Below are 110,547 nucleotides of genomic sequence, written 5' to 3' on the forward strand. Positions count from 1 at the left end.
TTACCATCTCCAACAGAAAACACTGTTCACAAACTGCTCCAAACAGCTCTATTGTAGTCCAGCCTTTACTTCAGAGACAAACGTGGTCACTTTGGAACACACGTTATAATGCTCGCCTAGCTGCTAGCATGGCACTCCCTCATGTGAGATGTCTCACTCTGTAGCTAAAACAGAGAGCTCAACACACAGGATGAAAAGAGGAGCTGCAGCAATGTGCAGTACAACAAAAAACACATAAACCTCAAAATACAATTATGAACCTGAAAATGAGCATAATATGAGCACTTTAAGCTTTTTTTCACAAACCTGCCCTCTTGACAGTCATTCTGCCACTGTTTTTTTCTCGATTCAGGATATTTTATTTTTTATTTTTTGAAGTAATGTCCAGTATTTTGGCTGGCCACCCTGTAACAATTACATTCACTACATTTCTTTTGTTGGGGGTATTTTTGGTAACACTTTTTTGTCCACAATTTCCTAATAAGTCCAAAGAAAGTTATTTGGCATAACTCAAAGGCAAAATATGAGTTTCCTTGACAGAAAAGTAAAGTACATATTCATACATTTATTTTTGGACAGACGTGCACACACTTCCTGAGTGTGCGCCTTCTTTTGGAAGTGTAGTGAACGTCACGTGGATGAATGAAAAGTTTTATATTTGCAAAATGTATTTAATTTCTTTGGCTAACATTAAATAGTTACACTACTAAAAGCCATATTTAGCATTATTTTGTGGCATCCGCGAACGTTAGTTGACTTTAGCTTATCCGTGTTGCCAGATCTCGCGAGATTTTGTTGCTGAGACAGAAACGGTTCTGGAACAATTCAAGTCAATTTTCTCTTGATTTGTCCGTCTGAAAAATACCATGTGTGAAAAATACCATCACGATGCTTGAGAGATACAGTATGTGGCTTGTGAAAATAAGTTTGAGTTTAAAGACTGTTAATACAACTACACCAGTGTATGAATCACAGCTTTGGCTGCTCTATAATTTAAATTTATTTTGAGATACTCCCACTGCAAGTGCCAACCCTGACTTGGTGGCAAACATTTTGAAATATTGCATACAGTAGCTTGTGCTCTTGCCAATTTAAATGTCCCTTTTCCTTATGGTGGTAATATAGAAACGAGGCATTACAGTTTAAAGAAACGCTGGCAAACCAACACTGTAAAAGTGGTAGTCCTTGCTTTTAAAGGTAGATGGATGTTTGGAAGGCGGATGTACTTTTTTTACATTCATATTCCTTAGAACTGTATAACTGTGTTTGCTTTAATAATGGCTGCTTTGCTGCTTTCAATGTATCTGATAATGCAGTACAACAGTGTCCCAGTGTCCAATATTTAAATCCTACTTATCATGTTGTTATGGCTGCGCCATCACATCGCTTTAAATAAACAAAGTCTCTTGTGATGTTTTGTGCATAATTATACATATCCGTTCCCTTGTAATTCACCCAGACTTATTCGGTATCTGTAGAAACTTTGCAATCTTGACCTGAATTTAAAATCCTAAGTTCCAAAGAATCGTGGGCATGCAGCATGCATTTGTAATGTTGCTCTTATCAGACGGGGTAGAGAAGGTGAAAGTTCGGGTGAGGAGAGGTAGGGCAAGCAAGTCCACCAACTACCACATATTCTTTGACATATTTTAACCTGTTTGTGTGTCTCCTTTTTAATCCTACAGTACCACAGTTAGCTGTAAATACTTCCTAACCCTACCTGAGGATGTTTTTATCAAGGCCCAATATAACACCACATCCTGTCTATATATAGTACAGACTGCAAATGTATTTTAAGGCATGTCTGCACAATGACATTTCTTTACACAGCAGATAGGGTCTGCGTTTGTGATGATGTTGTTTGTGTCTGTGTATTTTTTCTTTTTTTTTTATGTACCCCCCCCCCAACCTTTCTCTTCAAAGTGGCATAAAAGCCAGCCATGATACCTGACGATCAAAGAGCAAAAACCAAAGCACAGGCTCTCTGTTGTGCCGCTGTCATTTTCACTCTTTTAAACAGCAAAACAACAGAGACCTTCAAAAGTCACGGCCACTCTTGATGAACACGCCGTAACTTCACACGGTTTGACTCGGGAGATCTCGGCCTTGTCAAAAGATCACAGTCATTCAAAAGAAATGAGTAAAAACATACAGTACTACACTTTGTTTACCGACGTCCTGGCAGACGGAACGTCTGGTTAATTGTTAATCCTTAACTTTGGACAGAGTTGTTTATATGTATTAGAAATTCCATGTTAAATATTAAAAACGCATACATATACCTAGCTTTTTACACAGGCTTTTGGTTGACCTGTCTGCACTTTATTTTGTATGTATTACCTTGTAATTTGAATTGTCTACTGTGTTTTTAATATGTATCATCTTATATGTTTTATTGTAAAGCACTGTGTGATTTTGATCGGTGATCAGCGCTCTATAAATAAATTTGTCTTACTTATTTCCATATTTATTATGCCTTAGAAGTCCTTCCTCTACTTGCAGTTCATCTCGTCTTCAAAGTTGGGAAACAATGGCCCTTTCATAGAAATATTACAACTTGATTTATTACCTCAGTAAACATTTTCATAATGAGTTTATGGTCTCAATCGCTAGTTTTAAGAATGATGTTAATTTTTTTAATTATGGTCTCGTTGATTTTAAAATCGGCGATAAAGCAGGGGGTGTCTTAGGGCGTGGCTATGATGTGATTGCCAGTGAAAGTGTGTAACGTAACGTAGAGTGTAAGGGCTCCTCCCTCACTCCCACTCACTCCCTCCCGTCTAAAATAGTCTCATCCGCAACCAGGATGGCTGCGCCCGTAACGGCAAACTCGACGACTCATAGCAGATCTCCACAAACCAATGGGTGACGTCACACATGCTATCTACACATGTCTATGGTTAACGCCCATTCATCCACCCCGACCACCTCCCTACGCGACCAGCTGTGTTCTTATTCAGCGGCCGCCAACGTAGTTAATACAGCAAAAAAAACGTGGAATGCTTACAAATTACAGTGATTCACTTTTTGTAGCTTTTTGAACAAATGGTTCATGAGAACTGGCTGAAATATTAGCAGTTTGATGATGTTTGTTGCAATGGTTTAAAATTTCTTCTTGTTTCACACTAATGAAGTCACATTTATTGATTGATTAATCATCAAGTAAGCAGGCAGGTAAGGATGAATACATTTCGTTCATCAGACCAGTTTAGCATGTGGTAATGTGACTCGTTACTTGGTCGTGGATGTCATGGCGACAGCAAGGCTGTCAGCGGCGACTGAAGATGTGGATTCGTTGAGCATGAATCGTCCATACAGCGAGCAGCCTCACTGTCAGAGATGCATCAGAGAGGGATTGTGTAGCTTTGACGGGGGACACAGAGGATAGAGACATGCTTGAAAGGTTGAGGTATTGAATTTTACTTCCTGACAGCTGAGCGACCTTTCGGCTCTCAAGGGGGACGAGACAGAGATGGATTTTGCAGTCGTCCGCCTCGCTCTCAGCCGCTCCTCCCACAGGGTTAAGAATTAATGCTCCTTTCTACCTTTCCGCTGAGCGAGGCGGCTCAAGCGGAACAGCATCACCAAGCACTTGTGTGCAACGTGGCTGTACACAAGAAAGAAAAAAAAATCCTTACAAGCCAAAGTGGTTATTCTCACGTGAACTCGGACAAAATTAAAGGAGAATCGTGTGAATTAGCTCGACACAAGAGCGAGGCGCCATGTTCGTTAGCATTGCAACAGCTGTGCTTGGCACAGGGTTGAACCTGGCCGTGTTAGGACAGTTCAAGAAAGAGAGCAGAGCACCCACACAACTAATTGCACCCTGTTCTCACCGATGCCTCTTCACACCTCAGAAGAACCGCTATTCATAAATATATGCAGCATGACTGGGCCAGGTCCCATGCTAATGCACTGAATACCAATGAGACTCTCTTCTTGAATCTCAGACTGTGAGGCAGTTCTCTTCTTCTTTGGTGCCTCTGGGCAGAATTTACAATCTCACATCCTCTTTCTGTGGCTGCGAGGTGAAAGTTACAAATCACAGTTTCATCTGACGGCCTGGCTAACTCTCCACAGGATCACTTGGTGTCTTTAGGAGATACGAGATAAGAATACACCTCAATGAGCTGACTTTTTTTATCTCAGCTTTAATGCATCTCTTCCCTTTCGCGGACAGGATGAGCTCCAAGCAGTATTCCCCCCCCCCCCCCCCCCTTTAAAGTTCACTGACTCTTGGCTTTGCTGGTGCCATCCTGCTTTGTTTCAGTGTACCGGGAAGGTTTAGAGCTGCTTAGGCCGTGTAGTCACGTACCGCTAGTCTTCCTGGCAAAGTGACCAAGAAGTGCTGAGAATGATAGAGTTGAAATGACAGCGAGTGATTTCATTCCCCATCTATCTTTCAAGGCATCACACACAGCGGCCAATGGCGTGGCGGCTGCCTACGCCCCATTACTCCAACTGGCCAATGAGCCATCTGCATGAATGGCCTCATTGATTCGTCTTTACTTGGGCTTTGTGAAAATATACAGAGTCGGGTGGAGTTAAATACTGATACATCAAGAGGTGGCTCACTGGACAAAGACAGAAACCAGCCAATGGAAAGTCAGAATGCAGAAAACCCTCTCTTCATAATGTCTTTGTACTTTTTCATTTAGGATTTAATTGGCAGAGCATTGAGGTCAATGGTAAAGATTGACTTTAGCAGGATGTTTGCCTGCCAACACAAGGGACTGAGCCCAGATGATCCAGCTGAAAGGACAGTCTCGGCTCTCACCGAGCCCACCACACTGCTGCAGAATTTACTATACACAGTATTCAGAGCCTTCACTATGAATTCTTTATGAGCATGTCAAAATATTGTTCTGAAAAGGCACTTCTATATTTCATACCTTGAAGACCCTGTCAGCTAGAGTATCCATAATGTATAAAAAAGATTTTCACACTCGGTGCTCAATTTAAAAAGAAAAAAGCAATGCACAAAATCCTATAGATACCTGCACTCACATATTTGAAATAGGCGTGGAAACAATGTCTAATCTTGATTTAGTTTTAGGAGTGGACTGCAGACATTAGTGGAGTCTCTGCCTGTGTGGGAGACTTACTAGCCTGCAACAAACATCCCTCGTGTCCTGCTTGTGAAAAAAGACTGACTGTCAGCAGAAACAGTGGGAAATTAGCATGTTTAACATCATGGCAGCCAGACAGAGATAAAATATAGGTATGGCGCAACATATATATATATATATGGTTTAGATGGTAATTTAGAGGCAGCTGATGAGAGTTTACTTGAGTACAGCCTGTAGTGTGTGTGTGTGTGTGTGTGTGTGTGTGTGTGTGTGTGTGTGTTTTTCCACCTTATCCCCATCCCTCCCTTCTTCATCTACACCCTTAATCTCTGCTGTGTGTCAATGTCAATCCTAGTGTGATATAACGAGTGCAAGAATGCAGCGATGGGACACGACAGCTGGAGGCATGACTACTGCTGGCGTCAAGTAAAATGCCACCTCAAACTGCCATCATGCCCTCGAAATAACTTGCCAACCCCTCTGCAATCCGTTCTTCCCCGCAGCTCTGATGGCCACTTTACTCGCACTATGAAACATGTCCGATGAAAGGTTAAAAAGAGAGGACAGGAGGATTGACGGACTGTCTTAACGGGGGGGAAGAGAGGGAGGAAGCGGAATTCTTTTGTTTTTCTGGTTTGGTGTGGGTGTCGTTGATCTGGAGGGAGCTTGCTGAGAGCCCTGATGCCCACAGGACTGTCAGTGGCACGACCCGGTCTTTCTTCTCCCTTTCAGTGTCGGCCTCGGTTCTGTCCATCTGGTTCAGGCTCAGTAATATGAAATATAAAAATATATATAAAATGTATTTTTTTTGTATAGGCAACCTGCTTACGCAGCAGCTTTCTGTATAGCTGAGTAATGTAATGAATAAGTCATGTACTGTACTGTAGGCCTATTATTTGATATGTTTGATCTACCTCTCTATGCTGTAGTGCAAGGGCCACAATGGGGGCAATTTATAAGATTTCATCACACGTGCATACTTGCATAGATAGCCAGGTTTTTTTTTATCTTACTGATATTGTATTCAATTCTACAAAAGAATGGAATCAAGATCAAACCCCAGTCTTTTTAAAGTGCATCACCAAAAGGCATAAATCGATAGACGAAAAGAGCTACATCAAATATGTAATCCACGGATGAGCAAACCAAGGTTAAGCCCTCAATATATTTTCTGGAACTGTTAGAACTTTATATATTACGTTCAACACGTTAAACACGGCAGTTTTTTAGGCTGATTCTGATATTTTGATGACTCAAAATCTTAAGAATATCAAGAAAAAGAAGACCTGGCTCAGTTACATAATATCTCGGCTGATTTGCTCCCACAAATGGGCTTTTCTGTCTTTGCTGTGATAGTTTCTGTCTGACATATCATACATCTCGGGATAGACGGACACAGCCAGAAGAACAAGCTTCTCCTCCATTTTCTACAGGGTGACGAGTCCGCCCCATGTAATACTATATGAATGGTTACCTGAAAAGGAGCAACACCAGCGCCTTTCTGACAAGTTCATAGATTTTCAAATAGAAGTGCTGGAAATGGCTGCACAAAAAAGTTGGAGGCACCAAGTCAGGCTGTAGCCGTAAAACCCCAAGTGCCATGAATTGAGTTTAACTTTTAATTAATTTGAACTGCTGTATTAGACATATCCAGGCGTAAAGGTCCTTTAACATCCTAACATTTTAAATAAATGCTCTTCATGCCTGGTGCCTTAATGCCCATCTTCAGTATTCTTTATTTTTTTCCATAGAAAAGAGGCACCTAAAGATAAAGACAGGTCCTTGATTAATAGAGATATTGACAAAACATGTTTTTCTAATGCTGTAAATTGGGAGCAGCTAATAAACAAAATCATCCCTAAGTTTTCATCCATAACTAATATATATGTGATTTTTTCCTGTAATTTAAATGGCCGAAAATGCATTGATTGTCTTAAACATCGTGATGAAATATTTAGTGTGCAAATTTTGTCAATACTTGTACAGCTCAGTTGAACTTTAGAAACAGAACTTTCAAGTGAATAATCTAAACCTCTATATGATCAGAGTTGACACTACAAAGTGTAATACAATCTATTTAAAGCTAAAGCTCACACTCCATCTAAACGATAACTGCATAATAGCCGTCTTGTTTTGAGGCAACTTTAATGGTTCTTTCATTATTTCCCGAAAAATCTAACCAAGCATAACAACAAAGGCTTCTGCAAAATGATCTTACGCAACTCCCTTCAACATAATGACAAAATACTATTCAGTTATGCTGGTGGTAAAACCCAATTTGAAGAGATAGCGGTTTATGTAAAAATCCCTTGATTTAATTTTTTTTCTGACTATTGTCTCACATGACAAATGGCGCTGTCTTTGTTTCTTGAACTCTCCTTTCTGACAAGTTCTTTTTCTCTTCCTCCCCAAAGCCCTGAAACATCCATAATTACATTTCTCCATATGTCTCCTCACACAATCCCCCATACATCAACATCACAACAATTCCATTAAGTCCTGCTGCGTTAACTAACGAGAAAAAAAAGAAAAGTGAGGTGCATTCCTTAAACAAATAAGAGATGAGGCCATTGGAGGAAATGTTTGATGAGCTTAATCCCTCAAAGCCATTTGTTGTGGAGATATTTTGAAAGAGATGCTATCGTAGAAAGGCAAGAATCAGCGGACTGTGTTTCAACCCCTGCTCCCTCCTCCTCCTCCCCCCTCCCCTGTCCTTGTCTCTATGCCCTTGGCACCGCCGCAATTCCCCCACAAGATGGTGAAGTGTAAATCGACGGCCACACGGGAAGTAATTACTGCGAGCTTAAAGCACAGGAGTGTTCAAATGAGGACGAAAAAATAAGTTGATTGAACAACAGAACCAATAATGACCAAATTGTTTTAGACACTAATGAGAATCTCTTGACAAATCACCGTCATGGTTTTTAAGCGGGCACCGACGCACAAATATACGCATGCCTACCATGCGCGCGCACACAGTTCCCAGTAGTGTTACACTTGAAAAGATCCCTTCATGTTCACTCATTTTCTGTGTTATTTAAATATTCCCTATGAAACATACACCTGTTATATCAACTTAAATCCCAAAGTGAGGCCTCATTAGAGACGAGTTACCCTCCCTTGTAGATACAGTGGATTGTGACGTCAGATTCATTACACACTTTTGCAGGCTTTGATTATAATAACCACAAAACATCATTGAAATGTCGTACTTCAAAGAAGTAGTTTGACATTTTTGGAAATATACTTATTCTTTTTCTTGCAACAGTTAGACAAGAAGATTGATACCACTCTCAGGTTTTCACACTAAGTATGGTGCTAGAACAAAAAAGTGAATAGCTCAGCTAAGCATAAAAACTGGATGGAGGGGGAAACTGCTAGCGTCGCTTTGTCTCAAGAATACACACACCAACCAGAGGTTTTTTTGGGGGGGTGCTTTTCCACCTTTAATTGATAGGACAGCTAGGTGAGAAAGGGAGGGGGAAGACATGCAGGAAATCGTCACAGGTCGGACTCTAACCCTGGACCTCTGCGTCGAGGCATAAGCCTCTCAGTATATGTGCGCCTGCTCTACCCACTGAACCAACCTGGCCACACCAACCAGAGCTTTTGAAACTAATTAAGCTGTAACTTTGGACAAAGGCAGACTGGCCGTTTCCCCCTGTTTCCAGTCTTTACTAATTGGCTCCTGATGTTAGCAGCCGTGAACGTGGTATCAATCTTCTTATCTAATTTTCAGCAAGAAAGCAAATAAATGTATTTGCCGAAAACGTCATCCTATTCCTTCGATATGTAACATCCATTTCCATTGCTTTATATTAGAGCGGCCATCTTTAATGGAAAGATATGGAAGCAATGTGCCACTTAAAAATGAAATGGCAGATGCTTTTGTCACAGCAGACATATTGACCTGTCAGAATAGGAAAAGCACAGGTGTTACTAATAACATTCAATTGTCCCAGTAAGCCATGACAGCGTGACAGGATGCCCAATACCAGGACCCAAGCAGCTATTAACTAATTAACCGTCAAACAAGTGACCAAATTATTTATAATGACAGGACAGACAGTGATCTATTACTCTTGATTATGCTTTAATTTAGCTCAATACATTCTGGGTGTTTTATATGAAAGATTCCCAACCTTAAACTGTGCAGTTTATTACAGGTAACGTGTGTTTTGGCATTTCCCTTGTGTTTAACACGGAGTCATGGACACAGAGAGCAAAATACTGACCTTGGTTCTGTATAAAGTGTCTCGTTTTCATCGATCAATAAATCATTCCAGACCGCCCTCACCCAGAAACGACCGTATATGTCATTTATGCAAGCAGCTCATAACGACCGATAATTACCTTTTTTTTTGTTCGGCAGCAACCACTCGTGGCTGTAGTAATTATCATGAGAGCAAATGAGGAAGCGAGGTGACAAAGTATAAGCAAGTATAAGAAGCTCTCTCTCTCTCATGGGACTTTCATGTCCTGTGTAAAACCATAAGTCCACTGTCAGTTTTAGAATTTTCAAATTGGTGTAATGGAGAGATAGAAAATTCATTTGCAGACGAGAATAAAGACGTACAGTGTACACAGTGTTTTATGTATGTATGTGTTTTCTTGCTTTACAACCTGCTATTTTACAACCGTTTTAAATCTCACGATTAAATCGTAAAACCCCCCCACAAATTTTACAACTAATGCAACCCCAAGTCATGAACCATTCCTAAATGAAATCTGTTTGTTTCAGTGTTCTTTACCCATGGGAACATTAAGGCTTAAACAGGTTAAAAAAAATAAAATCACATACTTAATAATTCACGGTGAGCAAGGCCTAGAGATGGATAGTTGGCTTAATATAGTGTGCTTTAGACAAGGAGGGATGGGGTACAAATTGGAGACGGATGTACAGTTGGAGCCAAAATCAATAATAAAGACTTTCATTTCCAAACAAGATGAGGCGCTGGGAGTTGATTTATAGATGTGGAGCTGATGTACGGACTTGGCCTCTGCACGTCCATCAGAGAGACAGGAAACCAGACCTGCGACCAACATATGACAAATGACTGACACAGCCAATGCTACATTAGCTCCATATTGGTAATCAGATCAGAGTCGAGGGAGAGGGGGAGTAAACACAAGAACTGTAAGAGACTAGTTCAGCTTGTTCACGTCGCTCAAAAAACATGTTTTTAACTTTCCTCTGCAATATTATAATAGCCTTTTATGAATGTTGGTACAGCCGGGGCTCATGCATACTTGCAATATGTCTGCAGTGACTAATCATGCTTTCATGTTGCAGGCAATATGATCATGTTACATTATTTTCCTGCAGAGCTGAGCAGCAGAGATTTTTTTGATCAGGTGCCAAATATAACCAGGGTTACTTACCAATGGCTACACCAATACTGCAGAAGTATTTCTATGTGCATAAAAGGGAACTTTTGCATAATTATTAGTGAAGATCAGACTTTCATCTTTTTTTTCTTCCTCATAGCAGGATTAATAAAACTTCATCAGGCACAAGAGTTACAGCACTACTCTAGATTATGTCAAGCTGGTTTCAGACTAAAGTAAAGGCAATAGCCCTGCCAAAGCTTTCACACTGTTCCACTGATCAACAGGTGGCAGTAACATGCCAAGATGTGCTGCATGTGCCAACAGCAAAGGAAAGGATGTTGAAGACTGCACGCTATTAAACATGTCAAATGCGGAGCGGCCTCTAGCTCACCCAGTAAGAGCGTTCGCCCCATGTTGGCTGAGTCCTGCAGCGGCGCGTGTTTGAATCCGACCCGCTGCCCTTTGCTGCGTGTCATCCCCCATCTCTCTCCCCCTTTCCAATCTATCCACTATCAATAAAGGGAAAATGCCCCAAAAAATAATCTTTAAAAAAAAAAAATGTCATGCTGTATTTAAAACACTTCAAAATGTGCCTTGCACATGTTTTATTAGGAGGGAAATGCATTCAACACATTTGTGGAGTTCTGGGGAGAAACGTTGAACTTAAAGCCTCTGAACACCACACAGGTGATTTCACTTACTGTGGCTGATTAGACCTGCTCAGGTTGAAGTGGGCCAGAGATTATATAGGAATTTATTAGGTCATCTTTTCTACCAATAATGATAAAGGTGACATTTGTCCTGCCCTAACAGGTGCAATACAGATAACAAGAGACCCAGGAAGGTGTCAGTCTAAACACACCCACACAGTCCTGGGAAGAGGTCCAATCAGCCAAATTGACTGAAAACACCTGTGTGGGTGTTCAAAGCCTTTAAAGCTAACTGGTTTGTTTTATGAGAAAAAAAACTGAGTTACATAAATTCCAAGATGCAAATATTTAACTTTTGCTTCATTCTTCAGTAGGATTGTTGGCCCCATTACTTTCGCCTCCCGTCTAGGCTGAAATCTCTTTGGACACACGTTGTGGATGTCAGCGTGTTCGGGGTCAAATTTCAAGTTTGGCTGAATTTTAGCTGTAAAATCAGCATAGTGTGCAAGAGCTTGTGCAGCTGGGCATGCTGGAAATAGAAATTGGATATAAGGACCATGCTCAATGTCAAACTTTAGTTTAACGTTTGTTAAAGCCATATGTAATGTAGGTCCTAATACAAATAGGTTTTAGCTCATTATGTTACTGGTAAATTAAATAAGGTACAAACGCAAAGTTTTTAATGTTTATTTAAAAAATATTTTAACAATCTGTCTTGTGGATGTTGCAGCTGGTGTTGGTTGGAGGCCAGACCTGTTAAGAGAAACACATGCACTCAGTTTGCTAGTTTGGTTACCATGCATAACATGCAGTATGGTGTAATCTTTGCCTGATTAATTGAATGCAGGTTAACTGTTAATTGTAAAACAGTTGTGTTCAAGTTACTCATCTCTGTTGTGTCTCCTCTCCAGGGTGTTTGGGCTAAAAGAGTACCCCAGGTTATCGAGCCCCATTTTAAAGGTCCCGGGAGATACCATGTCTTAATTAGTGAAGGGGTGTTTGAGTACTTAGAATAGTTGTTCAGGTTATATTTGTCTGATTGTACTAGGTAACGTAATGCAAAGTTAATTGAGATTAATAACAGTAGAAATGGATTGTATGCAATTGTTGTAGTTTGTATAATTGATTATGTTAAGTTAATTTCATATTTCCCCTGTGCTTTGGTAGGGTCGAGGTAATGTCAGTGGCAGGCTATAAAAGGCTGCCAGTTTCTATTTAGCGCTGCTCCTGTCAGGGCCACATGCTGCCGGGGTCCTCAGTGAGGTGTGTTGTGCGCATGTCTTCAATGTTGTATTAGCTGTTGGTAAAAATAAATACCTATTTGGTCTGCACCGTACCTCTGCCTCAAGTCTCCTGCTGTAAATATCCAACCGCTACATGGCCATTCTAACAAGTGGTGTCAAGAAGCTGGGGCCTACACCGCAGTGAGGAGTTGAGAATGACTAGAGGTGCAAAGAAAATATAAAACCAGCAGGAAGAAGCAGATGTCGGTGCAAGTGCATCCCCCTGACCAGGGGGCCATGGCAGCTAGCAACCAATGGGGAAAAGCTAGATGAGTTGGCTGGTCTGGTCAAAAATATTCTCTGTTCTCAAACAACCAGAGACTACCACTTGGACCAAGAGTTCTCCTGTCAAGAACAAAGGTAATGCTAGTGTTTTTGCCTGTGTTTATTGTAAATAGTCTTCAGTGTGGCACAGACACTGAAGACGCCTCCAAACGCACCTGAAGTGCATCTCCTAATCAGGGGAGAGAGGTGAGATGGGAGCTACTAATATATGTTTGGTGGTGGAGAGCAGGAGAAAATCAGATGTAGAAGGGACCTGAGGTGGTGCAGTGGTAGACGGTGGTCAAGAACTGCTGAGAAACCCTTTGGGTGTGCAGTGGGACTTCTTCTCTACAGTAGCATTGTTGCCGCCATTACCTGTTACCTCCTGTCTAGGCCGAAATCTCTTGGGACATACATGGATGTCAGCGTGTTCGGGGTCAAATTTCAATTTGGTTGAATTTTGGCTGTAAAATCAGTGTAGTGCGCTAGAACTTGTGCAGCTGGGCATGCTGGAAATAATAGAAATTGAATATAAGGACCATGCTCTGCACAATGTCAAACTTTTGTTAAAGCCCTGTTAGGCTGAATCTCACAATTTAAAGTTCAAAAAATGCTTTGTATTCTTTCTGATATTAGTAACGCTGTCATTATCATTTTTTCTGTCTCTAATTGTGAGTGTTTCTCTCTGTGACTCAATAGTTCCAGACATCCAAAGCTTTTTAGTCAGGCACAACTTTTGTTTGATTATTTCCTTTAATGACTGCAACAATTATGCGTCTTTTAAAACGTTTTGGATAATGGCTGCATCCTTTATTGTACTTAATAAAAAGGCTTTTAAGTCGTTCCATTGACCTTATTTTCAGTTCATTTTTGAGTGAATTAATGCAAGTGGTGCATGCAGTAGCTACCTATATGAAGTGCTACATTAAAAACATATTAAAGGTAGTAATAAGCCAGCTGCTACAGTACACATTTTGAGAAAAATGTCACACTTATTGTTCTGAATGCACTTATTGTAAGTCAGTTAATATGATCATTTTATACAGGTATATGCCTCAGGCCCTGCAGCAGGGAATGTTAAAACCATTTCTTCCATAAAAGAGTACTTCAAAAAGGTTTTTAGTGTCTCACAAAAGCAGAAATAGAAACTAGTCATTTGACAGTATTTGGACATCAAAACACTCTGCAATCCTTTGCACTCATTTATGTCTTTGTGAAACTGCACAATGGTGTAGATTTCAACATGTAGTCTGTCATTTTGATGGTGTGGTAGAGTAATTACAGAATCATAGCCAGTTCCATGGTTAATAAGAGATTAATAAAATAATCTCTGCATGCAGAGGAAAATTAATTAATGTACAATATTCTGACCTCGATGTCTGAAACCTCCAACATCCCTAACCACACCAGGCCCTTGAATTATATTTTTAGAGGCTCTTTTCATTGTGTTTTTAATGATGGTAAATTAGTCTGTGCCCGCATGCATTTACACAATTTCAGCTGCTAGGTACGGCTTTTAACATTTGTACAGTCCTTCTGTTCTGTATTTGTTTGTGCAATTGGCTCTTCATTGTTATTCTCATCTACATTATGATTAATTGTTGTACTCTTTGTTTTTCAGTGTGTTGCCCTTAACATTTCGTCATGCTGAATCGTGTGAACAAAGCCTCACTGAATGTAAACACTATCAGAGTTCAGCGCAGATGGATTTATTTCCTCACATAGTTCATAAGCTCCCTCTTGCGGACATTTTATCTTAAATTTCACATTCAACTTCCTTATGGTTAGTATTTGTGTCAAGATAATACATGATAATGTATACAGATTTAGGGACTGTATGAACATTGTTGGGCTGAGGAGGAGGGGGGCTAGCAGTTTTGAATTGTCACAATTCATTTATTTACAAATAACTAAAAGTACATAAGTAATTTAAACCGTTAAGGTATGATTCCACATTCTCGGAAATATGCCTATTCGCTTTCTTACCGAGAGTTTGATGAGAAGATTGATACTGCTCTCATGTCTGTATGGTAAACATGTAGCTGGAGCCAGTAATCACTTAGCTTAGCATTAAGGCTGGAAACAGAAACACCTACCCTGATTCCGTCTAAAAGTAACAAAATAACAAAGTGTAAAAAACGACAATTCCCTATTTTACTGTGGGTTATGTGCGGAAGTATTTCTATTTCTTCCTATGCCCTGCGATTTTTGTTGCCCCACCCCGGATCCCAAATATTAAAAATAGACGTCAATTAGATCAGATGATGTTACAACCTAATATCTATGAAAGTAAATGGAATATAATATAAATATGGAATGAGTTGAATATAAAGTTAAAGATCCTCCCTAGCTCTCCCAAAAAAGTCATACTCCTTTTAGCAAAGAGAAAAGAAAACCCTTTTCTGACCTCCCCTCCCTCCTTGTAACTTTCTTACAGTCCCTTAAGGAACATTATTGAATTCTCATTTATATACATCATTATCTCTTAATTTAGTAGTGTGTAGTTAACGTACCGTAAAGCTACATGAACATTAACTCCAAAAATGCACCTAACAAATGTGTTCTTATTTTGCACCAGCAAAGTACTTTGGGAACCTTTTCACCTTTTAAAACTACATGATTCTATACAGGCATCCTGCAGTGGAGCCAAAAAAAGAACACCTATAACTACAGGTACTGCTTGGTGGCGGTTAGCCAAGTGCTGTCAGTCAACTAAGTACCTATAATCATTGTAATCTTGAAGGTTGTCAACCCTTTTATGGAGACCTTTTAGCGAATGATGCAGCATGTGTGCTGGATAGACGTCTCTAAAATGTAGCTTAAACACGTGTAAAATGCAGAAGGAGAAATAAAATGGGCAATTGTTGCAAAATGATTAATAACACTAAGTCAAAACAAATGTCAATACTTTTTTAAATCTGTATTCTTGCTTAATCAGCCGACTGGGAACTCAATAATTTAGAGATATTGAATCATAATCTATCTAATTATATTGTTTCCATTTGAATATTGTAATTCTGGTTTACGGTGGATTTGTCTTTATAGGGGGGCGAACTAATTTTCTTTGACAAGGATCGTGTGATAAAAATGAATGAAAGATACCTGGGGGAGAATGACAGCAATGTGATGAAAATGTGGCAATTAAGTAGTTCCTCTTTATTATCCAGCGCACTTAGAGTGAAATGTGGGCACTGTTCACCCTCTGCAGAATAAATGAATGAGGTGTTTCACTGTTTAAAATGAATTGAATGATTTTTTTATTTTATTTTTTTTGCATTTAGTTATCTGTTATCTACAAAAACACCCTGATCAGGATAAAGACGTGAATACTAGCATGTTTGTGCCGCCACCACCCCTCTCAACCCCCTTACCCCAGCCACTTCATATACTCCTATAGACACCATATCCCTTCCATAATGCTACCTATCGCGTTAAGCCTCTCGTCCCCATTCAAAACCAGCGCTTCCTTGCTCCTTTCCCATTTCAATCTGCACTCACTGTAATAGAGTTCACTATCACATTCTCCCAATGGGGCAACTTTGCCTCCAAGCCAATCTCTTTAGCTGTAGGATTTTATACTGTCCCTGGGTGTGAGTCATGGGTCAACAATGAAACTGTGTGTGCTTCCCCCCCCTATTCCTCGCTCTCCATTGGCGCTCTGAGACCGCGGCGCCTCACAGAGCGTGGGCTGCCCCATGTTGGATCGTTGGAGCGCTGCAGTGTCAACAACCTCTTCATGCTTTGTGCAGGGATGAATAACTCGGGGCATCCCAGCTGAGATGTGTTTTACTTAGAGTCGTACTGTGCTACTCCACCCCGGAGTAATCTGCAATAATGGAGCTGTTGTGATGTAAACAAAAGACCTCCAGTGCTGATGCCTTTTATACCAAGATAACACCATATATACCAACAAAATACTATTTACACTCACTGGATACAGAGATTTACAAGAGGAATATAAATGACCAACTGTGATAATCTAATAATCCCTTTCCATCTTCGTAACATTGCCAAAATCAGGAACATCCTGTCTCAAAACGATGCTGAAAAACTAGTCCATGCATTCGTAACTTCCCGGCTGGACTACTGTAATTCTTTACTATCAGGCTGCTCAAATAAGTCCCTCAAGACCCTCCAGCTGATCCAGAATGCTGCAGCACGTGTTCTGACAAGAACTAACAAAAGAGATCACATTTCTCCTGTATTAGCTTCTCTGCATTGGCTTCCTGTAAAATCCAGGATTGAATTTAAAATCCTTCTCCTGACCTACAAAGCACTAAATGGTCAAGCACCATCATACATAGAAGAGCTTTTAGTACCTTATTGTCCCACTAGAGCACTGCGCTCCCAGAACTCAGAGCTACTTGTGGTTCCTAGAGTCTCTAAAAGTAGAATGGGAGCCAGAGCCTTCAGCTACCAGGCTCCTCTCCTGTGGAACCAGCTCCCAACTTGGGTTCGGGGGGCTGACACCGTCGCCACATTTAAGAATAAACTGAAAACCATCATCTTTGATAAAGCTTATAGTTAGGGAGTGAGGAGTTGCAGCATAGTAGAGTAGAGTAGAGGGAGGCAGGAAGTACAAGCCCGTTCCGGCAGGGGAGAGTACGAGCCCGGTCCAGGGCCCCTCTCTTTAGCCTGCCTCTCTTAGTTATGCTATTATAACTCTAGACTGCTGTGGGAAGCTCCTTCCAAGGACACAATGAGCCGCTCCCTCTTCTCTCTTTTCACTTGTCTCCTTTTGTGTGCATCTTAGTCCCAGAAATGCCTGTTACTAACCTAGCTCTGGGGAGTTTTCTCCCCGGAGTCCCTTTGCTTCTTCTTCACCCAGAACATCGCCTTGGAATTGGGTGGCACCTACACCGGGGTCCTGGGTGCAGCTGACGCTATGGACTTACTACACCCTGCTACGCTCTGTGATTCCCCGCAGTGTCCGACTGCGTCCTGCCGCGTCCAACCGCGTCCACCCAGGCTGCTGTGCCACACTACACCCCGTAACGCCCTGCTGTGCCCTACTATGACATGAACTACTATGACTACCATTGTGATCACTGCTTCACTATCTTTATTATGACTATTATTGCCACCATTCACCACTCCCCCAACTGGTGCCGTCAGACACCGCCTACCAAGAGTCTGGGTCTGTCCGAGGTTTCTTCCTAACAAATAAAGGGAGTTTTTCCTTGCCACTGTCGCAATAGCTACTGCTAATGCTTGCTCTTGAGGCAACCACTGTAATAGTTGGGGCTTCGTAAACTACAGAGTTTGGTCTAGACCTACTCTATCTGTAAAGTGTCTCGAGATATCTCTTGTTATGATTTGATACTATAAATAAAATTGAATTGAATTGAATTTAGTCATTTTTTAAGCAAAAACATTGTCTGGTTCCAGCTTCTGTAATATGAGGAATTGCTGTTTGATAGCCTTAAAAAAACAGAATCTTTGGGTTTTGGACTGTTGGTTGGACAAAACGAGACATTTGAAGACGTCCCTAAGGAAAATGTGATTCTGATTTTCTTTTTTTTTAGAGCAAACGTTTAAGGAGCCTCTTATCTCTCTCTTTGTCAAACATACCTTCTCAATTCCTGTGTATTTAGGGGAGGAGACTGGATGATTAATTAAAGTGTGGTGCACTGCAGAAGAGTCATGTTTTAGTTTTGATGGACTTGAATGGAAGCTTTCACTGGTCTACAGCTATTTGTTAAAAGTGACAATGTCATAGGGTAGTTCTGTTGTTTAAGGAGCAGCTACGTGAAAGTGTGCCTGGTGTTCTGAAGGGTTATCTCCTGATTGCAAAACTTCCTCACATTGAGAAGAGTCACTGCAATCTCTGATTTACGTTTGAATCTGTTACTGTTATCTTTCAAAACAATCCCCAATTTCAAAATCATGTCCAACTGATTGGAGTCTTTTCCAGAGGGTGTGTCAGCGTGATGGCAGCAAAGTGGGCTGATTGGAAAGATTTATTGTTGTTTGGCAAGGCGTGCTGATCAGAACCAAAGGCCATGCTGTGATGTGTTAATCAAACCGTGTGTGTGAAAGGCCTGTCGCTGATGAAAAGGAGACTGCTGGGCGTGTTTAAATTCTACAAACCTTAAAAAAAGGAGTGAATGCAGCTCTTATGTGAGTGTCTTCATTAAGCACTTTGATCTAAAATCTCCATCATTGCTTGAACATCTGTGCCGCTTTTTAATGGCCGCTTTAAAGAATGATATTTCAGTGTGAAATGCAGATTTAATCCAATTAGAGTCCATATAACGAACAAACCATGTCCCATCCACTAATTCTCACTGCTATTTTCAGGATTACATTATAATATAGCAGACATAAACCAATGGTGCCAGAATGCAACAAGACTTTCTGTCCCCCCGCTTTCAGGTGTTCAATACTGCTCAACTCTACTCACATCATAAAAGTCACCAAAATAGCCACCCTTGTTTTTTTTATTTATTTTTATTTTGGTATGTATTTTTTCTTGTTGTATTCTGGCAGCAGCAGGAGATATGACAGGTGCTTTTAGTGAGTTGGATGAACTAATGTGTCTCTACCTCACTGCTGAGCGAAGACCTGCATCTGACCTCAGTAGGCGCACTCAGTACTTTGGAAAAAAAGCCTAGCGGCCTAAACCCTGCTGTGCTGCGGTGCTTTCTATTTGCTAGGCATATTGATTGGTTGGTTGGTTACCGTGTCCATAACATTAGCTCTAAATGTTGTGTAATAAACAAGAATACACTGTTTTTGTGTTGAGAAATGTCGCAGATATCATTGTAAAATCCCCATTAATGTAAACACCGACAGTAAGGAGAATTCCGGGTGTAAGGTCCGTTATCCAATGGCAGGGACAGGTAAAGCACTCGCTTTGAGCGTTGAATATCGCCGCAGACATTGGAATTAGTTGAAAGCCCCCTGTGTCTGCATGAGACGCTGAAAGACACCTTTTGCGTCAGTATCAAAAGCCAAAGGCCCCTGACCAAGCGCTGGTTTTTGACACGCTGGGAGTGAGACTATGTTGGTCCCTCAATGTCCTTAATTTCTAAAGTAAGAACACGCACGAAGCGCTTCTCAGAAGAGTTGACGCTCACCATAGAAGGCCTTGCGTGCTCACCGCTTTTTGGCAGACTGCTGCGATAAAAGAAATTATTGATTTCTTTCCATATTATAGTTGTACAAAAAACGAATGGGCTAGGCTGAGATTGAAAGGAAGATGACGTGAAAAAGTTGACTCGTCTATTACGTCATCCAAAGCTGGACTCCCCCCACTTCAAAACTTATTCTGGCACCACTGCCATATACTGTATACTGTGCAACATACAAGTTGGACCATGTGTTGGCTTCTAACCGAAGCATAAAAATGTTTGTATGAAAATTAAGTTAAATATAGGAGAGGTCGTTGGCTGTAACAGTCATACTTTTAAAGCAATAGATTGGTTTGCTGAGAGTTAAATGAGAAGACTGATGCCCCTCATGTCTGTATGGTTAGTTAGTTATTTAACTGGTATAGGAGGATTTTGTTACTGCTGGTCACAACCACGCTATTTGTTTCCCTCTAAATATAACATATTTACATTTAACTCTTTAAAAAAAATAGCATTTCCCAAAATGTCAAACTATTCCTTTTAAATATGACCCAATTTCATATGATTAACCGTAAAAACCTGGAGGACATTATACAACATCTGAAAACCTCCTCCTGCTGCCTTGATATTCTACCAACGGGCCAAAAATGTTGCAAATTGTTTGGCTACAGATCTTCTACAGATTGTAAACACGTCTCTTCTCTCAGGTATCTTTCCACAGGCCCTGAAAACTGCAGTCATTAAGCCACTCTTAAAAAAGAACAATCTAGACACGTCACTAATGAGCACCTATAGGCCGATATCAAACCTTCCATTTTTAAGTAAAATCATTGAAAAAACGGTTTCTCAACAACTCAACCTTTTCTTGTCACTAAACAACAGTTTTGATGCATTCCAGTCGGGTTTTCGACCATACCACAGCACTGAGACAGCTCTTGTTAAAGTCTTTAATGACATCCACTTAAACACAGATAGTGGCAAAATTTCAGTCTTGGTATTACTTGATCTCAGTGCTGCATTTGATACGGTCGACCATGACATATTACTAGACCGATTGGAAAACTGGGTTGGCATTTCTGGCTCAGTACTAAAGTGGTTTGAGTCTTATTTAAAGAATAGGGACTACTTTGTGTCTATAGGGAATTATACATCTGAGCATACAAATATGACGTGCGGAGTTCCCCAAGGCTCCATTCTGGGGCCTCTCCTGTTTAACATCTACATGCTTCCACTGGCTCAAATTATGGAAAACAACAAAATAAGTTACCACAGTTATGCGGATGACACACACATTTATATAACCTTATTGCCAGGGGACTATAGTCCAATACAACAACTGACTAAGTGCATTGAACAAATTAACGACTGGATGTGCCAGAACTTTCTTAAATTAAATGAAGAAAAAACTGAGGTGGTTGTTTTTGGAGCAAAAAAGGAACAATTAAAAGTCAGCACTCAGCTTCAAACGATAATGTTAACAACAACAGACAAAGCCAGAAATCTTGGTGTAGTCATGGACTCAGACTTGAATTTTAACAGCCACATTAAGACAATTACAAAGTCAGCCTATTACCACCTTAAAAATATATCAAGGGTTAAAGGACTTATGTCTCAGCAAGACTTGGAAAAACTTGTCCATGCTTTTATCTTCAGTAGACTAGACTACTGTAACGGAGTCTTTACAGGTCTCCCTAAAAAATCAATCAGACAGCTGCAGCTGATTCAGAACGCTGCTGCTCGAGTCCTCACTAAGACCAAGAAAGTGGATCACATCACGCCAATACTGAAGTCTCTACACTGGCTTCCAGTGCATCAAAGAATTGATTTCAAAATACTTTTGCTGGTTTATAAATCACTAAACGGTTTAGGGCCAAAATACATTTCTGATCTGCTAGTACACTATGAACCACCCAGACCTCTCAGGTCGTCTGGGACAGGTCTGCTTGTTGTCCCCAGAGTCAGAACTAAACAGGGGGAAGCAGCATTTAGTTTTTATGCTCCACATATCTGGAACAAACTCCCAGAAAACTGCAGGTCTGCTGCAACTCTCAGTTCTTTTAAATCAAGGCTGAAGACCTATCTATTTGATGTTGCCTTTCTTTAAATAACTTCATTTCTTATACTGAAGTTGCATCGTTGACACTGTATGACAATCTATATAAGCATATAAAGAGAAATTCCTATTTTATCTGCTTTTATATATTTAACTGTTTTAATTGCTCTTCAATGTTTCATTTCTTATACTGCACTGTAACTTTTATTCTTGTATTTTATCTGTTTTAAATGTTTTAATCTGTTTTCATGTAAAGCACTTTGAATTGCCCTGTTGCTGAAATGTGCTATACAAATAAAGCTGCCTTGCCTTGCCTTGCCTTGCCTTAAACTGAATCATAAAGTTTAGCGATAAAGGTAATATTTCACTAAATGTACACACTGTGTTTGGAATAAAACCCTTCGAATATCCCCCTGTATTTTTCACCTCAGTGCTCATTGCAGTTAAGCCCTATTCTTCTCTGTCTCAGGAAGCCTCTCCACATATAAAACACAGCCCGGTCTCTTGGCAACTGGGACATTATTCTATTCTATTAGAGGCTTCAGGATTAATAATTATGGGGTTTAATCTGAAGCATGGCTAATGTCCAGCCAGGCTCTCTCACTGTGGCGTTGTGCAGACTGCGTTTGGGTCTGGAGCAGGCAAATGGTCGCTCAGGTCTCCAACGCAGCGTCCTTTTATAGAATGTCAACCGCTGGAGGAAGAAAAAAAAAGCAATGAGGAAAGAGCAGGTTCTTGCTGAGACTCCAAATAAAACAATTTACACACAACTGGGGGCCTTGGCTCAAATCCTCCCGAGCTGGGAGCTAATTAAAAAGTGTGACCTCGCACAAAAGAAGGCATAAACAATTTTTATCCCCTTTGCTCTGGTGCCATTTCCTTTTTTCTCTGTACCCTTAACTGAATGAGTCTCAGGGGAGTCCGACTGAGAAAAATGAGTTAGTGATTTCACTCTGACAACTTGGCTAAGTAGCTTACAGGAGCAACAACTGCACTCTGAAGGCTGCAGTGTTTCACAGTCAGATGTGGCTCTCACTGATCATGTACATATAAGAATTAACGTCTCACATTGGAACTTGATATTTTAACAGAAAGGAAAAAAAACATGACGTTAATTAAAACGTTAATGGACATAAAACTCGTAAAGTTTTGACTATCTGAAGTTATTTCCCACTGTGGTTTTTACCCACTTTGAAGTAAATGAATCACTACAGCAGCCATGTAAAAATGGGTCAGTTGATACATCGACCAATAGCTTTGGAAGAAATATTGGAATTTGTCCTGCTACATAATTCACACCGGGACTCATTGTAAAAAGAGGCTGACATTTGATGAATGCATCCATCAAACAAGTCGATTGAGCTAGATTCTGGTGCATGCGAGAGAGCTTTGATGTGTCCAGACTGCACACTTTGTACACGTGTTGTTGAGGATTTGCTGAGGTTGTCAGACCTTTGTGAATGTGGATCGTTACGTTAAAGAATAATCCCCGGAACAGACATCATACAGATCAGTGTTATTTAGATCCAAATAATGCCTACCGTAGTATCCTGCTAGCTCATGGCTCAGTGTTTTTACCTTTAAGATATGTAGCTGTCAGAGTGACAGTGGGTGAGCAGGAAGCGATTCAGTGTCTTGCTGAAGGACATTTGAAGAGGATAAACGGCTTTTGATGGATACACACTGGCTGTCGGCTGGGATAGAACCTGTGACCTTTCCGATAAAGGAAGGTCTCTGTACCCACTAGGCCACCCGGCCACCTCATTTCTTTTTTTATGGACAGGAACCAAGGTCAAGAACATGTGAGTGTTGCATTTGCAGTGACAGGTGGGGATTTTAACACTGAATCTGTCCATGATCTCTGCGAAATGACTGTCTGCGCACGTTTGATAGGATAGTTGTTGATCACAGCAGTGGGAAATAACTAATTCCAGGTACTCTCTTTACTTTAAGTGCTTGTTCCATGCACTTCTATTTTTGGAGTACACCACTACTTCCACGCAAGTACACCGACCTTTTCACTTTGACCATAGTGCTCAAATCATCAGATTACATGGTTACTTTTTTGCTTCTACTTAAGTAGTTTTCAAGTTCTCATCTTGAGTCGCATTCAAATAATAATTCCAATTTATTACAGGTCTTATTTTTGTATTTCTGGTAATAATGACATTGTACTAACAATATATTTGTATTATTCCTGTGCAAACATATTTCAAAATTGTCGCGGTTTCGGGAAAGATCATGGTTAAGGTTAATACCCTATGGTAAGGGAAGATTTGAGGTTACAGTAAATGCAAACACGTTTGTTTGCAGGTCTGTGACAGATATATTATTAAAAGAATAATAATACGAGTACCCTTATTAGCAAATATAAATCCCCACTGATGATAGGCTTACTGGCCTATAGGTAAGGTAGTCACTAAGGTAGCTACCCACAGATACAGTTCATCGTAAGGATTCACTGTGCAACATGTATGTGTAACAATAAAAGATGATTTATGAAATCATGCCAACAGTATTTTAATAGCTTAGTATTCTGTGCAAAAGTATGTATAAAGGCTTTAGGCTGCCCTACATGTTATTGTAGGCCCAGTTTAATATGCAACTTCATTTTATACAGTATACAGTAATGTGAAAAAATTAGGACACCCATGCTAAAGTTGACTAAAAAGAGGAACAAAAAAATCATCTTTTGGAAATTGATCTTGATGCCTTAATTAAAAAAATGAGGAAAAATCCAATCTTTAAGGACACCAATTTTCTTTGTGAATGTATGTAATGTATCGTTAATAAATAAATGTTCTTCCTTAAAATACAGGGGGCATAAGTAAGTACACCCCTATGTTAAATTCCCATAGAGGCAGGCAGATATTTATTTTTAAAGGCCAGTTATATTATTTATATATATATATATATTTTATATAGAATTTGTTCACATGACTGTATGTAGTAGGGGGTCCCTGATCTTTCTCTCTTTCAGTTAAGGGGTCCTTGGCCTAAAAAACATTGAAGACCCCTGCTATAGCGTACTTTTTTCTACTTTATTCGATACCCATCATGTGAATAGAAGCACCTTGGCATGCTAACCTGCCAACTCCGTCAAATACACTGTGCTTGACTTCACCACAACACAGAGTGTATGGGTTGTAGCTGCTGCTGTAGTGGGTCAAGCACACGTCGCATGTTTTTTTTCTAGACCGTGGTACAAACAGGGTCAAATGCAGGTATCGTTTGACTGGAGAAGTTTTTTCTACTACTTGGTACTGGGCTATTTCGAAGTACTGATACCCAGCCCTAGTGACGAGACATGAACTTCTGTCTCCTGCTTGAAAATCTGACCCGCTATGCATCCATCCATCCACCACCTCCACACCATTACTTTCCACCACGCTATATAGGGGGATGTAAATCTTAGGATACTGGGCGGCACAAAATGTTACCTTAACCAATGGAAATTATGGAGAAAACCATAAAAATAAGACCCAATCTGTAATAAACCAGTACTATGAGGAGGATTATTTGGTACTCTTTCCACCCTGGATTATCATTTAAGACACAATGATAACTTTGACCTTGCAGACTTACTTTTCCCAGGGGGAACTGCCACTCATGGAAACTCAGACAGTCCCTATCTTTGGGTATTCTGGTGACTCATTCCCTTACACACTTGTAGTTGCAGACATTTGAGCTACACATGTATTACTTGCACGGTGATAAATCACATCTTTTATAGTAGTACCTTCCCTGTCTGTGTTGATAATCTAGAAGCCCTATGATGCAATGTCTAGATAGAGGCCATTAAAAGCCATAGATTATTAATGAGCCTTTGAATAGAGAGAGTTTTGAAATGTCTATAGGTGGGTATTCCAACAGACTCATCCCTCACCTCCACCGCTGTAATGAGACACCCGGTGAGACGAAAGGGAGGCAGCATGGCGAGACAGTGCAGAGCAATCTTCCATTGAGCCAACGATCTCCCGCAGCACCCTGGGAGGCTTCACTCTTCCGATGCTTATTAATCCTGAGAATGAAATGAGGTTAACAGTGCTGAGTGGTTCAGAAACAGCCATCAGCGGTAGGGTGTGATTTTTGATTTGCGGATAGAGGAGAAATCTTTAAGATTGTGACAAAATTAGAGAAGACTTGTGGCGCGAGATATCCATGATTTGTTAAAAGTGATATGTATTTTTCTAAAATGACTGACAGCATCAGATTAGAAGATGTAGTTTTTTTATAAGTCGTTGATGGTCGGTTGACAAAATGCAACAGTTTGAATGGATCCTCCTTTTGTATTTAAGAGATGCTTGCAGCATTGTATTTACTTGTGTAGTTTGTTTCATATCTAGCATCTAGTTTAAAATGCTGAGTCTCATCTAAAGGCTCATTTATTAGCTATTTTGTAGCTTTTAATCATTTCACATGATCTGCTGTTTCCTAGGCGAAGAATGAACTTTATATCTCAATTTTTAAGCAAATGTGGAGGAATTCCTAAAAGTACTCTGGGCAAACTCCTTGCCTGGTTCAAGAATTACAGGATACATCTCTGATTTGTTCAGCCATTCAAATAAGTCTGGTGCTTATTGATGACCCCATTCAAAAATATGTATTCCATATTAAATATAGTTTGTTATTAAATCACCCTGGATGTTACCCTTTAATGTGATTCTCATCCTCCTCTCTATAATTGTCTATGTTAATCCCATCTACTTTTCATGGACAAGTCTGTTTTTTTGTGCCAAATTCATATTCAAAGTGTCAGAGTATGTTTCATGCTCTATCTTATGCTCTAATGCTTTTTGGTTATTTGTTTTATGTTTCTTAATGCATGACATTAAGTGGAAATTTGCTCATCCAGGCGTGCCACTAACACTGCACAAATTATTGCTTCAACATTTTGCATTTCATCCTCCTTTGATTTTTATCTGCGAGGCAGAAAAGAAGCCCTATACTTTTTGGCTCATAAATATCACTTTTGCTTTATCTGATTGTAGAGTTTAATCATATTGAAGATGCAATCTGAAATATAATTGTTGTTGTTTTTATTTTGGCGACAGCTTGGGCGCCAAAGATGCTTTACTCCAGCGATCTGTCACTCAAAATACATTTTTAGATTACATTTTCTTACTTGGATATGTATCTTTTAAAGCTGCTATAATTCATATTTTTATATTAACAATTGATGAAATTACTTTGTGGAAGGTGTCGCTTGTAGAATTATCGAGTCTGCAGTCCCTCTCAGCTCTCCACAGCGTGCTCGCATCTTTCAGCTCATTGTTGTTTACTGTTCTGGTTCCGTCTCACAGCTCTCACTGGCGTCAGTTCCAGATTTCATTAGAAAAGCTCACCCTACCTGTCCACCACCAAATGGCAGACACACAAAGTTAGCGGCAAGCTGATGAACATCATGGAACATTTAGCAGCTGTAGAGCCAGATATTTCCCTCAGGAATTGGTGGAGACCAAAACAGAGTCCATGAACACTGGACTTAAATTCATCGTTTATATCTAGAAACATGATTCCAAATGAATGCTTTGAATATCAACTTTATAAGGTGTTAATATTGACAAAACCATAACATTTTATAATACTTATTTTAAGTAATAATAAGTATAAGTTTAAAAAAAAACAAAAAAAACAGTACAGAGCAAAAGAGTTATGCTGCAGAAGTTACTTTCTGAGGTTAAAACTGTATAACTGGATATCACTCACCAACCCGTTCTCATTCCGAACTCATAAAATAAGAATGTTTGGACAGTGGCTGTCACTGGCTGTCAGCGTCTGATGCGACGAAAAAAGGCGCCTTTCAGCGTGTTTGTGTAACGCACCGGGGAGAGCAGCAGTTAGATAGGATTTCCTAAACCCAATCGTCCCGTTCTACCCGCGTGTAACGGAACCGTACGCCCACCCACGACCCTTTCCTAAACCCAACCGTCCCGTAGTTCCCGCGTGTCACGGAACCGTAAGCCCACCCACAACCTTTTCCTTGACATAACTGCGTCAAAAGGGACAACAATAGTCCTGACCAAGCGTGTTTACTTAAAGCGCTAAAGGGACGGCAATAGTCCCGACCAAGCACGTTTACTTATAGCGCTAAAAGAGACTTTTAGCGTCAATAAGAACGACAAAGGCACCTGACCAAGCGTCCATATTTTACGAGATGAGTGTGAGAACGTGTTGCACTCACAGTGCAGTGATATCGAATGTTTGTAGGAAACAAAGTTGAATACAAAATGGATACTTGGATACTTATAAATCACTGGACTATACATTTTTTGTAGACATAGTAGGCTTTTGCCATATTTCAACATTTTTCTGCATGAGCGTGGCCTACCAATAGCTCAAGCCTGTCCTAAAGTGATTGTAGCTAAAGCTAATTAGCAGCAAGATGCCTCCCTTCTCCATGGAGGACTACTACAAACTCCTTCAGAAGATTGTTATTCTGGAAACCAAAATTCAACGGTTAGAAGTAAACCTGGAAGTGAACGGATCATGTGGGAATGACACCACTTTACCATTGACCCAAAACAATGGACAGAAGCATGCCAACACACGGCTAACTAGCACCAGCAAGACTACGGACAAACAGGAGGGCTGTGGAATAAGTAACAAATCAACAAGTGGTAGTCCTCCCTGGAACTCTTTTGGTGCAAAGCCTAAGAGTAAATCCTTTTCCTGGGAAGGACGACTAACGGGCAGGGCACAGCGCCCTGAGATTTGTGATATCCCTGCAATGCCCGGCTACGTCCTGCTGCGTCCACAGCGTCCACCCATGCTCTGCTGTGCCACGCTACATCCTGTACCGTCATAACCCCAACCGTCAGACACCGCCCACCAAGAGTCTGGGTTTGCCGAGGTTTCTTCCTAAAAGGGAGTTTTTCCTCGCCACTGTCGCAATAGCCACTGCTAATGCTTGCTCTTGGGGGAACTATTGGAATTGTTGGGGCTTTATAGAGTGTGGTCTAGACCTACTCTATCTGTAAAGTGTCTCGAGATAACTCTTGTTATGATTTGATACTATAAATAAAATTGAATTGAATTGAATTGATATGAACGGCTGGCCTGCATTACCATCCAGGCAGAGCGCCTCTTCTACCCCTGTACTCAGTAGGACACAGCTGTGGACAGCTGCAAAAGGGAGAATTAGCAACAAAATGCCTCCCCAACAACTGAGGGTGCAACTGTATAACAGATTTGCTCCTCTGCTGCAGGACCCTGGACATGACCTGGATTGCGTCTCATCGTCACACAGCAGGGTAAGGACTGAGAGCAATTCAAAAAGTAAAAAGCTACAGGGAAAGCTAACGACTGGGCACCAAACTCTGATTGTGGGTGACTCTGCTGTAAAAGACATAAAAAGCAGTAAAAACACCAAAATTCTCTGTTTTCCCAAAGACATGGTGTCTGACTTAGCCCAAAGAATCCCGGATATCATGGCAGCACACCCAACTGTGAAAAACATTATACTGCATATAGGGTCACATGATGTTGTATAGCAACAGTCTGAAGTGCTGAATCGTGACTTTATGAATCTGCTGAACACAGTCAGCTCTCTAAACGCGAAGGTGTTTATCAGTGGCCCTATACCGCCAGTCAGAATAGGAGCTGAGAGATTCAGCAGACTGTTGGCACTGAACAAATGGCTTTCAACTGCATGTACCGTCCACTCTCTGCGGTTCATTGACAATTTTAACATTTTTTGGGACCGCAGACATCTTTTTAAAGCAGATGGACTTTTCCTTAACAAGCCAGGAGTAAAGCTGTTCACCTCTAGCCTACTTTACTTTCTGCACCACACATCTGCTCCATCGGCCAAGGACACAGGACAAGATAAATCAACACAAACAAAACAAGAGGAAGACACAACAAAGTGCAGCAGTGATCCACCACAGCCCCCACCTGAGCAAAGATTTGACCATGGAGGACCTCAGAGCGGAGACGAGAAATCTCAACCCCCTTCACCCGTCCAACACTCCTCAAACCCCCTTACCAACACCGACGCCTTTGAGGATCCATCGCTCTCCCCATTCACCCTTTCCCCTGTTTCCCCCTGCCACATGTTGGGGTTCACTGACCGGATGGAGCAGCTGGTAGATGCTGGAACCAAGTTTACCCCACTACCTTCTCCCATCACTCGCCCCCAGCATCAAACTGACCCTGTTTGGACTCAACCACTGAAAGTAAAACGCCAGGCACCTCTGCCCCCTCAAGGACGGCAGCTAACTCCTTCTCAACAGACTGATAAGTATGCTTGTGTACAGAATGAAACAAGCTTTAACTGATATGTGCTGGGCCCAGGCTGCATGCCTAGTGGCACTCATGACTCTTTCCAGGACAAGCCTGGGCCCTGTGTATTCAATTCTTCGTCAATCTATGTTGTGATAGGTAATAGAAAAAGAATGGTGAATTCGCTAAGTAAGAAAAAGAAGCACTTAACTGCCAACTTAGCAAATTTAGCATCCATTCCTCATCGGCCACAGCCTGTCCCAAAAAACGAGACAGATTTTAACACACTAACATTAGCCTTACTAAATGTCAGGTCTTTGGCGGGTAAATCATTTTTAATCAATGATTTTATTATTAAACACAATCTTGATTTTATGTTTTTAACTGAAACCTGGTTAGACCATAATAACAGTGATGCTGTTCTCATTGAGTCAGCTCCCCTTAACTTCAGTTTTATGAGTGAGAATAGAGCGAATAAGAAAGGAGGTGGAGTCGCCATTTTGTTTAACGACTCGTTCCAATGTACTCAAATAGCTTATGGAAACTTTGCTTCTTTTGAATATGTGGCTCTTCAGCTAAGGTCCCCCTCTCGACCTATATTTCTAATTATCTACAGGCCACCTAAATACTGTGCATCCTTCTTTGACGACTTTAGTGGACTGCTGTCTTTAATCTGTATTAACTTTGACTGTGTAGTTATTGCTGGTGATTTCAACATTCATGTTGACAACCCCCAGGATAGAGGGACAAAAGAACTGTGTTGTATTTTTGAGAACTATGAACTGACTCAGCATGTGACGGAGCCCACACACAACAAGGGGCACACTCTGGACTTGATTATCTCGAAGGGTTTGAACATTTCCAAGGTTGTGGTGACTGATGCTGCTCTCTCTGATCATTCCTGTGTTTTCTTTAATGGCACTATCTCTGTGCAAAAAGTGTCCAAACAAAGTTAATAAGAAAACGGTATATCACTGACAACACCAGTGAAACATTCATTCAGCTTTTCTCGTCCACACCCACCCTCTCAGGGGTCTCAGTCACTGAGCTTGTAGACAATTTCAATTGTAAAATTACAAATGTTATTGATGCCATTGCTCCCATTAAGGTAAAAACTGTCTCTGATAAGAAAAGATCTCCATGGAGAAATGCCATACTGGTAAGAACAGAAAAAAGAGAGTGTCGAAAAGCAGAACGCAGGTGGCGAAAAACTAATCTCCAGGTCCACTACAACACCTTTAAAGAGAGACTTCGCATTTATAATTTGGAACTGAGGAATGCAAGGCGGTCCTTCTTCTCGGACATTATTGCCAAAAACAATAATAATTCACGTGCTTTGTTTGCTACTGTCGATAGGTTAACAAACCCTCCAGTACCAGTAGCATCTGAACTTTTATCTACAAAGGCCTGCAATGATTTTGCCACCTTCTTCAATGACAAAATTCAGAAAATTAGACAAACAGTCAGTGCTTCCATATCGAGTACAGGGTATGTGTTGTCACAGTGTCCAGGCAAAACAGATTCCAATATGACCCAATTTCATATGATTAACCATAAAAACCTGGAGGACATTATACAACATCTGAAAACCTCCTCCTGCTGCCTTGATATTCTACCAACGGGCCTTTTCAAAAATGTTGCAAATTGTTTGGCTACAGATCTTCTACAGATTGTAAACACGTCTCTTCTCTCAGGTATCTTCCCACAGGCCCTGAAAACTGCAGTCATTAAGCCACTCTTAAAAAAGAACAATCTAGACACGTCACTAATGAGCAACTATAGGCCGATATCAAACCTTCCATTTTTAAGTAAAATCATTGAAAAAACGGTTTCTCAACAACTCAACCTTTTCTTGTCACTAAACAACAGTTTTGTTGCCTTCCAGTCGGGTTTTCGACCACACCACAGCACTGAGACAGCTCTTGTTAAAGTCTTTGATGACATCCACTTAAACACAGATAGTGGCAAAATTTCAGTCTTGGTATTACTTGATCTCAGTGCTGCATTTGATACGGTCAACCATGACATATTACTAGACCGACTGGAAAACTGGGTTGGCATTTCTGGCTCAGTACTAAAGTGGTTTGAGTCTTATTTAAAGAATAGGGACTACGTTGTGTCTATAGGTAATTATACATCTGAGCATACAAATATGACGTGCGGAGTTCCCCAAGGCTCCGTTCTGGGGCCTCTCCTGTTTAACATCTACATGCTTCCACTGGCTCGAATTATGGAAAACAACAAAATAAGTTACCATAGTTATGCGGATGACACACAACTTTATATAACCTTATCGCCAGGGGACTATAGTCCAATACAACAACTGACTAAGTGCATTGAACAAATTAACGACTGGATGTGCCAGAACTTTCTTAAATTAAATGAAGAAAAAACTGAGGTGGTTGTTTTTGGAGCAAAAGAGGAACGATTAAAAGTCAGCACTTAGCTTCAAACGATAATGTTAACAACAACAGACAAAGCCAGAAATCTTGGTGTAGTCATGGACTCAGACCTGAATTTTAACAGCCACATTAAGACAATTACAAAGTCTGCCTATTACCACCTTAAAAATATATCAAGGGTTAAAAGACTTATGTCTCAGCAGGACTTGGAAAAACTTGTCCATGCTTTTATCTTCAGTAGACTAGACTACTGTAACGGAGTCTTTACAGGTCTCCCTAAAAAATCAATCAGACAGCTGCAGCTGATTCAGAACGCTGCTGCTCGAGTCCTCACTAAGACCAAGAAAGTGGATCACATCACGCCAATACTGAAGTCTCTACACTGGCTTCCAGTGCCTCAAAGAATTGATTTCAAAATACTTTTGTTGGTTTATAAATCACTAAACGGTTTAGGGCCAAAATACATTTCTGATCTGCTAGTACACTATGAACCACTGCTTGTTGTCCCCAGAGTCAGAACTAAACAGGGGGAAACAGCATTTAGTTTTTATGCTCCACATACCTGGAACAAACTCCCAGAAAACTGCAGGTCTGCCGCAACTCTCAGTTCTTTTAAATCAAGGCTGAAGACCTATCTATTGGATGTTGCCTTTCTTTAAATAACTGTTCATTTGTTATACTCAAGTTGCATTGTTGACACTGTATGACAATCTATATAAGCATATAAAGAGAAATTCCTATTTTATCTGCTTTTATATATTTAACTGTTTTAATTGCTCTTCAATGTTTCATTTCTTATACTGCACTGTAACTTTTATTCTTGTATTTTATCTGTTTTAAATTTTTTATTCTGTTTTCATGTAAAGCACTTTGAATTGCCCTGTTGCTGAAATGTGACCATGACCATAGGTGAGGGTAGGAACGAAAACTGACCGGTAGATCGAGAGCTTTGCCTTCTGGCTCAGCTCTCTTTTCGTCACAACGGTGCGATAAATTGAATGTAATACCGCACCCGCTGCGCCGATTCTCCGACCAATCTCCTGCTCCATTGTCCCCTCACTCGCAAACAAGACCCCAAGGTACTTGAACTCCTTCACTTGGGGTAAGGACTCATTCCCTACCTGGAGAAAGCACTCCATCGGTTTCCTGCTGAGAACCATGGCCTCCGATTTAGAGGTGCTGATCCTCATCCCAGCCGCTTCACACTCGGCTGCGAACCGATCCAGTGAGTGCTGAAGGTCACAGGCCGATGATGCCATCAGGACCACATCATCCGCAAAAAGCAGCGATGAGATCCCCAGCTCACCGAACTGCAACCCCTCTCCACCCCGACTACGCCTTGATATCCTGTCCATAAATACTACAAACAGGATTGGTGACAAAGCGCAGCCCTGGCGGAGGCCAACCCTCACCTGAAACGAGTCCGACTTACTGCCGAGAACCCGGACACAGCTCTCGCTTTGGTCGTACAGAGATTGGATGGCCCTGAGAAGGGACCCCCTCACCCCATACTCCCGCAGCACCTCCCACAGTATCTCCCGGGGGACCCGGTCATACGCCTTCTCCAGATCCACAAAACACATGTAGACCGGTTGGGCATACTCCCAGGCTCCCTCCAGGATCCTTGCAAGAGTAAAGACCTGGTCCGTTGTTCCACGACCAGGACGGAATCCGCATTGTTCCTCTTCAACCTGAGGTTCGACTATCGACCGAACCCTCCTTTCCAGCACCTTGGAGTAGACTTTACCGGGGAGGCTGAGAAGTGTAATACCCCTGTAATTGGCACACACCCTCTGGTCCCCCTTTTTGAAAAGGGGAACCACCACCCCGGTCTGCCACTCCTTAGGCACCGTCCCCGACTTCCACGCAATGTTGAAGAGGCGTGTCAACCAAGACAACCCCTCCACACCCAGAGCTTTAAGCATTTCTGGACGGATCTCATCAATCCCTGGGGCTTTGCCACTGTGGAGTTGTTTAACTACCTCAGCAACTTCCACCAGGGAAATTGACGACAATCCCCCATCATCCTCCAGCTCTGCCTCTACCATAAATGTGGGTCATGACCGAAAGAACGAGATCCAGGGTACAAGCGGCCGAAATGGGTTTCCTCAGGAGGGTGGCTGGCGTCTCCCTTAGAGATAGGGTGAGAAGCTCAGTCATCCGTGAGGAGCTCGGAGTAGAGCCGCTGCTCCTTCGCGTCGAAAGGAGCCAGTTGAGGTGGTTCGGGCATCTGGTAAGGATGCCCCCTGGGCGCCTCCCTAGGGAGGTGTTCCAGGCACGTCCAGCTGGGAGGAGGCCTCGGGGAAGACCCAGGACTAGGTGGAGGGATTATATCTCCAACCTGGCCTGGGAACGCCTCGGGATCCCCCAGTCGGAGTTGGTTAATGTGGCTCGGGAAAGGGAAGTTTGGGGTCCCCTGCTGGAGCTGCTACCCCCGCGACCCGTTACCGGATAAGCGGACGAAGATGGATGGATGGATGTTGCTGAAATGTGCTATACAAATAAAGCTGCCTTGCCTTGAAAATTGAGCCTCTTGAGCCGCTTCAAGAATGGCAATAAAAACACTGCAGCTGTGGATGAAGTTATTAAAAATGAATAATTATCTATCCTTTCATCTACATGAACTTAGAGGTAGTTCAGCAGCTTAGGACAATAATATGTTTCATGCTGGAAAATGTTCAAGGGCCACTCAGAAGTCTTTCATGGGCTGCAAGTGGCCCCTGAGCGGGACTTTGAGTACCACAGATCTACAGTGCCATGTGTCAGTGAGACCCTCTGAGCACAGCATTAACTAGAGGAGTTGGCTCCTCTCACGCATTGGATGGCAAGAGTACAAAACCTTTCTACAGTGCATGTTTGCATGGTGATAAGTAATATTTTATTGAAGGTATGATATGGCCTTACCTACAGAGGATGGAGGCTCTGCTTCAATCAGAATCACACATAACGAATGCACTGCTGCGCATTGCCGGTGCTGCAGGCGAGATTGCTTACGCTCTCTTTAGTGTTTGAACTCATCCGGCAACACATAAGTGAAATAGGGGTCATCACACTCCTCTGTAGTCACACAAAGTTCTGTGTGTGTTTTGAGTGGGCATATGTGTGTGCAGGACGGCAAGTGAATGAAAATGCGACGCAGCAAATCTCTGAGCAAATCCTTTGCAGTCTATTTCTATATTCTTTTGAAAATCCTCGAGCTCCTCTTTCTCCCGCTTTCATGCTTGATGCAGCCTAGAAATTTAGCGCCGCTGCAATTCTGCTCACTCAACTGCTCCTATACTATTTTTATGGGCAACAACAACAGCTAACCATCACGGCCAAGAACCATTAACAGCAATGGCACACATGGTTTTGTGCTACGTCCCCTGGAGCAATGGATGAAAGGTGCTGCCCAGTTGAGAAACACTGCAACAAGCAGACTGTGATATTCGTTACCTGAATGATGCTTTGGGGCTGCCGTGTAGTGGCCAAGAAATATGAGCACCCAGGTTTCTGCCCCATTGGTCAAGAGGAACATTTCCCCACAGTCTCACGATTAGTTTGGTGGGCCTCTTCCCCCTAGCGAGGTGTGATTCTCCCCTACAGCTGTTTGTCACGGCCACGTGAAGTATTGCCCTACAGTCGCACACCGCTGCACTAAAATGCATCATACTGCGAGTTTGTCAGTTCAGGATATATGAGCATATGTGTTGCTTTATGTGTCGGCTGCTGAGTGTTACGGCACCTTAAGCCATCCCTGCCTGCCCACGCCGAACAATGGTGGCTTCTCAAATCAGGTCGTAGCATTTGCATAGAAATTGGTTCTAGATTGGGAGATAGGCCCTCAAAAATGCTCTCCCTCTTTCTGTGTCAAACACACACTCACACACACACACACTCACACAAATAAACAGTCATATAGAAAGTCTGTTCCTTTAATGCCCAATCACTTGGAAACATGGAACACTGCTCAAGAAAGTCCGAGGGGAGGACATGATGAGAAATAGATCTAAGGACAACCCTTCATGTTTACCAAAAGGGTGAGTGGCAACCAGAGAGGATTTCAAATGCAGAAATTCTCTTTACAGCATTCTCTTTTAAGACATCTGTAATTTACATGCCTTTGGTCCTCCAAACTCCATTCCCAGTTGTTTAATATTCATATTTTGATTATATCAGAAGTTCCTTAGTTTATCAGCCTTTAACAGCAAATATCCTTGTCATTGCTGCTTTTTTGGAGAGTAAATAGAAGACGGTTGACTGGGCAGAACAGGTGAAAAAGAGAGGGGACATGTGGCTTGAGCAACAAATCCTCCAAACGACACACATGAGCATTTATTCGGACACCTCTATCAAGAGGATCTGCCACCGCTGTGGTTGAAGGAATAGTTCAACATTTTAGGAAATAAGCTTATTTGCTTTCTTGCCAAATTAGATGAGAATATCTCATATATGTATAATATAGGGCTATAGACACCAAATCTACTTGGTTAATGCATGACTGATGGTTGTTTCCTAGCCTTAAAGAAAACTACATTCACTATTACATCCAACCAGACTGACTGACTGAGATTATTGTTGTTCAACACTTAAGTATAGCTTTCTTATAAATCTTAAAGCAGTGTCATCCTCTGTCTTAATCCTAAACTTGCATTTTTTTTTACCTTTAATTTATCCAGGTAAGTCGATTGAGAACAACTTCTCATTTGCAGCGACGACTTGACACATTCACACATTCATACCTGGAGTTCAACCACAGTCTGATCTGCTGGCCACTGAGCAGCTCCACTGGAGCTGGTTGGGGTTACAGGCCTTGCTCAAGGACACCTCAGTGGTGTTAATGAGGGAGGGACAAGCGCTGCTCTTTCTGTCCGGTCTGGGGATTGAACTAGAAACCTCCCAGTCCCAAGCTCCCTTCCTTAACCCCTAGGTCACTACTGCCTATGTATAAACTAGAATTTGTGTGAGAGAGAGTGTGGCTGTACGGTTGCTGGTGTACTGTACTCTATCTCCATGTGGTTTAGGTGGGACGGTCTGAGCCAAAAGTCCAGGCCTGTTTTTTTTTTTTTTTTTCCTTCGAGACCGACCTGGAAGAATATCGTCCTATTGGCAGCTTCTTTCTAAACAAAAAGGCTTTGTATGTGGACAGGAAAAGAATGAAACAACAATGTTCAATACATGGCTTCATTAGGAGTGGGTGCTTCCGAACAACAGCTTTGTCTTGCGATGAGTTATTTTTGCTCTTGATGGACAATAATAATGTTATAATTTACACTGCCACAGGACATAAACATTAGATGTGTTCGAAACCATTCCCTATAACAGAAATAGTCCACTGTAAAATACCCACAATGCCCAGCTAATTTTAGCGCACATACGATGTACCCTACATTTTACTCTACTTTTACTTGCATTGTGGTATACTTACTGTATACCACAATGTAATGCGGCCGTGTTTTCCCGGAGGAGAAGAAGAAGCAAAAGGACTCGTTTGGTTATTCCCCATATCACACATTTCACTATTTTATAAACACTATATAGGCAATAGTGAGTGAGTGAGTAAATGAGGGAATGGTTTCGAACACAGCTGTTGTTGTAAAAGGCATATGAGCAATCAATGCTGTAGTTTTTTCACTGCAGACCAGAGCAAGCAAGAGCCAAAATTTCAGGTCAAACCACTTTCCCAAAACCCTCACCTGCTGCGATCATCTGTTGCTCTTATTGCTAAACTCTCATAACCAGGGCAGATAAAACAGGAGACTGCTGCATCGTCGTCCATAAACCTTTTTGAAGCCTCCCTGAACTTTTAACCATTTCTTCCTGGATGTTGAAGAGATGTTTTCGAGGAGCCAGAGTTGGAGGAAAGCTGATAAATGTCAGAGGTTGATAGCTAAACTGTGGACCGAGCAGCAGGGGTCTGGAGAAACGAAGCAGGGTAAATGGCATTCTGTTGCGGAGACACTCAGCTGTATTGACAGCTATCTCAGCGGGCATCATGAGCTAATGCCAGGTTGTCTGATGCAGGTGTCTTAACTTAAAGAGCACCTTTCAGTCACGCGTGTGTGTGTGTGTGTGTGTGTGTGTGTGTGTGTGTGTGTGTGTGTGTATATGTGTATATGTGTATATGTGTGTATATGTGTGTCGCCTCCGCAGCTCGGCCATGTCAGAGTATGAGTGGGGCTGCAAGTTAACAGATGGAAAGTTTTCTCCTCGCTTTGTGAATGTCAAATGTGTGATTTGGAATGTCAGTACGACTATTTTAGGCTGATATCTTCAGAAAAGAACTCAACACCTTTTGCTCTGTGATATATGAGCAAGGAGCAGAAATTGTCCTGGTGTCTTAGAAACCTGACAAATGTGTCGCAGAGAGGAAAATCAGCCAGCTCAAGCAACTGTATGGAACATTATCTGCCAAGGACAGTTTGTTTTTGCAGTTAGGTGGTGATGTATAGCATTACACAGCTAAATAAGACGAGGTTGTTGTAGGTTGTGTAGGTTGTCAGGCACGGTGAATCTGATTTGACGTAAGAATAGCCGATAAAACGTGTTTGCAACAATCTGCACAAGCGCCTAAACAACAGCTTTGTCTCAGCTGCATTAATAATGACTTAATACTGCTGTCATTCATGTACTGGATGTGCTATATATCATAGTATTTGACAGTAATAAAACATGTCACAGCATTTCTTGAAGATGTAATTGAAAGTGGCGTACGATTGGATTTGTATTCATGAACGTGCCATGCAGCTTGTTCATGGAAAGTTCAGTTGCTTGTCTGGACAAAAGGAGCTTTGAGAAAGCAGGTTTGCAGTTTTTTTTTTATTAAAGTGCTCATATTATGCTTTTTGGCTTTTCCCCTTTCCTTTATTGTGTTATAAAATGTATCTTTTTTTATGGACATTATAGGTTTACAAAGTGAAAAAGCCCAAAGTCCCCCCCAAAGGGACTTACCATCTCCAACAGAGAACACTGTTCACAAACTGCTCCAAACAGCTCTATTGTAGTCCAGCCTTTACTTCAGAGACAAACGTGGTCACTTTGTAAGACACGTTATAATGCTCACCTAGCTGCTAGCGTGGCACGCCCTCATACTCTGCTTCTGACTGGCTAGTAGTCCTTACCTAGGTACTGCGCATGTGCGACGCCCAACAAAGATGGAACAGAAGTGAGATGTCTCACTCTGTAGCTAAAACAGAGAGCTCAACACACAGGGTGAAAAGAGGAGCTGCAGCAATGTGCAGTACAACAACAATATGGTGTTTTCTGAAAATGAAACCATGTAAACCTATTCTGATATAACCTCTAAATACAATTATGAACCTGAAAATGAGCATAATATGAGCACTTTAATTAATTGACCATTTAAATTGTAAGCCTTTTCATATCCCCAGTGGTTACCTATAATCATGTTATTATTATTAGTAGGCATTATAAAAGAAATGGACTGGACTTAAGCACCGCTGGAAAAAAAAGAAAGACATTCTCTGCATCTGGATGGAATTCTTTAGCTTTAAATTCTCCCACATAAATGCATATAATTCAACTGCACTAAATGTCTGAAGGTGCTATTTACTCGGAGTGATTAAATTAGATTTTAGACACCCGGCACGTCGACTCCAGATGCTCCATCTGACTGAACATAGTGTGACGCGTTCCAGAATAAAAGAACAGAAAGCTGCAGGAAAGGTTCTATTTGCCATTGAAAGAACAATCTGTGCTGTGCGGTATTCACTTGAGAGAACAGACCATTGATGGGATTTTGAATAAAATCAGTTTTTGACAACAGAGCTTGGCAGGTATAGAACTGTATCTCAGAACCAGCTGTTTCCCTATGTAATTAATTACCGGAAGATCATGATTTTGCTCTTATGTTGGACTCTGAGCACAGCCATAGGGAGCTGTCACTTAGATGTTTCGTGGAGTGCAAAATTCACATTATGTGTTTGATAAAAGACAAAAACGCTGTTCTCGCAGAGACTAAATGTTCTTTATTATTTATGCATTTGCCTTTTGAAAGCACTTTTACAGCAGGAAATGAGGGTGCATGCTGGGCAGGTTGCCTCCTGTAAAGGTCATATAGGTAAGTTAACAGCAAGAAATATATTAAGCCAGTTGAATTGAAGAATAGAATCTCACACACCTTGTGGCTTTGTATTAAGTTTTATGTCGAAAAGTCTGTCATGGATGTAGCACGTAATGTGAAGCGAGGTTCGGCTGAATTCTGTCCAAAATGGCTGGCTTCCAGCTCTCTAAAGAAATCCATCCCCTGCTCTTCTGCAAACGAGCCAGGATGTTAACACTGTTGACATTAGCGATGTAGGTGTACGGGGCCGGGGAGGGGACAGCCAAGTGTGTGCTGAAGTCCCTCCGGCAGTATTCAATGTTTGTCTCTGTGACCCAGAACTACCTTCTGACAAAAGCGCTACCTCATTTCAATGCTAATGTGCTGTTATGGGTATTTTCAAAAGCGTTTGCTGCTATGTATTATGAATCAGCTTACCTGAGAGGCGCCGGTTAATCCTGTAGATCCCTGCACAGCTGCTGTGCGCCAAGAGGTCATGGAGATAGTGTTTAAATAGACTCTGCCTCCCTTTGTTATTCCAAGGGGACAAGTACACGCCTGTACTTAGCCGGCAGATTGACTATTTTCTCCCTTTTTTCCCTGCATGTCCGCTAAGTGGCATCAAGGTAAATGTCAACTAGCTCACTGTTTTCACACAACAAGACTTCTTCTGATTGTTGCTTCATGTCTAGGAAGTCATTCTATGAAACGCTCGGAGCGACCCGTCATAACCTGGAGGCTCGCAAGAAGCTATCGCCAACAATGACACTTTCTGAGGCAGGTTGTGAATAGAGGACAGTGTAATGTATTTGGAATATGGACACTGTAATGGGAGAGAAAACAATCTCAAATTGCCTCCAGCTGTTCACTTTAATAGACGTTAAGATATTGGGAAATGTACGTAGCTGTGTAAATGCCAGCAACAGTCAATAGAATAGGGAAATATGTTATCTTTGTGGCAAAATATCACAAGAAAGACTCAACTTGTCATGTCGGACGAAACATTCAGATGGCGTCAAAAGTAAAGAGTTGGAGTCCTCAGGGACGTCTTCATCCACCTGGAGGTGGCCAGTACAAAACTAGGTCAACATTTTTTACCGTTTTTTAAGGTGAACCGCTCAGCAGCATCTACCTGCTGCAATTCAGAAGTTGTCACTTTACAAAGGCCAGTGAGGGGAGCTCAGCAACACTGATAATACAGCACATTTAGATTTGAGGATTTGGTGTTAAAGCTAATCAGATTGTCTTGAACCGCTGCCTGCCAGCCAGCCAGCCAGCCAGCCAGCCATCCAGCCAATGAGCTTTGATGGGAAGTTTCCGCATCCCTTTTAACTGCGATGTCCAAACAGTTCAATCAGTCCTCTCTCCTTCAGTCTTGTTTTGTGTTTTGGTAATTGTGGCATTGATTTGGAGCCAGTCCTAAATGTTTGTGCTGTCACTGTTGTTTAGTTGCAGTCTGCAGAAAGGAGCCGCTGGTTTACTTAAACTTGCTTGTGTCTGCCAAAATGATTAACACACCGCACATTTCAAGCGACCCTCATGCCCACAGTATTCACATTATTCATATGCCTTTTTCAGAAGAATATCGATCTGTACATTTGTTGACTAGTATGATAACTAATAGCTGAGCCTTGTGATGACTTCATAGTAAGAGAATTCCCACTACACTGCTTTCAACTCTTCAGATTCTGCAAAAAAAGCAAAAGGTGATGTTGAGGTGAAGGCTGCCTGCGAGAAACAGAGACAGCCTCTCTGTTTCTATCTTTCATTCCAGACATGTGAAGACTTTCCCCTCCTACCTCATCTGTCTGTTGACCTGCTTCATATCGCCTGCCGATCACACTGGGAGAGCCCAGTCAGTTTTAATCACACTCTGCTTGTCAAGCTTCCAGCGGCCATTGCTGCAGCTGTGGAAAACCAGAAGAACGCGGAGGCGAGACGAATACCAAATTCACGATTACACGCACTGACAACGGATCCTGGATCCTGTAAGATGAAGTTACAGAGGGAAAGATCAAAGCAAGTTGGAAAAATATGACTTTCTTAATCAACCATAACTCTTAAATTCTGTAGTTCTTGTATCCCTTTTCCTCCACCAGATGGCACTGTGCAGTGACTTGACTAATTCGGCCTCCTTAGACTCCTTGTGGTCTTGGAGGAAGAGCCAAAGTTGCCTATTTGTACACTTTCTGCCAAAAATAATTGGAAGGAAATTGGTTTCATGTGATAGTTCTGTTCTTTGGATTATTTGGAACGAAGTAGCCCGGTGTATTTAATTTGTGCCAAAACATTCTGGCCCAAACAGACTACTTTTGAAACTAAACTACACACAATTTTCTACAAACAGAAACTGAAATTGGGGTAAAATTTGAAAAATGCAGGAAAGAAAATAAGGAAAACAAATGAAATAGCCCATTAAAATATCCTCACTAACATTTCTCAAAGAGGTTTTGTGCCTCAGTGGAACCACAGAATCCAGAAGTTCTCTGTACATTTCACCCTGACGCCCCCGCCTCCTGTGATGCCAGGAGAAAGAGGCGGCTGTCGGCATCACGCCTCAGGCTGTTTTACCGAGCATCAACCATGGTGACAACACATACTGTATATCTGCTGTGTTACCACCGTAACGGTTCAATGCTGCATTCCAATGTAGCAACACTGACATCTCTTGGCCTGATGTAAAACTGTCACAGGACAGAATAGGAATCCTCTGCTTCATCTAATCACACCTTTTTTGGGCAGTTTGGGGTACTCAAGGGAGAAAACTTCTGGTGGGAATTGGATGGTTTTGTCTTTATTTCTAGAACAAATGCAATGCTGTAACCAGATTCATATTATTGTTTGGTGAACATAATAAACTCTAAGAAATCTGCTCTGTCTTACATGACTATTTAATCATCTTTACTAAAAAGAAAAAATGAAGATTCATACAGGGTTATAATATGATTTTATTATTAAGAAACAAGCTATATACACACAGTAGAAATAATACACAAGACACACTTTTGCTTGTTTTAATTTCCTTCTGAAAGACCCTTGTAAAAAATGTAAAAAAAATATATAGGCTATAAATTTGAGATTTGAGATTGGACATTTAATTAAAGCCTGAAATTCAAAGTTGAAATAAGTTTTTTCTCAATTGAAAACTGAAAAAAAATATTTTTTACAACTAGCCTACATTACATCAAATGTTTTTTTTTCTAATCCTGAAAAATACAATATTCATTATTTATTTTTCAACAAATCTCACATCAACTTCCCCCTTGTAAACAAATAACTGAAAAAGAAAAGATGTTTCTGATCCAACATGACATGACAGAGCAATTTAGAGCAATTGACTTGTATTTAATCTTGAGAATGGTTGTATATTCCTTTAGATATTTGAAATATATTTGACCATCTTATTTGATTTACATTTTTTTTATTTAAATACTGTAGAGTTTGGACATCATGTTTCCCTTGTGCTTTTCTCATGGCTGAACGCGGCCAGCAGGGGCGCTAGTTGTCACTTTGCCTCTCTGCCCAACCGGTAAAGAAAGCACTGAAGGTAGAACCACGCATGCGCAGCACGCTGCTTGTTTGTTATTGTCGCTGTCGCCTTCTGTCAGCCACTTTGGGAGATGGTAAGACATGATTTATTATATCTCTGTAAAGGCAAAGATTTAAGTACATAATATTTAGATTAAAACATAAATAGGCTCTTGGTAGCATAAGTCTCGAAGCAGGGTTATCATTTTAAACAACAATGATGTAGGAGCGGCTAGAAACTAGCTTCATACAATACATTGTTTTAACAATTGAAGTGGGTACTACGTTGACCTCATATTGAACTATTTTGCACTGAAATGTAATGTCACACTACATGTACTGATACACATATATTGTTACAGGTACATAAGCTTGATACTGTGTGTGGAGTTTTATAATCTTAAACCCTGTGTTTGCAGGTGAGGCTCTCAGATGGAGGCAGTGTGTGAGCAGCAGGTCCATGGAGGTGATGAGGAGGAGGAGGAGGAGGAGGAGGAGGAGGCAGGAGCAGATGAGGCCATGCTGTGGTCCTTCCAGGAGGCTCTGGAGAGACAGACCCTGCAGATAGGAGCATCCGCCTGCGGGGCCACAGCTGTGGTGGACGTGCTGAAGGCCCTCGGCGTGGCTGTGGCCCCTGAGGAAGCAGACCGCTGCGTCCAAACACGGCTGAGGAGGAACGAGTCACCGCTGCCTGACTACCTGCTGTCCCGGAGTGAAGCCGGTAAATGTCCTGGTATACAGGAGGGCTGGCTGTGGGGCCCCTGGGTTTGTCTCCACCTTTGTGGCAGTGGTAAAGTGTAACTAAGTATATTTATTCAAGTACTGTACTTAGGTACATATTCCAGGTACTTGTACTTCACTTGAGGATTTCAGTGTAATGCAACTTTATACTAGAACTAGGCAATATATCTGTATTACATCAAAATCGATATATGAGGCTAGATATCGTATTAAATTTTGGATTTCGCAATATGACACAAGTGTTGTCTTGTCCTGGTTTTAAGGGTACCCTCACTCTAGCATATGCTGACACACACTCATAAATACTACGTGCACTGGGCTACATGATCCCTGAGAATGTCCCACAGCGTTATAATCCACTAATAAATAAATAAATGTAAATATGAATATATATTGCACCATATAAATATTGCAGATTCCTACAGATAGCCCTGACGTCAAATGTCTAATTACCGAAGGGACAAAAGACTTGCTAAACCTGGCTGTTGTCATTGTCCATTGCAGAATCCTTCCATTGCTCCGACAGCTTAGTCGGAAGCTGTTGTGCAGAGAGTGAGCAGGGTCATTGATGATGTACTTAGCCTTACTCAGAATTACACAACTGAGCAGCTGACATCTGGTCACACCCACTGACCCTCCTCGCCTTCCTGGTCTAGGTTGAGCATGTTTTCCAAACGCGCAAATCATGCCAAAGGGCAGGATGCTCTGTAGGACAGCCTCGTAAAACAGTTGCAAAACATAACGATCCACATTAAGTTTCCTTAAGAAGAACATTCGCTGTTGCAGTTTTCTTTTACCTTTACAGTACATCACACTTCAGCTGGTCATTACATGTCATTTAGCTGACACTTTTATCCAAAGCGACTTACAATTGCTATATACATCAGCGGTAACCCGCCTCTGGAGCAACTAGGGGTTAAGTGTCTTGCCCAGGGACACATTGGTTGATGTATCGGAATCGGAATCGAACCTGGGTCTCCCACACCACAGCCATGTGTCATATCCACTGCGCCTAGGCCTGTCACGATAACACATTTTGCTGGACGATAAATTGTCCCAGAAATGATTGTGATAAACGATAATATTGTCGTTCTGAAATCATTTTCATCTAATATAATGATAATGGCATAATAATGCAGGTACACCTTTTCCAAATATCCACAACGTGTCTTTGATCTCCTTTAGTATGTCGTCTTTCACGCTGTTGTACTGTTGTGGAATTGCCATTTGTGACACGTATGTTCTCCCAGGCAATTCGTATTGGCTGTCAAATGTTTGCAGCATTCGTCGAGTGTTTGTGCGATAGACTACAGACTCCGTACTACGTTTAACAATTATTTATTAAACACTAAATATTAAATTTAAATAATTAATAAATTATGTCTATCTATATCTATGTGGCTATCTGCCACATGGCGAGTAAATGTTTGTATCTAAATAGTTCTGTTTTTCAGTCTTTGGCGAAGGTGCAGCTACTTTCTTCTGCTCCTCTGCTGTCTGCAGGTCGGGGCTTCGCACAGGCGGGCCGACACCCACACACACCCACCCACACACACCCATACAAACAAACAAACACTGGCGCACATACAAAAACTGGCGCACACACCAGACGCCAGCCACCACATCACTTCTGTTTACTGATAGCTATCGTTTACCTCAGGCTAATTAATTAGCTAGTAAGTGGCGATTTTTGGCAGCCAGCCTTCCTAAAGAAAGCACAATGAAATGAAATAACTGATCATTAACCGTTGACCGGCAAGCAGGTAACGGAGTCTCAGTTCACCGTCTGGGAGCCTCTGACACACTTTCTGCACTCCGTGTCTGTGGACAGCTGTAGGTTTGTGCCGGTTAATGCTCGGTGCATTGTCGGACACATGCAGCCACTTTCCTGAAACCGCTTGCGAGACTGACAAGTCCACAGCGGCGTGTTTGTCCGAGCCTGTCTCCACCGCCTCCACCTGCAGGTTGTCAACTGTGTGCTTTGGAATGAAAGGGAGAAAACAGGACGCCGAGTAACACGGCAGATATCGCTTATATACTTTTTTTTTTTTTTTTTTGGACGGCGCCTTAACTGCAAAGTGCTGAGGGAAACCCTGCTCCAATAACTAGCGTTTTCTCTGTCTCTCTCTCCCCACACAAAGACCATGCGATTGACAAGAAGGTTCACTCCTCGTTAGGCTAAGGAACCGAGAGTGGTCATCCAGTCTCTTTGGTAGAGAGAGAGAGACAAGGAAAACAAACAAGCATGCAAATGGAAATTATCGCGGCCGGAAAAATTATCAAGCTAATTTTTTTTATCGTGCGATTAATTGATTTATTGACTATCGCGACAGGCCTAACTGCGCCATCACCACCCATCATCGATCTCTATCCCTAAGTATCTGTAAGTTTGAACTCTTATGATGGGTTTGACTGTTAACCTTAGCGAGTGGGACTTTTCCTCTACTACATCTCAAATCTATGATCATTTCCTTTGTTTCAGTCACATTGACCTCAAAATACCATTTAATGAAGTTCCCTACCTTCCTCAAAACCACCCAAGGATGATTTGTCAGGCTTTAGGTGCCCCACCAAGGCTGTATCATCTACATACTTAGAACATTTCAGTTAATAAAATATGAATACATAAATCATGACTTTGTATTGGTAGCATTTCTCAGCTGGGCCTCTGGTGTCACAGACGCTAGCGGAGATGGTAGCTTCCCCGCTGAATGAGGCTCTGCGACGCCTTGAACACATAAGCAGGGTTTCCTGCCAGAGTGACAGCTGGCTGCACTATCAACCAGGCAAATTCAAAAGTACCCTCTTGAATTAGACAAAGAGTTTTATGTCTCTCAGAGGAGCGACTGTAATTGACTCTTTCAGCTCTGTTACACAATTTTTGCATTGACATTTCAGGCGTTTAGCTCAAGCTGTCATCACACACGTGAGGCTCTGAGTGGAAAGAAAACGCACTTTGTGTTTATTGGTCTCTGATACTACAAGTAAAATATAATACGTTTCTGTATTTCTATAGTGATCTTAAAGTTGATGATAAAAAATAAGGATTATAACTTCTTTTAGGTGCGACTCACGCTCAGCTCATCCGAGGAGCAGAGGAGGCCAGTAAGGGGAACGTAATGGGTCGCTTCTTCCACCTTCACCCTCGGCGGCTGGTCAGACTGGTCCCCTGGCTCGCACGCTGGATCCAAAACGGTGCTGTTCCCGTGGCGACCATGAACATGCAGGTGGCTGTATCCGAGGGAGAGGAGGTGCCCGACGCCTGGCACCATCAGCTCATATTCGGCGTTGCACCTAATGCTGTGTTCATGACCAATCCTTTAGATGTAGGTGAGTAATTGCAACGTAGGGCTGCACAATATATCGTTTTTTCGTTTTTTTTTATCATTATCGGGATATCAACTTGCGCAATAAACACTTCGCGATAGATACTGAGTTTTTTTTCGAATTAGTTGAAAGAAAATATCAGTAGAAAACAGCACTTTAAAATGTAGCTGTATTCTTTTTTTAATGGTGCTTTTTACGTTCAATTCAATTTGTTCAATAACATAATGTTGGAATCATTTTTTTAATTCAACAAGCAATTTGCTGTATTTTAGCAGAATACTGAAAGCAGCAGAAATGAGTACACTTGAATATTTGTTTATGTATCGCAAGTCATATCGTTATAGCGATATTCAACAACGTTATCTCATATATATATATATATATATATATATATATATATATATATATATATATATATATATATATATATATATATATATATACACATACACACACATATTTCTCATATCGTGCAGCCCTATTGCAAAGAAACTGCTCTTTTAGGAGAATCATATCTCCTGATATAGATGCATAAAATTATTTTTCAGTAAGTGAGGGAGAGGTGCACCAGAGACTCTGCAGTGAATCTGTGTTGCTGATTCGTCGAAAAGACGTCCTGCAGAGACTGACGCCAGATTGCTGTCTGTCCAGCTTATCAGACAGCCAGTCTGACCCGCGCTGGAAAACCCTGGACGTCGAGGGTAGAAGCAGTTAATTAGGGTTAGGGTTTTATTTATGCAGATTTTTCATCTGTTACATGTGTTTTCATCTCTATTTTCTTCCTATTAGGTCAAGTAAGGCAGATGGCCCTTGAAGAGCAACAGGAACAAGATCCACCCAAGTTAACCCACATCAAGATCCCCGCAGCGTACAGTTCAGGCATCACACTGTTCGCTGTACGACAGACCGAGTTAGGACAAGAACTCCTCAATGCTCCCGAACTCCCTTTGTTGTAACTGGACTGCCACTCATGGACTTAAAGCTTGAAGACCTATACATTGGGACGTGAAACATTTACATTGATAAAATAACACTATCGATCCTACTGAGTAGGATCAGCAGATATCCATCCTGCCGACGACTGACAAGAAACATAAATCATTATTTATTACTCATTGTTATACAACCTCTGTTCTCTAACCTCAGCTGCAGAAGCATCCTTTTGCAGCAAGTTTCCAACATGTCATCAAACAGCTGAAAATATCTTCACCAACGCACTGTTATCCACGTTCATTTCTATCACTGATACCTTTTTTATAATGCATTTTCAACAGTTTCATGTCAGTTAATTACTTGAATAAAGTGTGTTTGAAATAATGAGAGGAGTCTCCTTTTTTACTACATCTATAACATCACATAAAGCTTTCCCTCATCTGCTCCTTGCTGCATCCAGACTCTTAACTAGAGAGCCAATCTCATCAGCCCCTATTTGGCCACTTTACACCTTCTTCCAGTTAACTTTAGGATTGACTTTCAGAACATATTGATTTCTTTCAAAGCAATAAATGGCAGAGCTCCAGCTTATATTACAGAGCTCTTATGTCCCGATAGTCCAAAGCTTATATCAGCAGTCTAAACTCCTCTGATTGCTCCAAAGGCCACGTTAAGCATGGAAGGTGGTAGAGTCATTGCAGCCAGGGTACTTAGATGTTGGCACAATTAAAGCTCACTTTTCCATACGTCAGTTCTATAAATGTTAAGATGACTATTGTCCAATGTACTGTATGTTGTAGGACACATTTGTTGCATATATAAATGTATTTATGGTCTTTTAGACTAGCTGTGAATCAGCCTGCAAAAAAATAAAGTTAATTGCAATAAATTATAGGGCTATATGAAGGGTTAAATGGTGACTGTTGGCCTGTGGTGGAAGAAGTATTTAGAAGCTATAGTTAAGTAAAAGTAGCAAAGGCGCTAAGTAAAATTACTCCACTACAAGTACAGTATAAACCCTGCATCTCAAATAATTGAGTAGTATTATCAAGTAATAATACTATATCGGTAGTATTATCGCAAAATATACTTTAAAACAAAGTCCTCATTTTGTTATACAATTATATTGTTTGTCTGTTTTTATTTGATGATTAATAATGTATTCCGGTGTGAGAAGCTTTTTACTGTTGTAGATGCAGCTAATCTAACTACTTGTGTAGTTTAACTATTCATATTTTTTTAATGGCATGTTAGGTTTAGCATGTAATCTGCAAAGTAACTAGTAATAGCTATAAATACATGTAGTGGAGTCTAAAGTGCAATATTTTCCTCAAGAATATAGTGGAGTTGAAGTACAGTTTAAAGTACCTCAAAATTGTACTGAAGTAGAGTACGTTAGTACATGCATGTAGTTACTCTCCATCACTGCAGTACAAAGGACAAATACCATCCTCAATGATAAATACCATGTCCCAAAGTTAATGACTCGCCATTATTGTCTTATTGCACAATGAAACTAGTAGCAGACAAATTTTATGAATTATTCAAAAATTAATGTAATGCCAATGATTACAGTGGCTCCTTTGTTGCTGTTGTAAATAAATTAAATTTATTTAAAAAATAAAATTTGTGCCAGAGGATGACGTAAACATAAAAATACTTTTATTTTGAAATCGAGGCGCAGAGATGTAGGCCTTTTTTTGGAACTCTGCACGCCATTGATAATTGACTACACTTCCCATGATGCACTCGACAGTTACACCCCGAGGAAGTTGAAAAATCCCCAAACTTGTTAAAGAAAAGTAGCGTGGGCAGCAGATAAAGGTAAGCGTACATAAACGAAACGGGAAACAATGACGACTTTGCGTGTTTTATTCTATTTAGCACGTTAGGCTAACTTTGCGCAGCGTGTGTCAGTGTTTAGCGCTACACCATGGTGTTATTGGATCCACGTGTTGTGTGTGTGGTGTGATGATGATGACATACTTTGCCTCCACGGTCAGACTGTAGGCTGAGAGCAGAGGAGATACTTGTGACTGCTCTCCTGAACTGGGCTCCAGTTATTTGCTGCTTCTCACATACACTAACACACAGGTGAGTGTCAAAACAGCATGCTAGATTTTCATTTCACCAGTTGTTTATGTGCTAATGTTGCTTAAAAAAAAGTCATAAATGTTAATATTTGTATGCAAAAGCAGTATAAATGCATCTTGCATATGCTTTACTAGCTTATACAGACAACCCATTGGTGTTAGTTGGATTAAATGAATTGAATGTTTACTTTTTTAAGTATAGATTGCTTCAGGATGTAGACAACAACATCCATCCTATTGAAGTGCAGAAAAAGTGCATGTATATTTATGCATGTGCAGGCATATTGATGAAACTGTACGTGAAATGCCTGTATTAACTTAGTTGGCATATTTTACACAAGTCAACCGCAGTAAAGGGATTCTTACTTGATGCTCTAATTTTAGTTATGTAGTTAAAATTGCAGTGGAGTGTTACACAGTATGAAAAAGATCCTAAATCACCTCCATATTGGTTATTTTGTCTTTAAGTATGCATTGTTGGATTTGATTTGCTCCTTGACGTGAGTCACATGAGTGGAGTGATTTCAATCAAAGTGATTTGACTAATTGTGGAACATGTGCACCCACTGTGCAACACTCACCCCTTTGTACTGTATCTGCTTCCAATAGTGTTTAAGAAGGCAGATTATAGACAAGGTATCTGCTCATCCGGGTCTTTACTATAGTAAACAATGCAATTGCACAATCCTCAGGTCACTGCAGATTGGGGTGGTTTGTCCTCTGACCTTGGTTTGTTTGACTTGATGGGGGTTTAAGTGTCTTTTTGCCTGTTCTTGTATGAAATGTTGAATCCTCGCAGTGTTAACATTTGGAACTGCTTTATCTTAAATTACATTTGAGGGTGAAAGTGAATAAAGTGAGTCTGTTTTTTTTAAGTTAAGGTAGTTTAAGACAACACATTAGCCCCAAAACCAGTGACATAATTCAGGTTTTTAGTGTGTGTCACGAGGGACACTGTTTGTCTGTTGAGTGAATTTACATTGTGCGACAATTAGTGTGACAAATTGTGCATATCATATCATTGTGAAAGCTCTCACATACAGTTGAAATATGAAATCCCACTTTAGATGGTTGCAAACATTAATTAAGATAAGGTATTTGCATGCCTCCTGTATAATTCTAAAATCAGCATATTATATCCCTTACATGTGCAACTAATAAAATGAATACTTGCTTGACTGAACATTGGTTTGCTTCAGAAATAAAAATGTGATCCAGTCATTGCGTTCGGTAAATGACACCCTGAACACATAAAGAGAGAGTGAGAGACAGCAGAACGACTGCACCGCCAAACTGAGGCTAAGGCGAATAGTTCGCTGTATATCAACCTGATAATGGCTTTGTTTTTACATGCAAATGAGCCCCTGTTTGCAGTTGCTGGTGATTTGGCCCTGCCATTTAATTGTAGACTTGTGTTTTTGTTCTAGTTGATTGGATCCGGGTTAGTGTGGCATTACAAGATAATGTAAGACCCTAGGCCTCACAAAAGGTCAACGCTTCCTCACAGCCTAGGGAAGTCCTTTCGTTATAGGTCAGTCTTTGCATGCAAATTAAATGGATACTTTACAAACAGTTGGAGCCGAATGAGAAGCACTGGCTGGTAGGGCTGGGTATCCTTTTAAAACATCTTCGATACCGGTTCCTGAACAATGCGTTTTTTCGATACCTATTCCATGAAATCTGTTTTAACAAAAGAAAAAATTACATCACACATTACGGCATAAACCTTTTTATTTATTTTTCAGCTCCTACTACGTGAGCCCTGTCTCTGTGCGTAACGTAGAGTTTTTCCTGCGTGTCTCTGAGACGTGGAACGTTAGACAGCCAATCACAAACATTATAAGATCTTAGTAGAAGCATGCTGCATGCCTAGTATTGGCTCACTGTCACTGATGAGATTTGCTCCTTAGGTATTGAAATTTGGTGTTGAATGATGAGGCTTTTTTTCCCGATACACTATACTAAGGAGGCAATTCGGTCGGTGATTAAAAAGTATTGAATTTGGTACCCAGGCCTACTGGATGGTGAATGTGTGAATGGTTTCAGTTTAATACTAAATGCCGGGATCTATTATTTCCTCGTCACTCAGGTGCCATGGCAGAGAAGGTGCTGGTGGTTGGCAGTGGTGGACGGGAGCATGCGCTTGCCTGGAAGCTAGCCCAGTCGCCGCAGATTCAGCAGGTCCTGGTGGCCCCGGGGAATGCAGGCACGGCCAACTGTGGGAAGATCAGCAACTCTGGTAAATGCAAACGCAGAGGCTCTTTAGTTCAGTTTACTCCTTTTTTAAAAATGGAATTTGACCAAAACTAAAATCAGGGCTGAAAAACCTTGAAGCCCATTGCATTTCTGTTTTATAAAATGCAGTAGGTACAAGAAACAAATCATTTCAGGCTGCAACTAATTATTATTATTATTATTATTTTTATATATATATATATATATATATAAAAAATATTTCTTTTTTTTTAAGATTTTTTTTTGGGCATTTTTAGACCTTTATTTCCTCAGGACAGATGAAGACATGAAAGGGGAACAACTTGCAGCAACGGGCAGCAGGTCGGAGTCGAACGCGTGGCTGCTGCGTCGAGGAGCAAACCTCTATACGTGTGCGCCTGCTCCACCAACTCAGCTAACCCGGCCACACAATTATTTTAATCATGAATTCATTTGTCTTTTATTTTCTCGGTTAATGAATGAACACTGTGTGGTACATGAAATGTCCCAGAGCCCAAGTTAACATGTTGAAATGTCTAAAACCCAGGGATGTTTAATCAATTAACTTAAAAGACAAAGAAATCGGGTAAATATGTGGATTTAAGGAGCTTTAACCAGTGAATTTCATGCTTATTTGCCTAGAGAAATGACTTGCATGAATAGTTTGACAATTTAAGAAACACGCTTATTGGCTTTCTTGCTGAGAGTTTACGATTAGGAGATTGATACCACTCTCATGTCTGAATGCTAAATATGAAGCTACAGCCAGAAGTTAGCTTAGCATAAAGACTGAAAGTAACATAAACAATATAACCGCTTCCTTACACCCGAGGTTCCCCCTATAAAGAAGATGGTTTGATCTTATATTTCGTATCATCCATAAAAGTGTTTTTATAAATGTAGCACTACATTAATAGCACCCCATGTGCAAGGTGAAGAGAAACGTGTTAATTAATGCCCTGATTGAATTAATGACACAATTAGCTTAATAGGATGTTGATTATAGCATCAGGCAGCTGATGAATGTAAATGATCACTCTCACTCTCTCCATGCAGAGGTGTCGGTCAGTAACCACGCCATCTTGGCTCAGTTCTGTAAGGATCATCATGTGGGGCTGGTTGTGGTTGGACCTGAGGTACCTCTGGCAGCAGGTAAGTGAGCTCCATCATGAAGCAGGGGTCTTCAATGTTTTTTAAGCAAAGGACCCCTTAACTGAAAGAGAGGAGGAGCAGGGACCCCCTACTACATATATAGTATAAAATTAAATTGCATATTGAATTAGGCTTACAATACAAACATGTATGGTGGCCTACAGCCTTTATACATACTGTTTTTTTTGCATAGAATACTAAGCTATTCAAATAGCCTACTAATTGTTGGCATGATTTTATAAATGATGTTTTAAAGTTAAACATACTGTACATATGGCAGAGTGAATCCTTAGGATTAACTATCTTTGGATGGCCTTAGGGACTCCCTTACCTATCGGTCATTAAATAGTGGGGGTGTATATTTGGTCATTCATGTTAAGACTTTTTAATTTCTGAGAAAAACTTGGAGGAGGCCCCCCTGCATTGACTCTGAGGCCCCCCCTAGGGGTCCCAGACCCCCTGTTGAAGATCCCTGATATTAACTGTGGTCCCTTTCTCCGTATATATATCTCTTTCCCTTTTAACTTTAACGTCTCTTCCAGGTATTGTCGATGACCTGACGGCGGCCGGAGTGCCCTGTTTTGGCCCGTCTGCGAAAGCCGCACAGTTGGAGGCCAGCAAAAGCTTTTCCAAGGCCTTCATGGAGCGCCACGGCATTCCCACCGCCCGTTATGGCTCTTTCACTGACCCCCAGGAGGCCTGCAAATACATCCGCACGTCAGTAGAATACACAACATTTGTATCTTTTGGAGGAGTGTATTTGTGCAAAAGTCCCAACAAACACGTGGTAATATAAAGAAAGACATGCAGGGACAGTAAAGTTCTAGGATATAAAGAGAGCCGTCCTCCTCCACCGGCATTGTCCAGCTAGTTAATAGATTAAGTAATTGGCAGAGGGAGGAAAATGCATGGTGCCCACTGTTATTGGTAAAACAATAACGTATTTGTTTTTAATCAGTTTTGATTTCCAGCAGCAAAGTTGTGTTTTGTTTTCAGAGCCATTTAAAAACAGCATTTACACCATAAGAGAGAATGATATCTCTACTGAAGTTTGGTCTCTCAGATGGTTAATGATCTAAGATGTGATGATTGCCTTTCATATTAGAGTACCCTCAAAAACAATCATAAACAGAGTTGCAACTTGTACCGAAAAAAAAATCCTTTATACTCATTTTTTTGGTCATATAAACCATCTTGGGCAGAACAACAGCTGCCATGTTTTGACAGCCTTCATCCATATGGATTCCAAACACATTCCCAAACAATGCACTGCACATGTTAAATGGTCCACACACACACACACACACACACACACACGCATACACACAAAAACATTTTATGTTACATATCAGCGATGCAGCATCTGTTCCAGATGTGTTTTCTGTGAAAATATGTTGATTCTTCCTACACTTTACGGAGTTTATGTCCTTGTTTTGGGGTCTCCAGGGCCGACTTCCCAGCGCTGGTGGTGAAGGCCAGCGGGCTGGCAGCAGGGAAGGGAGTCATTGTGGCTCCAGACCAGGACCAGGCCTGTCAGGCTGTGATGGACATCATGCAGGTGTGAAACTACTAAATACATTTCTGTGTGGTCATTCATCCTCGGCAGTTATATCAGCAAGGAGTGCCAGGAAAAGAGAATTTCCTGCAACATTTAGTTAAACATTTTCTGTAAAACGACTGTAGTAAAGCCTACTTTCTTCTTCAATCTGTCGCACATTGAGATCTGGCCACTGCCCACTGATCAGTCCCACTGAAACAAAACCGATCAATCAAAATCAATTCTGTAGACAGAGACAATTTGCCAGTATGATTCTGGGCTTAAACTGTATTTAACCCAAACCAATCAGTGGATTCCTTCTTTTGTTGGCTGGGTTTCTACATAATACACTTTTTTAAAAGTTGATGTAAAGTAAACATTGTTTGTGTAAAGCTCTTTCTCTGTAGCCTTCTAAAACCAAGAGTATCTGCCGTGCCGCATATATAATATATATATATATATATATATATATATATATATATATATATATATATATATATATATATATATATATATATATATATATATATATTTATATATATATATATATTTATATATATATTTATATTTATTTCGGCTCTTTAAGGATTTTTCTTCCATTTTCCTCTTGTTCAAAGGTAAACCTTTTTCTCTGACACTGTGCATTGCAGGACCGAGCCTTTGGAATTGCAGGGGAGACTGTGGTGGTTGAGGAGCTGCTAGAGGGAGAGGAAGTGTCTGTGAGTTTGTGACTTTTAGTGAAATCCATAACAGAATCGAGCTAACTTTACCTCAAAGTATGAATTAGAGGGAAACTGACACAATGTTAATCCTTGTCCCCCTCGTTTTTTGTAGTGTCTGTGCTTCACTGATGGCTCGTCGGTGTCTCCGATGCCTCCAGCACAGGATCACAAACGGCTGCAGGACGGCGACCTGGGGCCCAACACCGGTGGCATGGGGGCCTACTGCCCCACCCCTCAGGTACACATGTCCTGTCCTTATTTTTACTGAATACTGTGTTCATTTTAGGATTAGGAGCAGTCCATTTGCGTGCAGTAAAATATGCGATATGCAATAACGTTGTTGAATATCGCGTTAACATTACTTGCGATAAACAGATATTAAAATGTACTCGTTGCTTTCAGTATTCTTCTAAAATACAACAAATTGCTTGTTGAATTTAAAACAAAAGGAAATCACTTCTAACATTCTTTAATTAAACAAATGGAACATAATATGACAAAAATATTAAAGGTACCACTGGAAAAATAATGACAGTTCCTTTTTAATGTGCAGTTTTCTGCTGATATTTTCTTTCAACTAACACAAAAAAGTGTCTTTTGCGATATGTCGCAGCCTCTCGCGCGTAGCCAGTTGATGTTGCGATGACGATTTAAAAAAAAAAAAAAAAAATTATATATATATATATAATATATATATTGTGCAGCCCTAGCGTGTAGCCATCTTTAATGCTGCACATGCTGTCTCTCGGCCCTGTGTAGGTGAGCCAGCAGCTGCTGCAGCAGATCAGAGAGATGGTCCTTCAAAAGACTGTGGACGGGATGAAGGAGGAGGGAACCCCTTATGTGGGCAAGTGCTCTTTTTCTGTCTATACATTAGTACAGTACGATAGGATACGATACAACTTGTCAGTTTACACTGAAATTCATTTTGAGTTAGACAACAGTTACACATTTAGTACAAAGATGAAGACATATCAACAGCCATGGCAAAGAAATATGTTTCGTGATATCCTCGGATCCAGATCTTAATTGGCAGCACACTAGTTTTGGTTTAGTAAGAGGATAGACTGATGTATAAAAGAGTTCTTAAGGCTGCTGTATCTAAGTGAAGGTACTCTAAATTGCTTGTTAGAAGGCAAAAGTTGGTATTCATAATTTAAAACATTCATGGAGTCAGAAGTTATGACTATTATTGTTATGACTATTATTGCCACCATTCACCACACCCCCAACCGGTGCCGTCAGACACCGCCTACCAAGAGTCTGGGTCTGTCCCAGGTTTCTTCCTAACAAAAAAGGGAGTTTTTCCTTGCCACTGTCGCAATAGCTACTGCTAATGCTTGCTCTTGAGGCAACCACTGTAATAGTTGGGGCTTCGTAAACTACAGAGTGTGGTCTAGACCTACTCTATCTGTAAAGTGTCTCGAGATAACTCTTGTTATGATTTGATACTATAAATAAAATTAAATTGAATTGAATAGAAGAGATGCTGTTAGCAAGTCTGAGCCTGCTCTTCTTGTGGGTTGTTTGAAAGGAGCGTGCAACCGGTTCAGATAGTCCAGTCCAAAAAAGTTCACCTGTATTCTGTGTTCTTATGTTTGCAAAGAGTTTCTGCTTTCAGATTATTGAAACACAGCCTGTTGCTTATCTCAAATATGTTGTGTTCTTATTGTCCAGGTGTGCTGTATGCAGGGCTGATGTTGACCAAGCAGGGGCCAAAGGTCCTCGAGTTCAACTGTCGCTTTGGAGACCCCGAGTGTCAGGTTGGTTTTCTTAGACTCAAGGCACCTATCACTGGATCGTCTCATACAATAGACATCAAATATCTACTGTCAACTCTTTCAGGTGCTGCTGCCACTACTAAAGAGCGACCTGTATGAAGTCATCTTGAACACCGTGAATGGCAAACTGGTCTCCAACGCCCCCGTGTGGCACCAGGACAGCTCTGCAGTCACTGTGGTTATGGCCAGCGCCGGTTACCCCGGCTCCTACAAGAAAGGAGTAGAGATCACAGGTACGCATGACACTGCAGGACAGCCGTTTTGGTAGGACAGACACAGGAGGGAATCGTCACATCATTTTATTCAATCTGCCATGCTGAATTCCAGTTTGCAAATCGCACCCATTGCCAACATTTCTGTGTGCCAAGTGGTCTTTTTCTCTACTAAATGTTTTTATTTTTGCCAGGGAGAAAGTAAAAGCAGCAAGGCAATTTTTAAATGCAGTTCATTTTGTCAATTAATTGTTTTGGCATGTTAAATATCCATAGTTACTAGTCTATAAATGACCGTTATGTTTTCTCAAAGCACAAATTGATGTATTTAGATTATGTTCAACCTGTCAGAAATTTGAAAGATATTCAGGTTATTACTATATAAAACAAAGAAAAGCAGCACATTTTCATGTTTGAGAAGCTTGAACCAGACAGGGTTTGACATTCGTGAAAGTTGTTATAATCATATAAAATCTTACACACAGTGTCTTTATTAAAGGTCTGGAGTAAATCCTTATACATTTTTTTTATATTGTGTGTATTTATATGTATCTGCTGTTATCCAGAACTCGCGAATAACAGAGTAACGCCTGTGTTAATCCTCAGGCTTGTCCCAGGTTCAGGACTCGGGGCTGCAGGTCTTCCATGCCGGCACCGCGCTGAAGGAGGGAGGCGTGGTCTCCAGCGGCGGGCGGGTCCTGACCGTCACTGCAGTCGGGCCGTCCCTGGAGACTGCTCTGCAGGCGGCCAACCAGGGCGTGGCGGCCATAGGATTTCCGGGCGCCGTGTACCGCCGCGACATCGGCCACCGGGCCATCGCCCACCTGAACCAACACAGGTGTGTGTGATAGCCATACAGGCGACGCACAAACACCAAAACATTCCATTTCTTGTTTTGTGTTGTTTTTACAGAACATTGTAGTTTTTTTTAGTTTGTAGTCAAGGTATGTACAGTATATCATGTAGAACTTTATGATTAATAAACTTCACTTTGGAAGTTCCGGTGTCCTAGTATTTCTTTAAATTTCCACACAACCAGAACCTAGCTTTAAGACAGGCATGATATAACACTGGGAATAACAGCTCATCAGCTGAGTGGGTTGTATTTCACTGTGTCTCTGACAGAGGGCTGACCTATAAGGACAGCGGAGTGGACATTGCTGCCGGTAACAAGCTGGTGGACATGATCAAGCCTCTGGCCAAGGCAACGTCCCGTGCTGGTAACTTCATTTTCATGTACAAAAACTAAAGACTGAGCAAGAAAGTATTCTGTAGTACATCTAAATAATGATCAGACGCCTGTATATCTCAGTGATCAGAAAGAATAGCTTGTTTCCTTGTTTCAAGTGGCTGACTGAAACCGTTTTGTCATTAAGAAACAAATTGTTGTATTTTTAGTAATTTTAGTTGTAAATGCTGTCATTTTGATTGTGTGTTTTGCGGAGATAAATTCAGCAGCCCTAGTACAAACTCCGTCAAATTAGAAAGAATGGATGAAGCAGTAAGCATGGCTGTACTGGCTTTTTATTCCCAGGGTGTAATGCAGAACTGGGAGGCTTCGCTGGGCTGTTTGACCTGAAGGCAGCAGGTTTTGTCGACCCAATCCTGGTATCTGGGACAGACGGTGTGGGGACCAAACTCAAGGTTGGACTTCAGTTCCTAAATGCCAATTTTGAAAGAGAATATGGAAGATCTGTCTATCAATCTGCATGCCCACTGTTTGCCACAAGTCCTATTTGTCATTTGTTGTTACTGCAAATATGTGGCTCTGATTGTAATTTCAAAGTCCTGGACCAAATGAAAATCCAATGAAAGTACTAAAAAACCTTGACTCATTCCAATTAGGCTTTGGCAGATGCCAAATAGGCCAAGAAATAACCATTCAAAATTGGATCCAAATTTGGCTCAGAAGTAATAGAGCAGCAGGGGAGATATGCTTATCTGTACACAGATTCAAAGGCTTCTCGAATTCCCTGAACAGAAATATGAATGACATTAATTGAAAGTGTGAAAGATCCAGTGTGTGTGTGTAAAAGATCAATGTGCCAAAACCTGACTTTTTCAAATCTCCAGGAAAATATCAGTCAGACGAAACTCTTCTCTGTTGCAGTTTTATATTGTTTGGCAAAGCATTTAGCAAAATTACAAAAAGAAATGTATCCTCAGATTGCCCAGGCATGCAGCCAGCATGGCGGCCTGGGCCAGGACCTGGTGGCCATGTGTGTGAACGACGTGCTCGCTCAAGGCGCCGAGCCGCTCTTCTTCCTCGACTACTTCTCCTGCGGCAGCCTGGATGTGGACATTGCCGCCTCGGTGGTTGGCGGCGTCGCTAAGGCCTGCGAGATGGCGGGCTGCGCTCTACTCGGTGAGGGAGGAGATAAGATAAGACAGCACTTTATTGTCCGGGGGCACGGAAATTTGTCTTGCAATACAAGCTCCAACAATTAAAAAGACAACACAACAACAACATGAAGACAAAAAAAACCAAAACAAAATAATTAATATGATGGGAGCCCAGCCCTGCAAGAATGGTCATAAATAAATATAATATATGGGGGGAAACTCACTTTTTTGAGCTAAGATATTGACAAGGGACAATTTATTTTTTTTGCAATCTGGGACCCTATAGCGCCTCCCAGAGGGCAGGAGTTGGTACTCCCCATGCCACACATGGGAAGAGTCTGGGAAGATTTTGTCTGACAATGCGCAGTACGTGGCTTTCAGTGAACACGTTCTCCACCGAGTGGCCCACTAATTTGGAACAGATTCCCGGATGTTGTGTCTAAGCATGATGATGTACATATATGACATAAATAGTCATATTTTGGCGTGTCGATCCGAAAGAGGTCCTATGTCACCAGCCGTGGTTCAAAAAGGTAGAGCTGAGTGGACTGGGTCTTGACTCCCCTCCCACCTTTTTTTTCATGTCCATGGCCAGGTGGCGAGACTGCAGAAATGCCGGGCGTCTACGCTCCAGGAGAGTACGACCTGGCCGGGTTCTGTGTTGGAGCAGTGGAGCGCGGGGCCCTGCTGCCCAGGCTCGGGGACATCGCCGAGGGGGACCGGCTGATCGGACTGGCCTCCTCAGGGGTCCACAGCAACGGCTTCAGCCTTGTCCGCAAAGTCCTGGAGAGGGCCAACCTGAGCTACAGCTCCCCTGCTCCTTTTGGCAAGTCGGGACAGACTGTTGGTAAGTCCCCTTTATGTCACAAACATAAAACTGGACCCGAGTGTGCCCTTAATTTATATGTGTGGTACCGCATTTAGACTTTTCCAAACAATTGGTAGCCTCTGTAGCAGTGTTATTGTTATTGGTGCAATATTATTATCACATTTTCAATGAACTATGGTGCTTCCTGCCATTCTTTGGCCAATGGATTTTCCCTCCCTTTGCCAGAACGTCTGTCTGTTTTTGCTGAGAAATAATCTAGCCATGAAATTTGGTGGTAAAAAAATAATCATTTAACCTTTTGTGACCCTTACCCAAATGTGAGGATTTTCTGTTTTTTATATCATAGTAAACTGAATGTATTTGGGTTGTTGACTGTAAGAAAACATGGACATCATCTTGGACTTTGGGACATTGTGACATTTGTGCATTTTTCACAGTTTTTCTGGCATTTTACAGAGCAAATGTTTAATTGAGAAAATAATCAGCAGATTAATGGATAATAAAAGTAATTTATTTAGTTGCATTGCTAAAATACTCTAATAACTTTAACCCTTGATGCCTACTATCTGACGGTAACTCTGCTTCCAGGCGAGGTTTTGCTGACGCCAACCAAGATCTACAGTCGTCTGCTGCTGCCAATCCTTCGCAGCGGCGCTGTCAAAGCCTACGCTCACATCACAGGGGGCGGGCTTCTGGAGAACATCCCTCGGGTGCTGCCCCAGGAACTGGCAGTCGATTTGGGTGAGATGAAAGCACGTGGACACTTCAAATGATGACTGCATTAGCATTTTGGAAATCAGTTACCTTTTTTTATGATAACCTAGTGTGAGGCAGCGGGGAAAAAAGCAATAAAGACTGTTTCCTGTACAAACATATTTATAGTGGGATGACCGCTGTGCACATTGAACTCAATGCAAATGTAAACATGAATAAGCAGCCTTCTTTTCATATTCAGCACAGTTCACTTCCACTCTGTGTTCATTCCCCCCCTCTTGAAACTGTAGAGGTTACTTTGTAGTTGATATTTAAGGCTGCAGCCTTTCCTCATGTATTATATATAATATTTCCTCTTGGCGTTTATACATGACTCAGATGCCTCTCGATGGAGCATGCCCCCAGTGTTTTCCTGGCTCCAAAAGGAGGGGGGTCTGAGCGAGGAGGAGATGACCCGCACCTTCAACTGTGGCCTTGGGGCAGTGCTGGTGGTTGCCCCCCTGGATGCTCAGAGGGTCCTACACCAGCTTCAAGCACATGAAGAGGCCTGGATCGTGGGTTCACTGGCGCACAAGCAGCAGGGTGAGACAGTAATGTAATACAGCACAGCTTCAGGTAGTGTTTTTAAAATTACAAGTGCAAAGGAAAGGCAATAGTCCTATTATTCATAGAATGGAAAGAATAATTGTAAAAAAAAAAGTATGTGTTTATGCAGGGTCAGAGCCTGTGGTGGTCCGCAACCTGAAACACAGCCTGCTGAATGTGGGGCCGGCTTCCGGCGGAGAGTTGGGCGTTGAGCAGAACAGTGGTTGGCATGGCAACAGCAGCACGCCCCGCAAGAGGACCAGAGTGGCTGTTCTTATCTCTGGCACAGGTGTGTTTTATTGATCCAAGAATGAGAGTTGAATAAGAGTACCTCACAAGACAATTAAAGGATCAGTTCAACATTTTAGGAAGGCTGCATATTGGCTTCCTTGTTGAGTATAAGGAGAAGAGTGATACCGCTCTCATTTCTCTACAGTAACCACTTACTTCCTTAGGACCTGTTTAAAAAATCCTGGGGTATGTTTGTCTCAGGCACCAACCTGCAGGCGCTGATAGAGCAGGCCAAGCGTCCGTCCAGCTCTGCAGAGATAGTGGTGGTCATCTCCAACAGACCTGGAGTTCAGGGCCTGAAGAGAGCATCGCTGGCCGGCATCCAGACACGGGTAAACATATTAATAATAATGACTTTTTTTTTTTTTTTTTGTCCACAAAGAACATTCACACAAAACAAACCTAACTATTGTGGAGTGATGATAAAGCAAAGCAATATTATCTTTTTTCCCTGGTAATTCTAAAAGTTCGTAGTTACAACCAGTTTAGTGCCTTTTAGGTTAACACCTGTTGGCAGGACATTGCAGTAGTCGAGCTGCATGACGACTTACAGATGGTAAAAGTGGATGACCCAGCTCATGTGATTTCAACGAACCAAAAAATACACACCACAAGCATTTAATTGAAGTAATTTCCCCATTGGGGATCAATAAAGAGTATAAATTATTTAAATTAAAAATTAAACACTGAGAACCAAAAGCATTTAAAATCCTAAATTCTGTTGCTGCGGTTGTGTTTGTGTGTCTTGACCCCAACTTAGGTGGTGGACCACAAACTGTACGGGAGCCGAGCGGAGTTCGATGGCACCATCGACCGCGTACTGGAAGAATTTGGGGTGGAGCTGGTGTGTCTGGCTGGATTCATGAGGATCCTCACGGGAACTTTTGTCAAGAAATGGAACGGTGTGGAAAAACTAAATGTCTTACATTTGCATGAGATGATGTGGTGGGTCACAAGAAGCTGTTTTACATTGGGTGTTTGTCTGTTACTGGGACAGGAAAGCTGCTCAACATCCATCCATCCCTGCTGCCCTCGTTCAAGGGGGTGAACGCCCAGAAGCAGGCTCTACAGGCTGGGGTACGGGTCGCTGGCTGCACGGTCCATTTTGTAGCAGTAAGTATGGCATACTGTGGAAACACCAGACATCAAACCTAGAGATTTTTCTCTGAACAAGACACACAGCCGTTGTTTTTGTTCATCTGTGTTTAGGAAGAGGTGGACGCAGGAGCCATCGTCGTGCAGGAGGCAGTGCCCGTGCTGGGCAGCGACACAGAGGAGAGTCTGTCGGACAGAATCAGAGAGGCAGAGCACCGAGCCTTCCCCGCCGCTCTGGAGCTGGTGGCCAGCGGCGCGGTCAGGCTCGGAGAGGACGGACACATCATGTGGAAGTCCAGTTCCCAGAGTTAGAGAACGCGCATCCAGATCGGCTTTACCGCCAGCCATTAACAACGGTTTACTTCTGTTACTTAAAACTGGTTTTATAACACAAAAGACACACTAACAAAGCAACACGTAAATCAAAATATTCGGTCACGTCAGTCGAGTTAGTAGATTTCATCATGGGATGTTTAAAGCTTGCAAACGTACATATATTAAATTGTAGCATTTCTACTTCTTGTGTATAGAGTATGATGATACTTGAAACAAAATTACATTCCAATTGTACCTTTAACAAAATATTAGATGCACTGGAATTAACAAAAAACAGTGGTCCTATTTGTAATGATGTCCAGATGGAGTATGTTAGTATAATGAATTTTTGATTGTCTGTGTAGCAGAATCTGTTATTTCATTATTAAACCTGCCTTGGTGAATGCAAGAAAAAAAAAAAAAGTGTGGCATTTGTTTTATTTACTTACAATGTTCCCAGTACATCAGAAGCACCTTGGTCATTTCACCAATTTCTTGCAAAGAAAAGTTTTTGTTCAACATTGCTTTATTTAGAAAGTTCTTCACACCAGTTCTGAGGATTCTTTCAGTTTTCCTCTGCGGTAAATTTGTCCTTGCAGACAACAGTGTCCAGTCAGTCGAAAATGATAACCTGAAAACATTTCTTCTCATCAGGTCCTGTAATCCTTTCAGCAGATTTCTAAGTGACAGTTCCATGTTTGTTAGCTCCTATGGAAGCGCAGGACGGACAACCTCTCATTTCCAGCTCTGGTCGACAAGCACGACTCTCCCCTCAAACCACATTTGTCCAGTAAACGGATAATCTCCTCTGGTGAGAAAAGGAAAACATAGGCTACTATACAGTGGCACTCAAGTTTATGAACTCATGCTAAAGTTGACTAAAAAGAGGAATAAAAAAGAAAATCATCTTTTGGAAATTGATCTTAATGCCTTAATTAAAAAATGAAAAATCCAACCTTTTAAGGACACCAATTTTCTTTGTGAATGAATAATGTATCAAATAAATAAATGTTCTTCCTTAAAATACAGGGGGCATAAGTAAGTACACCCCTATGTTAAATTCCCATAGAGGAAGGCAGATTTTTATTTTTAAAGGCCAGTTATTTCATGGATCCAGGATACTATGCATCCTGATAAAGTTCCCTTGGCCTTTGGAATTAAAATAGCCCCACATCACCACATACCCTTCACCATACCTAGAGATTGGCATGGTTTTATTTCAGTTAGCCTAATAGCTGGTTTGATTTGCATTGAGAGATGATTTTATGGAAAGTACCCCATGCCAATCTCTAGGTATGATGATGATGATCCATGAAATAACTGGCCTTTAAAAATAAAAATCTGCCTGCCTGCCTCTATGGGAATTTAACATAGGGGTGTACTTACTTATGCCCCCTGTATTTTAAGGAAGAACATTTATTTATTTACGATACATTATTCATTCACAAAGAATGTGAAAATTGTTGTCTTTAAAGGTTGGATTTTTCCTATTTTTTTTTAATTAAGGCATTAAGATCAATTTCCAAAAGATGTATTATATACATTCCAAAAGATGTATATAAGGATTTTTGTATTCCTCTTTTTAGTCAACTTTAGCATGGGTTCATAAACTTATGAGTGCCACTGTACTTGTTATCCAGAATGTTTCCTGCACTGAAAATCATTTCCGAGGCATCAGTAAACTCACCTGGATCGTTCTCCGCTATAGTAATGAGGTAGAATAAGCCTTTGCTGGAGAGCAACTGTGCTACCACAGGCAGAAACCTGTCGGTCACCTCTCTGCCTCGCTTCCCCCCGGCCCAGGCAGCCTCTATACCCGTGCTGCCCACCTGAAAGAAAAGCACACATTGATCAAATGCTCCTCATCCCTGAACTGAAGATGGTGCTGTACAAAGCCTCGCCACCTCTTCTGAAGGAGTGACCACATAGGGAGGGTTGAAGAGAAGGACATCCACTTTTCCACTTAAGCGGGGCAAGAGACACTCCGCCTAAAATAAAAAAGGAAGAAAAGGAAAACCACCTATGCAATTCACAACCTTACACTCGAAGCATTTGAATACCTGAAATGTGAATGTAAAAAGTCTCACCAGTGATGTGTTGACAGGCTGCAGTGAAACATTGTTACAGGAAGCTGTCTTTGCTGTGCACTGTGCTGCTGCAGGATTCACATCAGTGCAACTGAGAGAGAAAAGCAGCATCTATTTAAGGTGTTTTCCTCCCATGCATTAACAACAAGTAAGCCCATTTGTAGCCTATTGGCTGGGCATGAGAATTTATTTTTTTTACACTCACAGATATAGAGCTGAAGGTCCAACCACTGATGCCAGAAAAGCTGACACCACTCCTGAGCCACTGCCCACCTCCAGACACACACATGGGCTACAAACAGCAGAGCACATTTAAACATCCAGAAGTGATGTTCAGGTGAACTAAAGGAAATATATGACGCAATCAGGAGTACCATGTGAGCTGTTCTGACCTCATCAGCTGCAGCCTGTCTGCGTCTTTCTCCAGGGCGTCAATCAACAGGAAAGAGTCCTCCGCCGGCTCGTAGACATCTCGGAAGTCTCCTCTTCCTGCGTGGGAGTAAACTGGTGTGGGATAACTTGCAGACATGTTCTCTTCAGTTACCAGACTCGCTGTCCGCCTGCACGTGCTCCTGGCTCACCATTTAGTAAGTGACGTAACGAGTTCTGTGTTGTTGGTAACGTTAGACTTTTACACGGTGTTGCTGTTTAAACGCTTGAGTCGGGTTTACCGCAAGTACCGCTAACATTCTGCATAACAGCTGTACATTGAAACTGCTAGCCAGAATGTGTTAGCCACATAGACAGTAGGTTAGCCAGCACACTCACAATCCACTTCCTTGTATACAACCTACGTCACGATGACGTACCTTCCCCCCTTTCATTTTTTAGTCTCCTCAAACAAAACTAAATACTTTTATAAAGGCAGATTGTACAAATTGATTGTTTGAGTATACTATCATTTTAATTGAAGACCATTTATAATAATTTAATATATTGTTCATTTCTATTATTTAAAAATGATTTTCTTATATTTGTTATTGTTTAATTTTAGATATATAATATTTTTTAACTACTCGGACTCGGAAGGATTTTAATACCGTTCAACCTGCTGAAGGATTTAGTTCTAAGATGTGACCGATTTGACCGGTCTGGCCCTAAAAAGGCCAGACTTGATCTGACTCCAATTCTTTGGTCACTATTTGTGTTCGTTTACTGGTAGATCAGAGAAATAAAACTCAGGAATCAAATCAAGACCAAGATTCGTCCAGTTAAAGTTAATAACAAGTTTAGTGAAAGATATTGCAGAATTCAAGTACATGTACATGGATCTGATACAAGGCGAAGTCTATCTCCTAACGGACCGACAGCGTTTCCCCCAGCATCAGGTGCTGCTAAGTTAAAATGCTGTCTATTTATCCATTTCTGTCCCATCCCTGGTGGTGCCCTCATCAGTTTGGATCCAGTCCAAATCTTCTGGCTCCAGCCGGCTCCTGACTAATTTGTAACACTGTATAAAAACATGACCTTGACTTCCAATTCTCAGCTCAGAAGAAGCCAGCCGCTATTGTTGGATTCTGAACACCTGTGTTTTAATCTCCAGCAAACTTTAAGGAGTTTTCATGAGAGCCAGGTCATTTCCATACAGTGTCACAAATCCCGCGCTTGCATAGTGCTGACCATTGTTTTGCCTCGTTCCCTCCCCTGATCAGAGTTTCTTTCTCACCCTTCCTTTGACCCAGGGAAGCAGAGACATTGAGGTCAGCCCCATGAACTCTAAAACCTTTTCTCAACACTTTCACAAAATATATTCTAACACTGCCTTGTTGGTGTAAAAATAAAACAAAAACACATCAGCTGCTGTTGAAAAAAAGATGGCTTAATTAATATGAGTTACACATATTTGGCTACATAGTGAAATAAAGAGTAAAACCAGAGGTGGAGGAAGTATTCAGATCTTTTACTTGAGCAAAACTATAATACCACACTGTAGAAATACTCACAAATAAAGGTCCTGCATAGGGAATGTACAGTATGTACAATCAGAAAAATGTATTTGACATAATCAAAGTACATACGTGGCACATTAATATACAACTGAAAACATCCAGAACTAGAACACCCAATATGTTCCTGTACTAACATAAACACTTACCTAGGAAATTGTTTTTAAAAATGATAAATAAACAGTGAGGTTTTTCTAAAGGGAATATAGGAATCCTGAAAAACTCAAATTTGCTGTGCTTGTGCATTTGGGTATCTGGAGTGCCGATCCAAACACAAACTGTAAAGTAAGACAATCCAGTCAGTTTTTACCTGATGTCTCTGTGCATTTTATTCCTCCTTAAGAAAAATGAATGGACACAAATGTATTGAACCAGAATAATCCAATAAACTGTAATTCTTCTCTTGTTTCTCCCCAGACGAGTGCACAGTTTCCGGACCACAACTGAGGAGTGTCTTCACTTCATCTACGTCTTCGTCAATAAAAAAAGGGGGACTAGATGAGTCCTGGTTAGGATGCCGGGGCTTGTGTGTGTATGTATGTATATATGTATATATATATCTATCTATCTATCTGGAGGAACTGAGACACTGTTTGTGGACATTTCCTCAAACAAAATGTTAATGAGAAAAGACTTGATGGCTCACATGGTTGTGTTGTTAGCTCAGTGGTTACGTGTTTGCATGGGTTTAATTCCTGCTTGTGGTAGAGATATTTCCAGTGACAGGACTGTTACCTTGTGTGTGTTAGACCCAGGTTGTGTTGTTTATGCTGAAGAAGTATAATAAGAACTTCAGGAAACATCACAATGTATTTTGTCATTTTACTTGGGAGAGAGGTTGTTTATTAAGTAAAGAAGTGCGGTCACCCACCATTATTATGCCAGAGTTCCAGAAGTTGCATAGCTTGTTTGACCTGCCGTCCGTGGTGTTGGAATAAACCGAAGATCAGGAAACATCACAACTTATTTTGTCTGTCATTTTACTTGGGAGATGTTTGCCATTAACGACCCACAGCTCTGAATATCAGTCAGTCAGCTGTAGGAGAAGTTGACGTTAGCCAGCAGTAACTAAACAGCTTTGGACAGGCGCTTCCCTCCAGCATGGATTAAAAAGCCACAGGTCAAACACTGCCACTGGAACAATTTAGAAGCAATTCATGAGAAAAGTAACTGTTGTTTATGTCAGCAGCTGTCTTTTCTTGTTGGAAATGTGATGGTGGCGGGTTGTTGTATGTGGGTTTTGGCAGGCGGCCGCTGTTTTCACTACCGGCACTGAATCGTTTAGTGGTAGTGGGGTATCAGACCCCTTTCCCCCCTGGTTGCAGCCCTAATATTAATACGTATCACACATTTCATTTGTTACGGTCTTTCTGTGTCAGCTGGATTGCAATGCAGCTGCATGCAGTTGACCTTAGGGTGCAGCTCAGATACTAAATGATGTCAACAAAACACGGCCTGTCCTCTGCTTGTGAGCTCCAGTTGTCAGCACTAGTAGCTTTACCGTGTGTCTCGGTGTCTTTTATTCCTCCTTGAGGGAAAGAAATGGACCCAAATGTGTCGAAGCAGAACAATCCAATAAACTCTTGTTTTCTCTTGTTTTCTCCCCAGATGAGTGCAGAGTTTCCGGACCACAACGGAGAAGTTCCTTCACTCCATTCATGCCTTTTTCATACCGTACTCACTGTATACTCATAGTATTGTATGCCATGAAAAAAAATAATAAAAAAGTAAGTAATAGTAGTTGTCAAATTATGTCAAAAAATCTCTGAAAAAGTCATACAGAATGTCAAAAAATGTTATTACGTAGTTATTACATTGTAATAACACTGTTATAACAAGTGTTATGTCAGAAAATCTGTCATAAAAAAAAGGTCAAAAAGTGTTATTACACAGTACATGAAAGTGGACGTAAATTATTTTTTACCAAAAAAAAAAAAATTCTAAATTTCTCTCCACTCCCCTTTCAAATTTTAATTTTCTGCTCTCTGAGTTTATCCTACTTCGGCCTGTCCCTTTTGGAGTTGTGCTACTGTGCTGTTTTTCTTTGTCTCAGTTGTCCTACTGATCTCTGCGTACGCGTACTGGGATCTCTCCCTTTCTCTGAGTTGTTCCACTCTGGTCTCTGCCTTTCCTACTCTTCTCTGAGTTGTTCTACTCTGTTCTCTGCCTTCTCTGAGTTGTCCTACTCTGGTCTCTCCCTTATTCTGATCTCTGCCTGTTCTTGTCTTAATACTTTCCTAATCTCTTCTTGCCTGCACTTCCTTTCCTAACCTCTCTTTCCTGTCTAAGGGGCCTATCTAAGTGCACATACGCTGGCACCGAGCTGGTCTTGAACCCGACACCGGCGCCTTTAGTGTCGAGAACAAACCAACCGCGCCACCAACGCGCGTACGCACGGAACAGTTCTCCGGGTGTATTTGTCTTTGTCATTCTGGGTGTAAAGCTCAAAAATAAATGGACTGTCTCTGTGTTGGAACCTATGACCTTTGTGTCTTCCAACCAGCATTCCTTCACACCGAGCTGTCAGATCTACAAGCAGCACCACTTTAGTTGTGTATTTGTCTTTGTATTTTGGGTGTAAAGCTCAAAATAACATTCATCATCCCTGTGTTAGAACCCATGACCTTTGGGTCTTCTAGCCAGCGTTCCTTCACACTGAGCTATCAGATCTGATGGAAACTACTTCTGTTTAATTGTCTATTTGACTTCTTCATTTTAGGTGTTGAACCTTGAAATGTAGTGTGCCGTAAAAGAATTGAACCCACAACCTTCTGAACAGATTACATAGTGTTCATCATGCTGAGCTACACCTGAAACTGGAAGTTTTCTGGTTGGAGGTTGTATTTAACGTTCACATCACTGAGGAGAGAAATTAAAAAGGACATTTGACTGAGCTGGGATTTGATCCTTCAACCTCACATTGTTGCATCAGCATCTTATCCTGGTGAGCTATTCCTCAGGCTGGAAAAACATTTTTTCGTTCTATTATTTGTTCTTCACACTACCGGGAAGAATCCTTGGACATCTTTAGCCAGACAGGGGAGGCAGGGGATAGATGCTAGATCGGATCCACTAGGCGCGTCGATGTCAGAGGACGTGCCTGGCGGCCTGCCTTATATTGCCTCTGACTGGCTTACCCTGCTATCCTTACCCTATAACCAATCTCCACTCCTCACGCCTGAACCGAACCACGCAAACACGTCTAGTGGATGTGATCTAGCATTCACTGGGAGGCATCAGCTGAAAACATACACATACACATCCTTTGTCCCACACAGCATTCAGCTGCTCATTAACAAGCTCCGGCCACATGGTCACTCTTGGACTTGCATGGTGCTTTGAATGTTCATTATAGAGAGAGAAAGACAAAGGATGTGTAGCCTCTTTTAGTCCCCTGGGGGCAATAAAGGTTTCATGCATTCACTCATTCATTCATGTGCCCTCCCACTCCTGAAGGTTTTCATTATGAGAGAGAGAAGTGGCTCAGTAGAACAGGCTGATGCCGCTCAGTAAAATGCTAGATCACATCCACTAGACGTGTTGGCGTGGTTAGGTTCAGGCGTGAGGAGTGGAGATTGGTAAGCCAATCAGAGGCAATATAAGGCAGGCCGCCAGGCACGTCCTCTGACATCGACGCGCCTAGTGGATGTGATCTAGCATTTTACTGAGCGGCATCAGCCTGTTCTACTGAGCCACTTCTCTCTCTCATAATGAAAACCTTCAGGAGTGGGAGGGCACATGAATGAATGAGTGAATGCATGAAACCTTTATTGCCCCCAGGGGACTAAAAGAGGCTACACATCCTTTGTCTTTCTCTCTCTATAATGAACATTCAAAGCACCATGCAAGTCCAAGAGTGACCATGTGGCCGGAGCTTGTTAATGAGCAGCTGAATGCTGTGTGGGACAAAGGATGTGTATGTGTATGTTTTCAGCTGATGCCTCCCAGTGAATGCTAGATCACATCCACTAGACGTGTTTGCGTGGTTCGGTTCAGGCGTGAGGAGTGGAGATTGGTTATAGGGTAAGGATAGCAGGGTAAGCCAGTCAGAGGCAATATAAGGCAGGCCGCCAGGCACGTCCTCTGACATCGACGCGCCTAGTGGATCCGATCTAGCATCTATCCCCCGCCTCCCCTGTCTGGCTAAAGATGTCCAAGGATTCTTCCCGGTAGTGTGAAGAACAAATAATAGAACGAAAAAAAAAAATTTCAAGCCTGAGGAATAACTCACCAGGATAAGATGCTGACGTGACAATGTGAGGTTGAAGGATCAAATCCCAGCTCAGGCAAAAGCTCTTTTTAATTTCTCTCCTCAGTGATGTGAACATTAAATATAACCTCCAACCAAAATACTTCCAGTTTCAGGTGTAGCTCAGCATGATGAACACTATGTAATCTGTTCAGAAGGTTGTGGGTTCAACTCTTTTACGGCACACTACATTTCAAGGTTCAACACCTAAAATGAAGAAGTCAAATAGATAATTAAACAAATGCAGCTTACATCAGATCTGATAGCTCAGTGTGAAGGAATGCTGGTTAGAAGACCCAAAGGTCATGGGTTCTAACACAGGGATGATGAATGTTATTTTGAGCTTTACACCCAAAATACAAAGACAAATACACAACTAAAGTGGTGCTGCTTGTAGATCTGACAGCTCGGTGTAAAGCAACGCTGGTTGGAAGACACAAAGGTCATGGGTTCCAACACAGGGACAGTCCATTTATTTTGAGCTTTACACCCAGAATGACAAAGACAAATACACCCGGAGAACTGCTCTGTGTGTACGTGCGTTGGTGGCGCGGTTGGTTTGTTCTCGACACTAAAGGCGCCGGTGTCGGGTTCAAGACCAGCTCGGTGCCAGCGTATGTGCACTTAGATAGGCCCCTTAGACAGGAAAGAGAGGTTAGGAAAGGAAGTGCAGGCAAGAAGAGATTAGGAAAGTATTAAGACAAAAACAGGCAGGGATCAGAATAAGGGAGAGACCAGAGTAGGACAACTCAGAGAAGAGTAGGAGAACTCAGAGAAAGGAAGAGACCAAAGTAGAACAACTCAGAGAAGAGTAGGAGAACTCAGAAAGGCACAGTCCAAAGTAGAACAGTAGGATAAACTCAGAAAGGAACAGAGCAGAAAATAAAAATTTGAAAGGGGGGGAATTTAGAATTTTTTTTTTTTTTTTTTTGGACAAAATATAATTTACGTCCACTTTTATGTACTGTGTAATAACACTTTTTGACATTTTTATGACAGATTTTCTGACATAACACATGTTATAACAGTGTTATTACAACGTAATAACTACGTAATAACACTTTGACATTCTGTATGACTTTTTCAGAGATTTTTTGACATAATTTGACTACTACTACTTTCACTTACTTTTTTATTAATTTTTTTCATGGCATACAATACTATGAGTATACAGTGAGTACGGTATGAAAAAGGCATGAATGGAGTGAAGGAACTTCTCCGTTGTGGTCCGGAAACTCTGCACTCATCTGGGGAGAAAACAAGAGAAAACAAGAGTTTATTGGATTGTTCTGCTTCGACACATTTGGGTCCATTTCTTTCCCTCAAGGAGGAATAAAAGACACCGAGACACACGGTAAAGCTACTAGTGCTGACAACTGGAGCTCACAAGCAGAGGACAGGCCGTGTTTTGTTGACATCATTTAGTATCTGAGCTGCACCCTAAGGTCAACTGCATGCAGCTGCATTGCAATCCAGCTGACACAGAAAGACCGTAACAAATGAAATGTGTGATACGTATTAATATTAGGGCTGCAACCAGGGGGGAAAGGGGTCTGATACCCCACTACCACTAAACGATTCAGTGCCGGTAGTGAAAACAGCGGCCGCCTGCCAAAACCCACATACAACAACCCGCCACCATCACATTTCCAACAAGAAAAGACAGCTGCTGACATAAACAACAGTTACTTTTCTCATGAATTGCTTCTAAATTGTTCCAGTGGCAGTGTTTGACCTGTGGCTTTTTAATCCATGCTGGAGGGAAGCGCCTGTCCAAAGCTGTTTAGTTACTGCTGGCTAACGTCAACTTCTCCTACAGCTGACTGACTGATATTCAGAGCTGTGGGTCGTTAATGGCAAACATCTCCCAAGTAAAATGACAGACAAAATAAGTTGTGATGTTTCCTGATCTTCGGTTTATTCCAACACCACGGACGGCAGGTCAAACAAGCTATGCAACTTCTGGAACTCTGGCATAATAATGGTGGGCACTTCTTTACTTAATAAACACACACAGCGCTTGGAGGGGTGCGTTTGATTTAATGTTCCCCTATTTAATTTTTTGATCACCAAACCACACAAATGATGTCATCTGCACCGGTCAATTCCAAACTGTTTTGTGGTTGGCTGACAAATTACCAGCAAAGTGGTGTGGGTTTAAAAGATTTGTCAACCTTCACAAACAATTCTGTGGAACTTACACACAAATAAAATGCAACGTGTGTGTTCAGGGATGCATGAAGCTGAGGGCGGGAGGAGAACAATATTAAGCGATGAAGGTTGGGGTTAGAAGTACCAGAAAGAACTTCAATCTACTTTCACACTTGGCTGCATTCCTTTCAGTGTTTTGTCTACAAAATGTCAAACTCAAAACCCATCTGAGTGGAGAAGATGGAACCAGCTAAACGTTGTCAGAGATTTATGAGAACTAACAACAGCACTACACCACCAAGCCTACCACACTCACACGTCCTCTCTGACAGCTTACCAACAACTCTAAAACTAACGCTGCCATCAGTGTCGTGAGCTAACGGAACATTCAGCTTCAGCACTAATTCTCTGAAACATTTCACACATTGCTTTGTGTGTTCACTCCTTCAAACCCAGCAGACCTGCCGAGGGCTTCAAACTACGACCTTCTGAACACCAAAGCAGCCACCTGACCAGGGGGGTTTAGAAGATGTAACACAGGGAAGACAGCAGCTTACACTCTGCTCTATCACTACATATAGTCCTATTAGACTTCTTCAGCATAAACACCACAACACAACCTGGGTCTAACACACACAAGGTAACAGTCCTGTCACTGGAAATATCTCTACCACAAGCAGGAATTAAACCCATGCAAACACGTAACCACTGAGCTAACAACACAAGCATGTGAGCCGTCAAGTCTTTTCTCATTAACAGCTGACAGTCAAAGTAAAAGCATACAACAATAATCAACTTTTATGTAATGTACAGTTATATTTATAGTTTGCATTAGCACTGGAATGTGGAAATGTTCATGAATACAATGGCAAAGACAAACCTGCAGACGTCCAGCTCCCACGGACCGTGTCAACACCAGCTACCTGCAACCGTCTATTTGCAGAAACACAAACAAAACCGATATAAAACGCCATATTCCTTCTCACAGCGATTCATACTTTTCGCCTAGCATCATTCCGGTGAATGTGACCGCAGGCTCGTTTGTTTGTTCGCCCCCAAAACAGCCACAGTACCAACTGTACAGACGTTAGCATAAGCTAGCTGTAAGTTAGCAACGGGACACAGGAACCGTGTGTTTGTTTGTGTATCCGGCCTACGGCGAGTGGATAGTGCCGCGGATGATCATTGCCTAAGGACGGAGACTGCTGTGTGGCATTCAGTCCTGCCTCTGACATGTCGCAGAGTCGTCTTTGGGTCAAGGGTTATCCCTCCTCCAAAGCGCCCTGAAGGAGGGTCTGGCTACTCCACACAACATTCGGGGATGGGAGGAAAACGTGTTCTGGTTTAATGGTAGGCTACTAATATCGACTAATACTAGGTTTGTGTGCTTCAATTATAGTTTGGTTGGTAGGTTTACAGACGGAATTAGGCTTTCTAAAGCGGGGAATGGAAAAACAATAATTCAATTAAACTTTATTTATTGTGTCAAATCATGACAGAAATTCTATGCAACTGTCCCTGTTAAATGTGTGCATACATTGGGACTACGCCGACTGCTGGCTTTACTGTCACATTGCAGCGCATTGCTGCAGTATCGAATTATGGGTAATCCACAGCAGAATATCTGATAAATGCTGTGGGATGTTTATCTCTGCCCATTGCATGCTGTCAAGATACCCTTCTTAATTTATACTGGTTTCCCATTATGCACATCCATGGAACCAACAGAGTGAGACTGCCACATAGAAGACCATCACATCAGGACATGTAACAAATAAAGTATATAAGAAAAAAGTATCTAGACCTATAGAGACCCAATAATGCATGCATTTGAGGAAAATGCCCTGTCAACATACAGAAACCTCAAACAGAACAATATTTAAAAAAAGACAAAGACATCTAGCTGAAAAAAAGAGCTGTGACACTTCTCACACAGAAAAGTTGGTAAACTTTGCATGTAAAGGCAAGGACTGGCCATCCACCATAAGGTGTAATTGTCAGTCTTTATAGCTTGGGCACTTGGCGTGGAAGTTATTATACAAACAGACTGTTTTCAGTGTATTACAGTGCAGGTGGGTGGCAAATTTAACACATTTTGCATGATTAGGATATACATCAATAATAAAAAAAAAAAGGGCAGAATTAAAAATCAAAGATGGGTATGGAGTATTTAAGCCCCTTAAGATAGGTCTGGTGACACCACTCATAGAGCATCACTCCAAACTTGATCACTTTCTTTCTTTGGCAGATCTGGAGACACGGTCACATCAATGTACAAACAAGCAGTGCAGTTTATCTTGACTCAACAGGGTTAAAGCAGGGTTGTGGTTTTTTCATGTTACAAAATACATTTCCATTTTCATTGTATCTGACTTTAAAATAATAGAAAGTCACATTGCATTGGAGGTGCACTCATAAAAAATGTCTCTAAAGGTTATCTGATCTCCTGGGATGAACTGTTTTGATTAAAAAGATGTAAAAGATTAATCATGAGAACATAAGCATGTTTCCTCTACTCCCTCTCTACCCATGACTGCTCCCCCATCCATCCTACCAACGCCATCGTTAAACTTGCTGATGACACCACCATAGTGGGACTGATAACGGACAACAAGGAGTCTGTTTTGTGGTGTTCTAACGACTTAAACACCACAAAAAAACAAAGGAAGCAATTTTGGATATCAGAAGACCCAAGCACACCGAGCACTCTGCTCTCTACATTCATGGGGAGAAGATGGAGAGATCAGAGTAAGTTCCTCGGTGTGCACCTCTCGGCTGACCCCACCTGGACCATATCTGCTATCAGGTGGGATAGGCCCAAAAGAGGCTTTACTTCTTCGGAAAGCTTGTCTGTTTGTTATTTATACTGTCAAACTAAAAGCTGCCAAACTGTGTTTCGTTGTTGTGGAACAATGACAATGAAGATTACATTCCATTCTATATGAGGGGAGCAAGCTCGCTGGAGTAATGAAAATGTGTGGTTTTCATGTTTTGGGTTGCCCTGCATTCATTTCTGTTGACTTATTATTTCCATAACAGTTCATTTGCCCACAAGCCAAACTATCTGCATTTGAAGCAAGGAGCTGTGACAGGCTCGGACTCGCTCCTGCTGAAGAATTAAAAACCCCAGGAAAGGAATTAAGAAATCCAGGAAGGTGTCCATGATCCACAATGGCTCTCAATATAGCAGGTCTGATAATGATGGTTGTGTTCTACTTGCTGGTGTTGGGAACCGGCATCTGGGCATCTGTAAAAGCTAAGGTGAAGGTGAAAAACACAAACAGTAGTCGTGTAGAAGTTTCCTTTTTGGCTAACCGGAGTGTCAGCTTAGTACTGGGAGTATTTACAATGACAGGTGAGTTGAGGGGAACTAGACTGAATGTATGAATTTTATGTCTCTTTTATCTAATCTGGTCTTCTTTTGGACCAAATACAGGAATGAATGAATAAAGTTATGATATTGGTCTCTGAATAAATGCTGCAGTTCCTCCTAACCCAAGTAAAATTCCCCTGTCTTGCTTCTCAACAACATAACAAAACAAAAAGAGCTAAACCAATCAATGTGCTGGTTTTACTGTAAAGTGTCTTTGAGTACCATGTAAAGCGCTATATAAATAAAATGAAAAAAATAAATATTTTAATTACAAGATCGGGAGACGCAGCTCACGTAGGCCTATGTGATGACGACAGAATGTTGTTTTTCAAAGTAGTGGATCCTTGACACACCCAATAGTTTTTTAGTGCACTTGCATAACTGCAGGGGCGTAGCCGTAATTTCCCTAAGTGCAGGGGACAGACTGTTCAGTAGGAGGATTTTTATTGAAAGATCCTCTCCCATTTGTCTCTCCAAATTGCAGATTCCAAGCAGCCTACATTTCATCCTTGATTGATGGAAACACTGACATTTCCATAAACCGTTCCATACTGTTTTACTGCCACGTGTTGCCCAATGGAAGACCTGCTAACATTTTAACTGGCCACACGGAGATAGAGCATGCCAATGAACCAAGAATGTGCTACTAAGGTCATTAATATGCAAAAACATAAGACATTTTTAACGTTTGAATCTATTACTCACAATAGTTGGGACAATTTTGTGGGTGCTGCAAAATATATGTGTGTGTGTGTGTGCGTGTGTGTGTGTGTGTCTGCGTGCATGCAGTGTAGGGAGAACATTTAGGCCGTAATAGCCCAAATTTGGTGGCCTCTGGCACATTCTACTTCCACTATTCCATCATATACACTGATCTTAATTATTGCCTATTTTAATGAGTTTTCCACCCAGAGACATGCAGCAAAGGGCCACAGGTCGGATTTGAATCCTGGGCCGCTGCGGTAAGGACTGAGCCTTGGTACATGGGGCGCACGCTCTACGCTCCACGAGGCGAGCACTTTTTAAGGTTTTTAAGGTACCACTGGAGGTGTTAATACACACTTAAGTATTGTTCTCCTCTTTAGGCTCCATAGTGGTTGCAGGACTTGTGGGAACATCCCTCACCTATCTGGACGGTGGCATCTTGGTGTTCTGGATCCTGGGCTCAGACCTGACCTACACCATTGTATTCCCGCAACTGATCTGCGTCCTCTTCATCAAGGTTTCCAACGGTTACGGGGCGATTACAGGCTTCCTTGTCGCCGTGGTGACGAGACTGTTGTGTGGAGAGCCGTTGTTAAGCCTTCCTGTGATCCTGCATTTCCCAGGATGCACTTTAGAGGACGGCGTTTATATTCAGCGCTCTCCTGTCAAGACCATTTGCATGTTGTGTGCTCTGGTCTCCATTCTGATGTCTTCATATGTGGCCTCACTCTTTTTTAACAGGGGGATCCTTCCTAAGAGGATGGATGTGTTCAAAGTGAAATCACAAGGAGCACTAACATCAGCAGATGGCGCCAGACAGGGTGACAGTGATGAGAATGATGAAAATGATACATTTGTATAAGTTATATAATATAATAGTACGTTTTTTTTTTTTTTACATAGTATGTCTTTATAAGGACTGATTTGTCATTGTTGGTTATTGCACATTATTATTATTATTATTATGGAAGGAAATCATTTTTGGTTCGGGATTATTTGTTGGGCTATTGTGACAGGCTCCTGCTGGTGGTGTTGCTTCCATTTTTAGGTCATATAGATTACATTGTAAATGGCTGTCCTGTGTAGTCTCATTCCTGTTTGTCAAGGGGATCCTTCGTGAGAGGCTGGATAAGTTTAAGGTGAAATCCCAGGAACCACCACAACACTTGCCTCTGCACCAATGCTCGATACAAGATGCTACATTTTGAAGGCCTATGCTTTTTGTGCTTTCATATAACTGGTTTGGTGTGATGGCAAAGGATATATTGCAATTATTGCTTTACTTACTATAAAAGAATGAATAAACATGTCATAATTAAAGAGCTCCCCTTTCCAAACTACCTCAAATCTGACATTTAACAAGTGCCTCAACATTACCATCTATTCTGTTAGGCTAATCCTAACAACGGGAGACAATGGTGAGCTGTGAAATCGCCTCTGAAAGCATGACAAACTTTTCATACTGCATTTCAGCCAACTTTGCTGCATTATCTTATTTTTAATTTGATTAGTGGTGAGAATTATGGATTGGACCGATTAAAAATGTGGTAACTGTTCTGCTTATCAAGACACACAAAGCTAAAACCCAATCAGTTAGAAAGTAAATGTGTAAAATGCTGGATTACCTTAGCATAAAGACTGAACCTCCTTTCTGACATTCACCTAATTCTTGTGTGAGCCTTAGTTGGCCTTCAGACTTCTTGCCTTTGGGGATGTCAAATGATGCAAGCTTTCACAAAGGTTCAGAGAACAGTGATACAATTTTGTCGTGTAAAGCTAAACAAGATAAGGCGGTTTCTTTTCAGTTCGCGCATTCTGTCCACGCTTACTTCATTTGTTTTAGATCCTATTTTAGGTCTTTGTAATACTGCAGTTTAGTAGCCTCGTGTCTGCACAGATTCCGCCTTCGTCGTGTACTTTTCATTAAATATATGTAATGATGTCAAAGGAACCAGTAAGGAGAACAACACGGTGTATACAACTGATACGCAATTTATTTGATTTTCCAAACATGTCCATTTTTCTACATCAGGTTTCCTTCAATGTCAGTGCATTTCATAGGTCAGCAAGACAACCAGTAGAATCTAAAACCAAGAAAGTGTCAAAAACCTATAGAATAAAAGTGTGTGTCGTACACTTCTCAACATGAAGCACTGATTTAAAGAAAAACACAACACACACAAATAATACATACGCCATTGCTTCGGTCAGGTAAATAACTGATGAAATTGCTGCGATCCTTAGCTGGAAGACACACAGAGTTTGCGTAAGGCACCAAGACGTAGAGGGAGTAGCTTATTAATGGCAGGGTGGATTCTTCTTTCTGCAGAGAATAGGAACGGTGTCCTTACTTGATACTTGGATGCTTTGAGACCCAGGGGTGGGGAAGGTTTAACACATGTACATCACAGGATAGTAGATTGGAATTACTTCCAAAGGAAATAAGACAACAAAAACACAGATGGAACGAGAAATGTTAACCTCTCTATACAAAAAGTGGCTATAAAATTTAGAGCAATTAAAGCGCAAAGATGGGGGATAAATATGCATTCAAAGAAAATATTTATTTGCATTACAAAACAAGCAAATTTGGTTAAAAGCTTTTACAACAGACATTTATCAATTTAAGTAATGCAGACACAGGAGTAGTATACTGTGGACAGAGACACTTTGCCATCATGCATGTAAGAATCTTTCCATCTGCAAAACCACAGGACAAAGAGAAGACATATGGGGAATGCATTCACATCTGACTCCATCATTATTTAAAATGTGGTTCTTTGTCAGCTAGTCTATGACATGCCATTCCAGTAGTGTCTTAGTCAAAACACCAATATCAATATAGCATCAAACAATTGAACAAACAAGAATTTAAAGAGAAACTGTTTAAGTATATCTAAATGCACACAATTTACCTGATATCAACCAAATTAAAGCAATCACTATTGATGTAGTGTGAACACACTGAGCCATAATCAAGGTAAGCGGAACGTGGTTAAAAGTTCACTAGGTAACTTTTATAAAAAATATCTATCTATCTATCTATCTATCTATCTATATTTATTTATTTTGTAGTCATATTTGCTGAAATGGTCGACGAGACAATATTTGGGGAAGTTTCCGAAGGTTAAACAACCAACGCTGCGTTAGAAACTCCTCGGCTCTGATTGGTTGTTTCCCTTATGCCATTAGGAGCACCAGGAGGAGGCAGAGAAGCTGGATTTTTGTCACACATCTGTATCATTTAGTACTGTCAGTTTGAGCAAATTTAACCAAAAGTCTTTTTTATATGAATGTTACCTACTGTAGCTTAAAAAGGGCAATTCCCCCAATTTTACACAGGTGAGTTCACTCGTCACAGGGAGTACCTAAACCTGTGATAACAGTAATGACTTCTGTGGCTCTGGAGGAGCTTTGCTTAGTCTGTAACAATAACCCTGATGATGTCACAATGAGGTCATCAGGGTGATCTCCACTTGGAGACAGAAAGCCTGTGTTACGCACTGAAAGTGTGTCGTTTCAGCAGGTGTCTTCATCACCAGCTTTAGGATAATGCAATACTAAATTGCTTTCCATTCCCCTGGTCCACATTTTGGGAATTACGCTTATTCACTTTATTGCTGAGTTAGTTTGCGTGTTTGTCTCTTCAATATGAAGCTACAGCTTGTAGACAGGTAGCGTAGCTTAGCATAAAGACTAGAAACACAGGGAAGGTGCCAGACTATTTCTTGGCCTAAAATGATGAGCTACTCCTAGAGATTAGATAATTATGTGCATGTAAATGTACTCAAAAACAGTGAAAGTGGCTTCAATTTTGATTATGTCCAACTGATTTTGGGTTCAAAGGCCCTGAAAACTTTCTCAATCAACTTCTTACTGTGAGGGATGGTTTCTACATGAACACAAACAAAGCTGCCAAACAGTTACATTTAGGATTGCAGTTTCTCTTTTCTTTGTGCTCTCCTCACAGGTTTGAAGTTGGTGTGAATCAGGGTGGGGCGACATTTGAATCTGATGACAGTTGGTGGGTTGTTTAATTCCAGTCAGTTCAACAGTCCTGACAAAGCAGATTAGCAAAGTTTTCAACTCTCAAAAGCAAGTACCTAAAAATGTTTCTTTTACTTCAATTGTTGCTTATTTATTTATGAATGTTTAATGGTATGGAGAAACACTTTGATATGAAGCAAAGTTTTCAGGCGCTTTAACACAGATGATCATATACGGCAACATTACATTCCAGGACAGTAAATCCAATTTACAACATTTTCACATTTACAGGCAGTTTTCCAATTCTTTAGGTTTGTTGGATATCTTATTTTAGGAAGAAACTGCTCAAAAGTCACTTGACCTTAATGTGATAGCACAGCTTGAAAAAAGAAAAAAAAAGAAACAACCATATGCAGGTTCATCAGCAGATCCCCCAACATTCATCAGACGATCTTAAGGCTGTGTAAATAGAGTACCATTACCTGTACAAGAATGTGTTTTCATTAACATTGGATTATAAAAAACAACAACAACTGATCAGTAGTACAAAAGCTTGTACTTCGAGGCTTCGTGAAAATCATGAGCGAGATTCAAGATGCTGTCCAAGTCCTTCTCCCCAACGTTGCAGTTTCTGTACGTCAGTGCAGGTCATGCTGTCATGTCACAACCACGCGTGTGTGCTCACACAGACACTCGCACTCTCACACACATTCCAGAATCTACAATACCAACATCCGAGATACAGACTGAAGAAACTAGGTTTTGAATGCAGAGTTTTTCCAAAGTGGTTTGTGATAGACCCAGCCTTCACCCTGGAGGAGAAGAAGAAGACTTGTGTCAAAATATTATTTATGACTGAAGCCTTACTATTCATTTTCTGAAGAGTTAGCATGATTGTTTAATCCAAATAAAGTAATTTATCCCATCATTTGTTTAGGTGTGGGAATTATTTCATGTTCAAACAGGAGCACGATTGCCGTATTTGGCAATTAGGACACAAATTAGTAGAGTTAAAAACTAAAAAGATGTTAACAGGCAAGAAAAGAAAATCTACGGCAGAAGACAAATATATTACGATAGAAATCCTGTGCCAAGTGTGGTTTATTTAAGTGACCCAGATTCTTGGGAAATAAAATAGGCGAGTGCAAGGTGAGAACTCTGGAATGGAGAAGCTCCAGCAGGAGACAGACATTATGCTCAAAGTGATTTAAAATGTATTTAGAGTCAGCACCGGTGACTTTTCACAGGCGGTGCTTTGTTTGTCCTGAATGTGCGTCCTCATCACGGGGCACTCACACCAAATAAAGCGGGGGTGTCAATGAAACGGCCCATTTCTGCGACGTCCTGTTGTGTTCTTAAGCCCAAGTAAACTTTATATTTCCCCAGTTACTGGTTTCCGTCAGATCATTTATAGATGTCGACGTTTCCGACCGCACTTGAAAGCAGCATTAGTTCACAGGAGCGAGAGAAAGAAAAGAGACGAGTGAGACATAGTGAGTGCTTTGTTGTTGCAGGAAACGTTCACCTGTTACACAAACTCCCGGGCAGTTCAGTGCTTGAGTTTTATTTTTTTACCCTCCTTGTGTTTTAAAACTCTTGTGGCAGCGATAGAGACTGGGATGTTTCCTGTCTACTGTACAGGACTCTCACACCGCCTCTGATCTCCGGTTACATGATTGGCCACCGCAGCGTTGACGTGGGGTTGCGTTTCTCCAAAAGTTGCGTCGGTCTCAACTTTTCACCGCAGGCCCGCGAGTGTCCCCCCTGCAACAACCCCCGCCTCAGCCTACACGCACTACCCCTATTCCAAATGAATGGAAAGACCTGCGTTTTTGCCAGACCGTCAGATGGCCGACGCAGTCAGTCTGAACGCGGCCTTAGTGTCTCGTGCTGCAGCATCCTGTTAGAAATGTAGCCCAACCCACAGTTTCTTGCCATTTTCACTGATAGGGTTTTCATTTTTTATTTTTGCAGGCTACACAGTGTTCTGTTAATGTCAAAGGCTCGGGACTTCATTTTAAATGAGGCTACTGAGGAGTAATGAATTCCATCACTTTTTATTTACATTTGACCCATCATCTCCCCGTTAATGAGTGTTTAATTTGATCCTGAATTGTGAAGCACTTTGTAAACTCTGTTTCAACATGAGCGCCATGAATGAATCCTATCCTTCTGACGTTTAATAATAACGATGATGGGTTTCAGAAGCGTGAGGATTCAGTGGTACGGGACGCTGTAACTAGACACAGCTGTGCGTTTTGACAGCTGCCCTGCACCGTTCGGCACCTCGCCGATATAACAGTCTGTCAAACTCCACTCCCTTGTTTGCTGTAGTTCTCATTTACAGGTCTACTGAGTGGCGGAGCGTGCACAACATCCGAGTGTAAATGAGGCGTGTGCGCCCAGTTCCACAATGATTAAGATTTATAAAACAGAACCAGGCGTACGTGTGTCTTCATAAATCTGACAAGAACGCGTTATGTATAATTCTGTCTGTGTGTGTAGTTAGTCGTGAATCTTCAGAGTTCCAATAACACATGTATAAATGCTGTCTGCTGTGCCATCAAACCACCATGATGGTAAAATATATCAAGGAGCACCACAGTTGATTCTCGCTCACCTCTCTGTCAAAGTATCTGGTCCTCCAAGCGGTTTCACTCTCAGCCCGGTGCCTCTCCTCCGTCCTCTGCCTCTCCTCCAGAAACCTCTTGTGCTCCGTGGCTTTTTCGATGTCCTTCTGCCGTAAGGACTCTGTCACATGCTGCCACAGGCGCCTGAAATGCAGTAAGAAGCGAGTAAGACGTCATAGAGACGTGCAACTGATTCGCTTCTTGTTCTATGAGAGCATAAACTTAGGGGCTGGATTTGCTAAACTATTTTACCTCATATTACTAAAAGGTCTGTCCAATAAACAGTTTTTAGGATAGACCTAAATACAGAAATGAAAAAGCAACAAAATAAACCTGCCATTTACACACACACTTTTTTAAATCGTCATCGCGATATGGCGAGAGGCTGCAACAGCGTGAAAGACACTTTCAACTAAAATATTTGTTAGTTGAAAGAAAATTAGTAGAAAACTGCTCTTTAAAATGTAACTGCCACTTTTTTTTTTCAGTGTTGCCTTTTATATTCAATTCAATGTTCAATAAAAGAATGTCAGAAATCAGTTCCTTTCATTAGTTGTAAATTCAACAAGTAATTTGTTGTATTTTAGCAGAATACTGAAAGCAGCAGAAATGCAGAACCGAGTACAATGTTGATTCATCGCAAGTAATATTGTTATCGCGATACTTTGAGCTTTGCTAATTAGATATTCTATTCTGACCTGGATTCAGTTGGTCCCTGCTTCTCAATCGGCCGAACGCTTTTCTTGGTAACGGGCAGCTTGGTGACGTCGACCACCCTCGTCTCTCCGCTGGTGTAGCTGAACTCCAGAACGCCGTTCCACTCGCCCTGCACACGACACACCACCGCATTGGTGGCGTTGTGCTTCACCTCTCCCGTTATCCTAGATTAACACGGGACAGTATAAATGAGTACGAGGGCACCATTTCATAATGTTTACATTACTATTTTAAGATCTTGTTTAAGGAAGCCATTACTTCAGAGATATGAACCATCCCAAAAAATGTGCAGGATGCAGAATAGAGCGAGGGGAGGGACTCACTTGTGTAATTTGCCACCGTAAAATGGTTTAGTCTGGAAAGTGAGGATGGCAGAGTAGCCCGATTTAGCGCAGTTGATGTTGATTTTGCCACCCAGTTCCACCCAGGGAACAGTGAGGATGGAGCGGGCATATGCACACGGCAGCGTGAAAGTGTACTCTTCATCGTGCTCCAGCAGATATAGACAACCTGGAAAGGTGAAAAAGATGAAGACAGAAACAAGATACAACTTTAATTTATTGCTTTTTTTTACGAGACCGTTCCGTTAGAATTTCTGCCCTAATTAATGTCCTAAAATCCTATAATCCTAATCAAGGTCATAATTTACTTGCATAGGAAACTCAACATTCATTTAAAATTGAAAAAAATATTAGGGCTAGCCTCAAGTCGACTAAAGAAATTCTTAGTCGAGTAACACTCGTATGATTTAATCGAGGAGTTGATTTAAACTGACAAATCTGTAACAGAATCATGCAAAAGCACTACTTTAAATCTTGTGTTGAACAGAGATGTGCTCATACGTTTCTTGGAAATACTTCATTCAGCATGAAATAGCATAAAAAAATGTCTAATCAATTAAAGAAATCTTAGTCGACGAAGACCGAAACGACCGACTAATAGGGGGTTAGCCCTAAAAAAATATATCACTCACTTTTTTGGTTGTAAGAAGTGAAGTAAGAATGAGATTAATGTCATTACTTTACCATCACCATACTTCAGCTGGTGATGGTAACGTGCAAAAAAAGTGTAGCAATGCGCCAGCTAAGGCAGAGACTAAAGACTGCAAGTAAGTAAACATGGATGTAAACAATGTATGATTTTTCTTTTTTTTATGATTTTTTTTGGGGGGCATTTTAGGCTTTTATTATATAGAACAGCTGAAGATGTGAAAAGGGAGAGAGAGGGGGAATAACATGCAGCAAAAGGGACTGAGCCTTTGTACATGGGACTCACGCTCTACCAGGTGAGCTATCCAGGCGCCCCAACAATGTCGGATTTAAAATTTTTGAGAGAGAAATTTGTCAGAAATACCCTTAACATGTTAGACCTCTAGGATGCACACAATGCAACTTTAACTAGCATGGAGCTCAGAGGAGTGGAAGATGCCTTGCCACTTTGTTTCTGATGTATCAAATGTGATGACACAACAGACCAAAACAAAAAACCATGCTGGCTCACCTTCCCCTATCATGGATACGCCAATGGACATTCCCATGAACTTGCTCTTGGTCCACACATGCGTGTTCACACAGATTTGCCTCTCCTGGCATTCGGCATAGAAGCCAGACACAGGCGGGTGGTGGGACACTTGCTCCGCCACAAAGCGCACTTGGTAGGGCTCCTGGGCGGCGGCCGGGTCAGGGCTTCCCTGTGAGGGCTCCTTGGGGCCCTCTGGTGTCTTCGGTACCTTCCAGGAGCAGTGGAAGGTCTCGCCAATGATGGGGTTGTAGGGCTTCTTGGCAATGGCCCCCTTGCGGCCCTCGTGGAAGGAGGTGAGGTAGTACTCCACAAAGCGGACCATGCGGTCCTCGGGGCTGCTGCCGTCGGTGATGGCCACAAAGAGGTCCGGGTGGGACATGAAATCAGCGTACATCTCCAGCAGAGAGCGCTTCTCCAGGATGAAGGTGGGGAGGACCACCTGGGGGGAGAATCCAAGTAAATATGGTCACAAATAAATGCATGTTTTAGGCTATATTTACATTGCTAAATTTGGGTTTTGAAGCAGTCTTTTGAGCCTAAGGTGCTCTCCGTGCACCGCATATTTCATTCTCCTATACATGCCGGGTAAACAGGAGGCAGCATTTATACTTTACATGTTGTTGGTAGTTGCCAGGGTAACCTTAGTAGCTTAGTCTCAGAACGAGACGGAGACATCATGACACATTCAGGCGGCGAAACATTGTGTTGCCAAAGGTCTCCGTGTGCGGCTGTTGAGACTGCAACACAGCCCCGCAGATTCCAAACCAAAACAGGGTTACAAGTGTTTTCAAATTTCTCCGGTTTAGGGGCTCTGACACACCAGAGCAGTGTGAATGTGAGGTGTAAACGTAGCAAAAGATATTAGTTTTTAAACCAAAACGTGGCAATGTAAATGTAGCCTTAGTTGGAACACAGGATGCAGGATAATGACTTACTGAAACAGCAATGTTCCAATGCTTTTTTTCCTTTTACCGTGCATCATCACATTGTTGACCATCAGTAAATGGAGTGACGATGTGACGTAAACTGAACATGACCCTGGGGTCACAGTGTCTACTAAATCTCCATCTGAGGTAAGCCGATGGATCCACCTGATAACTGTGATAAATCAGAAACCCAAGAGGAGGCTATCCAAATACTAGAACTAACTGTCACAAGATAGAATGTCTATCGAGGACTTGACTCCTGGTGTTTTTAAGTGTGTGTGTGTGTGTGTGTGTGTGTGTGTGTGTGTGTGTGTGTGTGTGTGTCCGTCCGTCCCCAGGAGTAGTAATTACAAAGCAAGAAGTGCTTACTTCAGCCTGTAAGCTCATTACAAATGAGACTACTGAAAAACAACCTGATCTAAGACAGGGTTAATGTATTCAGGGTTGCTGCAAACGTTTTCCATTCAGACAAACTACGGCATACCACTCAACAGTTACAGATCATTCTTCACCGTGACAAATATCACTATGGGTAATGGGGCCGGCTCTACAGATATGCAATGATCAAGATACCATTTCCGATAAAAAGAGGCACGTTTACATGCGTGACGACACTGCTCCTTCATTGCACTTTATTCAACCTAACACTACTTGCACTTAAAATCGTCTTCGCAATTGCAATCACCCAACATCAAGTCAAAGTACATTACACCAATATGTTTTGCTGCTTGGTGGCACATGGAACTCGACCTACCCGCGTGAGGTCCATGCCCAGCTTCAGCTGGGACAGCAGGTGTAGGATGACGCTGCGCTCCTCCTCCACAGCACCCAGGTCCTCCTCCTTGTCGGTGAACGAGTCCTCCGCCTCATCCTCCGCATCAATGTCTTCCTGTTCCTGAGAGAGGGAGGGAGGGGGGGGGGGGGGGGAGAAAACGTGATTTATTCAACAACCCTGCTTGAATGACTCCGCAGGGGTCCAAAGTAAGCGATTGTTTATGTTGTGGGACACTGCATTACTGCTCAACCAATTCAAAAGCAAAACTAATAAACTGTATGGTTTATGGCTGGATTAAAAAACATTAAGGGAAATAAATTAAGTAAAGTCAACCAACAGGTACGGCTGTAATTGCGATTATTTTGACTGATGTCGCGATATGAGTCACGATACTGATGGGGATGATCATTTTTGTGTCACTCATTGAAAAATATTAAAATTAAAAAATTCTAATGATTATAGTGTGATTTTTGCAAGGATTTGTACCAAACAAAAGATGTTTTCTTCAGTCTGTAGGATAGGATTTGTAGGCCGGGACGTCTCTGCAGCACCACAATACTTCATTCAGAATGGTTTGACACATTTTTACCTTAACAAATATTGTTTGGATATTGCACTAGTCCATATTGCGATTTTGATAAAATTGCAATTAATTGTGCAGCCCTACCAACAGGTTGGTACAACTTTTTCCGTAGTGGATCTTAGCTGCTTCCTGAGGGAGAGTGGGTGTCATTCCCTTGGTCTTACCCCAGAAAAGCTGCAGGACTCGGGGCTGCTGAGCTCCAGATGGCTCCCCTCCAGCGCGCCCTCCCCTGTCGTGAAGCTGCCCAGCGAGCTGCTGCCGTTCTTCAGGATGTCGGGCAGCTTGGGCTCCAACCACTCGATGGTGGGTCCTGCGGTGGTCGGGGAGTGCACAGCGGCAGAGTCAGAGGTACTCATGGTACTATCCCCCCCTACCTCCCAAGTCCCCCTGACACTCACAGCTGCACACACACACACACACACACACACACACACAGGCGTAGCTCTACACTCGGCCTACCATTTGCCACACAACACCCCACAACCACCTGGTTGCTGCATGGACAGATGGCTATCCTTAGACGGCTGCTCTAGACCAAAAGAGTGTAACCAAACCCCTCCGACAAGCCAGGTATCAGGATACTTTGTCCCTGCCAATAGGAAACGTCCCCATCCTCTGATTGGCTAAACCCTCCCGGTATGGCGTGGGCATTTTCTTTTCATGTATGTTTAGAGGCAGGCAGATCTCATTCAAATTCACCCTGTGCGTCGTTGGACAACTTAATCCGATTGGCTGCTGCGATGACTCCGAGTCCGGCCTGATGAAATATACATTGAGTAACGAGATCTGCTGGGGCTTCAGCTAGTCGTTTACCCAGATATCCCAGATATCAGCGAGTTAAACAATTCTAATATTGGTATGTACGTGTTTCAATATGAAGCTGACTTAGAGGTTAATTTGGTCCATAACGTTTGCCGATGGATATTTTAACCATCTGAGGATCTGGTTACTGTCGAGACAGGTGGTAAGAATAGGTACGGTTCCCTATTAATAATGCAAAATAATTCCACTGCCCAGCCAACACAAACTGTTAGATTGGGGGCAGGCTTGGATGTACAAGACTGATTTGTCAGACTGCATCTAGCCTCAGTCAAACACTCTGCGTCCCTTACAGCACAGAGGCAGCTTTTTTTAGAAGACAGAGACATCTGCTGAGTGTGACGGTAGAAACACTCACTTCTAAAACTAAATTGCTAGGCATACATTAACTTTTTCTCCTTGAAAGCAATATTAGAATGACGTGGAAGTATACAAACAAACCAACAATGACCGTATTCAGACACCGAATATACACACCAACCCCCCTCCCCTCCACTGACCTCCCAGGGAGCCTCTCTGCCTGGCCACCTGCTGCAGGTGCAGGATGTGCAGGCACTCGTTGAGGCAGTTCATGGTGGCCATGGAAGTGGCCTTGAGCATTAGCAGGTCCTGGTCTAGAGGGCAGAGGCCAGGGGCTGCAGGCAGGCCCTCGATGCTCTGGATCAGGTCTCTGTGTTGGCCCTGGGCCTGGGTCATCATCTGGAGGGGGGGGTTGGGGGTCATGAGGATTGGTTGGTTGGCAAAGAATGAATGAATATGTATGTATGTATGTATGTATGTATGTATGTATGTATGTATGTATGTATGTATGTATGTATGTATGTATGTATGTATGTATGTATGTATGTAAAAATAATGAACTGAATCTGTGCAGGTAGTGTTTGATTTTGTTTAAATTAATTGATTAATTGAGATAATTGAGTATATCATCCATGTTGAGAAAAGAACAGTAACAAATGATTAAAAACACCCCGTCTTCTTTCATTTTACTAAAGAAATTTGGAACTTTAAGAGCTACTTGAATTAATTAAATTGTAAGCTAAGACAGGGGTCTCTATTCATAGCTCAGCTCCAAAAATCAAGATCAAATCCCTTTAACTAACTGCCATGTTTAGATTAGCAAATAGCACAAATCTATTGCTTTAAGGGAGCTGAGAAAAACAAAAATCCATAGAGAACAAAATGCATGATTGATTGTGCCGAGCTGTGCTGCTGTAGTCTACTGGTGTTAAGGGAAAGACAACAGCACCCTCTTGTGGACAATCCGCATCACACAAAACGGGTCAAAGTGAAGATGAGAGTTCACGACTAAACACATCTAAATCCACAGCAGTCCTATAAACTAAATATTTTACATTTATCACTGCATGTCTTGTAGGAACATCATCTATCAAATAAATATACAGTATACTTATACTATAATAATGTTCCATCTGTATGTTTGTGTGTATCTATGCTGACAGGGGTGGGATTTTAGTCATCCACCATGGAAGGATTTAGAAGATGTTTCTGGCTGAAGCTTAGTTGCATAACAGATGCATCCAACTTTAATCTATAAGCATGTTGATTTTCTTGATTTTACTCACAACTGACATTTCAGCCAAACAGCAGACTAAAAACTTGGCAGAATGTCCTCATTTTAAATTTTGAGTCAGTCAATTACAGGAAGTGTGATGAAGATAGTGTTCAAATGTATTTTCTTAATCTAATTTTAAATATAAAAGAACATTAAGACATTTTTCACTATCATTTGACCAACATAAAAAATATTCTAAACCGTTTAAGTTGATTAATAGCACCCTAGTTAAATGCTGGTCGTGAAATGTCAGTGATATGTTAAGTGTTACTGCAAGAGTAGATTCTGAGCAAAATACATGCTCCTGTCAACAACACATTTGTGAGTCAGCCTAACATGCGAGCAGTACCTCTCTGGCGTCCATCAGGTGGTCTGGCAGCAGGGACCTCTTGCTGGAGTAGAGTGACGAGCCCTTGTTGACCTGTGACCAGCTGAATAAGGCGGCAGGGTTTTGGCTGGGCCGGCGCAGGGACATGGGTGAGCTGCCGCTGCCTTGAGATGCCATAGAGTAGCTCCGGGACTTGGGTGGGGGATTACTCTGTGCAGTGTAAAAATGTTCATCGTGTAATTTCCACATACAACTGAAAACTTTTACATATCACTCCATTTCCAATTGGCTTTGCTCAAATGCTTTGGCATATGAGGAAGCCAAACAGGCAACTGAAGACTGTCCAGCTCACATCCGCTTTGTGCAAAGTCACATTTTTGTGTTTTCACACAAACAGTGCAGTGCAGTAGACCTTTAAGAGATATTAAACACTGGTCGCCAAAATGACATTTAGTCTAAATACAGTACATAATTGAATGTGTACAAGATCTTTGCATATTTGCGTGCAGGCTCTATCAATATGTGCTCATATACACGGCAAGTACGCCATCTTACCTTCCCCATGGCCTCTGTGTGGTGCTGTGTGCAGATCTGCAGTCGGCTCACCCAGTGCTGTCTCTCTTTGGCATCGGTGGCTGAGAGAGATGCACACAAAAGCAAAACCATGTTACGGTTACTCTACGATGATCTTACTCAGCATCGATTCCTGTGTGCTTGTACTTCGCCGGCAGCAGATAATGGAAAACCAGATCCAGATCAATATTGTATGAACCTGATGGATGGTGATGACATTAGGCCTGGAGGTAAAAATGAAGCAACGATAAAGGGGAACAGCTCGGTTCCTGGCAGTGAAAGCTCAGAGAGGAGCATGTAAACACACTAACAGTAAAGGGCTGAAACTACAAGCTAATGCACTGTGGGCCAAGAGATGACCAGGAGAACCTAATTAAACTCACTGTAGAGACATGACTGTGTTAAACAATATTTACGTTTAATAAACATAAATGTCAAAACTTCAGTGTGTATTTAGGGACCCACCCCTGAGCTTGTACTGCTCCCCGCTGATGGCGTTGACAGTGAAGGTATGGGAGTCCTCGTCGCTGGGGGAGATCACAGCCCCTGCCAGGGGGAGCATACCGCGGGGCTTCTGGGGCCGCGACTGCTCATTGACAAAGTACTCCAGCAAGCCCGCCTCATTGTTTAAGACAAAGAACCTGAAAACAACAGCCACCATGACAAAGTCAGTCTCCCGTACAAACCACCATAGAATCACTTGGACTGAATTAGACTGGATTACAATAAGGAACTTGGCTAAAAGTGGCCGGTGAATTTTGAAAAGAGAGTTCCTTGCTTTTACCCTTGATTGGGACACCGTGCATTTTAGTTTGACAATGTATTAAACTTACCTGTATTGCCACCCTGTTACAAGGTTGGTGTATTTCATCAAGTAGCCATCAATATTCTCCATGTGGTCACTGGTATGATAAGTTATCAGGCAAAAGGAGACAAAGAACACTTGTCAAAATACTTGGACTGAGTACACACCCATAAACACACAAAAGGTGAATGCACAAATAAATCACAGAGCATTGCCTAGTGACAGATTTGCTCAAAGGGCAATATGATTGCACTGTTACCTGTCTGATTAGACAGCAAATTGACAAGCCTAAATCGGTCAATCATTGGACAGTCCAAACACTAATGATAATCCATTTGAAAACAGAATATATATCAAAATAATGCTCATTGGCTCGGCACGACTTATATCAAACTAGCAGGATACACAGCCACCCACCTATACTGCCAGCCTTTGGCACTTGCTCTCCCCAAGTTTGGGGTCTTGTTCTGGGGCAATACATCCAGCTTGCCTTCGTTTTCCGCGATTCGTATAGCCGTGGTTTCCCCTTGCATAGTCACTAGCAACGAAACCTCCTTAAGATGCTAACTCAGCTTGCTAGCGTTAAACTAACCTGTGAAGCTAGCAAAGCTAAGTCACCACAGATTTGATTAGGTGGACGAGCCTCCCTTACAACACAAAGTCAAGCTGTCGGTTCATCGCTTGTCGAAACGCAGCGCACCACACACCCAACAGACGCTGGACTAACTGGCTAAATGAAATAGAGAATGACAAAACATGTCTATTTTGCTAATACAGACAGTAGCCAAATATAGCCTGTGGTGCTAGCTCGCTTGCTATATTTACTGCTTTGGCAGGAAACGAGTCACATGACTAACTCATGCGCACTCAAGGGCAGGCTTCCTGTGTCCATTCATAATGGTATTTTAAATAAAATAAAATACAAATTACCAATAGCCAGATAAATCCACACACTTATTTCCCTAATTCCGAAAAAATATATACACATAAATTTAAAGAGAAAAATGGGAAAATGTTGAACTAAAACTAAACCGGAAGTTGGGCAAATATTTTTATTGTGACCGTATGAGTTACTGGTATTTATCATACCGTCTATGGTATTTATTTAGAATCAGAATGGGCTTTATTGCCAAGTACGTTTTTTGCACATACAAGAAATGTATCATGGTGTTTAATAAAAAACAAAAACAGTATATTTTTACGTAGCCTACCTTTCACAGGTGAAATGTTAATTTAACTAATATCCTTGTAACAAAAAGGTAATATCGATTGTATTTCCGAAAATGAGCAGTGTTGAAAAAATAATGCAAGTCTTGACTGCAACATTCATTGAGCTGTACAGACAAACAAATGAACTGTATTGGCCTATATGGAACTATTTATATTTTGCTTATACTTTACACATACTTTTGACATAAGTTACCTGCAAATAGTTATCAATGTTATGTGTATTTGTTATGTGAACTAGTAAACAAGAGCGGCCGTATCACCGTTACTGCATTCTTCAATATAACCATCGTTGTGAAAAACGTCTTGACCGGAAGTGTCATTAAATATGTCTGGCTTGACGTCGGTAAGAATTTCCAGTCAATATACGCTCAATACTTAATAAAAGGACCAATGATTACATACATTAGGTTTTTCTTTCTTCGTTGTACACTCTGCATTAATGCCGCTTTATAAACACACCCAGTGGTGAATTGTAAACCGTTTTACACGTTAAAAAAACAGTGTTAAGATGGTATAATTGGCACTGCATTTTTTATGTTATTTCCACTTTTGAAGGAGTGGCTATAGAGAGGGGAGGGGTGAATCGGTGGAAGAAATGTGTAGGGCGTATACAAGGAAGTTAAAATAGACGGGGAATTAAAGAACAGTGTCTTCACCTGAGCCGAACTGTAGGATTTACCACTTTCAAAATGCCCGCAAAGAAAGTCTGCATCGTGGGATCTGGAAACTGGTAAATTTCACAAATCTTTTGAATGCATCTTTCAGAAACAATAGCCTCTCTTTATTTTAGTTTCGGCCTATATTAGTGGCATGCAACACGGATTTAGGCTAACCTATATCGCCGATATGTAGCCTACGACTAATGCAATATCTTCACGCTATTTGTGTCTTTAAAAAAAGGAAAAGTAAGCCGTCCAGCTGTTGTGGCTCTGTAGCCGCGCCTCCCTTATCCTCGCAGCCCATACCTGAAGGATTAGGCTACAAGCTGCAACATGAACATGCTGTACTAGCTCAGATCAAAAGAGCAAACCGGTGTCTCATTATTCTGGGGCCTGAGATGAACTTTGGATACTTAGAGCTGCAACGATTAATCGTTTAATCAATTAGTTGTCAACTCTTAAATTAATCAGCAACTATTTTGATAATCAATTAATCGGTTTGAGTAATTTTTTTTAGACAAAAGTCAAAATTCTCTGATCCCAGCCTCTTAAATGTGAATATTTTCCAGTTTCTTCTCTCCTCTGTGACAGTAAACTGAATATCTTTGAGTTGTGGACAAAGCAAGACATTTGAGGACTTCATCTTGGGCTTTTGGGAAACACTGATACACATTTTTCACCATTTTCTGACATTTTATAGACCAAACAACTAATCGAGAAAAAAAAAAATCAACAGATTAATCGACTATGAAAATAATCGTTAGTTGCAGCCCTATACTTAATGGAAGTTTTACCTCCCAATACGTCATCAACATGATTATTTACGATGCGCATGTGTATCTGTAGGGAGGTTGATTTGATTCACAATTTTCCTGCAAATCAAACATGTCTCTAAAGTTTCACCTGATTATAAAAGTAAAACTGGTGTGGCTCCATGGTTCTGATTCATTAAAGTGTGGCTCTGCAGTGTTTCGGGTGGTGTTTGGGTGCCGTTTGAATTGATGAGACTCTCTTTGATGAATGTTAGTTTTTTTTTTTTTTTTTACACCAAATGTCTGCTCATGTCGTTTACTCTCTCCAGGGGCTCTTCGATTGCCAAAATAATCGGGAACAATGTCAAAGCATCCAACCGGTTCGACCCAATGGTGAACATGTGGGTTTATGAAGAGATGATTGATGGGAAGAAGCTCACAGAGATCATTAATACGGAGCACCAGAATGTCAAGTATCTACCAGGTCACAAGCTGCCCAGGAATGTGGTAAGTGCTCCAGTTTAGGGGAGTTTTGATATACAGCCCAGCTTGTCAACAGGTAATGCAATGTATTGCAATCTAGTAATTACACTCATAAAAGAACTTTGAGCCATATTTCTTGCCCGTTATCAAGTTAATCTACCTTTGCTATGTAATTGGACGCTCCTTCATTGTACTCACGCAACACGGCTCACCTTAACTATACAAATATCAAGTGCAAAAGAATGGCAGGAAGTACATCGTGTGAGAGCAGACACACTGTCAAAGACAGTGTTTCATCACAATTATTGATTTGTACAAGATTTATTCATTATACATCTTGCATTTTTTGTTGTTTAGTGGTGTATTTGTCACCTCCATATTGAGACCACAGTTGTGTGTTTGTTTTGTTTCCCCCTTGGTAAAATTCAAATAAGACTTGGGAACAAAGGGGAAGGAGTCATTTCTAAACTTCTTTTGTATTATTTTACTTTTTTGAAATTGACTATTATAATACGTCGTGTGCATTTAGTTTTGTTATCGTTATGTATGTTTATTACCTGTATGTGCTCTGTTTTTGCTGTCATATGGGACCTAAGATGGTATATGTCAAAGGGTTTATGCTGCTAAGTAATACATTTAACCACACAAAAAAAAAAAGTGGGAAATCAGTGATACTCTGATCACACACTATTTACGGACTAACTTTGCCTCACTAGGTCGCTGTTCCAGACATCACAGAAGCTGTCAAAGGAGCAACGATCCTCGTCTTTGTAATCCCACACCAGTTCATCAGCAAACTCTGTGATCAGATGAAACCTCACATCATGGAGGGAACCATCGGGATATCGCTCATCAAAGTAAGATCCTGTTATTGTTCTTCGTGCGACATTGTCTCACAACAAAAAAGGGGAAACAGGGAAATATTGTCTCCTGACTTTGCTTAATATTGTTCTGTGGCTAAGACATCACGGGTCATTGTAGTTGAGCAACACACAGACAATCGCTATAGGGAAACAAATATATATATTATATTACCTCAAGGCCACCACGCTCTCCAGGCCAGAGGTTATGGCACTGAGTATAGCACAGAAGCTGTCTCATGATTGGTTGTCATCCAGGGTATCGACGAGGGACCAGACGGACTAAAGCTCATCTCAGACATCATCCGGGAGAAGCTAGAGATTGAGGTCAGCGTCCTAATGGGGGCCAACATCGCCAGCGAGGTGGCAGATGAGAAGTTCTGTGAAACCACCATCGGTTAGACACTTTTTAATTCAGCTGCACATTAACTGCCGTTGCTTGCATGCAGAGGATGTGTCAAGATTGAGAAGAGGATGCCGTGCGGTGGTCTGACAGTTAAAAAAAAACCCAGCATTACTTCCCTTTTTTTGAACGAATATTGAATGACATTTTGTTTCTTTTTTTAATAAACCGCTTTCAATACAGGGGCAAAAAATCAAGCAAACGGCCTCATCTTCAAAGAGCTGCTTCAGACTCCCAACTTTCGCATCAATGTCGTACGGGAGTGTGACACAGTGGAGCTGTGTGGAGCTCTAAAGGTAAAAGACAGCCACATATTGTGAAGATTAAGTAGTTACTGCTACTTAATACGAGCGCGTCCAAATTTCAAATATTCTCTTAATGCGTTAATCAAAAAGCAAAATGTTCCATGCCAGAATATTGTGGCTGTAGGTGCTGGATTCTGCGACGGCCTCGGTTTCGGCGACAACACCAAGGCGGCCGTGATCAGGCTGGGTCTGATGGAAATGATCGCCTTCGCCAAGTTGTTCTGCAAAGGCCAGGTGAGCTCCCCCACCTTCCTGGAAAGCTGCGGCGTGGCCGACCTCATAACCACCTGCTACGGCGGACGAAACCGCAAAGTCGCCGAGGCCTTTGTCAAAACGTCCAAGGTGAGTCCCGTTACACCAGAAACAAACATAACTCTACCCACCTCTACTTTTTAACTATTTCAATTACTCATCAGTTACAGCAATTTGTCACAATATTTTGTCCCGATTTCAGAATACTTAAAATAGTTGGAAAATAAACCGTTACATCAGCTAATTTGAATATAAACTTAGCACAAAAAGTAAGGAAATTTGTGTTTGGTAGATTATTTCTCTGTGGTCACAATGCTTTTTGGCAATAAATCCTATACCGTTGGAGAGCCTGTTTAGTTCCCTTTTTAGTTTCCCTTTCCCATGTGTAAGGAACATGCATTTGTGAGATGAGCAGCAGCGCTGAGTATATGGGTTGCACCCATGAAAAATTTGCCAAATCTTCTCTGCCAATGCCAAACAGCTTATTCTGCCATTGACTCGTTTGGCGGATTGGATGATTCTGCCCACGGAAGTTGGATCATAGGGTCAAAGTGTACACACATACTCAGCACTGCTGCTCATCCCACAAATGCATGTTCCTTACAAATGGGGCACCACTTGAAAGGGAACTACACAGGCTTTCCAACGGTATAAGATATTTAGCCAAAACGCATTGTTACCACAGAGAAATAATCTACCAGAAAACGAATTTCCTTTTTTGTTTTAAACTTTGTGCCAAGTTTATAATGTAGGGGCCATGCAATAAAATATATGTTGCATAGTATTAGTTGTCTGCTTTTTTACTGAACAGACAGCAGGCTAAAGAGCCAAGTCCGTGCTCTGAGGCATGATTTGTGGGCCCAAAACTTGGCATACTCCTTTAACAATTATGAGATAATGACAATATTATAATGAAATGAAGATATACGGAAACTGTCAAGTAAACATTCAAACTCTTTCTGTATGCATTTTTCCTCCAGTCTATTGTTGAGCTGGAGGCAGAAATGCTCAACGGGCAGAAGCTGCAGGGCCCGCAGACCTCAGCCGAGATCTACAAGCTCCTACAAAAGAAGAACATGGTCGACAAGTGAGTCCACTTGCTTTTATAGGAACTGGTACCTATGCCTTTTGGCTATCAAATGTGGTTATATAAAGCCTAGTCTTGCATTGCCAGACCCATCTCCACAGTGCTATGGAGTAAGGTCTGCCTACACCACACATACAATCTGTGATAGGAGAAAAAAAACTCTGGGTTGTTCACATTTTGTTAAACCAATCACAATCGTCTTGGGCGGCAGACGCAGCGACGGTGGCTCTGCAGAATAGTCTCGGGAAGGAACTTGTTTGCACCCCGCAGAAGAAAACACCACATACAATATTTTATCAATTTAACTGTTGACACAATACAGTAAATTGAGCTATTTAAATTAGCCTGATACATGGTTAAATCTCATTAGCTCTTACCAGTGTATCGCCGTGTGTACTTCGTCCACAGCAATCTCACCAATCGGTCCCAAAATGTCCACGTTAGATGGTAAATGCCGTAAACATATTCTTTGTAAATCTTTACAATCATTCCCCGAAAGAACTAAGCAGGCCTGCCTTGTTGCACGATCCAAACTTTCTTCAAAACTTGCCATTTTCAGCGTGTGGGTTGATTTTGTTTGTTTTGTTTCCCGACGCGAACAGAGTTTGAGAACAGCAACGCACTGAGTGCAGAAGCTGAGGGACAGGGAGATGTACTTCTGTTGATCTAGACTAAATAAATCGTGTGAATCAAACTGGACCCGTTCTAACGCAGCATGAATGCATACTCGTCCAATGGTGTGTGTGTGTGTAGTCCAGCTAACAGCCATGGTCCTCTAACACAGGTGTTTTCACTTGTGTGTCTGATTAGACCCTTCTCAGGACTGAATGGGGATGATGCTTGATTGACATCTCACTCACTCTTGTTAGCTTTGTTGCATCTATGTCTAGAGTCAAACTACATAAGAAGCCCAATTAATAAAGCCAAGGACACATTCATGTTTATTAAAATCTGAATCTGATAGGGTGAAATGCATTTGTTCTTATGTAGAGTATGGTGACATCATGAAATTCCCAGCTTCCCCCTGAGCAATGGTCTAATCAGCCACAAGTGAAAACACCTGTGTTCCACCATTTAATTCCTAGTCTGTCCTAGATCTGTGACAGTTCACTGGCGGTGTCCTCAAACAAACATGCTGTTAAAGTGAGGCTGAATGGGTTTTTTTTTTTTTTTTACTTTTTACAGGTTTCCATTGTTTTCTGCAGTCTATCTGATCTGCTTTGAGGGCAAAGAGGTAAAGGAGTTCATCACCTGTCTTCAGAACCACCCAGAGCACATGTGATGGGTCTGCTATTGCCAGCATGTCCACTGCCGCTCCTTCAATGGCAATTTACTACCACTAGAGGGTGAAAGAGATTCATCAGATAGAAACGCACAATACAACAAAGGGCACTTTTACACAAGATTGTTTTGATTGGTGACATTTCATAATGGAGGCTGTATTTTTCTTAGCTTTAAAAGCTATGTTGATTTTGCTCTTATTTTGTATAATGTTCTTTAATATTAATTTGGCTTTTTTAAGTCACTTTTATTACCAAAAAAAAAAAGGATTAATTTTGTATGGGGCTACATAAACGCAACACTGTTTGCCTGATTTACTTTTCATTACATGACAGTTTACAATCTTAAAATTGAAACTAAGGACAGTTGTGTTTTTGTCATCCTGTGGAGTTTACTTAATAAAATCAATTTATAACAAACTCAAACTGTCTCTTTATTTCTTTAGAACCGAAATCAGTCCATCAAGATATGACACTTTATCATTTTGTACGTGTCAATTTGAATGTTTTGTCACAAGGAAATGCACCATTCACATGAGTGGTTTTTTAGGTAGTGATGGATGAAGATTTTGCATCTTCACAGTGTGTCCTGAATTGTGTACTGAAATGGGAACTTATACCTAGAAGCTGACATTCATTCCTGTGTTTACAGCTCTGTGATTGAGTTGTGTGTTAGATCCCACAGTCAGGCTGTGACGGGCTGAAACCGATTCCCACGAGGGCAGCAGTAACTCTGTATGAGAAAGCAGATTAAAGAACAAAAAGCATCCTTGTCCCTCCATCTCAACCATGTTACAGGTCAGACTGGGGAAACCTTTGATAGTCTCCCACTGTCTGCCTCTATCTGCATCCATCTCCCATCACTGTTTCTACGCAGTATGCCAATATCTGTCTATCTTTATGTCTGACTCTCTTATCACTGTCTCTCTGTGCTTCTTACCTTCATTTCAAATTAAAAGTAAATTATACATAGATATGAGTTGTGTTCGAAACCGTTCCCTATCACGGAAATAGTGCACTATATAGAGTTTGCCATTTTGTAGTTGTGTTCGATATCTTAGCGGTTTAGCAATTTCATTTACTATATAATCCACTATAAAATACCCACAATGCACAGCTAATTTGAGCGTACGTACGACCCTACGTACCCTACATGTTACTCCTGTATGCCACACTGCAACGTGGTCAGGTTTTCCCGGAGGAGGAAAAGAAGAAGCAGAAACGCTCACGAAAACTGAAAAGGAAAATTGGAGAGGGCTTTCGTTTCGAAACAGTGAAAATGTAACATGCGACACATATACAACCTTTTGCTATTCTAGGTTTGTTTCAGCGACGTATTAAAAGTATTTTTGTTTCGGTTTGTTTACGTATTGATTGACAGTTTTCTTTTTATTGACTGGTATCTTTTAATCTGATTGTGGATTAATATTCACTGTTTGCAATGTATGCGGTATCATTGTGCCCAAAATGAATTTCCCACTGGGGACAATGAAGTGTATCGTATTACATATCATATGATGCTAGGCGCGCCTGCCTCTGTCACACAAATAACCGGTGCACCTACTGACGCAACAATGTTTTCAGAGTATGTGTCCATTGGTGGGTAACTTTCCAAGCTATGTCCCCCTGCAGGCTGACAGGCCTCCATGTCCACGGCTGGCCAGATCCTAGAACATCAAAGGGCTCACTGGGAGGGTGATGGAAGAGGCACCAGTTTTAGGGGGGAGCTTCCACAGGTTCCCATGGGAGAGCCGGGTCTCGCAGGTTGATGTCCTCTGCAGCGGGGTGTCTCTTCTCATCTCGGAACAGCAACTGTCATCGGTGGGTTTTTGACACCAGCCCAGATCCTCTGTTTCAAAGAAAAGGCCCACCTTCAGATGAGACCCACGTTTGAAAGAGGAGCTTAATCACCACGGTAACTTGTATGTTTGTACCCCCCGACCCTGACCCCACGCACACATTATACACTGTCCTCCGGTAAGAGGCCCTTTGAAGGATAATAGCATAACAGCATGGATTGAGGTCAGTGTTGTTTCTGATTTACATGCACCTATGTGCTTCATTACCTTTAAAGCTGCACTTTGAGAGAATTTGTATGCGAAAAAAGGTCCATCCTGATTCAACATTTTTGGAAATGCTTTCTTTTTTTCTGAGTGAGTGAGATAAAGGATCAATATCAGTATATTTCTTTAAGCATAAAGACTGAAAGCGAGCCTGGCTCTGTCCAAAGTGAAACAAATATACATTTCAGCACCTCTAAAGCTGCCTGATTAACACGTATCTCTTTTGTTTAACTTGTATGGAAAGAGAAATGTGAAAACAACAATTTGTGGTTTCAGGGAGAGTTATGTGTTAGAGTTAAATTACAAAGGTAGTGGTTTCTACAGAAGAAATAGTCACCATAAAATCTGTCAACAAGTCTATACTCACAAGCCCCCGGCTGAGCGCCGCTACGTTTACCCCGGTGGACGAGAGGGTCGCCTCCCTACGCCTGCGGGTTGTGGGGGGGAAAACTCTGACGGTTGTTTGTGCGTATGCACCAAACAAGAGCTCGGAGTATTCGGCCTTCTTGGAGACCTTGAATGGAGTCCTGTATGGGGCTCCAGTGGGGGACTCCATAGTTCTGCTGGGGGACTTCAACGCGCACGTGGGAAATGATGGAGACACATGGAGAGGCGTGATTGGGAGGAACGGCCTCCCTGATCTAAACCAGAGTGGTTGTTTGTTGTTGGACTTCTGTGCTAGTCATGGATTGTCTATAACGAACACCATGTTCGAACATAGGGATGCTCATAAGTGTACTTGGTACCAGAGCAGCCTAGGCCAAAGGTCAATGATCGATTTTATAATCGTTTCATCTGATCTGAGGCCGTATGTTTTGGACACTCGGGTGAAGAGAGGGGCAGAGCTGTCAACTGATCACCATCTGGTGGTGAGTTGGGTCAGAGGGTGTGGGAAGACTCTGGACAGACCTGGTAAGCCCAAACGGGTAGTGCGGGTAAATTGGGAACGTCTGGAGGAGGCCCCTGTCCGACAGACTTTCAACTCACACCTCCGGCGGAGCTTTTCGTGCATCCCTGTGGAGGCTGGGGGCATTGAACCCGAGTGGACAATGTTCAAAGTTTCCATTGCTGAAGCTGCGGCGGGGAGCTGTGGTCTTAGGGTCTTAGGTGCCTCAAGGAGCGGTAACCCACGAACACCGTGGTGGACACCGGTGGTCAGGGAAGCCGTCCGACTGAAGAAGGAGTCTTTCCGGGATATGTTATCCCAGAGGACTCCGGAGGCAGTTGCAAGGTACCGAAGGGCCCGAAGGGCTGCAGCCTCTGCCGTGAAAGAGGCAAAGCAGCGGGTGTGGGAAAAGTTCGGAGAAGACATGGAGAAGGACTTTCGGTCGGCACCAAGGTGCTTCTGGAAAACCGTTCGCCACCTCAGGAGGGGGAAGCGGGGAACCATCCAAGCTGTGTACAGTAAGGATGGGACGCTGTTGACCTCAACTGAGGAGGTAATAGGGCGGTGGAAGGAGCACTTTGAGGAACTCCTAAATCCGACTAATACGCCCTCTATGGTAGAGGCAGAGCTGGAGGATGATGGGGGATTGTCGTCAATTTCCCTGGTGGAAGTTGCTGAGGTAGTTAAACAACTCCACAGTGGCAAAGCCCCAGGGATTGATGAGATCCGTCCAGAAATGCTTAAAGCTCTGGGTGTGGAGGGGTTGTCTTGGTTGACACGCCTCTTCAACATTGCGTGGAAGTCGGGGACGGTGCCTAAGGAGTGGCAGACCGGGGTGGTGGTTCCCCTTTTCAAAAAGGGAGACCAGAGGGTGTGTGCCAATTACAGGGGTATCACACTTCTCAGCCTCCCCGGTAAAGTCTACTCCAAGGTGCTGGAAAGGAGGGTTCGGTCGATAGTCGAACCTCAGGTTGAAGAGGAACAATGCGGATTCCGTCCTGGTCGTGGAACAACGGACCAGATCTTTACTCTCGCAAGGATCCTGGAGGGAGCCTGGGAGTATGCCCAACCGGTCTACATGTGCTTTGTGGATCTGGAGAAGGCGTATGACCGGGTCCCCCGGGAGATACTGTGGGAGGTGCTGCGGGAGTATGGGGTGAGGGGGTCCCTACTCAGGGCCATCCAATCTCTGTACGACCAAAGCGAAAGCTGTGACCGGGTTCTCGGCAGTAAGTCGGACTCGTTTCAGGTGAGAGTTGGCCTCCGCCAGGGCTGCGCTTTGTCACCAATCATGTTTGTAGTATTTATGGACAGGATATCGAGGCGTAGTCGGGGTGGAGAGGGGTTGCAGTTTGGTGAGCTGGGGATCTCATCGCTGCTTTTTGCGGATGATGTGGTCCTGATGGCATCATCGGCCTGTGACCTTCAGCACTCACTGGATCGGTTCGCAGCCGAGTGTGAAGCGGCTGGGATGAGGATCAGCACCTCTAAATCTGAGGCCATGGTTCTCAGCAGGAAACCGATGGAGTGCCTTCTCCAGGTAGGGAATGAGTCTTTACCCCAAGTGAAGGAGTTCAAGTACCTTGGGGTATTGTTGGCGAGTGAGGGGACAATGGAGCGGGAGATTGGTCGGAGAATCGGCGCAGCGGGTGCGGTATTACACTCAATTTATCGCACCGTTGTGACGAAAAGAGAGCTGAGCCAGAAGGCAAAGCTCTCAATCTACCGGTCAGTTTTCGTTCCTACCCTCACCTATGGTCATGAAGGCTGGGTCATGACCGAAAGAACGAGATCCAGGGTACAAGCGGCCGAAATGGGTTTCCTCAGGAGGGTGGCTGGCGTCTCCCTTAGAGATAGGGTGAGAAGCTCAGTCATCCATGAGGAGCTCGGAGTAGAGCCGCTGCTCCTTCGCGTCGAAAGGAGCCAGTTGAGGTGGTTCGGGCATCTGGTAAGGATGCCCCCTGGGCGCCTCCCTAGGGAGGTGTTCCAGGCACGTCCAGCTGGGAGGAGGCCTCGGGGAAGACCCAGGACTAGGTGGAGGGATTATATCTCCAACCTGGCCTGGGAACGCCTCGGGATCCCCCAGTCGGAGCTGGTTAATGTGGCTCGGGAAAGGGAAGTTTGGGGTCCCCTGCTGGAGCTGCTACCCCCGCGACCCGTTACTGGATAAGCGGAAGAAGATGGATGGATGGATGGATGGCTTATCACACCTGTGTCTCTCGTGGATGAATGTCTCAGTTGTGCATCTAAACTTCTCCCCTGAGTACTCCAGGGCTTTTAATTTTATTGTATTTTTTTTTTTTTTTTTTTTTAAATATGTGGGCCACCCCTGGGCCAGACCAAATGGTTCACGCCTTTTAGATTTATAGCACCCAGAGAGGTTTTGCATCAGTGTGAAACCTCACACGAAGGCTAATAGATAACTCATTATATTACCTACAGGCACACAAGTCTTGGCAGGTGTGTTTATACTGTATACATGTTTATCTATTTTATATCTTTATATGTGGATACATTCATCGATGTGTGTGTGTGTGTGTGAGAGAGTCTTTCCTACATGCTCAGCTAATTACAGGCCACTGATCTCGTCAGCTGTCCCCGCCACACTCTTTTTACATGTCAATGACAGCCAAATGGGACCTCATATCCTTCCTCCAGCTCAAACAATGCTCTCATTGACACACATAAGACATGGAGAGAAAACCGAAAGAAAGAAAGCGAAGGATGCCACTCCTCATCCCAGCTGGCGTTGGCTCAATGGCAGAGGGCATGGAGTCTTGTCTGTGAAATAACAACCACTCCTACTTCTCCCTCCTCAAATCCTCCCCTTGTTCCTTCACCTCTGCCCGGCCGTCTTCATCATCGCCTCAGCCTAATCTGGGCACGTTCATGGGGGACATGCATCCCCAGACTCTGCCCCTCTGCCTCCTTTTGTGTTTGCCAGCGCTCTGATGAGAGAGAAAAGAAACAGGAGGGTGCAAGGGGAGCGGGGGGGGGGTGAAGGCAGTGGTTCTCTTGGGTTTGTCTTTTGCCTTTGCAGTCTGGGGGAAAGGGGAGAACTTGGCAGGAAGCCTGGCTGTGGCACTGCATACAAACATGGGGCACAAAAAAAAAACACAAGGCCTATTTGTTTGACTCTCTCATCCTCTTACCTCAGGGAGAGTGGAAAAAATTGCATGAAACATCCATAAGATATGGTCGGTCCTGTCTTCCTCCGGACAACCATCGATTCTGCAACACAGCCAGGGGAATGGACAGAGACGAATGGAAAGTTGTCCACGTCAGGAAATCATTGTCCATAATTCAATGAAATTAAGTCAATTTGTTCAGTAAAGACCTGGCAGGATGCCCAGCCTTGTTTGCAAACTGAAAAAGCAATTTGATTAAATATAAAATACTATGCCATAACAGGGATCTACAAAACAGCATCAGGAGAGTAACCACAATTTATCACTGCAATATATCTCTGACTAGACAAAGGGCTGACAAAGTCCAAGCTGGATGTCTCCCCTGTTTTTTCTATTCTGCATTACATCTTGGTTCTTAGCTTGATTTGGTGTGGATTTGAAGTAGCTGACATCAGCGCAAACTCCACAATTCTCTCTGATTTGTGGAAGATGAAATCTTTCCTGTATGCACTGTACTCGTCTCTCTCGAGTCCACGCTAACATGCACATAAAGATGCTTTCTGGGGCTGCTGATGTGAAATGGGACATTGCCGGGTTCCCAGTGCAGCTGCAAATAACATTGATGTGGCATTCCAACATGTCAGTGTAGCGTGGGCCATGCACAAAGCCACTTCCTGCTCCTCGGAGCAAATATTCACTAGGGAGACTCGAACCAGCCGCATCTGCACCGGGATCTGAGCGAAAAATTATGATTTGACAAGTGTGATCAGATTCAGTTTCCAGCATTACTGTATGTTTTCCAGCATTTGTGTATGTAAATTAGCTCTGGGCCACATTATTAATAATTCAAGCCACAGACTTTAAAGAGTTTCATGTCAAAAGCGAAGGTTAGATTTGTTTTCTTCATAAATTTCCATCTATGTTCTTTCTGTCTTGACAGCATTGTAGCACATGTAGACCTTCGGGATCATCTGGTGTTTCGATTCCACATGTTTGTGCAAATGTCCCATTGATAGGAGACAATGCTTTCCATAAAACAGGTACACCGAAGGAGTTGTAAGTATTGCAGTAAGCCGTAGAGTTGACTGCTTTATGACTGCTCTGGTCTGAGCCGCAATTGCAACTAGCAATCCTAAAGGGAGGCATTGTGGTTGAATGATAAAGCAGCCAAACACGTCTGGAAGAAGATGGAGTGATACTGAAACGGGTGTTTATCTATTTATGCATCTGATTGCGTTTAAGTGTTTTCTTGTGCGTTTTCCTGCCATATTTGACCCGTTCACCTACGAAATTTCAATCCAAGTCTATCTTCCTAAGATAGTCCAAAGCTGCAACATTTGAGCATGTTTGAGTTTTTACACGCACAATGTGAGCAATATAAAAAAGGATACGATTTTTTGTCCTTGAATGAGTGATGTTTCTTCCACTGACTGTACGCATGGTTGCAAAGTAAAGGACTGGACTTCCTCAATTTGTTGCATGCATACTAACTGCTTTGACCCGTCTCTTTGCATCCTCTCTGAACTGCTGCAGAATATATATGGCTTTCCTCTCTGCGGTGCGCCACGCCAATCGTTTCCTCAGTGCTCCTGCAGGGCTCTGAGTCTGACCTGTGACATGAAGGAGTTGTACCTCATGCCTGGATGTATGTTCAAGGATCATTACCTCCTTGCTGCGATCTCAGGGCAAAAACACTTCTGTGCACAGCAACGTATGTGCAAGGTTTTCGCCAAAACAACAGCTGCCAATTGGTAACAGTTTGTGCAAATAATATATCCTTAATACTTACCAGATTTATGTCCCAACACTTGCCCTGACAGGTTTCTGATGCGAAAATGAGTTAAGCTCTTTCACAATAAAAAAGCTAAGGAGAGTAAAAGTGTTTTTCTTTCCTTTCTTCAAGATAAGAGCATATCAGAGCGAGTGCAGGAGGAAGATTAGAAGACGGGATGTGATTTAGGAAGGACAGGGATTTAAACAATTTTTTCAAAAACAAGGGCACACATGTGTTCACACATGTGTACACACGCTCACCAGACACACACACACACACACACACACACACAAACACACACACACACACACACACACACACACACACACACACACACACACACACACACACACACACACACACACACACACACAGGTTCTGATGCTTCAGCACCTGTGCAGACTGCACCTGTCAGGCCTTCAGGTTTATGACAGACCTGTAAACATTACAAACTAAGAGCACTGACATTTATGGTGTCATTGGGACCAAAAATAAAATCTGTAACTGTCTTTAATGTTGATTTTATATTTCTTTAACAGATATAACATATGTAATGTATCTACATTATTTACTGTGGAAATTGAAAGTTTCTGCATAACAAATAAATATTTATTTAATCTGGCATTCCTTTGATTCAGGATTTTTCTATTAGATTAAAATAATACCTACATCACAGGCTTTTAATTAAGAAATCAAAGATTTCCATTATCAAATGCTTATTGAAAATGACATGGTCATTTTCCTTATATTATTACCCTTCTCCTTCATAACATTTAATGCCAATCAGCATAACACAATGCTGCTTATTATCTGATTAGCTTCTGACATTTAGG

General features: G+C 41.9%; 6 protein-coding genes across 18 annotated transcripts; 4 read left to right on the forward strand and 2 right to left on the reverse strand.

The window, feature by feature from the left end:
- Nucleotides 1–40,385: 40,385 nt before the first annotated feature.
- On the forward strand, nt 40,386–49,305 carry LOC116044506. 4 transcript variants are annotated; one of them, XM_035998716.1, is made up of 5 exons: nt 40,386–40,407; nt 44,337–44,638; nt 47,722–47,988; nt 48,534–48,686; nt 48,775–49,302. In XM_035998716.1, exons 2-5 carry the CDS (start codon nt 44,350–44,352, stop codon nt 48,939–48,941), a joined length of 876 nt encoding a protein of 291 aa, XP_035854609.1. In that variant the 5' UTR covers nt 40,386–40,407; nt 44,337–44,349; the 3' UTR covers nt 48,942–49,302. The 4 variants fall into 4 exon arrangements, with proteins under 4 accessions (XP_035854609.1, XP_031147631.1, XP_031147633.1 ...); XM_031291771.2 differs by lacking the exon at nt 40,386–40,407 and adding an exon at nt 43,900–44,012; XM_031291772.2 differs by lacking the exon at nt 40,386–40,407 and adding an exon at nt 44,060–44,195.
- Nucleotides 49,306–50,631: 1,326 nt separating this feature from the next.
- On the forward strand, nt 50,632–77,635 carry gart (phosphoribosylglycinamide formyltransferase). 7 transcript variants are annotated; one of them, XM_035998696.1, is made up of 23 exons: nt 50,632–50,742; nt 50,926–51,012; nt 53,101–53,250; nt 54,282–54,377; nt 54,920–55,094; nt 55,824–55,935; nt 56,565–56,633; nt 56,749–56,874; nt 57,396–57,483; nt 58,314–58,399; nt 58,482–58,650; nt 59,236–59,467; nt 59,755–59,849; nt 60,164–60,273; nt 60,796–60,994; nt 61,568–61,819; nt 62,390–62,542; nt 62,894–63,097; nt 63,231–63,389; nt 63,593–63,723; nt 64,152–64,293; nt 64,389–64,504; nt 64,601–65,224. In XM_035998696.1, exons 3-23 carry the CDS (start codon nt 53,106–53,108, stop codon nt 64,796–64,798), a joined length of 3,057 nt encoding a protein of 1,018 aa, XP_035854589.1. In that variant the 5' UTR covers nt 50,632–50,742; nt 50,926–51,012; nt 53,101–53,105; the 3' UTR covers nt 64,799–65,224. The 7 variants fall into 7 exon arrangements, 4 of the variants coding, with proteins under 4 accessions (XP_035854589.1, XP_031147581.1, XP_035854590.1 ...); XM_031291721.2 differs by having other exon boundaries at nt 50,641–50,742; nt 50,922–51,012; XM_035998697.1 differs by having other exon boundaries at nt 50,653–50,742; nt 50,929–51,012.
- Nucleotides 65,225–67,657, reverse strand: n6amt1 (N-6 adenine-specific DNA methyltransferase 1). Of its 3 annotated transcripts, XM_035998717.1 has the most exons (7): nt 67,281–67,657; nt 67,094–67,180; nt 66,889–66,979; nt 66,706–66,789; nt 66,489–66,630; nt 65,598–65,609; nt 65,225–65,567 (listed from the first exon to the last, which is right to left on the reverse strand). In XM_035998717.1, the coding sequence occupies exons 1-7, from the start codon at nt 67,415–67,417 to the stop codon at nt 65,503–65,505; spliced, it is 618 nt and encodes a 205-aa protein (XP_035854610.1). In that variant the 5' UTR covers nt 67,418–67,657; the 3' UTR covers nt 65,225–65,502. The 3 variants fall into 3 exon arrangements, with proteins under 3 accessions (XP_035854610.1, XP_031147639.1, XP_031147640.1); XM_031291779.2 differs by having other exon boundaries at nt 65,225–65,609; nt 67,281–67,647; XM_031291780.2 differs by having other exon boundaries at nt 65,225–65,609; nt 67,094–67,250; nt 67,283–67,394.
- A 656-nt stretch (nt 77,636–78,291) lies between the features above and the next one.
- Nucleotides 78,292–81,040, forward strand: LOC116044704 (high-affinity choline transporter 1-like). The gene is made up of 3 exons (XM_031292117.2): nt 78,292–78,615; nt 79,092–79,098; nt 79,693–81,040. The coding sequence occupies exons 1-3, from the start codon at nt 78,406–78,408 to the stop codon at nt 80,172–80,174; spliced, it is 699 nt and encodes a 232-aa protein (XP_031147977.1). The 5' UTR covers nt 78,292–78,405; the 3' UTR covers nt 80,175–81,040.
- A 248-nt stretch (nt 81,041–81,288) lies between these two features.
- Nucleotides 81,289–101,134, reverse strand: LOC116044487 (oxysterol-binding protein-related protein 11-like). Of its 2 annotated transcripts, XM_031291730.2 has the most exons (14): nt 94,970–95,404; nt 94,581–94,649; nt 94,213–94,388; nt 93,730–93,809; nt 93,196–93,384; nt 91,771–91,969; nt 90,616–90,761; nt 89,848–89,988; nt 88,147–88,606; nt 86,970–87,156; nt 86,628–86,810; nt 85,920–86,073; nt 82,411–84,111; nt 81,289–82,342 (listed from the first exon to the last, which is right to left on the reverse strand). In XM_031291730.2, exons 1-13 carry the CDS (start codon nt 95,083–95,085, stop codon nt 84,055–84,057), a joined length of 2,157 nt encoding a protein of 718 aa, XP_031147590.1. In that variant the 5' UTR covers nt 95,086–95,404; the 3' UTR covers nt 81,289–82,342; nt 82,411–84,054. The 2 variants fall into 2 exon arrangements, with proteins under 2 accessions (XP_031147590.1, XP_035854594.1); XM_035998701.1 differs by lacking the exons at nt 81,289–82,342; nt 94,970–95,404 and adding an exon at nt 101,099–101,134 and having other exon boundaries at nt 83,439–84,111.
- On the forward strand, nt 96,258–102,285 carry gpd1c (glycerol-3-phosphate dehydrogenase 1c). Its single transcript, XM_031291768.2, has 8 exons — nt 96,258–96,512; nt 97,523–97,700; nt 98,393–98,533; nt 98,795–98,933; nt 99,123–99,235; nt 99,353–99,586; nt 100,477–100,583; nt 101,769–102,285. The coding sequence occupies exons 1-8, from the start codon at nt 96,472–96,474 to the stop codon at nt 101,863–101,865; spliced, it is 1,050 nt and encodes a 349-aa protein (XP_031147628.1). The 5' UTR covers nt 96,258–96,471; the 3' UTR covers nt 101,866–102,285.
- The last annotated feature ends 8,262 nt before the right edge of the window (nt 102,286–110,547 follow it).

Source organism: Sander lucioperca, chromosome 24 (genome assembly GCF_008315115.2).
Source record: "Sander lucioperca isolate FBNREF2018 chromosome 24, SLUC_FBN_1.2, whole genome shotgun sequence".
Taxonomy (NCBI): Eukaryota; Metazoa; Chordata; class Actinopteri; order Perciformes; family Percidae; genus Sander; species Sander lucioperca.

Coding starts and splice junctions, on each gene's coding strand:
- LOC116044506 (XM_035998716.1), top strand. CDS start 44,350: ATGGAGGCAGTGTGTGAGCAGCAGGTCCATGGAGGTGATGAGGAGGAG. Junction 47,989..48,533: donor GACCAATCCTTTAGATGTAG/GTGAGTAATTGC, acceptor ATTATTTTTCAG/TAAGTGAGGGAGAGGTGCAC. Junction 48,687..48,774: donor GAAAACCCTGGACGTCGAGG/GTAGAAGCAGTT, acceptor TCTTCCTATTAG/GTCAAGTAAGGCAGATGGCC.
- gart (XM_035998696.1), top strand. CDS start 53,106: ATGGCAGAGAAGGTGCTGGTGGTTGGCAGTGGTGGACGGGAGCATGCG. Junction 55,095..55,823: donor GCCTGCAAATACATCCGCAC/GTCAGTAGAATA, acceptor TGGGGTCTCCAG/GGCCGACTTCCCAGCGCTGG. Junction 60,274..60,795: donor GTGTGGGGACCAAACTCAAG/GTTGGACTTCAG, acceptor ATGTATCCTCAG/ATTGCCCAGGCATGCAGCCA.
- n6amt1 (XM_031291779.2), bottom strand. CDS start 67,417: ATGTCTGCAAGTTATCCCACACCAGTTTACTCCCACGCAGGAAGAGGA. Junction 67,181..67,280: donor GACAGGCTGCAGCTGATGAG/GTCAGAACAGCT, acceptor TGCTGTTTGTAG/CCCATGTGTGTGTCTGGAGG. Junction 65,610..66,488: donor TATAGCGGAGAACGATCCAG/GTGAGTTTACTG, acceptor TTTTCTCACCAG/AGGAGATTATCCGTTTACTG.
- LOC116044704 (XM_031292117.2), top strand. CDS start 78,406: ATGGCTCTCAATATAGCAGGTCTGATAATGATGGTTGTGTTCTACTTG.
- LOC116044487 (XM_031291730.2), bottom strand. CDS start 95,085: ATGCAAGGGGAAACCACGGCTATACGAATCGCGGAAAACGAAGGCAAG. Junction 93,385..93,729: donor ACACAGAGGCCATGGGGAAG/GTAAGATGGCGT, acceptor TACACTGCACAG/AGTAATCCCCCACCCAAGTC. Junction 86,074..86,627: donor CAGGGACCAACTGAATCCAG/GTCAGAATAGAA, acceptor ACTGCATTTCAG/GCGCCTGTGGCAGCATGTGA.
- gpd1c (XM_031291768.2), top strand. CDS start 96,472: ATGCCCGCAAAGAAAGTCTGCATCGTGGGATCTGGAAACTG. Junction 97,701..98,392: donor ACAAGCTGCCCAGGAATGTG/GTAAGTGCTCCA, acceptor TTGCCTCACTAG/GTCGCTGTTCCAGACATCAC. Junction 99,236..99,352: donor AGCTGTGTGGAGCTCTAAAG/GTAAAAGACAGC, acceptor GTTCCATGCCAG/AATATTGTGGCTGTAGGTGC.